The sequence below is a fragment of the Catharus ustulatus genome, chromosome 2, assembly GCF_009819885.2.
Source record: "Catharus ustulatus isolate bCatUst1 chromosome 2, bCatUst1.pri.v2, whole genome shotgun sequence".
Classification (NCBI taxonomy): Eukaryota; Metazoa; Chordata; class Aves; order Passeriformes; family Turdidae; genus Catharus; species Catharus ustulatus.
In genome coordinates, this window is record NC_046222.1 from 12,243,565 (window position 1) to 12,387,743 (window position 144,179).

The 144,179-nt window shown below is 37.8% G+C and overlaps 2 protein-coding genes across 4 annotated transcripts; one reads left to right on the forward strand and one right to left on the reverse strand.

Annotated features, from left to right (window-relative positions):
• Positions 1 to 42,368: 42,368 nt before the first annotated feature.
• CHODL (chondrolectin) lies at positions 42,369 to 67,588 on the forward strand. 3 transcript variants are annotated; one of them, XM_033053139.1, is made up of 8 exons: positions 42,369 to 42,573; positions 56,612 to 56,924; positions 57,609 to 57,766; positions 61,438 to 61,485; positions 61,855 to 61,938; positions 63,061 to 63,163; positions 65,437 to 65,515; positions 67,053 to 67,588. In XM_033053139.1, exons 1-8 carry the CDS (start codon positions 42,486 to 42,488, stop codon positions 67,053 to 67,055), a joined length of 876 nt encoding a protein of 291 aa, XP_032909030.1. In that variant the 5' UTR covers positions 42,369 to 42,485; the 3' UTR covers positions 67,056 to 67,588. The 3 variants fall into 3 exon arrangements, with proteins under 3 accessions (XP_032909030.1, XP_032909031.1, XP_032909029.1); XM_033053140.1 differs by lacking the exon at positions 65,437 to 65,515 and adding an exon at positions 65,233 to 65,305 and having other exon boundaries at positions 67,053 to 67,139; XM_033053138.1 differs by lacking the exon at positions 65,437 to 65,515 and having other exon boundaries at positions 42,371 to 42,573.
• Positions 67,589 to 69,309: 1,721 nt separating this feature from the next.
• On the reverse strand, positions 69,310 to 120,143 carry TMPRSS15 (transmembrane serine protease 15). Its single transcript, XM_033086539.1, has 28 exons — positions 119,999 to 120,143; positions 118,236 to 118,366; positions 117,879 to 117,946; positions 117,087 to 117,128; positions 114,691 to 114,833; positions 112,964 to 113,008; positions 110,765 to 110,806; positions 110,413 to 110,454; positions 108,397 to 108,516; positions 103,009 to 103,117; positions 100,198 to 100,307; positions 99,210 to 99,347; positions 98,006 to 98,155; positions 95,602 to 95,704; positions 95,025 to 95,175; positions 93,695 to 93,836; positions 90,463 to 90,552; positions 89,083 to 89,208; positions 88,482 to 88,613; positions 85,975 to 86,085; positions 83,222 to 83,354; positions 79,310 to 79,405; positions 76,281 to 76,330; positions 75,668 to 75,842; positions 73,948 to 74,129; positions 73,634 to 73,729; positions 72,589 to 72,728; positions 69,310 to 70,976 (listed from the first exon to the last, which is right to left on the reverse strand). The coding sequence occupies exons 1-28, from the start codon at positions 120,141 to 120,143 to the stop codon at positions 70,821 to 70,823; spliced, it is 3,168 nt and encodes a 1,055-aa protein (XP_032942430.1). The 3' UTR covers positions 69,310 to 70,820.
• Between the last annotated feature and the right edge of the window lie 24,036 nt (positions 120,144 to 144,179).

Here is a 144,179-nt window from a genome sequence, read left to right on the forward strand (position 1 = left end):
ACACCTACATTTAAGGACTTGCCAGAGAAAAGATTGTGTAGTTATTAAGCAAATATTTTCCTGGATCCAATAACTTCCCTGTTTTATACCAAAAAAGACTTTCAAGGAGTTTAATCCAAGATACTTCATGTGGAATCCTGTCATGAATCTTTTGACGAGTTAAAGTTTATTTTTAAACTTGTATTCCTCCAATTTTAGCTCCCTTTGTGGGGGACATTTGACTTCAAGTCTGATACTTAGGTCATCCTAGAAGTTTTCAGAACAGTGAATGACATTAAAAAAAAACCACAAACAAAAAGTCCAAAAACTCTTTGAAAGATCCACAAATTTTAAAATGCAAATTAGCATGGTGCAAAGTGTCATTGGTGTACATAAATAAGCTCTTTCACTAGTCATGGTCCTTGCCATTAGATAGGTCCAGCCTTATTGTCTGCAGGGCACACAAGGATAAAGGCACACCTATACCATCACAAAAAATTGTGAATACTGGCACCTGGAAAAAGTTAGCCACATGAGGCATTTTGTGTGCTCCTGATCACACAAAACCTGGAACTTCATTTGCTTGAAGGCAACTGGCATTTGTTCTACTACAATTAGCAGGTAAAGGTAATATAATATAGGTAATATAATAAAGGTAATATAATTATGTGGTAAAGGGTCTGGAGCACAAGTCTGGTGAGGAGAAGCTGTGGGAGCTGGGGGTGTTTAGCTGGAGAAAAGGAGGCTCAGAGAAGACCTTATAACTCTCTGCAATACCAGACAGGAGCCAGCACAAGAGGAAACAGCCTGAAGTTGCACCAGGGAAGGCTGAGATTGGAAGTTAGCAAAAAATTTCTTCATTGAAAGGCCTGCCAAGCATTTGAACTGCCCAGGGAATTTGTGGAGTCACCAGCCATGGATGTTTCTGGATGAGTAGAGGTGGCACTGAGGGACATGGTGTAGTGGTGTGCTTGGCAGAGCTGGGTTAATGATTTGAATTGATGATCTTAGAGCTCTTCTCTAATCTAAATGATGTTATGATTTTGATTCAAAGCCCTCAGGTATTGCCAATTAACCATGACTTAACTTTGTTATTTCACAATACTTTGTCTTCAGCTGTGAAATCATCTTAAGAAGCCTCTATTTTGAGTTTTTTAACCTCATTTTTCCTCTGCCTTCCCTGGCTGTACATCCAGACAGCTGCATTTAGTGGCCATTGAATAAATGCAGCTGGTGAGCAGACCTGAGCACTGAATCAAAAGTAACCTGTCCTGCTAAGTCAGTAATATTTCACAGAAGTCTGTGAGTCAGATCACTCTGTGGACCTTAAAAGCTCCAGTGGGACAACACCCAGCACAGAAGGGCAGCTGGAGCACACAGCCAAGGTGTGGATTTGTTCCTTTGCCCCAAAGACACTTGGGCAGCACATGGAGCACTGACCTGCCAGGGTCACAGCACAGGCATCCAGTGACTGTATGAGAACTCTTTCAAGGAATTCTTCAACCTTCCCACTTTTGGCTTTATGGACAGATTATCCCATTAAGGTTCACTTGGGGTAATAGGAATCCACCAGGGATAATGTAAAGGCTTATTAATTCCCTAGCAAGTACACAGCTTACCTTCCTGTAGCAGCACAACCTTCCTGAGCTGTTTTTTCTTGACTGCATACCTCCCATGGCTTTGAAATACATTCCCTAAGCAGTCAGATGTTTGAGCTATGACTGTTAGATTATTGCTACAACCTCTGTGTCAGAAGTCATGAATAATTCCAGGAGTAGAGCAGCCACAACTTCTCTGGGAAACCTGTCCAGTGTCTCACCAACTTTTCAGTAAAGATTTTCTTCCCAATATCCAACCTAAACCTACTCTTCTTCAGTTTGAAGCCATTCCCCCTTGTCCTGTCACTACATGCTCCTGTCAAGAGTACATGAAAGGAGTTTTCAGCTCCTGAAATTTTTTAAAAAATTTTTTTTGAGAGTTTAAATAAAGCAAGTGGAGCATGTAGTGAAAGACCATAGAGAAAGAGTTAATGTTCACACATTTTATATGAACTCACATAAATGACCATGTCAGGAATGTACCAGCTTTTTCTTTTAGATTCTGGAGTTCAAAAGTTTTAAACTTTTCTGCCTCTGTTCAAGTGAGCATGGAGACTTGGAAGCAAGGATATAGGGGGAAAACAAATCCTCTTGCATCTCTTTCAGCTACATACACTTTGTGTGGCGCTTCAGCTCTCTGGATAACCTGGCCCTTGACAAAGTCACACATTGATCTGAAGGCAGAAGTTTTCTAACTGCTTCTAAAACTGCCTGTGAAGCAATGGTAATAAGCTGTACATTTGTTTAAGTTCTTATCCCATATGGAGGTAAATGAGCCCATGCTTTCAGCCCCATCAATAAGAGACAAATGATGTGGAAAGTAATTTCTTGTGTACCCTTCAAGAGTTGTCTGAGCTGTGACCTCTCCTCTTGCTATTCTATCTTGCAACTTGTAAATAAACCAAAGCTTTCCTAAGCAATAAACTTTGCAGCACATTCTGTGCATTCTCCTTAACTTATCCCTCTGTGGAGCAAGTGCCTGAAATGGAGCAGTCCAATGGGGGGGAATCACAGAGTGGACCTAAACATCTCTGTTCTGAAATAATGTTGTTACCTTCCTTTTTCTTGTGGTTGTGATCAATGTTATGGAACTTCATTTTCTCTGAAAAATGTTTTGGTTTAGTCCAATTAACCTTACCTGGACACCCCCATTTCTCCACTGCTGATACACTCTAGTCCTTTACCTAAAAATGATAATCAATATGATTCTGAAAAATTAATTTGATCTAACTTTAGGATTCATAAAGTATCTTTGTTAATGCAGCTGATCACAAATTATTCAGCTGTTGATCATAGGTAACTTTAAGACAGCTCCTGACACAGGAATCAAGCTTAAGTTTTCAGCTTACACACACCTGACTTTTCTGATTTTTCTAATAATTACATACATGTTACTGTCCTAGAGCAAAACAAAAAACCCTTCCAGTAGGGTAAAGGACTAAAGTTGACTTTGTTCTTTGAAAGAAGATGTATAGCAGTAGCAAATGGATTCACCAGTAATGCATAGATTTAGAGAAATCTAAATTGTAGAGTAATTTTGACAAGGTAAAAACAGTGGCAATAAATTCAGGATGTTTTTGACCAAATGTTTAATTTACACATTCCTTAGTTCTTTCAGAGTTTCACTCAGAAGGGCAGAGATGAGTGGAGTAGCTACTCAGTAGAGCCCAGGATATTGCCTAAATTTGCATTTGATGTTCTGATCTCCTTTTGCTGTGTGAGGCAGCTATGGGCTACTCTTGCATCTTTCTGTGACTCAGCTTCTCCCTCCATTATCTCCATTTTGAAAAGATCACCTCCTTTTTTATGGATTTATGAATACTCTACATGTATGCACCTTGAATTTTGACCTTCATTTCTGCATGATGGCTTTTAATCTATTTTATCCCAGAAGTACAACTAATTTATTGTTAAAATAGAGTGACTTTTTATTCCTCCCTAAAGAAAAAGGTTAGGAATGATACCTGGGCTCCTCAGTGAATTTTTTAGAGAGATTTCAATGAAATAAGACCCAAAAGTAAAGTAATGCTACTTTTGTTATTAATCTAGCATTATACTTCTTGTGTATTAAAACAAGAGGTGTAACCACATAAAAATACTACCATTTGAAAATGAATCTATTCTTTATTCAGAGATTAGCAAAAACTTAGTAATTAGTATTCCAAAATTAAACTCAAGATAAATGTAGGGATCTTCAAATTTAAATTAAATTTAAATCTCATGGATTATTTGGGTAGGATAACTGAAATTTTAAGAAGAATTCCATTATGTAGAAAGCCACTCTGAGCTACACAATGCAGTTGAATGGATGTGATGAGAATTGGATGTGATGGGCTTGTGGATGAAGAAGGTGTGATTAAAAGAAGAAGGAAGGCAGGATCTTGCTTGGGGGAAGAGGCAATAGATTAACATGTGGTCCAGGTGGTTTTAAGTGGTTGATAAAAAGTCTAGAGTAGAAATATCTTCCAGGCAAAAAGAAGAAATTATAATTGTAGCAGTACTAGCTCCTCTTTACCTTACATAGATGCTTTTCAAATCAATTAATTATCAGCAAAATAGTCCACAGAGAACTTTTATGAGAAATTGCAGATGAGGCCTCTTTTTCTTGTGCTGTGAAATCGTTTATATAGAGAATGTAATTTCTGTTGGCTACTCAGAGAGGAATTAAATGAGCAGTGTTCCTTCAATTTTCTTTTCTAGAGTAAAATGGATGACTATCTTCCATTCTGCTTTCAAACAGAAACATAGCAACAAACACATCTGGAAAATAATTACATTACCTTGGAAAATATATTCTGATTAACTCATGGCTTATAGGTAAAAATTATCTACTTCAATTGTGAATAAAATTGATGTATCAAAATAGATAAAGACTGAAAATTAATGCAAATAGATACCTTCGAATTAGTTGATCACAAGACTCCATGAAATCTAAATAGATCGGCGATATTTAAGTGTTGCTTTGGACAATGTCTTACTTGAATTGTTTGTGATAACAATACTTTTACTTTAAAGTATTAAGCTTGGCCAGTGTTTGATTAATTCATCCCATAGCTCTATTATTTTCACCTGTGGCTTCCTTAGCTAAAAAGCAAAAATTCTATAATAGTAGAATGAGAATAAAAATCTAGTCCTTGGTTTCCAAACTCAGTTATTGTCTATTATCAAGCATAAAGCCAAGTGAACTTATCATACATGATCACCATAAGGTTTCTAAAGATGTGTAATTAAAACTCAGCCTTACTAAGCTGAAGAGCTGAAGAAGAGGACAATGGACTTTGTGCTTCCAAAGCTTTACAGGGACATCTATACTGAGCAAAGAAGGGTTCAGAAAACCTATTAATTGGTACCAAATGGGACAGGGGTAATAATCTTTTGCAGACTGATGCTGTCCAGAGGCACATGCTTCCCTAAGCATCCTGCCATATTGCTGTGGTCTTGGATGGACTGAGCACCCATGGCTCCCTGCTCTACTGATCCAGCTATATTGCTTCTGGCTCTGCTGGAGGATGGAATTGATCCCACCTCCTGTCATTTTAACTTCTGTCAAATTGCCAGCTTCTTCTTCAGTGCATGGGATTGCTATCCCCATCCCTGCTGAAAGACACTGGGACTTGTGGGAATCAGCAGAAACATTTATGAAAAGCAGGATACAGAAATTCTTATAATTGATACGTGAGACGATCCCTTGAAAATACTAAATAAATGATGTAAAAGTAAACAATATGGTTATTTATAATATTTATGCTAGAGCTCATAAAACCTATTCAGTTAGGAAGTCAAGAATTTGTTCACTTTTTAAAAAGTATATTCTGTTTCTGCTTAAGTCATTAGCACAGGACAAGCTATTCTAATCACCTTTGGCAGAATGCAAATAAAACATGCAGTTTCCTATTCTTTCTCTCAAGTTCCACCAATACTGATTTGCTAATTCACTCTGGCAGAATACCAGGTGTCCCATTGTGCAAAAAAGCTTTTACTCATAAGGTGAATGAAAAGTTCAATTTCCCATTGCCATTTTTCCCATCACTTGTTTGTAGTATCATATTTTGCTTTATGCTGTTCTTTCCCACAGCAATAGCCCATCTGCAATGCATAACTAAAGACAGGCAAGGTGTTTCATTAGAGTGTGCCTTAGAATATCCTTGCTTAGGAAGCAGAAATGCCCTGTTTTATCAGTAGCTTTACTGACACTGATTGCTTCCTTACTAGATACAATTAGTGGAAGATAAAATCTCCTGTGTCCCTCTTACAGGAGACACTGGTCCTGTGACATCCCAAAGATTCCTCAATACTCTACAATAAAAGGTACAGTGATTACCTTGTGGTTACCCAGTGATTACATTCCCTTCCAAATTCTCAGATACTTCTTGTCATGAGATCACACAGTCTCTGCTGGAGAGTCCTGATTTCCTTTGTATAAATCTTCTGCTTCTTCACCCATTCCCCTCCAGAACAGCTTCCCCTCTTATACACAACATAGATACAATAATGATGCTGTTAAAATAGTGATGTTGTTATCAGGTGATGTTAAGGATGTGGCTAACCAGGTTCACTAAAAATTGCAGTTAGCAGGTTAAGCAAGTTATGTTTGAGACATAATTAAAAAAAAAAATTGTAATAAAACTCTTCAGCGGAAAAGCTCTCCCAAAGTCAAGCATGGACAAAATTTCCTTTCTGTCTTGTCTCACTGTGTTCAACCACATCGTGTGAAGGAAGGAGATAGATTTTAAATTACAAACTTCAACACCTTTCTTTGAGATAGAGATGCCCAAGGCTTTAGTTAACACGTTCATTCACTTGGGAATTTGTAAAACTGAAAGAGTGGCTTGGGCACTCAAGCTGAGCTCCTTCCCTCTGCAGGAAAGAAGGGATGGGAAGTGCAGGTAGAGACACAAGGTGCCATTTATCCCACTCCTGCAATCTCTTATCCTTCCACAAGCATGGTAGGAATCACCAAAGCCTTATTGCATGCTTACATATCATTACAGAGAGGCAATATCTCAGATATCTGCCATCACCAAAGGTTTTGTGAATGCAGTAATAAGACTTGCATTCAGTGAAAGCATTTCATATTTCCAGGAAGTGACCTTGATCTTTTGTGCCACATGGGACACAAATGCCCTGACCATATTTTTTGACCCAAACACTTGTGAAAACTTCTCCAAGTGCATTCATAGGTTGAAGAGCAGTAGAGGAACAGGGCCACTGCCTGCAATTATGCAGATACTGCCTGGATCTCTGTAACTGGAAAAGGGTTTGCAAAGCTGCGATGCCATTTATAGTTCAAGGAGACCTCACTACTCAGATTTCCATTAAAAGGTGGATAGTCATGGGAAGGACAAGCACAGTGTTCCCAGGCTGCATGATCCAGGAATCAGTGTCTGGCTCCATCACACACCTGCCCTACAGACAACATGCATCATCCTTCTTCTGGGTGTCTTCCAACACACAGTTCCCTTCTTCCTTTCGTGGGAAGAGAACACCCAACAAACTAAACTATGCTCAGTTTTCAATACTTTTTGTTTGTTTTAGGCCCCTGGATTGTTAGAGCTTCCTTTGCATTTCTCTACAATTTCTTAGACAGAAATGCCAATAGAAATCTGTGCTTATTTTTAAAGAAGCTTTATTGATCTCTGCTCAGGCAATTGTAGGAAACTATTTAGAAGTCAGCTGGGAAAGGTGGAAAATGGCATCACTGTGGCTGTTTTCTCCTGCTTGTAACTGCCCACCAACCAACCCCAGACAATGTAAAGGGAAAAAGGGAGACAGAGAATCCAGTGCAGAGGTTCCTCATCCAAATCATACCTGCTTCCAAAAGCAACTTGCTTTTTCTTTTGTTCAGTGTGAGACTTTTTGCTGAGTGCATTTCAACATGACAAGTTATCTCAAGAGACCCAGAACACACATCATCATCTTGATCCATGAACCCAATGACCTTTTTCTTGCATCCACAAGGGTGGATGAATGATATTTGCAGCATTTTTCCCTGTGGAAATAAGACAAAAGACATATTAGAAGTCTTAGGGACGTTACAGAGAAATGTCTATAGAAATGAGTCAGGTTAGTAATCACTCCAGGCAGCACATTTTCCATGGACTGTCAGGGATTAAATGAGAGAAAAACACAATCAGGAAAGATTTCTTACACCATGGGTTACTGCAATACACTCATTAGAAAGACTGTTTAATACTAGAGAACTTGTTCAAATTTACATCACTTATTATGATTATTTTTAGAAACTTTATTATTAATACTGTATGGCATATTGTCTGTCAGGTTTGGCCTGCTTATCCCTAATAAATAGCAAAGTGACCTGGTTTCTACTTCATAAAGAGAAGGCACCAAAAAGCATTGACAGTCAGCTCCTGACGTGACTGACTAACAAAACTTCTCAGCAAATGTGTGCACTGAAATGGTGATGAATTTTACAGCTTGCAAATCATACAGGCAAAATAACCAAACCAAAACATAACAAAAATAAACAAAACAAAACAAACCCAACAAAAAACAAAAAGGGGAAAACAGAAAAAGAGACTAACAATTCATCAATTTTTCCATCTGCTGAAGATGAGGAACTCAGATTTGACCTATACCTTGTCTAAATTTACAGACTTTTTCCTATAACTAAAATTTTGCAAGCACGAAGTGATGAATGGATTTGGTACAGTGTCAAAAATTGTCTTCCACACAAGAGGTCAAATAACCAGGATGATTATCTCAAGACAGCTTAGTTAAATGAAAAGTGTTTGTCATTAACTGAGGCCATTCTTTATTTGGAGCAACAAACAATGTGTTTCAGAGGCCAACAGTTGAAATAAACTGAAAATTAAAAGCACTTAAAAGTCCTCTGGGGCCAGTTAGAGTTCATTACATTTTTGTTTCAGATGTTGTTTACTTTGGCATGTTAAGCTATCCAGAATATTCCAGCAGCTTGAAAGTGTGCCTTAACAACCTTAACATCTTGGTTCTTGTCTGATCACAGGGAGGTTGATGGTGCTGCATATGACAGTGCTCCAGAAATGGCCCCGTTTCTGCACCAAACGCTGCCAAAAGGAGCAGCAAACATCTACTCAGCCTTCAAGTACTGATATTTTACACAGTTCTGGAAGAAGTAATTACTATTCCATTGGAGAGAATATAAAGGCTACTATGCCAAACCCAGCTAACACTTTCATTTATAATATATTCTTGCAACCTGCTCTTGACAGTGACATTACCCTCTATAGTTTACTACAGAACTTCAGTATGTGAAAAGAGCACCAACCGTGTTTGAAACATTCTGCTGTTCATGTGGAAATCCATTTCAGAGCCAAATCACCCTTCTGCAAACAGGATTCATATTGTACAACACAGAATTATACCCACACTCCATCCCAGTGAGGTCCTGCTTACAACAGTCCTGCTGTGTGACTTCAGCACATCTGCCCAGGCTCAGCCCTTGGCTGGAGCAAAAACCACGTGAATGATCCCATCCATGGCAAATACGCAGGAGCAAATCTTACCTCCTGCATTTAAGAAATTTTATTTTCTGCAGTCCACACTGTTCATCAGTATTAATTCACTGTTGTGGCTGTCATGTCACACACTGTTGTTTCAGTCAATATCATGACTTGTTTGTTAGGTAGGCTCAGTTCATAATTTTGGAAGCCTGACACTGTAAAAACATACTGTGGGATTATGGTTAATTTAATACCACCTGTGGGGGAAAAAACAGTCTTTAAGGCTTCTGCTGTTAGGTCAAATATTGCTCATCACTGAAGATTTTTCCTGCATAAAGGAGAAAAGACTCACCTGATTGAGCAAAGAGTAGAACAGTGTGACTGAGGAGGGGAATGAATGTGCCAGAGAAATTCAGGTACTGTGAAGCAAATGAGCAAATCAGTGCAGTGCAGAATGGAGGACTGGAGCAAAACAGCCACCCTGTCACCTTGGAGAACAGGTGGCTCTTTAGAAAGAATGAAAAAAGACATAAATGATCCCCAGGAAGGAAGGAGTATAGGGAACAGGTGTATCTGCAGGACAAAATACCTAAGTGGAATTGTAGGCAGAGTAAAAGCTGCAAAGCCTATGAACTGAGAGACAAGAAACATGATATTTTCACAGGAGGGTACCAGCTAATAACAGATCTGTCAACAGAAAAGTTATGGCCATAGAAGGTTTAGAGGGAGAGAAATTCAACAGTGAGTTTAGTTGGGACACAGGGAACCAAAGTTCAGTGATTGGAATTACTATTTCTTGTGGAAGATTTCACTTTGAGTGTACAGTCAGATCTCAGACAGGACATTTTAACACAGTGCCCACATCAATATATATGGAAATAACTGGAAATAATGTCTAACGCCTCTTACTTAATCTAAGAAATTAAAAATCACCACTACTTATGAAGGATTTATACCATTCATCCTGGGACAACATAAAATTAAAAAGGCCTCCACTCTTGTCAGTAAAATTTATGCTAACTAAGCATCATTTATCAAATCACCAAACTAATGCTGAGGTGGAAAAACCCTCCTTCATTTCAGTTTCAATGAAAACAGGACTGAGGAAAGAAAACCTGCAAATAGAAAAACTGATAATTGCCAGGGGAAAAAAAAATACCATCACAATTCTTCTTAAATAACCTGTGAACAAAGTATGTTTAAAGCATAGAAGCCAAGATATTTAGCTCTTGTAAGCAATGTTGATTTGCACCACCTGAGAATCTGCACTGTCCACAAGACAACAATCAGACTCTTTCTTCCAAACACTGAATAGTGCTTCCACAGTACTCTTATATTATAATATGACTAGGAAATGTTGCAAATGGATCTAATTATTATTATAATCTTAACAATATAATCTTGAAGTCCTTGTCAAATGTTATTTCCAAGACATAGAGAGATGACCTACAGGCAAAAGAATTAAAATAAATAGATTAAATAATTTCCTACTGGCGAGATATTCTAAAAAGCTAATAAGTTTAGATTCTGGATTGGATTTTGTAGCAAAGATATTTGATTTACTTGTCAAAATTTGAAGATCTTACAGTCCTTCATCAATCACTATGAACAAGATGGGTTAATTAGAAAGCTCAAACTTCACAATTACAATTCAGACAATATTTTGGCAATGTGTGTTAACTAGAGGTCAAGTAGGACTGTGCCTTCAGTCTAGTATTTGACATCTAGTTAGTACTAGTCCATGTGCTCCACTGTTTCAAACACACAGTAGCAATTCTTTTTTCTAAAAAAGTGGTGTCTTCCAGATCCAGTGAACACTGAAATCCTCCAAAATTTAGATGACTGGTTTTTATTTGAGGATACTTGAGTGATGAGTACTGAAACCAAGAAGGCAAAGTAAGTGAATCCATGTCTGCACTGACCAGATTTTCCCAACTCTCTCAGCCTGCTTTCACCTGATTTTAGAAAACTATCCCAATAATTCTTCATCAAAAATCCACTTTCTCTGTAAGAAAAGGTTCATAGTTGCTTCAGCTCTGAAGGGATCCTATGGTTTGAAGTATATCACTCTGGAAATAAGGCCAGTCATTTAATTTGACCTTTGCAATATTTGAACAGTTTCCAGATGACTTCCAGACAACAACAGTGCCTCTTTGGAAATAACTCTTGCCTGATAAAGGGAATCAAGTTATTAAAAAGAAAAAAAAAGTCTCCAAGTGCATAAATATTATCAAGCAGGTCAGTAGTATCAGTAGTACCCCAGTATGAGCCAGTGTCCCTTATCTTACATTATGTTGATAGTGCTGCCATCTGTTCCACTTAAAAGCTTTCAAGCCAAAAGAGAAGTGTATTTTATTAGCAAATACTTCCTGCTAGTAGACCATCTTCACCTCTGCTTATGAGTCCTGTAAAAAAAAATTACTTTTGACACCCTTTATCTTGGAGATGTTTCTCTATCTTTGGTGGTGCTAGAGACGGTGATTCCTGTGGAATCTGCTCTCTTCCCTGCCAGAGCATCTCTCCCTGTGAGGGGGAAGAGAAGGAAAACAGTGATTTAACACTTGTGTCCATCCAAGATGTTTTGTGCAGCTCTGTAAAGCATTAACTGCAAAACCTACTCCTGTTCAGTGCACAAAACCCTGCTGCCCAGAGGCAGATGAATCCTTGGACATGAACCATCACATCTGAGCTCCTGAAGACAGATCTTCAGTTTGCAAATGACCAGACACAATTCCAGACCATGAGTTCCCCTGAGCAGCCAGCAATCCAAAAGCAAAATCCTTTACCTGTGTCCATTGCTCTCCATAGCTCCTAATCAGTGTTATGGTCACTCATATTTCTAGGAATGGGTAACATTACGGATGATTTTTCTCTTAGTGACAGTAGGTAGCTGAGCCCTTGCAGTACCAAGGTTTAATTCCCCACTCCTAAAACCACTGATCAGTCACTGTTTCTGTGCCTTGAGTGGTAAGTTATGCAGAAGTTTTCCTGTTTCCCAAGCATTTACCAAAGATATTGTCCTGGAGACAGTGAGACAGTCAGGGATTTGAGATGCTGAACAGAAATATGGCTTGCTGCAGTTCACATGAAACAAGAACAGGCAGCAGATTATGTCCAAAGAGTCCTTAGTGCACAAATGAGTTGAGGGACAAGGTTGCTTTAACTGTTCGTCACACAAGGGGAAAAATTAATTACTTGTCCACTTTCCGGCGTAATTTTTTAAACAAATTAATTTTTAGTTATAATAACTAGCATCTAACATAAATTAGATGTATTGTCTGTATGTCTTGGGGTGCTTTATGATGACAGTGTGTTCCCTGACCCTCTCCTTTATGCCCCATAACTGGTTTCTGTATCTATGAGGTGGGTCCAGGGGAGGGATGAGCCTTGGGCTCCTTGGTGGGATTTTCCAAAGCCTCACTCCCCAGGTGTCCAGGGTGTGGTGCAGTCTGGGTTTTGCCTGCCCAGCTTGGTTTTGTTAGCCCAGGTGAGAAGTTTTTCCTTTCCCTGGCCTTGGAGAAGCTGCAGCACAAATCCTTTGGCAATTTTTCGAGGTGAACTGGACTTGTTTAGTCTGAGACAGAGAGAGAATCAGGGACCTGAGGGAGAGGGGCTGGTCAGGAGAGAGGGGCTGGTCAGGAGAGAGGGGCTGCTCCACCTCAGCCCAAACCTGGGAAAGCTGAACCAGGACAGAAAGCACACCAAGCCCACCTACTTCATCTGCTGGTGGAGAGCAGGTCAGTGCCAGAAGTGCTGTGTGAAGCTCCTGTTTTTTATTTTCCTGAGAGAGGTCCCCACCATCTTCTATGGCATGGCATGAGCCAGTGTTTTTTCCCTGGCATGTTGGGTTTTTGTTCCATTTTGTGTGTGCAGATAAGGTTTGGCAGATTAATATCTAGCATTTATTTACTTTTTTTTTTGTTTGTTTGTTTGTTTCATTTTCTTGCACTAGCTTTCATTTGGTGTTGGTAGAAAGGGATTGTGGAAACCTTTTTAGAGGAGATGACTCATTCCAGCGTGTCTTCTAAATTTGTCTCTAAACTCAGACACTGTGGTAAATACTCTTATACTCCAAATGCTGGTATGGGAATAGGCAATATGCAGTATACTAGTCCAATTAGCATTTTCACAGTGAAATAATCCAAATTATTTAATGCAAAATAAGAAGGTTTATTAATAATACAGTCAAAGCCATTACATGTACAAAACCACCTTCCTAGCATTGACCCTTGCCTGTGGTGGTGTCCTAAATCTCATGTCTCATTCCACTTCATTCCACAGCTTCTTCCTGCAGCTTTCTCCCTAGCCCCTGCTCCCAGGGGAGGAGTGAAAGCTGCTCCACAGTCCCCCAGGATTGTGCAGCATTGTGATGTGATTCCCTGGCAGCATTCCCACAGCAGGAGCTGGGCAAGGGCACTCTGGGAGCCCAGGCCAGTGCAGACACCCCTGGGACATCTCCCAGCAGTGACAAGTGTAAGACACTTCCTGGGTGACAATGTAATATTCTGAATTTAAAAAAAAAAAAAATAAAGGGCAGCTACACTGAGTATGAGCATTCTGTACTGACAAACTGACAAAATGGATAGAAAACAGTTTTTTAAAATAATATAGTCTGTTGAAATAATTAACTTCCTTCTAATTCCTGTTTTGAGAAAATGAACATTACGCATATTCTCATAATGTATTTCATAAAAGATGAGTGATTTATGAAAGACCTGCCTGTGATGAAGAATTAAAAACATGCAGCCACAGATTCAGATCTTAATTGTATTCTTTGTGTTTCCTAGTAATTTGATAATAAATCTTTCATCTTTTAGTGGTATAGGCTAATGTTAACAGAAAATCATTTGGTTTTCAATAAAGAGGTCAGCTACTCTTCTGTTTCATTTCACCACATCCTGCCCTACACAAAATAGATAGTAAATATTTCTCACTTTTCTGCAGGTCTCCAGGAGCAGTCTATCTAATTCTAATATTCATATCTGAAAAGGGGCATTACTAATGCTTGAAAAGAACTCACAATTCTTCTAGTATTAAAAAGTCACCAGCTATATGATGATTTGGTCTGAGAAATATTAATTTATTTTATGTATTGTAAATTTAAACCTTATTTTATCCTTGTGAGCCATTCCCATTGACTTGACCACGAGACAACTGGTAAAGTTAGCTCTGCCTTTCCAGTAGCAGATACAAAATCATATTTATTGGGTAACAAACTGCATTCATCTTTGTGACATCAGTGGGGTGCAGCCTGAGAAGTGCAGCCTTCCCAAGACAAGGGAATGCAGCTCTACAGAAGCCAAGAAGCATCAGGAGACACTCAGTGCTGCACTGAGGCATGGCAGAGAGATTGTTATAAAAGTTTTCTCTCATGCAAAAATTAAAATTTCCTTGTCCTGTCACGAGGTTACTGTCAGCTATACTGTTAGATGTGCCTACCACTCAGCATCCCATTATTTTTTCCTAACAAAACAAAAAAATCTCCACTGATACAAACACTACAAATAGTAGCAAACTATTCTTTGTTCTTGGATTAAAACCCCTCCTTTTGTTTAAATCTTTGAGCTGCTTTGCTTAGTCTAGGACAATTCAATAGCTATTTACATACCATTGATTTTCTTCTAAAGATAAAGTCATCAAGCCTTTGGCTCACAGCCAGTTTTTCCAAACCTAGATGAATAGAAACCACTGCAAAATTTTTAATGGTAGCTAGATTCCAACTCTGAGATTTTCTTCAGTTGTTGGATTGCCAGAATAAATGCTGAACAAACACTCGTGTCTCGTATCATTATATTTACTGTTCAGAATTACTGGTCGATATTTGCTTGCACGTTAACTAATAGCACTGACTATTTCACTGCCCATACAATATTATACTTAATAGCAATTGTGATGCCTTGCACCACAGTAAAAATTGGCTTCAGAAAAATCAATAGATTCCTTATTTTGTATCAGGGAAGAGAGACAAACAATAAATCATGAAATTTGAGTTGATCATTTAGTCTGACAACATGGTATTCAGGATTTCTTTGAATGATAGTTATGATTCCCTGTAGAGTCAAATTCTAATCTGAAATGAACCTCTGAGTGCCTTTGATGTTTCTGTTTGGGAACAAGTCACTGTGATAATGTCTCAACAGATTTTCTGAGGCAAAGTGTATAATACAAGTTTGGAGTTCACACCACAGTTTTGCCTGGCTGATTTCATTTGTGAATCGTTCAATTCAGAGTAAAATGAATTTGATTCATGGTACAACTTGAATAGGATATCTTACTCTGGTTTGAAACAAATAGAATATACATATACAAAAACAGAAGAGGGGTTTAGCTAAATGAGCTTCCCTAAGTTTCAAATTCTGAGGTTCTCTTTGAAAAAGGACACTCATGAAGGAAAAAAGACATCCACCAGCACAGATATAAGCAGGTATGGCATTCAGGCTGTAAGAGTATTCTAAGATAAACACAGCAAAATAGAGTGGCCTTTTGGAGGCTGTTTAGACTAAAAAATACTGCTGCTTTTAAGGGAACAGTTGTCTCTGTTTTATCATAATGATCTGATACAGTGGGTTTTTTTTGATAATTCAAACCCATTTTTTTCAGAGCAGATATATTAAGGATCGAGTATCAATGATGTTTTAGCATGACAAATTATCTCCATTCATACTCATGGCAGAATAATCTCCTTTTCTATCTGAACAAATAATGGCTCACTGTAAGATTAAAGTACTGGTTGCATTGTGCAGAGGTTTAATACATCAAAAATTCAGCATGGATAATTGCAGAATATTTGTGATTGGTAATCCCCTCAGAACCTCCTCATCAAGGACAGTGTCTCTCCTGCCTATGTGTGTTTTATTTCTGCACTGGTGTTTTGCTTTAAACTCACTCTCTTTATTCCAGAAAAATCTGTTCCAGAATCATGTGCTGGAGTTTTGTACCAACAAATAATAATACCTGAAGGACAAATCTAGACCTGAAATACTACAGTCTCTGCTTTGCTGCATAGTTTGTTGGATTTTTTTTTTAAATTGTGCAATTTACATATAATTTTTTCCTAGTTGGCTCTAAAATATTTGAAAGAACATCAGAGATAACGTGTGGTGACCTGACCACAGCCCTATTCCCTGTCTCCCTGTGCTGTGCAGGGAGGAGAGGTGGAGAATCAGGAAAAACTGAAGCCTGGGAAGGGTGCAGGGCTTCTTGGAAGGGGTTTTTAAGAGTTGAGTTTACTCCTTATTGTCCTGCTGTGATTTGATTGATAAAAAATGAAACTATTTTCCCCAAGTTAAGTGTGTTTTGCCCCTGTGGTAACTGGTGAGTGACACTCCCTGTCCTTAGCTTGACCCATGTGCCTTTTGCTGTATTTCTGCTCCTCTGTCCAGCTGCAAAGGGTGGCTTTGGTGGGCACCTGATATCCAGCTGGCATCAAATCCCCACAACTAGTTATGTTAGTCAACCTTCTTATTTTTTCACTTTTCTTTCAGATAGAAGACCACAGGCATCTTGGGCTATCAAAGTAATTTAAGAGAAATTGCATACACAACAACATTAAAAAAGCATGTAAAAAAAATGTTCAAAAATCTCAGCACTAATAAAATTGAAAAATCTGGGCATAAGGACTTTAATGCTTTTATTTTAAATGTCAAACTGTAACTGGTGAAAACAAGCATCATGACAGGATGCAGATGAGGAGAAGGAATTGAATGACAGAAGAAATTCTGATGGAGAAATGTTAACATATGAAAATCAGGACAATGGATAAATGAAGTGTTAAAGTAGTGTTTGTGTAAGTGTCTTAGGTGAACTGGGGATTTATGTGCAGAGAGAAGGAGGCAAAAATGGACACATGGATATGGAGATAACACAAGGGAAGAAGGAGGAATTATGTAGGAGAATTAAGTGCTAGGATACTGAGAAAGGGTAACAAATCTGACAGATGGAATGAACAGAGACAAGAGAAGTCCCTTTTCTGCCTGTGGATTTCCTGACAAGCACAGCACTGTGTGCCTGCACGCTGGTCCCAGCTGTGGGGCAATTGTTGATGCTGTTGTTGGAGACTGTGGATTACATTAACTTGAAGATAGCAATAAAACAGATTCTCATCACTGGTAAAACAGCTTTTGGTGAAGGCTTGAATCCCTTTGCCACACCAGTTTCTAATTGTCTCATTGCTATCACCTAGCCAACATTTCAAACATTTTGTCTCATCATTATTTCTTTAATATCATTGCCAGACTCACTAATTGGATGCTTTGAACATGCCTTCATTGTGCCCTAAGGTTATTTTATCATCCATTTACATTCTTCATCACAACTGATGAAAACAAGCAGAATTTTTAATCTTCACTCTTTTCATGGCATTTCTTTTGCACTGGTGTCAAATAAGTAACTTCATTTTAAATTACACGATAAATAGTGTGGATCATGATTTCTTACTAATTTTCTTAACAAAAACCACTGAATTGTCAGTTGCAATTGCTCAAATTGTAATCAGATAAAATCTGCTTTATTTTCCTATCTCATTCTCTCACAAATAAAAATTTCAGGAAAACATGTGTGGACCCCTCCCATTACTTCTTACTAAACAGACCCTGAAATAAAAGCTACTTCCCTGATGATATTCTCCAGACTTTTCACTTTATCCCCATGGTCCAGAATCTGGAACTACTAGGAAACAGCTGTGCTATCAAAGCATTCCTGTACAGAGGTCTCAAACACATCAAAAATACCAAACTGGAACTCAATGTTCAGGAAAATTACTCTGAGCAACTACACCTCAAGCAACAGTTAAAATTGCATTTTCTATAGAAATGGATGAATATTCCTATTTTAAAGAACCCAAAAAATTACTAAGAAGTCAGCAAAGTGGGAAGAGAGAGTGGGTAGTAGCAAGTCCTTAAGAAGGCACTGCGTAGTACTAGTAGCAACTGGACTACAATGGAATGAAAATTTAAAAAAGAAAATTAAAAAAGGAATGTGTTTGATTATTAAGGACATCAATTTTACTTGAATTATATTAATTTTAACCATAGGATTCTGGTGATGGTGATTAGCAGCAATTCCTTTTACCCTGATGTGCAGGAAAATGTTTGTGTGTTTCTGGAAGGCAAACTGTACAGGGTTAAGGAATCTGGCTTCAAGAAACCAAATACATGGTTTTTTTTTTCCTTAATCCATGATGTCCAAAGCACTAAGTAATCAGAAAAAAAAAAACAAAAAAAAACACAAACAAACAAAAAAAAAAAAACAAAGAAAAAAAAACAACCTGGAATCAAATCAACTTTTTTTCCTAGAGAAATATGCAATTTGAAATTAACAAAACCAAATCAAGATCACAGAAAAACAGAATTTAATGGACTTCACCTATTAACAGATCATTCACTCAATGATTTCCTGTAACTGAGCATCTCAAATCCCATATACAAGCTCACAGTTTGGAAAGGACCTCTGGAGGTTTGTTATTCACCCCTCTGCCCAAAGCAGTGTCAGCTACAAGGTCATACAGGTGGCTCAGAGCTTTGTCCAGGGTGGTCTTGAAAACCTCAGGGATGGGACGAAATCTCTCTGGACAACCTGCTCCATTGTCTGCCTGTCCTCAGGCATCAGATACAAGTCAAACAGGACAGATATATTATCCCAGCATAATCCTCATCAATATTCCATTTAATTAACCCTGACTTATGGTTAGGGGAGGAATAACTGCATCACTCTCTCAGTTGAACCATCAAGTCAGTTTTGGATGACCATCTGGGCCATAAAAGTGGGATTTGAACACAAAAGTATTGTGGAGGAAAGTGTCAAAAGCTTTGCTAAAGTAGAGGTCAATGGTATTTTATAGAGCAGCTCTCTTGTGAGGAAAGGCTGAGAGAATTGGGATTACTCAGCCTGAACAGAGAAAGTTTTGGGGTGACCTGATTGTGGCCTTCCAGTCCCCAAAGGGAGCCAGCAAGGAAGAGCAAGAGCAATTATTTAGAAGGGCCTGGAGTGACAAGACATAGTGCAATGGCTTCAAATTGATAGAGAGTGTGTTTAGATTAGATTTTAGGAAACAATTCTTCCCTATGAGGCTCTGGCACAGGTTGCCCAGAGAAGCTGTAGATGCTCCATCCCTGGGAGTGTTCAGGACCAGTTTGGATGGGGCTCTGAACAACCCAGTCCAGTGGAAGGTGTCCCTGTCCTTTGCAGGGAGACTGGAACTAAGTGATCTTTAAAGTCCCTTCCACCCCAGGCCATTCTGTGATTCTATATCTGCTCCTCTTTGTTAATTCACATACCAAGGCATTTTACCTTGGAAGGTAATCACACTGGTTAGGCATGATTTACCTCTGTAAACCTTTATTGTTCCCCATCGCCACATTCTGCTCTATATACAGAAAAATACATTCCAAAGTAGATTCTTCATGGGGCTGTAGTGCAGCTGACCAGCCTGCAGTTCCCTGGGTGGATTACTGGGCTATTTCTTGAAATGAATGTGACATTTACCTTTCCCCATCCATCAGAGGTGTCCCTGTGATTTCCATGCCCTTTCAAATATGACAGTGGCTTTGCAGGGACCTTGACCAGCTCTGTCATCACCTTTAGATGATTCCACAGACTTGTGCTGGTCAAGTTATCCCTGACTTCATCTTCACTCATTGCTGTTTCACAGTTGCACTAAAACTATTTTATTGAACTAAAGTCTCCCTGGATTTCAATGGGACACATGCAACAATTCATCCTTTAACACTCCTGTATTTCATGCATCTTCTTCCTGTAGCATAGCTGGCCCAATGGCTGAGCTGTGAGTGGACAGGGAGAGAATTTAACTACACATGCTATGAGAAAGCTGCTAGACTTTTTTAAATAGTAGAGTTTGTGGAGAAAAAAGCATTAAAATCTCCTTCAGAACAGCATGGTGTTTTTAAACATGGTTTCAGAGAGCAAGCACTCCAAATTTCTAGCATTCCTACTAAAAAAACACATGCACAGAAACACTGGAATAAATGAAAAAGGAGATAAATAATTGTTGATTACTATTCTGTGATAGAAAGAACAATATGAGAAATTTATCACCAGATTAGCTGATAGGAGCACCCAGTAGTTAATTCCTTAGAGAGCAAACAAGAGGGGAGATGTAGCAATTATTCTATAGAGCCATCTTTAAATAGATCTGAAAAGCATTACTAATGCCTAAAGTGATTTTTTTCATTTTTGTGTAAAGAAATGTTGTGTAAGAAATTATATTTCTCAGCACACTGAGATGTTTTATAGAACCTTAAAGAAAGCTAGGAAGGAATAAGAATGTTTTTACGCCACAAAGCACAACAACAAGCTGGCAACCTTCAGAGCCCTTTGACAGTCACTCCTTCAGAATCTGGAGCTGAGTTAGGAAATTGTTCAGATGGCACAACATTCCAAGTATTTCCACTCTGCTCAACACTTCAGAGGTTGAATTTTTGTCTAGAATAAAGTTAAAAATATCAAATATTATACAAACAAAGTGAAAAAGGTTTCCTTTAATGCCTTGTTAAATTTAATAATTCTACATCCTTCCTGACACATTAATCTGTGTGATTTATTATGGTAGGGAAATTCAGAGAAATGGAAAGAAATCCCAACAGCAAATTTGTGCTAAGTCCACTGTTATCATACAAAGATAAGAGTCTTTCCTGAAGAGTCTGTCTACAGTGAGATAGGTTTGCTTTAAAATGTAATATCAACTTTTATGACTGAAAGAAAAAACTGAAATAAAACACGAGCATAAAGGAAAGAAATTGTACAAAAAATTACTATAATTATGAACATCAAAGTTATTTATCAAAACTCTATCTTCTTTATGCTAATTATTTTCCCAACAGAGTATTCTGAATAGGATGAAGCCATCTCAGTCATGAAAGAAAACTAGTGTTTTCCTGTTCCCTGATAATTAGTCATTCATATTTAGATAGCCTTCATTCACTGCTACACAGGTGCCTCAACCTTTGCCACACAACGTTGAGCTGTTTTTAAAGAAATTTTCTTTGAATACTTGTATAGGAATAATAGAAAACTGTATTAACAGCTTAATCACCCTGCTCCCTGTGAACAAGAGATCTGTCATGTGAAATTAATCCTTTCTTTTTTTTTTTTTTTTGTCAGAAACATGCACAAAACAGTTCTGCCACTAAAATATGACAACGTTGTATCAGCAAGCCTGCTTCAGCAGCCCTGCTAATTTAACACCCTATTCAGCAGATATTTAATTTCCGTGGCTGTTGGCCATGAAGTTTCAGTGAACTTCTATGGGTTGGCACCTGCAAAGCTTAATTCCAATTCCATAAACATAAATTCCTGCCTTCCTCATTGCAGATATGTTAACTGCTGACTCTGGGTACAGCTCCCCAGCATGTCCTATTCCCATAACTATATATAGCAATCAGCATTACATGTCCATCAGAATTATGGACTGATGTTTGGACAGACCACAAGTAATGACATATTAGTGGGAGGAAAATCAATAAAGAATAATGGCAATACAGGTGTGCTCAGAGGTGTTAAAACTGAAAAGATTCCCTGATCAATGTATTCCCATCTGAAAAGGTTATTTACTTAAGGCTACAGGAAGGATATTAGAAAAAAAAAATTCTTTACTTCCATCCTTAGAAGTGTTCAAGGTGTGACAGTGCTCTGAGCAACCTGGTCTAGGAAGGTGTCCCTGCCCATGACAGGGGGATTGAACTAAATAATCTTTAATGTTCCTTCCAACCCAGGCCATTCTGTGATTATCATCTTCCCATGAGCCAGGATCTGCCAGTGCTGTTAGGGTGCCACACTGCCTTAGCAATAATGAACTTTACTCTCCCACTGATGCTTATTGGTGCATCAAGAGTGGTTTAGGCTAAACAGGGAGTTTACAAAAGATTCAATAAGAGAAGAATGCTTATGAGTGACAGGATGTCTGGTTGTGCCATCTCAGACACAAAACAACTTGGAATCTCAAATCTGAGTGATTTTAATAGGAAATAGCTAAACAGTGCAATTCAATCTGTCGTAAAATATCTTATACACATGATAAAAATATTGTTATTTTCACTATTCTGTCTAACTCAGGATTGAAAGCTAATGAAAAAACCAGTGAGAGAGCAGTCTGCTATTTCAATGTCTCTTACTTAAATAAGCATCATCCACTAACAGAAAATTGTCAATTGTCATCACTGATGGCAATTGATAATTGTCATCACTTCACTACTTTTAGCTAAAAAAAAGAAGCATTAGCTGTATCACTGCAAACACACAATGTGAATGAGCAGATCAGGCTGATTTGCAAGGCTATGGGAAGAGTTACATGTGATTATCACCAAATCACATTGACTGATCTGCAGGGGTGCTCCCAGTTCAAAGCTGCTAGTTCTTTGCAGTATTGAAAGACATTAAAAAATGTTAAAATTATAAAATAAATAAAATTGGCTTGTTGGAATGTGTAGTAATAATTTCTGCTATTTATTTAATCTGAATTCTCAGATTCTGTTAGGTCTGTTTAACCATGTATGCACATGCATAAGTTTTATGGAAGCAGAGCTACCTAAATGAGTTGAAAATAGACTAATATGAAACCTAGAAACAACCTAACTAAAGCAGGAAATTTGGTATGATCTAATTAACCATGTAGAAACAAACAAACAAAAAAGACACTGATAAATTTATGCAGCCAAAGTTTCACAGTGAAAAACACCTTTATTTCAGATGACCCAAGCTGCACCCTTATGGGTGGTCAGAGAAGTTCCAAATTAACAAAACTCCCCCAGCCTTAAACCCAGGATGAAGAACTGCATAAATTACTGCCTTTGCTAGGAAATATTAAACGAGATGAGAGATTTATGTGGTCACTGAATTGATCTGGTTTGATCTCCTTAAAGAAAGTATATAGGTATTGAATATATATTTTTTTATTATTCTGTTAAACACCAGGACCATTTGCATTCAATTCCAAAAGTTTATTGTCACAGAAGATGTACACTTCCCTCTCGACCTTCATCCCTGTGTCACATGCCTGGCTGCTGGAAGATGAGTGACCAGCAGAAGAGAAGCAGAAGTGCAGAGAGCTGCACACCAGGAATGTTCAGTCTCTAGAAGCTGTTTATCTATCCATTTTGGGCAGGGCATATTGGCTTGCCAAAAGCTGTTTTTCCATCTGAAACCTTTCACTGGCTGATTCTGTGGTGGCTGGACCTTGGCTGGCTGCCAGGTACCCACCAAAACCATTCTCCCCTCATCAACTGCACGGGAGAGAGAACAAGGATGGAATAAATTTTTGGGTCTAAATAAAGGCCAGGGAGAGTTCACTCACTAATCAATGTCATGGGCACAACAGACTCGAATTGGGGAAAGTGATTTAATTTATTACCAATCAAATTAGAGTAAGGTAATTAGAAATAAAAACAAATTTTAAAAAAGCACCTTCTTCACAGACTCGGGGTCCTCATGGGCTGCAGGTGGATCTCTCCTCTATCATGGACCTCTCCAGGCTGCAGGTGGATCTCTGCCATGGTCCCCCCCTTCTGACTTCAGGGGGCTTGCACAGCAGGCTTGTTAAACAGCAAGGGAAGGAAGGAGTTGAATAAGCACAGTGTGTAAGGTATGGAGACAGTAATCAAGTGTAAAACAGAAATTCAAGACACTTCATGGATTTGATGAATAATATAGGTATCATTGAAATAGATATTCCCAGAAAAAAAATGGAATTTGAGGTTCATTATTCTAAATCACTAATGGCTGGAAATTGAAAACTGTAACATTATTATTATATTAACTTTAATTGACAATTGAATTTTCCAAAATCCTGCCAATCTTCTTGTCTATGCACAGTAACTTGCCTTTATTTCAGATCTCAGCAAGAAATCTCAAACTTCCCTTGCACTGGTTAGCCTGAAAAAAAATATCACAGGACTCTTTGATCTCCACAATGGTTAATCTAGATGAATATCTCTGTATTGTGGATGCCATGTGACTGCTATTGAGTCAATATCTGTACAGTCAGTCACAGTTTGTAGATGTACCTGCAGTCAAAGTGCATCAATCTCGAGTAAATGTATAGGATATTGTCTTGTTCCACTGGAATATTCACCTGTTCAGGAGCTGCAGCTTTATTAATGAGAATATTAAAGTGCATGTCCAAGGGACTCTTCAAACCTAAGTGTGTATTCCAGTCCTGACTGCTGTCACTGACTGAGAAATCTGTATTTTGACCAAGGCTCTGTCAGAATTCCAGGGATCTTTGGGCTGTTGAACCTCAGTGTGGCTGGGTTCTGTGCCCTGACCACAGATCCTTCTCATATGGCATCACCTCAGGGTTCCCAGCACCAGAAATAATATTTTATATTGCTATCACCTTTTTTTGGCTACTAATGAATAGTTATCTGCATTGTGAGTGCATTTCTTATGGGATGTGAAAAGAACTGGCACCGCCTTGGGGCAAAACAGCTCTTGAGCTCCTCGCTGTGCACACAGGACCTGACTCTGACTCTGTGCTGGTAACCTGAACCAACCTGACTGCAACAGGAATGTGGGGCATTGTTTTCCAGCCCTCCTACACAGCCTGATGAACTCTGACAGTGAATTTCATCTCCATAGCCCACTTCTGAGCAGTACCCACAGTAATAAGGAACTGTGGCAAGAACTGCAGTGGGATATTTTTGGAATCAGGGAAAACCCCTCAATTTTCCATAGGACAATGAAATACACTACGGTGTGCACTTCAGCAAAATCTTCACAACCAGACCTTCAGTGTTTCTGTATTTTTTTTTAACTCTTTGAAAATGAACAGCATGCTGAAGCCCCATTTTAACTGGTTTTCCTCATTAATTTGGCCTCAATTCACAAATGCAGACTGCTTGTGCCAAGCTTTTATACACTGCTTTTACTTTCTCTCTCCAGTATGCCAATAAAAGTGTTTTTCATCTGAAGTCTTATATTTATTACTTTCGGTGTCACTTAAAGGAATAAATCTATCATGGAGCAAAGTGCAAGTCAATAAAGTAATGTACATATATCAGAAAAAACTTTTTACCAGTTACAGTAGCTAGTATGTTACAGAAAACAGAATTCTTTGAAATATACTGTAAGGTAATATTCTTAACTGTAGTTGTAAATTCCACAGTGAACCAATAAAAGTGTGCTTTTATGCTCTAATAAATGTCAGGTTTAAATATCTTGGGATGCCTTAGCCTGTTTTAACCTCATATAGAATTGCTCCTTTGAATTTAATAGAAAATACATTTGATCAATTTTTCCCTTCAAAAATAATTTTAAAAAAATCTGTATTGTTGGTAGGGTTTCTACAGAAAGTCTGCAATGAAGACCTCTATATCCTAATGGCTCCAGACTCACTAAAACTATATGATTACATAAAATAATGACCTGGAGGGGAGCTGTAGATGTAAAATTGATATCCACAGCCACTTAAGCTGTGTTTCCCCTCCTGTTCTTCTGGATGGCTCAGCATAAGCCAGAATGATCCTTGCTCAGGCCAGAACCTTACCTTAATGGAGTGATCCTTTGGCTACCTAATGCAATTGACACGAAGGTTTCACTCATTTTTTTTTTTTTTTAGGTGTTTTGCTGGGAATTTGTTAAAGGGATCCATTTGGTGGACTTATCTGTCAGTGTGTGGGCTGAGTGGTTGGCTAGACAAACTTCAGGCTGGCTTCTGTCAAAAATTTTGACGGAACCATCAAGCCATCCATGGGAACAAAATACCATCTGTGGTGGGCATTAGGAGCACTGAAAAATAGGCAGAGGAACAGGCACACATGTATATTTGTGAAGTAAACTGCATGGCAGTATGAAAAGCAGGAAAGGCTCTGTGCAAGCCCTGCTCAGCAACAACAAAATCATCTCTGTATTATCTGCTCTGTGCTCAGCACAAACCCAAAACACAGCCCCTCATCAGCCTCTATGGGGAAAATTAACTCCACCCCAGCCAAAACCAGCAGAAACTCGTAGAGTTTTCTGTGAGATAAGGAATGGTGTGCAAGTCTTGGGTATTGCATACAGCTTCTGTCAGACAGGCCATATGGCCCTGCCACACCACGCTGATTTCAGGGTTCTGGGTGCGCTGTGAATCGGTGACTTTCAGATTACATTTGCTCAGTTCACATGCAAAACAGTGTTTTGTTGGGATTTTATTGCTAGCAGTTCTGTCAGAGCATGCTTAAATCTGAAAGCCAAGCTACTTTTTCCTCCCAGCTCATGCATTTTCCAGTAGAAATGAGGTCTCTGGTGGCCTAATTTCACCCCTGCTCAAACTGGCTCTAGTCTCGTCCTTAATAAGGGCTTCAATCTGTGCAGTTTTGCAGAAGGTGTAAGATGAGGAGATTCCATATATAAAGGCAAAACATTATGGCAAAAGAACTGACAACCAGATGTAAATAATTCTCTTTTTGGATTGGCGCAACAGCAAGAAAGAAAGAAGAAACCACACACCTGGCAACACCTGCTCCTTTTAGAGGTACAACAGGAGCACTCAGATAAAGCAAAATCAGAAGTCTTTTTCCCTAATCACTTTTCTGACTATTTCAGAGCCACATCAATTTTGTGTAGTTTGACTGTGATCTGTGCACATTCATCAGGGGTTTTTTTCTAGAGTGTTTTAGCACTGCACCTCTTTTAGTACTTGAATGTATTTTTTGCTGTTATAATTTCTTGTGAACTCAACATTTTTTTTCAGATTGAGCTTATTTGTGCAATGGCATGCTACACACAGTATGCAACTACACTATAAAATTATTTAAAAAAATAAAATTCTTTTCACTGGTTAGCTTTATGGTAAGAGTTTAGATACTGCAGTGACTAAATGTGTAAATATTTAGCATCTAACTTATGAATATTAAATATTGATATTTTGTAATATTGAAGACAATAGAAAAACAAAACTATTTTTACTCTTATCTACCAGCTGAATAGGTTGTCAAGATTTCCAAGTGCCTGATGATGTCCAGTGGCACAGCTCAGAAGACTAATTACCAGCCAGCCCAAAAGGCAGAAGAAAAGAGACACTTTTCTCTTTGAGGAGAAATGGGGTTGACTAATTTGCATAATAAATTTATCAACAGAGAGTATTCTGCTCTGATGTTCTGCTTTGAATGTAGCAGTGAAGGACAATGTCTTAGCAAAGAAAATACAGACAAAACATTACAGATAAAACAGAAGCAAAAAGATCCTCTGTGCAAGCAGATAATCATCAGATCTTTGCTAGAATTATTTGTGCTCAGTTTTATTATTTGTGCTGCCCAGAAGGTCTGATCACTGCTGTTACCACCTTTGCTAGGATGATCCAGAAGGAAATCCTGCCTGCCTCAAAGCAGATGCTTCCTTTAGAAGAAAACACTGATAACGGGTACAAAAGCAGTGCTGTCAACCTTACTTTGCTGATTGGGATCTGAAGTACTTCTAGATACATTCCAGGAGGCTGAAAAAGCTAGAACAGTTTGGCCACAGTGACAAAACCACCCTTTCTTATATTGGACAGGACAAGGGAGAATATTTTCAAATGTAAAGAGTTTAGGTTTAGATTAAATATTAGGGGAAAAACAATCTTTACTGTGAGGATGGTGAGATGCTGGCACAGTTTGCCCAGAGAAGCTGTGACTGCCCCATCTCTGGAAGAGTTCAAGGCCAGGTTGGATGGGGCTCTGAGCAACCTTATCTGGTGAAAGCTGTCTCTATCCACAGCAGGGGGGTTGGAACAAGATGGTCTTTTAAGTCCCTTCCAGCCCTAGACATTATCAGTAATTTTGGTGGGTTGAGATGAATTAGGGGCTTTGGGCAGCATCTCTGAGCAAATGTAAAACAATAAAGAGAAGAGGAGGTCAAAACCTCTCTGCTGAGCACAACAAAGATGTGTTACACCCCCTCTGGACCTCAGCATGTGCTGCAGTTCCAGGGCACACTTCACTGCAGGTGAAGCACAGCCTGACCCAGCAGCAGAAGGGGCCACTCTGCCCTGTGGCTGGGCAGATTCTGAAGAGCTGCAGCACACATCTCTGAGAGGCAGACACATTCTTAAGCCTCATTTCAACCCTTAAGTTCCTGGCTGTGTTCCCCTAGAAACAAACCTAAGGCTCAAAGTCTTCCAGAAAAGGGTTACATACGCCATTTATCAACCTCAGCGTAATTTTAGTTTAATGCAGGATTTGTCCTTCCCATCGTCCTGCAGGTGTCTTTGTGTTTAGTCTTTGACATACTGCTGTCACCTGAAATTGGCAACTGGCAAGAATAAAGGCTCAGAAATGGTCATTCTGGAGGAAAAACTTCACTTGTTTTGATTTTCTTAGCAGGTGACTCCACTGCAGCATTCGGTTTCAGGTTAAATACTTTGCTTTCATTATGGACTAGAAGTGAGGCATTACTGATCAGATCTGAAATAAACACAAACCTCTGTATTTATACATTTGCCTTGCTCTTACTGTAATTATTGGTCTTGAGTCTTCTCATTTACCTTTCATTTTAGGACTTGCAGGTAGAAAAATTAGACTATTCCTCCAGAGGGAAAATTCTGCTCTCTGATCAAGTCTATTTAAATTGTCAAAATTAAATCCACAGCATGCAGACAAGTCTGTGTTCCAGAAAGGCACCTTCCCTAACTCCAGATTTTATGACCATTTAGTTCACCTTTGTTCTCATCCTCTATTTCACAAAGATGACGTGAGTAATGATTATTAAATTAGCTCTGGTACCATGAATGCTACAGCAGACTTACAGTATAATTCTCTTCCTCTTTAGGGAATTGATATTTTTATTCACAGCAGAAGAAAACCTAGTCTGTGGACAGAAAATTTTCCTCCCCTATTTCTGTTTCTTTATTTGTTTTTTTGATGCAATAAATTGATTAGATGGACTAGCCAGTAGTTTCATAATCCTGTTCTGAGCCTACCAGAATTAATTAATGTTCACATAATACTATTCAGGAAGTATGTTTTAAAAATCAGAGTGCTCATTATGATATAATTTTCAAGGATGCCATCCACATGGCATAATTGCCAGCAGTTTTAGGGACAGATACTTGCATATTGCAGATGGGCAGCACAGCTCTAGGTGAGGAGGTGTCCAGGGTGCAAAGTGTGGTTCTGTGTGAGGTTCTTCTCCCTCATCAGGTCTGATCTCCCCTGCAACTATCAGTGCTATGTCAGTGAGTGCAGAGCTTGTTAAACAGCTGCAGAATGAGTCTGGGACCAGAGAGAAATGGGAAACAGCATTAACTGGATCCATGACACCACGTGTCAGGTGTGCTCAGTGTCCAGTCCCAACACAGTCTGGTCCTCAACACAGTCCTTTGCAAAAGAATTGAGACAGTTTTGATCAAATTCCCTTGCCTCAAATAATCCAAAGTTAATAAAAAAAGGCATGTGAAAGTGTATCTGGAGACCTCTTTAGTAACTTGCTTGCTGTTTGGTAAACATTTCTCAGCATCCACAACAGAAGTAACTTGATAGTTGCACTTACAGACTGAAAAACTGTGCTTTATGTCCATCCTGTCCAGCTTATTTTTGATACTGCACTTTTCCCTGGTCTGTGCCACTACAAAGGAAGAGTAAAACCTCAGATTTTGTTGGTGCACAAACACAAGAAACTTTCATCAAGAACTTACTAGCACACCCAAATTTTTTTTAAATTTATTGTCGAGGTCAGTGCTGAAGGGTTTTCTCTCAGTCTAATCTCTCTAAGCCCTAAAAGTCACCCAGTGATGACTCAAGTCCTTTTTATTACAACAGCCTCACTGAGCTTCTCAAGTTTATCAGTGAATCAAAGGGGCATCTGAGGTACTGAAACACTACAAAATTCTGAACACTACAAGATTCTGGAACCCATGGCATTCCTATGGGTGATTCCTTAGTGTCCTGGTTGCAGAGATTGGGCAGAGCTCAATGCCATGTGGGTGGAGCCAAGTGAAAAAGAGCAGGCTTTGGGATGACCTCATTGCAGCCTAATGGTACCTGAAGGCAGCTTACAAAAAAGATGGACAGTGACTATTTACAAGGGCCTGAGTGAGAGGGTGATGGGGAATGCCTTCATGCTGATAGAGAGTGGGTTTAGATGAGATATTAGGAAGAAGTTCTTTACTGTGAGGGTGGTGAGACACTGGCACAGGTTTCCCAGAGAAGATGATGCCCCATCCCTGTCCAAAGCCAGGTTGGATGGGGCTCTGAGCATCCTGGTGCAGTGGAAGGTGTCCCTGCCCATGGCAGGAGAGTTGGAATGAGGTTTTTTAAGGTCCTTTCCAACCACTCTATGATTCAATGGGGGTTCTATGGCATCAAGGTGACATTTAGAGAACGATATTCTTTGTCAAAATACAAAGTCTTGAAGTAAACCAGCATTTGTATTCCTTTGCCACTTTTGTTTTGCACCTTGAATCTGCAGTGATACACTTGAATACTGCACACCTGAAGAGCTCTATAGCTCTGAATGCCTGAAACCCATTAACAGCATTGGAATGGGCTAAGGCATACAAATCATTGTTAAGGGAAAAGTGGTTGCCACAGCACTGGGATAGAGCTAAATGTGATCTTCAGAGGCTATTAAGTTAATGCTGTATCATATCGAACAAAGTAAAGTTAGCCACTGATGATTCATGTCCTTTCCACCACAGCTTAATAAATGGATACAGAAGCTATATTGATTTTCATGGATGAGCAAGTAGATCTGAAATCTGAAAACTTGATGAAATATAAATTATGGAATATGGACCATGTGTGATGATCTCATAACCGAGTGAGAAGTCTATCACTTGAAGAAAGTATACTAAACTGCAAAGGGTTATTTTGACACACTATCACAATATGTTTGTTTTTTCTTTCTTTCTTTTTCTTTTTTTTTTAATACAGTTTGTCAAACTTCATCTTGTTCCCAGTGGGATTCTCTGAAGCCTTGCCTCTAGCTGCAGAAAGCTCTAATGTGGAATACCTAGTTTGTCATAAAGTGGAAAGTATTAACAGGAAAATAGCAACTTAAAAAGGGCAAGTTCAGTCAATAGCATAGAATGAAGAAATATGAAGTAAAACTAAGGTTTGTTGTTTTTTAAAATGAGAATTTGACAATCAGCTTCCAGATTTGTTGCAGTTAGAATCATGAGGAAAAAAAATAAGTTTACCAGATATTTTCTATCTAATAGTTTCCTCTGGATTTAATTTGTGGAGGATTTCAACACATTAATACTTCCAACAAAGGTTAATTCCTATAAAATCAATTTTCTTTTCCATAAAGCAGAAGGAAAACCTCTTGAACCTGTAACTCAGATAGATTTTAACCAAAATTAAGAACTTTTCCTATGTAACTTTTGCCAGTTTATACTGGAACTGTGAAAATATTTGGCTTAGTAAAGGCCTACAGATGGAAGCAGACCCTCTTGGTTATTCTTCTGTGCTTTACATGGTCAGATCAAAAATATTAAACAGAGGTGTACTGAATCATCAGAAATGTTATTGTACAGGTTATTCAGAGGTCAAGAAGGTGCAAAAGGGAATTTAGTGTCCTTGTGTTTCCTGATTTCTGCATATTAGTTTGAAAAGTCAGTGAAGAGCTTTTTGAACCTTTTAAAATAGAGGATATTCTCCCTAAGCTCATTGCTCATGTTTCACTGTTTTAGTTCTTTTCTCTTCATACCCCTGGAGGATGGCAGTGTAGGGACACTCTGAGAAGCAGTAGTGGGGTGACAATTTTTGCCCAGTTTTTATCAGCAATGCTTTTAAACCGTCAGTCTTATTTTTTAAACAGAATTTTGTCCATGACCTTATTCACCTTGGCTACAGAGGAATCCACCCCTCTCCAGAAGAACACATCATGTGGCTCAAAACCCTCCCAGAAATACCTCCAAGAGGTTATGGCAGCCTGGGAACATATGACAGATATTTGGGATCAGTTCTGTGGCATCATGTCAATCAAGATCAATAAAGCCCCAAAGAGATACTGAGTTTGTATTATTTGTGGAAAGAGGATTCCAGAGTCTTGGGTCATTCAGGTCAGCAGCAAGGACCTCATGGGCCTCAAGGCAAGAAGGGCAAGGTCTGTGACACACATGTGATGAGAATAAGATGCTTTGAGATTTTTCAGATTTTGCTTAAAACATCTAGACCAGAAAAACTAGATTTAAGGTGTTCAGATACTCAAACCTTTTGAAATGCAGCTCCTATAACAGAACCTCCCATTCCCAGCTTCTGTGTTTCAAGACAGAAAACAATTTTCACGTGGGTGGAAAACTGAGGAAGAACACTTAAGGAGAGACATGAAAACCAAAATTTAAAGTAAAAATTCATTTCCACTCAGATATTCCTACAGCAAAGCTCTTGCAAGTTCTCAAAGATACCTTGTGGTTATATTAATTTCCTTAACATGCTTAGGAGAGGGTAGAAATAAAGTGCCTTACAGCATGTGTAATTTATCTCATACCTTTTTCTGATGTTTTTAACAACTAGACAAGAGCAATTATTTCCTGAGTTAATTCAGTACCACAACATGCCCACAGCCAACTAAGACCACTAATTCTATCACAGTCCCCATCCAACTATTTGGCTGCAATTCCATAGTCCATCTTGCTAAAAAAACACTCTCAGGTTTTGCATATTAGGCAGTTGGAACAGCCACAAATTCTAAGATGTTTTGCATTTAATGACTTAATCCATTTTGCTCCCTGCTCCCTACAGAGAGGAATTGTTTGCAGCAAACACTGGTGGACTAGAAGCTGGGGCAAGAAAGAGGGATAAAACGGAGGTAAAGGAGCATCCAAAGGAAAAGATTCATCTAGTGAGAGATCATGATGTACTGGAGTTATCTCCATGAGTGGAAAATTTATTTCTAACATGAAGAATAACAAATATTTAAACATGAAAGCAAGAAAAATTGAGGATAAAACAGTATGGCTCTGTTGGGAGTTGGATTGCTCAATCTCAGTGCAAGACAGAACAGTCTCATGCAAAAATACAGGAAGAAGAGAAAGGAGAATCTATAAAGAAAGGAGAGCAAAATAACTTGATATTAATATTTTTTTGAAAATAATTATATGGAGGAATAAGAAAGTAGCAGTTGTGCATTTACAGGTGCAAAGGCACTTTCCTGCCACCCCTCTGACCCCAGTAGGCATACTCATAATATTTTCATTACTTAGCTTAGTTTTATTTCCCCCCAGAAAAGCCCAAGTCAACCAAACCAAACAATGCAAACACTTAAAAAAAGCACAAGTAACTAAATCTGATAATTTGGCTAAAGTTAAGCTAGAAAGATATGGCAATCTAACATTCCTGATTCTGTCAGATATGCCTCTAGAACTCTTTAAATTCCAGCAAAAGATGGATACATGCACCAAATGGCATGGCCAATGTTCTTTTCAGTTTTAAGGCTGGAGTAGCTTGCACAGAACATGGGAATTAGTAGATTTTTGCATTACTTTCTGACAGATAAACTCATGCTTACAGCACTTGATTATTTTATAGCTATCATCACTCTATTTCAGTTGTGGGGAATAATATGCTCTAATGTGTACACATGTGTAGAATATGCACCAACATATCTTACTATATACCTATATATATATGTCTATGTAATATATATCCTCTGATACTTGACACATTTGCATCTCCCTGAAACTAAATGTAAAAAAAAAAAAAATACTTTTCAAGCTTTTTCTCCTACTGAAGTAATCCTAATTAATGAACAACTCCAAAAGAACAGATATTTTGTCTGTATTGTGAGCTTTCAAAAATGAATGAAAAGGTTTTCTGTTGCTGCTTATAGGTACAGTTTAAAATTTCATGAGTAGTTCTACTACTCTAATGCTTCCAAAGCTAAGCAAATAGACACCAAAGGCTGACTTCATAGTAACTTTTAGCCTTTATTCTTCTATTTAACTGTTATCACTTATTTAATTTTATTTTGCTGATCTGTGAAAAGTAACTAGCTTTTCTTGTTAGTTAAGTAATGTATTTACCTCAACAAAGTCCTTGTTAAAAGTATTTGGATAGAAAGAGAACCTAAACACATTCAGAGACACTGGCCTTCACTCGGGAAGATGATCCAAAAAGGTTAATTCCTAATTTTCTCACTTGTGGAACTGCCCACATGCTGGAAGCTTTGTTGGCAACACAAAGTCAGCAGTTTCACTATATCCATTCCCTAATAACTGAGTTGTTCTACAGCTTATTTGCAAAACAAATCTGAAGGCAAGGGCTTGCACCACATACAGAGGAATGGTCTGTGCCTCCAAAAGAAATAACAAGCATTGTAATCGGTTTTCTGCAGCGAATTTCCTCCAAGAGGACATGAAGAAATTTCCATCTCATCTCCTCATAGACATTACCTGTCATTTGATGTTCAGCTCTGGAGAGCTGAAGGCATTCCAAGTTTGGAAACTCATAAAGCCATGGGTCAGTTTGTGCAATACAGTGTTTGACAAGAATCATTTTAATGAGCAGATATCCTTAAGGTATGCCACATATTTAAAGTCAGAGAATGTATTGCACAAGTTTTTTACATAGAGCTTTTGTTGTACCAAGTGCAGTCAGCACTCCTGAAGTACCCTGAGTAGTATATCCTTTTGCAATAAAAATAAGCTTTGTCAAATGTTCTTAAGGAACAGAATCTTCCCCTCTTCTATAAAGCTATATATTCTTTTCAAGCCTTGTAGTAATCCAACTTTCTGTATAGGAATTTTTTGTGTCTTTAATTTCTAGATTTCTTTTTGTGATGCCGATTCCATCAATTTTCTTTACTTGAACAAAATCTTCAAACTTTGAAAGAATGGAAACTTTAATTCAACAATGTAATCTCATGAGATTATTCAGTCTTTTCTGTAAAGATGAAGTAAAATCTACTGATTAGACTTTCTAGAGAGGATGATTTTTTTTTGTTTTGTTATTTCATGTATGTTATCCATTCAACTAGCTGATGCAGGGTATTTTATGTGGATTAACTTCCCCCTTCCCAAAGTGCACTTCAATAAGTTGCAGGGATAAAGTGATAGGAGGAAAACAGAACAATGTAGGAGCAGTAGCATGTTCAGATGGTGTCAGTTGCCAAAGCTCAGTTTTGGACAGAAGCATGAAAGCTAAATCTTCAGAGTTCCTGGCATCCCTAACATTGATTAAACCTCATCAGGAATGCAAGAACAGTAGTTCTAACTGGCACTCCTGCTTCTGCAAGGTAGGGAGGATCACAAATAGCTTAGCTCATGAAAAGAGGTACCAGTATGTGTCTAGAAGAAAATGAATTCTCTTTCCTGCTGAATCAGCCATCTTATTGCTGCAGAGCTGAATTAGCAACAATTGGCATCTGCAACTGAATTAAGCCCAGCTCTCCAGGAATTAAATCCTGAAGCAGTGAGGAGTTGCTGCCACTGTTGCCACCACCTGAAATTCGCAGACTTGCGGGGCCATGGTACTGCTCCCCATTGAAGGCAGATCTGTGATGGGGCAATCCCCTGAGCTGTAATTAGTGTTGCATCTGGAAAACCCCACCATTTGTTCAAGACAACAGATCCATGGGGGTCACTGGTTTAGTGTTCCATGTTAGTTAAAAATAGTGATATGACATTTGGGACAGTTTCTTCCAGAGCTTCAGCATCACAGCTCACTTGCTTCCAGTCAGAGAACTAGATCTTGTTAATAATGAGCCATACTGTCTATTGTTTTAAATGAAATGTAAAAGGCCAGTAAACAAGGCAATGTAGGGTGTGAATGAAAGGTAATAATCTCGCTATGTTGAGCATTTTCCATAATTGGAATTTTAAAGGTTACATGTGCTTGATCTAACAAGTCTACACTTGTAGGTTTTGCCTAATTTGCTTCTAGGTAGCAGCTGGAATATAGTTTTTTTCCACCCCAGCCTCTTCCTTTTTATCAAGCTGTATTCATACAAGCTACCCATCTTCATTACAGAAAACTTTTGCTTTTAAATTGTCCCAATACACAAAAAATCCCAAATGTACACAAGTCTAAGACACTGAATGCTCAGACAGAAAGGCTGATATGCAGCTGCCTTGGGACCCAGTCATCAGCAGCTGGACCAGAAAGGGTAGGGCAGCAATCTGCTCACCACTTCCTATGCTTCCTTGAGCAAGGGGCAGCTTTGGGGAGCCTCTGACTTGCAGGACTTGTGGTTAAAACAAAGCCAGAGCTGTGAAGGAGTGTTTTTTGCAGGAAATGTGCTGTGTGTGGGAATGAAGACCAAGGTAGCAAGGGCAGCAGCACCTAACCATTACTCCTCAGCAGTGAAGATTAAGAATTAGGATGATTCCTTCTCATAGACAGGAATTAAAGAGCTGAGCCACAGGACATGGAGTCCGTAGTTATCCTTCAGTGTTCTGAGGCTTTAGCCTGCTGTTACTCCACAGACACCTACAGGGTCTCTGATCTTGGCCTCTGCCCCATCCAATTTGGGTTGAAGAAGTTATACACCAGAGTATCATCTGGGGTGTCCTATCCCAGGCCTAAATGGAGCTCTTTCTTAGCTGAAATCTGTATTAAAGTGAGAGAAGTTGATTAGATCTGGTGTCGGAACATGACGGTGTCATGAGCTGCGAGGCAATATAAAAATTTCAAGCCATGAGCATTTTCAAGACCAGCAAAGAAATCCAGGTCAGAGATCCAGGGATTTCTTACTTCTGGTTCAGTCCTAGGGAGATAAGCCTCACCAGACTGGAAGTTCACACAAGGTTAGGAAGCACTGGCTACACAGTATTAATGTAAGCTCACTTTCTTGTGTCAAACCTCTTGCTTGGAGTTTTGGTGTGGCTCTCCAAGAAGGATAATGATTTTTTTTCCCAGGAAATGTATTTTTCCTTAAGGTTTTCAGAGTGGTACTGTTATGGCTGGCAAGAGTGGACCAGAAGGGCAGCAGGCAAAACTTGAATGATCAGCTGCTGGAGCCACATGAGATAATCCTGCTTCTGTGGTTTCTGGAGTCTCCTTTGCTTTGTTCTTGTATTTCTGCCCCAGTTGGTCCTGACTCCATTAGCTCTCAGCCCGCACAGCTCAGGCAGCAGAGGTGTCAGAATTCACCTCTGCACACATGTTCATTGCACTGTGGGTGCATCCAGCTTGATATTGAGCACAGCTTGGTCTGCTTTGACACAACACACAACACACTCTCTTTCACTCCCTCTGAAACCCATCAGTCAGGCTGGCTAAGAGATGTGAGCTGATCTATCCTGACTGGGAAGTGCAGACTCAAGCAGCTCCTTCTGAGAAGGATCTTGGGATAATGCTGCCAGCATCAACATTGCCCCTCCTCCTGTTTGGAAGAGCGAGGAGCACATGTGCCACAAACCTATAACACAAAGCACAGTAAGAGTTTTTGCAAACAAATTGCAAAATTTTGTCAGAATACATTAGAAAACAGGACAAGGTTGTGTAACAAAGGTCTTATTTTCTCTGCTGCTCAAATGCTGATTTTGGCTTAGTTTATTAAAAAGTTCAGACATTGACAAAAGCAAAGACAGAGGAACAAGTAGGACTCCTCATTCTAGTTAAGAAATATTAAGTCCTTTCCAGAGAAGAAAAGAGAGAGAAGACATCCCTCCCACTCTGTGCGTGAGTAGTCTCATTTCTTCATCTGATGGTAGACCATGTCTCAGCATCAGGACTTACAGGACCTTGCTGTTTAGGAAACCAGGACTAAACAGCATTGCAGAGTTGCTTTCATGGCATTATGGGGCTGGCAGGACATTATTGAACCTGAACATTGCAGGTTCAGACTTATCCGGAGGAGCAAGAATGAGCTGCAGTTTTATCAGCATCTGCAGAGTTCAGGAGACCAACAGCTGAAGGAAGAGGGTTCAGACATTGCAGGATTCTTGGACAAACACCCTCAGATTTATCAAATTGGGATAACAGGGTGAGGAGTAGAGGAACAGAATAAGCATTGGTACAGCCAAGGAATAGAGAGAAGCTTTGCAATGAAGCGCTAGAAAGAAAACATCACTACACACCCTAAACAATACATGAGACTCCTTTTGTCTCCACAGGCTCGAACCCTTTCTGTTGGTAGGTACAAATGCCTCCAGGGGAAAGAAGAAACAGTAAAACACAGCCCACAGCTCTTCCACATGGAAAGGAAAGATCCTGAGACTGTCAGGTAATCTCTGCTGCTGAGCCGGCCTGAGTCATCAATCTTTATTGGCCACCACATCTCCTTGGAATCACATTTTCCTTTCAAATGCCTGAAGGCAGTGTGTTGGGTGTGTTATCCTGGTAGTCATGTTTTAAGAAACAGAGAAAGTTTTTAGGAGAAAATAAGCACAAAATCAGATTAAACAATCACAAGGGTCACAGCAAGAAGGAAATGTGCAGTGCATCTTCCATGCAGAGTACAAGGCTTATGTGAATGCTGGAAACCCCAGCAGCCAAACGAGGTCCTGTCATCACCTCTGGTATGCAGGAAAAGCAGGAGAACACTGTGAAAGAGGAATACTAATCTTAATACTTTTACTTTCACAAACTTTCTGTGTGGATTTGACAAATACGCTTTCATAACAAAGCTTTGAAGTCGTCAAAATGTTCATTTTGGCAGTTTGAAACTCAGTTTACTGTCTGAGTTTGGGACAGAACTGCTCCTGACTTAGAATTGCTGCTGGTTTGAGAATCTTAATTAACATGCAGAGTTCCATTACTGATTAGTCTGATCCAAGCCCAAGATATATTAATAAGTTGGGTCTGTAGCCATGAAGAATTTGCTGAGGAACTTTAAGGGGTGAGGGGAAGCATGTTATTTTAGTAGATGCAAGATATCACAGTTTAAGAGTATAAAAAATTTGTGAACTTGAAATTCTTGTGCTGATATATAAAAAAAGTCCTGTGGCCTTTAAGAAATCCTGTTGATCTAAACTGTTTTTTTCTTTCTTTTCTTTCTTTTTTTTTTTTTTTTTAATTTTTTTTAAGCTACTTCTGCTATATGTTACATCTAAATGGATTATAATAGAAGGAAATTCAATTACTTTGGCCCTCCTTGGCAGAAGTTGTTGTAGCTGTCAGTCCTGCTGCATTGCACGTACGGCCACAGTGGCATTTTGTGCTGTGCAATGCAGCACTCTGCAGAAACACCCGAGCTAGTGCTGAATTAGCTGGCTTGGGAGCTGCACAGGCTGAGCTGGGAACTCTGCCATGGGAGCTGGGGGACCACTGGCCCCAGCTATGCAAACCACTAATCCACAGGTAGTTTGGGAATTTCTAAGCCACATCATATTGTGCACACACCACTTCCATTCTCCTCTCCTGCTCTTCTTCTTTTTTTTCTTTTTTTTTTTCTTTCTTTCTTTTGACATGCATTAAATTTATGGGTGGATGGTACCTAAGTTAATGCTAAAAGGGGTTAAGGTAGCTTAAAATTTTTGCCATCCCAATCCCTCCTCTAGCACATCTTGTATTTTCTCAAATGTTTTTAACATCAGTACTGAACTCTTTTCCATAACTGCAGAATCAAAAAACCCATTAAAAATATAATGCCATTATAGCCCCAAGAAACTTGGCAGAAGAAGCTAAGTAGCTTAAACCGTTTTTGTAAGCCAATGAGATATGAGATTGATGGAGTTCTAGCAAAGTTATCTAATAAATTACCCACGCACAAGCCACTGCTTTCTCCTCCTACTTTCAGTTGTGCACCAGGGCAGCTCCAAATACTCAACTCATGGGCAAATGACAGGAGGATTTCACATATAAGTGAGAAAACTAAAAAGAAATATTCATTGCTGAGAAATGAACTCAGAAAACAACTATAACTCTGATTTTTAGCAGCATTTCATGAAAGCAGAGTATGGCGCACTACCACTTTGGAGAATCACAAAGTAGAGGAACACTTAAGTTTCTGTAAAGAGCAGCTATTCCAACTTAATGTACTTTTTTTTCCCCTTTTAGGTTTATTTGAAAATTGATTAGTGATCTGATCTTTCAAAGCAATGAGAAGCATTTAATGATCATATTTACTCATAAATGATTTACCTGTTTTGGAACAATGCTCCTCAATTTTACCTATTTTCTGTTTTTTATTAAATAATTTCCCTCAGAAGAATAGGTACCTTAGAAAAGTACCAAGCCCTGATTTGAAATAGCAACATTTTGAAAGCTTTATGTTCAGCAAAACTGTTCTCTTTCCAACTTCTTATTCTCCAGATGAGGAAATAAAACTTTACAACATGGCAAATTAATGATGCCAGAGAAAACACAGTCCTCCTTCAAAGAGTGATTTAACCAAAATAGTTCTAAAATTTTAGTGCACTGGATGTTATTCATATTCTGGGTACCAAAACCTTGAAATATGTATTGTTAGGCTTCAGAGTTAGAATGCAATTACTGTATTTGCCAAAATTCTAGGTTGCCCAGTCACTTCACAACGCTGTCACTGTGTATACAGTTTTGGCTAATAAACCAGCACAACCATGTCAGAAAGGTGATGCATAATTTACTAAAGACAGAATTTGCTGCATTTCCCTTGCATCCTGCTAATTTCATTGGAAAAGAGGTGGTGTGGATGCCTGAAGCCTTTCTTTAGCTGTGCAAATATACTGCTGCTGCCTTTCAAAGTGACTTAAGGGCTGGCAAGCTAAGAAAATTTGCAAAGGTGTAAGAAAAAGACAGAATACCTTTTCAGTATCTATGGACGGTATTGAACATATGATTCCCATCACTTTAGAAGGGTTTTTCCCTTAATATCCATGCATCATTTCTGAGACAGTAGGAGACTATACACTCCAGAAAACTAGTAACATCTTTCTAAACTTTCCCACCTCTTTTGGCTGGACATCACTTGAGATCCAAGATTATTTGAAGAAACTTGAACTCCCTCATATTTGCAACACAGGAGAAGGTTAAAATCATATGGATTTCCAAAAACGTTTTAAAATTCCAGTTGTATTCATCCTGAGTGTGGATTGTGCTTTTCTCTTTCTGCATACCATCAGCTTTACATGAAGGAAAGGTTGAATCCCAGAGGAAGATTCAAGGAAACTTCTCCATTTCAGAACATATTTTTCAGTATGATCACAGCTTGACTTACCTATAGATGCAGAGAAAAATTAGTTATTGCCTGGTAGAATAAATTCACTTGGAAAAAATCTGTATCAGTCAGACAAACAAATAACTGCTATTAAATCGAAAAAGTTGGTAGCAAAACACAACAGTGCTTGAAATAATTCTCCAATGCTACTTAGGAACCTCAAGGTTTTTTTTTTTTTTTTCAGTAAAAAACTGATCCCAGGTAGTTTTAAGGCAGCTAGGAATCCATCAAATGTTTTAAAATCCATAAAAATCTGAGATGTATTGACTTCTAAACCTGGCTATAAACATCCAAAGGGAAAATGACTTAACAATATGCCATAGATGATCTTTGAGTTCTGAGAAAGATGAAATTAACTGGCAAACCATTTACTAATTTGCATACAAGAGATCCCTTAAACACATCTGCAGTGATCTATCCCATTTAAAAGCAAAGTACTCGAAGTACACAAGTAACCACAGAAATTTAGGAACTATATTTGCATATAAAACCTCAGTATGACTCTAATGAACAAACAAGTCTTGAAAGTGGTCATTTGAAGAGATCCAGAGAATTAGCAGTGCATTTTCAGAGTGACAGCAATGTGGATTTTGCTACAGCATCTTCTGGGGCAATGAGAAAAGGGGACTTTCCAGTATGTATGCTTACTGCCTAGTGTGTATATGTGCTTTCAAGGTGTATACCTGTGTGTTCAAGCTGGCAACAGGACATTTCTCTTCTCCTTAGGGAAAACACGGACCGGGAAGGTCCACAAAGCCCTTAACAGATATAAAACGTTGACAGACCGGTGTTTGGATCACTCTCCCAAGCCGCTGGGACAGTGAGTAACCCTAAATGACCCGGCAGCGAGGCTGGGAGGGACCACAACCTCCAACCGGGAGAGAGAAGCGACTGCACAGCGGGTACCTGTGCCGGTGCTTCTGCGAAGAACGGGATGGGAGAGGGAGAGGGAGAGGGAGAGGGAGAGGGAGAGGGAGAGGGAGAGGGAGAGGGAGAGGGAGAGGGAGAGGGAGAGGGAGAGGGAGAGGGAGAGGGAGAGGGGCTGGGGCAGGGACAGGGTCAGGGGCTGGGGCTGGGGCTGGAGCTGGGGCTGGGACAGGGACAGGGGCTGGGGCTGGGACAAGGATTGGGACTGGGTCAGGGACAGGGACAGAGGCTGTGACAGGGATAGGGACAGGGACAGGAGCTGGGGCTGGGACAGGGGCTGGATCGGGAGCTGGGACAGGGGCTGGGACAGGGATAGGGACAGGGGCTGGGGCTGGGATAGGGGTTGGGGCAGGGACACGGATAGGGACAGAGACAGGGGCTGGTGCTGGGGGCGGTGCGGGGGCGGTCCCTCGCTGGGCAAGCAGATAAAGGCAGGGCGGTGGGAGCTGGCGGAGGGCAGCAGCGGGGTTGTGCGGGTGTCCCTGGCTCACGGGCCGGCATCGCCCTGCTCGGAGCGCCTCTCGGAGCCAGGCGGCAGCGGGGCAGCGCCATGGGGGCCGGAGGAGGGCTGGGGCTGGCCGTGCTGGCGGCAGCGGTGCTGTGCGGGCCGGGGGCGCTCGCAGGGCGCGTCCTCAGCGGTGAGTGCGCGGTGCGGGAGCGCAGCGCTCCGGGAGCGGCGCGGGCGGAGCCGGGACACACCCGGGACAGAGCCGGGATAGAGCCAGGATAGAGCTGGGACAGACCCCGCTCGCCGATCCACTCGCGCATCGGCGCTGGAGCGGCTCCCGGGCGCACCTGCCCCGCAGCGGAGCGGGGATGCTGCGGGGATCCCGGGGATGCTGCGGGGATCCCAAGGATGCTGCGGGGATGCTGCGGGCTGCGCATCCCGCCGGGCAGGACAGCGCCAGCCCTGGGGCTGCGGGCTCCTGAGGCTCCTGAGATCCTGTCCTGCCCCGGCTTCTTTCTTAGAGCTGGTTGATGGCCGGAGCGCTCCGGCTGCGTTCGAGTTGTTTAAGATCGAGCGTCTTCCCGTCTGCGCGCTGAGTTTTGCTGGCAGCCGGACAGGGGTGTTTCTTCTTTGTCTGCGATATTGTTGGGAGGAGAGGGCAAACTTTTAAGAGCGTGTGGCATAAATAGTTTTGTTGTATGTAGGTGCATCCACAATTCTCAGAATCGAAAGCAAGACAATACTTTAGAAATCTAACATTGGAGGTTAGGTTTAATTTAAGAGCTGCAGGCTCCCACTGTGTGTGTGCAGTGTACAGGTGCATAAGATGCCTATACATCCATAAGATTTACACACTCCACTCTGCTTGTTAGCAAGTGTATATGTGGGTAAGAACGTGGCTCTTTATAAACTCTCCCCAGAACAATGCAAATTATTTGTGCACTAATTTTTCAGGGGCTGTAAAAATAACATATCAACAAAACTTTTTTGTAGGTTATTTTTTTGTTGCAAACAAAACTGATTGCTTAAATCAGACAACTTTCTTAGTTTCTGAAGGAGGGCAGTCACTGGACCATTTTGATCATGCTCTGTTTGAAGCAAGTTCTGATGCTACTGCTGAGCTGGGCTGTTGAGCTTTTGGTAAAACAGCGTCTTCAGGAAACAATAGCTAACTAGCAGTACTTCCAACACTTCCAAAAAGCATGTTTACCTCAACAGTAACCTGAAATATTTCATCTACCTTTGTTGTACTGTGAATTATACTGGCTTATACGATATATCAAAGCTCTAAACATTACAATTTGTATGACTGCTATGTAACACTGTTATTTTTAAGGAATAGTGAAGATTATCTGTGAGATGTGTTTGGCATTAGCAGTCTCAGTGCAGGAATCCGTGTGAGACTGGGGAAAGCCAGTCTCTTAATCTTCCAGCTGCAGCTTCTGCCTTTAACTGAGCCATAGGAAGTCCAGGTTTTAAAACCAGGTGTGATATGTGTATACTGCTTTGTCAAACTGCTCCTAGATACACATGAGGCTTTGGGGGTTTTGAGAGGACACAGACTCTGCCCCATGTTTCCCTGAAGCATTTCAAAGCACATGATGAGCCTCACGTCACTGTATTATGCTGATAATTCTTGTCTGGTAAAATACAGGAGAGGGTTTGAAGCCACTTACAGAAAGAACCATTTTGGTACTATTAGTTTATTTGTTGAAGTTGTATTCATTAGATAAAGGTCTCCTAGACCATAACAACTTCATTTATTTATTTATGGTGATTACAGATACTCTTATGTACTGGAAGAACTTTTTTCTCCTCCTGTCTTTCTCTCAAGGACCACACCCAGATTCTGGCACATGGATAGGTTATTTCAGACAAGAAATAGTACCACTGAATAATTGGGCAGAGTGTCACCTGACTCCCATCTAGCTTACCTCTCTCTTGGCACTTTGGACTTAAGCAAGCTTATGTTTCAAATCATAAGTCTGTCTTAAACATACCTATTATCAAAATAAATTGTTTATTTATGCTTCAGTCATGATTAATAACCTGAAATTTCACTGCTCTCATTCCAAATAAATATATAGTTACTATCACTCACCTAAGCTGTTTGTGAGACTGCTTGAGTGCTGGTTGGACCTTGTGGAAAGAGTCCCATTGACTGCAGTAAGTTTGCAGCAGACCTAGCAATAATTGCAGATTTGCTACCATTTTGATCACAGTGTCAAGAGGACAGAGACGGAAAGGCCTTCTCTGCCTTTTCAAAATGATATTTTTTTAAGTAAAGGGTTTCTGTTACTTTTCCCAAGCATGTTCGTTTCCCTAGGCTACAATTAAAACTATTGTTGGCATCAAATGATTTATATTTTGATGTCATTTCTTTGTCATCTTTAATTTGGGAAGATTTTAACAGTGATGTAAAATGCTTTTTAATTTTTAATAAAGCTAGACAAATGTTTTGTGAGCAGTGGTCCCAGCCTCCATATGGAATTATCTGGTGTTGCCAGAGAATTGATTCCAATAGGAAAAAATCCAAAGCAGACTCAGGAGAAAGTGCTGAGTCTGCCTTGCTGTTCCATGACATCATAAAGAACATGAAGTGATGATAATGCAGTTTGCAAAGATGCAATTACTTTAAGTATCTATTGGGCAGGAGAGATGCAAGCTAATCTTATTACTAATCATTTAACAGCCTATGTATTAATCATAGATATTATAGTTTAATGACTGCTGTTTGTCTAGTTGTATTTCTACGGCTTTTAAAGTTTTGCTCTTTGCTATTGCTGTGCATCAGTAGCAGATTAAATAGTGATGTAGCATTTTAAAGCAGTATATATCTATTTTGGTGCAAAAGTACTTGGATATATAAAACACTAAATGAGGAAAAACACTTGGTGGATCAGGAAACTACTAGAGCTGCACCTAAACTATAGACTTTGGTTCTTCAGCTGGCATGTTCATTCACATGGCTTATGATCAGATTTGAGTCCTACATAAAGGACTGCAAAATAAGAGAATTAAAACAGTATCTTCATGGGTACTGAATTCACTGGAGATAACAAACCCTTTCTCAAAAGATGCATAATTGAATTGAATTGAATTGAATTTGCTTGTCCTGCTTATCACACCTGTCTGTCAAAGTGTGCTTTCTCTAGATGAAGCCTTCTACTGTAAAATTGTGGTTTTTTTTTTTGTGAGCTGTAAATTTCAAGATACATTTGCAGCTCAGAATTTGATAAGATATAACCTGATAAAAACACTGCCATCGCATCTACATGTGTAATAAGTGTGTGTTGAAGACATTTTGTTGGAGATATCCAGAATTTAATTCCATAATAGAAAAGCCTTTCTTGGATACACATGCCCCATACCCAGGTAGTATGAGATCCTTTTGCTCTGTTGAAGGTCTCAGTGATCACTAAAACTGAGACATGGAGAAGTGCAGGAGAAGCTTGGCATTGAATTCCCATGGACTCCTTTATTATTTCCTCTCCTTATCCACCTGTACGGGGCACTGTCTTCTTAGGGGCAAATGTATGAGCCAGGCGCTTAAGGTGAAATGAGGTGATGACTTTTCGATATGATACATGTTTCTACTAAACACACCTTGCCACAAACCAAGAAATGCCACAATACCCTGTGGAATGAGAACCCAGTTTGGATGAGACCTCTGGTGGTGGAGGAGTCCTTCTGTAGCAGGATGGAATTACTCAAGTACATAAATCAGTTTCAAGAGTCAGATTTCTGTATTAAAGGTGTTTCCCCTTTGTCAGCCCTGTAAAGCTTATCTTTCCCATGGGTGAACGTTGTGCAGGTTGGCCAGGCTGCAGTTCTGTTCAGGGATAAGGAAAGAGAAATTGAAAATCCTAGTGATGTGTCTCAGACCATGCTGCTTTCCCAGGAATACAAGTTTTTGCTCACGGCATTTTGTTCAAAAATAAAAAGGCATTGCAAAGCCCAAACTCATAATTCATGAGACTCAAGTCCCAGTATTACACTTGGCTAAAGAGCCCAGGAGGAAACACCTACCATGGAGGGAGCTTTGGTAAAAACCATGTGGAATGGTATGGACAATCTGCTTGCTTTCAAATGGCTTTTCTTGCTCCCAGAGGGAGAAGTCTGGTCTCTTCCCTGGTTTAACTCATGTTCTGTACCTCGATTTTAACTCTGTGTAGTTCAGGTGTGATCCTCTCTAGATCAAACTTCTTGATTGCAAGATGTTTTCAGGGGAACATGCTGTGGGTCATAAAGGGTCCAACACAACATTGTTTTTCTGAAACTAATTCCCATAATGGCTTTCTCTTTGCAAATCTCTGATGGATCAGAAAAGAGATGGAAGATGAAACAATCCTTTGATAGTAATTGCTACACTCTAATCCAACACTCTTACTGGTCACTCACTAGTTGGGAGTTGAGTCTCTTGCTGAAGCAGTCCCTACTCCCACCACCGACAAACAGTGGAACCTTCAATTCCAAACAATCTTAAGAAATAATGGGTTCTAAATAAAATGTTGGCAAGGCTCTAAGCAAATTTGAATGTAGCTACACTATCCCACTAATGACTCTAGGCTCACTTCATAAGAAGGGAAGGAAAAAGGTGGTATTTTAAGAGTGGGATTAATTTCATTTAAATTTGGGTTTTGAATATACTGCAGATCTGCTATCTGTGTTTGTTTCATTCAGTTGTCTACACAGTGAGATCAGTGATCCAGTTTAGATATGGACAGGTTATTGGGAAGAGCTAAAGTTTGGTGAGATGAATCCCGCACTCTATCTCAAGGACTACTTGTAATGTGAATTAACCAGTCACGCTTTACCTCTGAATTTTCTTAGTGCAAATTATCCTTTATAATATTCCAACAGATTTCTCTTCCCCTCAAACTTCCCCTCAATTTTTACCTTAAGTGAACTGTCTCCAGTTTTAGGATTCCATGTGGATTGGCTCTTCCCACTTTCTTAGGAGCAGATGAATGAACAAGGCTTTGCTTGATGCTTTCTTTTTTAATTGTGGAACTGCTGCAAAAAGAAAGCACTCTACACTCCTGTACTGAGATGTATAAAGGGTGCTACACCCTAGGAAGCTCTTAAACCAAGGAAATTAATATAATTTGCACCTATATGTATTACCTAAATCTGTTGCAAATATTTCGGTAACAAATTTGTGAAAATACACCTACTTGGAAAAAAGACATTCAAATTTCACTGAAAATTGCTGAGAATGGGTGATGCTTGCTATGAAAAATAATTGAGAAAGAGTGTATTTTCTCTCTTCTCATTTTTTCCTTCATTTAATTGACTTAGGGTGAATCTGTTGACTGGGGAGATTCATGTTGAATATCAGGAAGATGTTCTTTGCCCAGAGGGTGGTTGGCACTGGAACAGCTCCCCAGGAAAGTGGTCACAGCACCAGCCTGACAGAGCTCAAGGAGAGTTGGCCAATGCTCTTGGGCAAATTGTGGGGTTCTTGGGGACTGTCCTGTTCAGGGCCAGGAGTTGGACTTTATGATCCTTGGGCATCTCTTCCAACTGAGTGATACTCTGGGATTCTATGACCAAAGAACTGTGAACTATTTCCTTCTAGAGGCAGCAATAAATAATAAGCCATCAGCAGAAACTGTCAAAAGTGCCCACATTTATGCCTAGGAGAAAACCTGTTGAGGGAATCTACTGATGAGTATAAAATTGGGTATTTGTGAAAATGTCTGCTGGTTTGGGCTAGGAGAAACAAACTGTTCCCTGCTCCTTTAGGCTGGCACACATAATTAAGGCATTTAGACTACAATTTTTGTCTATTATGTCTATTCCACAGCAAGGTAACAACAGCTTCTTAACTGCCATGGTATGTCTGTCTTTAAAGTTTCTGTGAATTCTGTTCTGGGCTTCATGGCTACACAAAAAGCTATTGATGATTTAATTTGAATCACAGAATTGTTTGAGTTGGAAGGAACCTTAGAGATCATCTCATTCCCACCCTCTGCCATGGGCAGGGACACCTTACACTAGACCAGGTTGCTCAGAACCCCATCCAACCTGGCTTTGAACACTGCCAGGAATGGAGCATCCACAGCTTCTCTGGGCCAGTCCTGTATGTGTTTATGTTTTTTAATAGATAGTTGAAATTGTGGAGTACTTGGTGTGTCTTCAGGCTATGATATATAAAAATTTATTGTGTTACTGTGTTTAAAAGAATTAACTGATGTGTTACTGTGTTTATAAGAATTAAAAAAACAAAAAACCAAACCAAAACAAACCCATTAACCCATTGCTATTAGCTTCAGTATTAAGGGAGTGTTTTGTTTGGTTTGGCTTCTTTTGATTTTTATTTTTATTTTCTTTGTTCTGAGGTTTTAAAGCTCTGGATAAAATAATCCACGTACCAGAGCAGACTTGTGTAGGTATGTAGATCTTTCCAACACACTGTATTTCCTCTTGTTTTGAATAGGTTCAAATAGATGCCATTGACACTTGGGTGTTATCATTGGCCTGATTGCATCCAAGTTTTTCCTTTAAAACGGGAATGCATGTGGCAGCTTTAGGGGGCTGTTTTAGCAGCTGTGTTGTCACTTTTTGTGGGCCCACAGGACAGTGCAGCTGTGAGCTGGCCCCTTGGAGAGAAGGAAGTGGCTGACTGCCATGGCCAGCCCTGTGATATACACCTGTAAAGTTCACATGATCAGAAGAAAGGAAAGTAGTTATTACAGGAAAAGCTAAATGGATCTCATGCTTTAAATTTATGATGTGCTAGCTGAAACCAGAGCCAGTGCCAAAATGAAGGTATGTTTCACTTAGAAGAAAGGAAATCTGTCAGGGCTTTAATGATTTGACCTGGGGGGAAAAAAGAAATACTTTTTTGGGAAAGACTTTATAGATTTTTTCTTTTTTTGATGCTAAATTATGACCTGAATCAGTGGCTAAAACATTTTCATAAAAATGGATATTAATTTTCCAGTTGAAGACACTTACCCTGTATAGATTCCCACAATTGTAATCATATGTTTTCCTCCAGTGGTAACTATGGAGAGTGAAGTGTTGATTAGCTTCTAATGAGATTTAGATTTAGACATCGAGCTACTTCTTTACAGCTCTGTTATCAATGGCCTGAGATGCCTTTTTTGTGCACCAGGCTTGAGAAGTTAAGTATAAGAAATAAATTTGTGTTGTTTTCTTTGGGAAATGAGAGAATAAGCCAGTCATTGCTGTGTGAAGATGGCAGCTTTTCTTGCAGGCTGGTATTCCAGTTCCCAGTACATCAAGAACAGGCCTGAAGAATCACATCAGGGATTTTGAAAATCCAGACAAATTTTTAATCTGCTATGGAAAAGACAAATTTTCCCAGCGATTTATTCAATGCAATGAAGAACATTTTGCAGGAATCCTCTTCCATCCTCCCAAGACCTAGAACCTAGTGCAGGTTCTGAGCACACAGGCTTTGACAAACCTCCCCAGAAATAACCTGCTTAGATCAATACTTGCCATAAGAGGTCATATGTGTACTCTTAAGTACCCATTTTTGTGACCAGCAGTCTTGCTGCATTGTGTAGGGAAGCTCAGATCCAATTTTAAATTGCACTTGTATTCAGGTGATGGCAAGATCCAGGTGTTAGGAATGAGTAGCATTCAATATGTAAATGAGCACTGCCAGGTGTCTCCTTTTTGTTTGCTTGATTTTTTTAAAAAGGTGTAGTTATTATGGGTCTGTTGAGGAAGTTGTCATTCAGAAATAAGCCCACTCCCTGTCCCTGAAAGTGCTTAGAAACACAATAGCTGAACTAGTAAAGGCTAAAATACAGGTGAAACCCCATTTTCAGCAATAAATATACTGAAAATCACTTTTCATGGCACAAGAAAAATAGACAGAGACTGGACAGGACAAATCCATCTTGTGTAGCTTCATATTCTGCATAACTGCACTAAATCACTATATAAATTGTATAATACAGTGATTTGATTTTACTTAAAACTTCATCATCTCTGTATTGTTTCTCTTTGTAAAAATTGCATAAATCCTAGAGACAACTATTTATCTGGTGTCTGAGGACCTCTTGCATCATCTTTGCTAATTCACAAGATATGGGATGGTTAATGGCTAAAGTTATATTATGTGGCCTGTGTTTGAGAGAGAATTAAAAAAAAAACAAACTATATATCATTTTAGACTTACTGGCTATAAATGCATGTGCAACTTACCCAAGAATATAGCAAGAAAGATACTCCATTACAAGAAGTATTTTAAGAATGGCTGATAGCTGAGTTTTGCATGTGAGGTTGGGGGCAGCCTCCATTTAGCTGCCTTAGACATTGTCTGCATGCCTGTGACTCTGATGTGATGCATATGAACTGTCTGCTGTGCACCTCTGCCTGAAGCACAGCTTGGCTAGTCAAATGTGACCCTCAGGGCTTTTTATATAAACCATTAGAAGTGACCTGGAGCCTTTGAAGATTTTTCACCCTGAGAAATCACTTAAGAAAAAACTGTATCATGATAATTTAGGCATAATCCCTAATCCAGAATGAATCAGTAATGACCTTCTCTTCTCTCAGAAGGCTTGGTTATTAGAAGGGTTAGAGGAAAAAGTACCTGCTAAGGTATGGAAGAGATAGTATGAAGATATCAGTACAGATACAGGCTGGCATGTGATCTGTAGAACAGATTTTACTTGAATGTCAAATTTATATGAGCACATGAAATTCCTTAATCTGCTTGGGACTGTGATCTGAGAAACATCAGTGGCTTGAACACTGCCTCAGCTAGAGAATGATGTGTCTTCAATGTTCCTAACTTTGGGAGAGAAGATGGAAACTTGCTTTTATCATAAATGCAGACAGAATGTAATTATGAAATGTTATCACAGCGTCTTTTAAAAAAAGTAATATGAATCATAAAAAAATTATATTTTGTGAATGGACGCAAATATGATGCAGTAAAACATCAACAGCAGTAATGTAATATAGCAAAATATGACCAGCAGCTGAACCCAGTCAAAATCTGACTGGGTGATACAAAGACCATCTGACAAGATGCATCAGCTTTGAAACAAAATGTGATTAGGAAAATTTATTACCACTTAGTCTCTTACTGGCCACAATCTGGAGTGCATCACTGGGGCTTGGTGTGGAGTGTGTCCTGTGACATGGGACAGGTGAAAACAAATTGTACCCAGTGTCCTGCATTCTGGTTAGTCATCCCTGAGGTCACTGTGCTCATGCAAGCTCCAGACCAAGACTGGTCTTCATAACACAGGCAGAGAATATTTTGGTTAATTACCACAGATTTCTGTTTTGCTGTTTCATTACCGCTTTCACTTAAGTCCTCGTCCTTTTATTTGTCACTTTGTTTTCAGAGGTCTCCATCAGGCTCACACTGCTCTGGTTAGTGTTAAATATTTCACATTGCTTTTTACCAAGTGCTCTTCTGTGTTTTCTGTTATTGCCTTGGGAAGAAGTCAAAATACAAGTACATAACGGCGTTTAGTGCATTAGGCTTGTGCAGTTATTCTTGTCTCTGTTCACATATGCTGTGCTCACTCAGTGGCTGGTCTAGTCCAGGTGGATGTTAATGGTGTCAAACCCTGGATTGCAGGTTAGCTTGTAAGGTTCAAGAGGAAGAGGAGTGGGATTTATCAGCAGGGAGCTTATCTTCTACCTGACTTCTTCAAAGACTCCAGTTAAGTGAGGTGTGTCACTCAAAATGACCTTTGTGCCCCTCATGGGCCTCTGGGGGTTTAGTTTAGTAATAAGCCTGATCCTCTTAGGGAGAGGAGTCTTTGACCTGGGTATTTGATCAGCAATTTTGTTTCTGAATGGCACTTTGCTGTAACTTCTGTCGTGACAGAAATCAAGGAACCCATTATTTGTTTAATGATGCATGATTATTAAAACATAATGGAGACATGGAGAACTGATTGAAATAACAGCTTGCAATTTGGTAATTTCTTTTTTATTTCTTGAAGGAGATTTTTTTACCCTTGTACTATTATCTGCAGAAATATTTTAATAAGTAATTTACTTGAAAAAAAAAAATCTTTGTTCTGAGGCTGTTATCTAAGCATTCTACTATAGACCTACTGTGAAACACCCAGAGATAAAAACTGATCCATATGGATGGAAATGGTTCTAACACTTTCTGGAGCAAATACTCTTCACTTGTTTTCATCAGCTAATGGGATGACGAGACCAAAAAAAAAAAAAAGATTATTCACGTTGCGTAGTATCTTAGCATGATTCATTCCAATAGTCTTGCTTACAAATCTAGTTTCTATTCAATTGTGACACAAAAATTGGAACTCAATTTATGCAGCTGAAATAGCACAGTGTTGCTTTAGAACTAACTGTGGAGTCTGCTGGAAGATGTTAGAATAAGGTAAAATAGCACAGAGTTGATATTTCCACATTTATCTTGTCTCCTGTACAATGTGGTCCATTCTGTCATTTTTCAGTGGTAAATTATTTCTGCTTTGTAGTACAGAAATTAGTAGTGAGAGAAAAAATGAAGCTTTAAAACCTGACGTCTCAGCGTGTTCCGAGAAGAGCACTAAAATGTCAACTGATTTGCCAGCTATTAAGGCACAACTGCAGATTTCCATTAACACATTTATCTGCTGCAGTGGGACTGGTTCAAAGTCCGCTTCAAAAGAAGAAAGAAAAGATTCAGAGTAGGTCACTGCCTGAACACAGGGATTAAATTAACTAGAACAAGAGGAATTCACAGCTTCTTCCAGAAAGCTTACTGCTCTGCCTCACAGACTTCATTCACACTTTTGGGGTCTGTAGGTCTTAATGCCAATTATTTCTTTGTTTCTTGCTGTTTTCTCTGTTGGTTTCTTGGAGGTATATTCTTGCAGAAATGATCAGCCTGTAATTTTTTTTTTTGCCACAGGTAGAGCAATAAATGAAAGACCAGTAATTTAGGAGTTGGATTTCATGCAAATTTTCATTTGTTCAATTATTTCACTTTGTAAAACTTCATTTTAGAGTTACTTAACCCTGTCCAAAAGTCTGCAATAACAATGGTATCCTTAAAAATTATTCAGGTCGGTTTAAGGGAAGAAAGAAAATATCTTCTACAAAGCTTTGATATTTCAACTTGCACACCCTTTCAGATAAACCTTGGGGTAGAAATTGGGCCTTCACATCTAATGAAGGGTATTCTGATGGCTCCAAAAGGGCTTTGAGTGTACAATGGTGGCAAGCTGGGCATGTATTTGGGGCTGCAGTAGCTCTTTGCCATTGTGCATCACAAATTCTTGTCATCCTCCTTGCTGCTCCGTACAGCCCCACCTGGTTTCCTTGGTGTGTGTGATGGAGCTGAGCATTGATACAGCCTCTGTGTTGGACAAGAATACAGCACAGCTTATGGATACAAGCCTTGGAGCAGGTCAGAAACAGCACTTGCCATGACTCAATGGTCTTCAAGGTCTCTTTGCCAGCCTAAAAGATTCTGTGATTCTACTTGAATCTCTGTGCAGCAGGTGATTGGCAAATGAGCATCCTGAGTTAGGTGATCTCAGCAAGGATCCATTTCTTTTAGAAAATTTGACTCAGATTTTGGGAGTCACAGAAGAGCAGAGGCTGTGCATGAGAGCAGAGTAAGGGGAGCACTTCAGAAACATGCAGGAATGGGAAGCGGTTTGTGTGTAATAAAGGCAAAGTTAGCTATTTTCCCATGAGAGGGAGGGACAGCACAGGAATTATGATCCATAGTGGTCAGCCTGCTCTGCATAGTTGGTTGAACATTCCTGCAGGACTGAAATTGTGACCAGGATAGTTTGACACCTGAATTTGCTCATAACTTACTACTTGATGTCATTGCACAGAATGAAAGGAATCATGGAAAAGTTTATTTCAAAGATTGTCTGGGAAAAGAAAAAGAACAAGACAGTGGACAAAGCACTCTTCCTAAGTTTGCATGTACATCTTGAATTAATACTTTGAATCCAGTCTTCAGCTGCAGGGAGAGCTGTGGTCACTTTTCCTTGGGAGTGATTAGTGTCCTGCATAATTCAGTGCTGGGCTTTGGATGTTTGTGCTGTTATATACACAAGTGTACTCTGGCAGTATGCCATTGTCACTCACCCAGCAGTGAGGGTCAAAATGTTGATCAGCTCCTCCTTCCCTGTGCACTCTGGCCTGTCAGTGAGACAGAGCTCCTGGGGAAAATGCATCATGTTAACAAAATTGGAATTTCAGCATTGTAGAGGGAGGGAATTGTAGGAAACCCTGGAAAGTTAGGCATAGTATATCCATACTGCTCTTGTAATTTAGCTTTCTACAACATAAATGATCCCAAAAAAATAAGAATTACTTTCAGATTTAGCTAAAAGTCAAGAGCTGTTTCTGTTTTTCCATTCCTGTATTAATGAATCTTTGATACAATCTGCTCATCCTCTGCAAATACTTGAAACTATGCTCTGTGCAAATACAGAGATGTCTTTATCTCAGGTGCTGTTTGCTATTGCAAGTATCCTACTTATTAAATATGAAAATGAAGCAACATTAATGCAAAAAGTATGAACTTTATTGTAGCTTTTAAGGTTTTTTGTTTCCTTTGATGTTTACTCTTTGTGTATAGAAAAAAATTGCCTGGGAAAACTTAAATATAGCTGAAGTTATGTGAGGATGTTGCTGTTTCCTCGTGACAAATTACTATTTTGTTTTAAGGTGAAACAGGATAAATCTTGTTCAAGTGTTATTTATACGAGTCACGTATCTGAGTTTGCTTAAAAGTGAGACTAAATACACAATTTTCAAATCTGATATAATACAATAAACTACTGTGCTTTGTGTTGGTGTGGCTTTACCTCAAGTGCTGCGAGCAGTTTTGGGTGCCTCAATCTAGGAAGGACATAAAGCCCTTAAAGAGTGCCCAAAGGAGAGCTGTGAAGGTGGTGAAGAGCCTGGAGGGGAAGCTGTGTGAGGACCCACTCAGGACACTTATCTGTTCAGCCTGGAGAAGAAGAGACTGAGAACAGACCTCATTTTGGTCTTCAGCATCCTCACAAGGGGAAGTGGAGAGGCAGGCACTGATCCCTTCTCTCTGGTGATCAGTGACAGGACCTGAGGGAAAGGCTTGAAGCTGAGTCAGGGGAGGTTTAGGTTGGATATCAGGAAAAGATTTTTCACAGAGAGAGTTGGCTGGGCACTGGAACAGGCTCCCCAGGGAAGTGACCACACCACCAAACCTGACAGAGCTCAAGAAGCTTTTGGACAATTCTCTCAGAGACATGGTGTGACTCCTGGGCTGTTTTTCACAGGGCTGGGAGTTGGACTCTGTGGTCCTCAATGATCCCTTCCAGCTCGGCATGTTGTGTGATTGCCAAATTTTCCAGTGAAATAGTGTTGTTGATTTCTAAACAGTCTAGATAATGCCTGATAGTTTTTGTTACTTTGGTACCCTTCAGTCATTCTTACTTAACAAGGTAATTTTTCCTACTTTTCTTCTCCAATGATAAATTCCTATACTGGAAAAACTTGATTTTGCTTTTGTTTAAGAAATTGTTATATTTAGAAGCCTTCTCCTGTCCCTAAATAAACACGCTGGAGTTCACACTTGTGGTTGATAAGTGAGTGTTAATTCCTCCTCTTGTATATCTTGAATAAATGCTAGAGAGTCTTAGTAGTTGAAAATTAGAATTATTTTTCATTTTTAGGAACAGACAAAGAACTATAAGGAGCAGAATGTTCTCCTCTTGTAGAACTTTAAAGATTGTACTTAGGGACATTGTAGTGAAGAGTGGCTATGAGTTCCTCTCATATACAGCCTCTCAAGGTTTACTTAGGGGATCAAAAACAAATTCCAGCTCCTTCTTGCCACTAAACATGTGAATTTGAAACTTTTTTTTAAAAAGTTGAATAGCTCTGATTGTACAATAAAGATGAAGTTGGTTGATTAGTATGAAATAATAAAGGAAATACCCTCCAAATAGATATAACAGAGAGGCCTGATGGCACAGTCATTAAAGTAGGGAATATTTTTCTAGAACCTATTGGGAATCTTCAGTGTTTTGGAGAGTTTCACAGGCCATGGCAAGACAGCATAGATTCCCATGACCTGTGTGCTATTTGAATTTTAAACTGCAGCCAAGGATTCCAGTGGTGCCAGTGTTATCACCATGAATCCTCTCAGACAAAAATCTCCTGTCCTCCTCCACCAAAATATGTGCTGTATTCTTTTCTTGCATCTTTACTGTTCATTATTGTACTCTGAACAGTCCCATGTTTTTGTTTTTCAGGCCAGAAGGTGTGCTATGGTGCCTTCAAGCATTCATGTTACAAATTAGCCTATTTCCAGGACTTGTCCAGGCGTGTGGGCTTCCAGGAGGCTCGCCAGGCTTGTGAGATCGACGGTGGGGCTTTGCTGAGCTTGGAAAGTGAAGCTGAGCAGCAGCTAATAGAAAACATGCTGCAAAACCTCACCAAATCAGGCTCTGGGATTTCTGATGGTGATTTCTGGATTGGGCTGTGGAGAAGTGGGGATGGACTGGCCACGTCCAGTGCTTGCCCCGACCTGTACCAGTGGGCTGATGGAAGCACGTCACCATTCAGGTGAGTGTGTGGAACTGCTTATTGAGGAGGTTTCATGGAAGGGAAGGCTGCCAAGCCTTGCTTGAAGGCATGAAGTTTGTAGCATCTCCCCCTTGACTTCTCCAGATGAAGGGTAGCTGGCAATCAGGGTTTTGAATTTAGAATCCTGGGACAGGATGGCATTTTGTGGCTTCAGCCTACAAATCTTTTTGCTCCCACCACAGAATTTACATCTGCTCGGTGTTTGGAGGTTGTTCTTTCACTCAGAGTTGTTCAGGTGTGGTCTGAAAGCAGGCAGGTAAATTATGCAAGGCTCTGGTCACCTCAAATCAGGGAGACAGCCATCCAATAAATTACTGTGAGATGATTAGCATAAATTGTCCTGTTTCCACCCTTTTTGAAAAGCCTGTAATTTCCTGATGAAGTGAAAGGCCAGAGTAGCAGCAACTCATAGAACTCAAGGCAAGGGGACAAATAAGAGTCTAATAGGGAGAAAAGCCGAGCAGTAGGGTGTTATTTCTGCAGAGCTGCTTTGATCAGAATGTTTTTAAGATTCAGAAATGTGCAGCTGGGGCCTTAAACTCCTTTCACAGAAGGGCTGTGGGAAATGCAGGATGCCTTTGAAGAGGATGGGACTGTTTGGGTTGATATTTCTTCATTGATGCAAACTCTTTTCTTTTGATGAACCTTACCTTCAAAAACTAGGAATTGGTACACAGATGAGCCTTCCTGTGGGAGTGAAGCCTGTGTGGTGATGTATCACCAGCCAACTGCAAACCCTGGCCTGGGAGGGCCATACCTTTACCAGTGGAACGATGATAGATGCAATATGAAGCACAATTTTATCTGCAAGTATGCCCCAGGTAGGTAAAAGTGAAGTTATATTTCACCGGTGGGACATTGTCTCGATTTTGTGAGGGAATCTTCAAGTATCTTTTGGCCTGTGGTACTGGCTCCTTTCATGTGTGCCTGAACTGGTTTTAACAGGAGATGTAATATGTCAATAACAACTATTAAAATACATTTTTATACATTTAAATAAACCTGTTTATATCTAATAAGAATTTTTTCAAAGTTAGCTTCACTGTCGTGCATTCCCAGGGTTTTTTTGATTTCATTAATTCTCTTACTTCACAAAGCATTTTAAGTGTAAATTTTCTACTTTGTAAGTAGGATGACCAAGGCATCACTTGGTCCTCCTATAAAAAATACTGTGCTGTCCTTGTAGTTGCAGCCCTGTCATTTTATACCAACTTGTGTGTGGTGATTGTTTCAAAAAGTTGTGGCTTGAAGAATGAAGTCCAGAGCAGAATGGAAAATTTCTGTATTCATGTGTGTAGACTTAGAGATATGAAAAGCAGATGCATGCTTGCTGAGATGGTGACAGAAAAAACAGATCTTAGGCAATTTGGCTGTACTTTCAGACATGACATAAGTTCTGTATATGTCAATAGAGGAAAACTGAACTATAAACTAGAAAATGGTGCAAAACCAGAAAGGACGTGAAAAGTAAACTTTCCAGTTTGAGCCTGTAACATTTTCTGTTCTTGGCGGTACTTAAAGTAAATGAAAACATGGTTTTCAGCAGGATCATGCAAATGTCTTCAAATAATTTTTTGGTGGGTTTGTTTTTCAAAACTAAGCTACAAGTCAGAATTCATATGAAATTATGGATTTATTAATTCATAAAAAATCAAGAGGTGGCCCATGGGAATCTCATGAGGTTTAGCAGGCCAACTCCAAGGTGCTGTACCTGTGTCAGGGCAGCCCCAGTGCCAGGCTGGGCATGAGCAGAGCCAGAGCAGCCCTGGAGAAGGAGCTGGGGGTGCTGGTGGCTGAGAGGCTGGACATGCCCCGGCCATGTGCTGGGAGCCCAGAGCCCCCCGTGTGCTGGGCTGCACCCAGAGCCCCGTGGGCAGCAGGGCAGGGAGGGGATTCTGCCCCTCTGCCCCCTCTGCTCAGACCCCACCTGCAGGGCTGCATCCAGCTCTGGGCTCCAGCACAGCAAGGACAGGGAGCTGCTGGAGCCAGCCCAGAGGAGGCACCAAGGGATCAGAGGGATGGAGCAGCTCTGCTGGGAGGAAAGGCTGGGAGAGCTGGGATTGTTCAGCCTGGAGAAGAGAAGGCTCTGGGGTGACCTAATTGCTGCCTTTCAGTACCTGAAGGGACCCCACAGGAAAGATGGAGAGAGACTATTTACAGGGGTCTGGAGTGACAGGACAAGGGGGAATGACTTCACACAGACACAGGTTTAGATTAGATATTAGGAAAAATTCTTCCCTATGAGGGTGGTGAGGCTCTGGCACAGGCTGCCCAGAGAAGCTGTGGCTGCCCCATACCTGGGAATGTTCAAGGCCAGTTTGGATGGGACCCTGAGCAGCCTGGTCTAGTGGAAGGTGTCCTTGCCTATGGCAGGGGGTGGAAAAAAGCTATTTTTTAAGGTGCCTTCCAACTTAAGCCATTCCATGATTCTATGAAATCCTACTCTTAGCAGCTGTTTGACCTATATAATTCTGCACTTTCTCGCCTTCTTTATGCTGATGGTCAAACAGTAATCACTATCTTTGTAGAGATCTGTCTGTCTGATCCAGGCTATTTTGTTCCTCTGGTTTTGGCAGATACACACTTTCTGGTCTCTTAATGAAGATATTAATGACAATTGCCATTGCAAGCAAATATTAAATATTTGACAGAGTAGATGTACCAACATGTTTGCTATACTGTCACCCCTAAATCTGAAATTGTTAGTGGTATCACTATTTTATGATGGTCAGTAACCATCATAGACCCTTCAAGGAAATGTGACATACGCAATTTTGCCACTTTTAGAACTGTTCAAATTATTTTGAAATAATGTAACAAAATAACAATGTTCTACATTGTTAAACATCCAACATTTTAATGTCAGAAACTGCAGGGCTTATTAAAAAGTTTGGTTTCAGGTGTATTTTGTGGCTTTAAAAAGCAAACAAATTTAAATTAGACAATTATAGTGAACTACTTACCATTCATGTTGAGATGTGATAAAGAATTGTTTTTTCTATTGCTTTTAGCATCTGAGAAAATGCTAGGTATTTTTGGATTTTCAGAAAACAAAGTGATAACAGTAACAATGGAAATACGTTTATATTTCTTTCTCTAGGTAGAAATGGATTATTAGTTTATAATGAGCATATAAGGCAAATAATGTATAGGTAGATTATTATTAGTATTGACATTGTTATGCAGCTAAATACAGCACGACTGAATTGTAGCTATTTATTTTTCAAACTGTTGGAATTGTGCTCTTTAGCAAAACAGACTATTCTCCAGAAATGTATTTTTCTGTCACATGGAGGAAAGGAGTAGATGCAAAAATGTATATAAATAGATATATGACATTACTTTCACCGCCTGAAGAAAGTAACACAATGTTTGTAGCAAAATTGCATTTGCTATCTCAAACCAAGGGAGACTTACAAATGACCTTTTTTCCCCCTCACATCGTTGTAAAGGCTTCACTGTCAGCTCTTAGCAATGCAAGATACGTCCACTTCCCCAGCAGTACTGAAGTGCCACATGCATATGGAATTTCAGTTTGTTATCCGTACATGTTGTTTTTCACAGCTCTCCTGTCTGTATTCCACTCAGGGTGTGTGATACCAGCCACAGGCCAAAGCAGGTTGTAGGGGACTTTGATGAAGTTGCACCCAATATTATCATCAGCAAGTCCAGGACAGTGCTCATTAGGCAGCCTTGTTCAAGCAGCAACTACATTTCTGGTAGACACTTTTATTTTTCCAAGCCCTCCCTTGACAGCATTTACTGTTGCAATGTTCAGTCTGGCTTTGGATCATATTGATCATTCAGCAATCTTAAATTTAATTATAGGTTGGTAATTGCGCCCACATTTAGTTCCTGTCCAGCTCCTGTAGGTTTGATTATGCAATCAAATTAAAAACTCATCTCCTCTTCTGCTGTCTAGAGACAACAGCTCAGTTCTTTGGGGTATCTTGGCATCTTTCTTGATATAAGGCCAAATTTTTTACCAGAGTAGGTGAAATAATTGCCTTTATCTAGTAGGCTTTATTGCTGTTTTGATTTCTCCCAGCAGTTTGTATTTATCAAGACACTCAGAGCTGTAGTCTCATAGCACTATTAAGTTAGTATAACCTTATGATAGAGAGAACTTATTGCTTTAGAATTGTCTGCATAAATGAAGCTTTGGATATGTTAGGCACTTTATTCAGCACAAGAAATTAGGATGTTCAGAGGCTTAGCCTTTAACCATTAGCCATTAAATCAGAGGCCACCAAGAATTGAAACTGGACTAAAGTGCAGCCTTCTTCTAAGGAACAAAAAGCATGAACTAGAGGTGATTTGAGTTTGCAAAGAGTCTTTGGTAAGAAGATAAAATGCTGAAGAATTAAGCAATTATTGTTTGGGGGAATGTATCTATTTCTGTGATACTGCATGAAAAAAATTGGAAACATCTGTTTTGTTATGTACACATTTTTCATTCTTCAACAATCAATCTTAAATATTGATTTTACAGATAATGTCTTAGAAAAAGAATTAGGAGACAGAGCACAGCCAGAATACGGTAAGAAATTTTGACACATTAAATTCCATTGCACTGGTAAATATATAATTATAAGGATAGTATACAAGAACCTCCAAAATTACTCAAGTTTAACAGACACAGTTAAGAACTGGAACATAGGAAAAATTAATTCTTCAGAGAGCAACAGCTACAAATACATGGCTGTTGTTCAGTATAACACTGCTTGTAATTCTTCTTCCAGATATAATTCCAATTTTGTAATAAAATCCTGTTTACATATGTATTTAACAAATTATTAAAATGTTCATTTTCCCAATATAAATTAAAATGTAATTACTATTAATTTATTTAACAACATAATGGCTATATTTTTTACTATTTTCCTAAAGTGTCTGATCTCCTTTTCAGATGTATTTCCAACAGTGCCAGCAGGAAATCCTTATGACACAAGCAAACCAGAAGATCAGTATCATATTATTGCTACTGAAACAGGTAATGTGTTCGTATGAATGTCATGTTCTGCTAAAAATATTAGCAGTGGGATTAAATACATATTTCAGTTTCCATTTTTGTCAATAGGAAGAAACAGTCTGTTTCCCTGACAAGTGCCTTAAAAATACATATATTTGAATAACATTTCAAGAGTCTGAGTCCTCTTAGTTACTGTGGAAACAAATTATTTCCTTGTCTCAGCAAACTTAGAATAAACACTGTGTCCATAGCTCCCCCAAGTACCCTGTGTTTTGGGAAGACCACATGCTAAGAGGAGTTCAGTGCCTTGCTGAGATTCCCAGTAGAGATGACACTTGATACTTGGGAAGTGGATAACTACTGCCCAGGTTCTGCAATGCCCCTGGCTGCTTCATTCTGCAATTTATCTTTTGGATGAAGTCCTGAGGCTCAGGAAGAGTTAAAGCCTGGCTTTAGTTCAAGGAACTGAACATGTCCAGGAGTGGCTCTGGATTTTACAGGATTGCACCATGGGGTTATGGAAAGTGGGTGCTTTGTTCACCCACTGGTTGTCTGGATTTGTGCCAGCTTCCTAAGTGGTATTTCCTTTATTTGTAACTCCAGGGGAATTATTATTTTGATGAACTGTGGTTTGAAATCAATGGTACCATTTAATGCAAACTGTGTGAAGACTATGAAACTCAAATATGACCTGAATATTTGCATTTATTCTTGCTAGCGAAACATTTCCAAAATAGGACAATGGTACACATATATTTGTCTTTTAAGGGGAAAGGGAAGAGGAGAGAGCCAGCCTCATTCCTCCTGTGGTCCTACATGGGCAGGGAATCCATGTACAAAGACAACTGAGCCTACAGATAAAATGGACTGTAAAAAATTTAGACTGTGAAATGTATTCCATTAAAATACTTGAATTTTTAATTACAAATTTGGAAAAGATCAGAATTTAAGACCTTAAGATGTTTTCCACATCGCTTTATTCTTGATACTGCTGATTTCTCTTTGGAGCCCTTCCTATAGAAGGAATATATGTCTTCTTTCATGTAAGTTAATGTATTCCTGTTATTTTACTCCAGATATTTTACTCACATGGTTAAAAGCATTTCAACATGGGAGACATTAATGAGAGCTTTTGTCTTGTAGGTATAATTCCGAATTTAATTTATGTTGTAATACCCACTATACCACTACTGCTGTTGATACTGGTGGCTTTTGGGACTTGCTGTTTCCAGATGCTTCATAAAAGGTAAAATATACTCATCCATAGTTGTTTTATAATGCAGAATTCATAGTTCCATTGGCAAGCTTTTCCTACTGAAAGACTGCTTACATCAGTCCCCAAATATGCAAATAAGTGCCTTTTCATCTATTAAAATGCAAGTAGTTTACAGCTGTCATAGCTGAACATTCACCTTCAGGCTTTTCCACAACATGCAGAAATAATTCCAGGTCTCAGAGTATGTTGCTGCAGGGACTCCACCTGGTTCTGAAGAAAGTCTCTTTGCAAACCACTTGGTAGGCAGGGCTGTTGTCAGCACTTTTACTTCACCCCTTTTGTTGTGATTACCACTATAGAGCACCTGGGCTGTGGGAAATAGTAGAGGGGTCCCTCACAGATACAGGGTGACCCCAAGGATTCACTTTCTAACCTAAAGTAAAAATTTGTTCCAAGGACAAACCAAGAGGCCAGCAGCTGGTTGATCCTGGTCCACTCTACATGCCATACAAACAACACATGGACCACTGGAGCACAGAAACTGAAAATGAAAAGCAAAAGCTTGCTTTGAGCCATACACCAGTGTGACATCCTTTGTGCATCCTGTATGTGCTAAAGAGGATGCATAAAATAAATAGATATGTGTTGATAGCTGTGGTATCAGGCAGCTTTTCTTCATGCTTTGAATTCTTTGGACTTTCCATTTTTCTCAAAATATGCTATAGATACATAAAAGTATAACAGCATTTTTTTTTCTGAACTAGTATTTCTGACACTTTCAAATATAATTTTCATCCTTTAGTTCAGAAAGTGTTTTCAATTTAATCTAATGCAGAAGAGTAAACTGAAATATGTTTTATAGAAAAATGCTGTTTTGGTAGAATGTCAAGAGTAATAAGCAGATTCATAAGCTGTTGTCCCTCTCAAAGTCCTCCTTATTTTTAGCCTTTATTTTTTCCTTATGTTTTTTACTGAATATTTCCTGCCAATAGCTGCAGTAACTTATTTCAGGTGAGAACACACTCCAAATGTGAACTGTTTCTGTCTATATAAGTGAGTGTACAGTGATATTTGCAGTACTCCTTGTACCATGCCTCGTTGAAACAAGTTGCCAAAAAGAACAGATGTAATGAGGTCTGCATAACAAACTTGCTTGGTTTTTTTTTTATTTTATGCAATTTCTATAAAGAGAAGGAAAATGTACACTTTCCAACCTGTCTTGTGACAGGCAAATACAAGCCTGTGAAATGTTGTGTATAACCCTCACCACCAGGGCTGCAGAAGGTTGGAAGCTCAAAGCAAAAAAAGAGTAGTAAAAGAATAATATCTCTAATAGCAATTATATAGTAATGGTGCTCTGGAACCCTTATTACAGTGGCCCTGGATTTCTTGGTAAGTATGGTACATCTTTGTACCTTTTCTGGCAGGTCTTTCTCTTCTGAGAAAAGTTTAATCCCTTGAATACTCCTGGGAAAACAGTGAGAGATTCATGGCCCACTGAAATCAATAGAAGCAGTAGTGTTGACTTCAGTGGGCTTTGATCAGGCCTTTGATGCTATAGCAGTTCATCCAGAAGTAATCCATCTGAACTTCCAAGACTTCAAAATTGCATGACGCAGATATTGGAAATTCACCTTGGAAGATTGCCCTTTTTTCTGTTAGCTGATTAGTCTGATGGATGAAATGATACAAAAATCAAGGACAAAATGGTTTTGATGCAAAACAGGGTTTTTTTTTTTTGTTCCCAGAATGTACATTTTGAGTTGCATCAAAACTTTTAATTAAAGAAATCCAACTATTTTAAAAAATAATTCCAATAAAAAAACTATCACCAAAAATGAAATATTTTATCTGTTGAGACAAAACTTTGCTTTTTAAAAAATATTTTGCTATCTGTTTTCCATTTTCACTTACGACCTGCCTTGCAAACCATTTTAGTTCATCACAAATATGCAGTTCTTGGGCGAAAAACAAATCAAAAAAAGAGACAAGGACTGATCATCTGGACACTGTAGAGCTTTAGGAAAGGGATTCTGTCCTGCTGGGGAAGGAGGGATCCCCAACTTTCCACATGAACCTGACTTCTCATTCTTTTTTAGGCTTCCACAACATGGTGACCTTTCCTCTGAAAGCCACAACCCATGGCCAACCAGGACATGCCTAGCTTGAAAGGTCATGACTAATTTTGCCTGGCATTGGGCTCTTGAAGGGTAGTAATGAGGCAAAGCAACACCTCGTCCCTGCAGCTAGCAGAAATGATCAGCTCATTCATGCTTAGATGCTCTCCCTTTCATTTCTTCCAGGGAAGCAAGGAGAAACTGCTTCAAAGACCCATCTCCATTATCATCTGAATGCCTTGCAGAAAGTTTAAATTCCTACCTGGTATATTTTTCAGTTTCTATGATTGCATTTGACGGTCAAAACACCAATATGCTCAAGCTATTTATTGCATCTTACCTTTGTCACTAAAATCTGTTTCCTGAACCAGCTGTGAAAATCAGCATAGGTTTGCTGAAGATAAGCTCACTTGATACAGCTCAAGTTGTGATCCAAGGTATTTAGAAATTGCTCCTGCTGTGTGGCAAGGACTCTCCATTTGCAGCCTTTCATCACTAATTTATAACTGCTTTTGCTGGGTTAATCTGGAAGGAAGCAGTGACTTCGTTTCTTTAAGAAGGAAGTGCTGGAACTCCTTGATTCATTGCAATTGCTTTGTTTATAGCATTGTGGCCTGATCTAAAGTCCACTGAAGCCAAAGGGAGTCTTTTCAATTACTCCAATGGGCTCAGGTACATAATGCATTACTTGGTAGGACTTCAGAGGTAAGTCTGGAGGGACTGAAAACTACTGTAGCATTCAGCACCCTCGAAGTACATTTTAAATCAACTCAGACTCACTTGCATTTATCCACCAGGAAAGGACTAAAACTGAATGTATAGGACTGTTGGGACTTTTAGACTTCCACCTTAAAGAGTTATGTAGGGCTACTTCTCTGGTTTTTACTTAATAGGGAAAAGGACCCTATTGGTGTGAAATATTTTACCCAGAGACTGAAGCATTTTCACTGAAGTGCAGCTGTGCTGGCTCCTGAAGTGCTCCTATTTCAGTAGTCTGCAGTGCACTGCCATCTGCCAGTCTAAGTGAGGGAAGGTGGTGTATTGTGGCACTTGTAGCCATGTGGAAAGACTGCCATAAACTTCCAGGGTGCCTCAGGGCTCCCTGGAAAAATCAGAGTGAACACTTTTAGCAGTATTGCAGAGCAAGTGCTTTTTGGAACCAGTTTTACTATTATTTTTTTTAATTGAAAAAAACGCCAAACACAAAACCTGCAATTGACAGTTTTGACTGCAAACTAGCTCTAAGGAATCTTTCTACCAGTCATTCATTGCCAGGAGTCTGATTCATGTGCCATCACTTCATTAGATGTCAGGTCAAGCCCTGAAGGGAAGAGGCTTGCTGGCACAGGGGTGCACAGTGACCCTGTTGATGTAGCCAGGGTGGGCAGGGCTGTGGAGCCCACTGGGGTGGGTGGGCTGCACCTTGGGCATGGATTTAGGGGGGTGTGTGTGCTCTGGTCCCCCCAGACAAGGGAAGTGCTCAGCTCCCACCAGCCTTGGTCAATCTGAGTCCTTCTCTGAGAAGACTACTCTGTACAAGGGGTGTGGTTGGATGGGAACTGGAAAAATATAAATTAAAAATCATACAGGCCAATTGAGTACAGTTCCTGGGAGCAGCACTGCCAAGCAGGGTGGTCTGGTAATTTTGGTAACAGTGGCACTGTGGATGGGGAATCCATACTGTGAAAGCACCAAATGTGCCTTGAGATCTGGGGGTGAAATGCTCAGGTCTGATCACAGAGCTGAATCAGGACTGCAAAGGCACACATGCACTGAAAATAGTTTATATTCTTATTTTTCAGTAAAGGAAGAACAAAAACCAGTCCAAACCAGTCCACACTATGGATTTCAAAGACGCCTAGGAAGGACAGTAGCATGGAGGTATAATGATTTACTGACTGAAAACAAAGCAAAAATAACATTTTGCAGTGAGGCTGTATTATAATGTCGTCAAAGAACATTAGCTTGGAATGGCTTGAAAATGCAAAGGATCTACAAGAATGAACTGTAAGCTCCCCCTTGAGGCAAATGTTCAGATCATTTTTATATAATGTTTGTTAATTCAGTAACAAAATATGCCATGCTAAATAAAGGGTATGTGTTTATTTTGCTAAGAGATGTAAGTTAGCTAGTTGTGAGCAATGAAATGAACAGAGCATTTGAAGTTTTTATGGGGAAATATCCACAATGTATGTCAGTTTTAAGACTCTTTGTAGTTAAACAAACTTCCTCTGTTTCTTTTAATCTCTCATGCATTGTATTGTAGTCAATGTACAGTAAATGGAACTGACAATTTTACAGTGTAACAATTATTTATCTTTGCATAAAAGTTTGATACAAAATATTTGTTTAGTATTTATTTGCACACTTAACACATTTTCTGAACTTTGGGAACAGGTATTATTTTATTAAATATTGACGTGGTTGCTGACAGAAACAGCCACCATGTTGTGACAATCAACCTGATGTGGCAAAATTCAAGGATTCATCAAAGTCCTTTGCTGTCATGGAATGAATTAATTTTGCCAGGGAATGACTGTAACCTTTTTTCTTATTGGCCTGAGGTCAACATATATAACTTGGAAAGTGATTCCTCATTAATGGAGTATCCTTTAAAGGCAGCTATTAGTTGTTACTTGAGTGAAATATTTTTCTGATTGAAAAGAAATCACAGTGGGCAAGAGTTTAAGACTAAAATTACTGTTTCAGTAAGTCTACATAAAAAAGACATTAAAGGTCATTTGAATAGAGCTAATAGTTTCTTAGGAATAATATAATGTTGGAACAAGGAGAAGACAAAGGCTTTTTCTTGGAAGTGGCACTCATAAATTGATTCCAACTTTACTCAGACTATTATCTAGAAACACATTAATTATATTAATTGATGGATAGATTTAGAGGTAACTGTGATGCATTCAAAGCTGTCTTTTAGAGTTATGATTAACATCATTAATGTCCATTCTCTTTGATTCCCTAAGAGCTTTCTGTGCCTTAAGAATGGTTGTGCCAGTCATTAGGAGCAGTTCAGGGTGGTGGCAGCAGCACTCTGGTCGATTTGTTGGTGACAATCTGATGTCAGAGCAAAAGTTAAGGGATTTTGCTGCTGTTACAGCAAGAGTTCAAGACACTGAGTTCAACCTTGCTGGCTTTTACACAGATTCATATCTACCACTGGGTGGATGTTGGGGAGAGACTGAGCAAAGCAGAACTGAAGGGTTGCCTGCGCTGTGCTGGCTGATGTTGACCACATCACTTCAGAGATAAATGTGTCTCAGTTTTTCTGAGTACAGAATAAATATTTGGAAGTTCAGTGCCATTAATAATAATTGTGCAATTAGTGCTGAAGTGCTTTTGGAAGTATCTTAAAACTCTGTGTGAAGGCAGATGGGGAATTGGAATCCAGTACTTGTGTTGTAGTGTGCTCAGATTTTATGTAGAAAATAAGAAATATTGGCCATTGGGACAAAATATTTCCATATTTATCTCCATATCCATCCTCTGTTTCAAAGCATCTTGGAACTGACTCAATTGCAAATAATGTGTTCTGCCCCAGTGTTTAACATGGTATTGACTGGTTTCTCCACAGGTTAATTCTCAGTCAGCTGAAGCCGTGGATGTTGACCAAAGGCTAGAATGTGATTGACTAAGGTTTTGTTAGTTTTGTCTAGACATAATGAGTTGAAATAAAATGGCTTTTTAAATTAAAACAGTTTATATTATATATATCTTTTTATGCCAGGGTTTATTATAGAACTTTTTCAGTCTGATGTATATCTCAAAATACATTTATGCTTTGCATTTTGGGAAGCAAGAAAATGCACACAAATAAAAGTATCTTACTGTATTCCTGGGAAGCACATTTTCTGGTGGCTGGATCTGCTTTCAGTTGGCTTTTGTATTTCATTAACAGACTGAAACACAATGCCCAGTAGTGATGTATGGTAAATAATGCAAAAATCAGGTCATATTTTACTTTAAGAGTTTTAATGTAATTGCTTCATCCAAATCAATTTATACTGATAGCAAAATGCTCTACTTTTCAGAGCAATAGGAGAAACAATGGTTCACTGTGAAGGACAATATTTGCAACTTTAATATTTTAATGATAAAATCTCTGTCTTTCACATGAGAAGCTGTGTCTAAAACACCTTCTTACCTTCTCTCTGTCATAATTAAATTTATCTGTGTTCTTTGTGATCTCAGATGTCTTGATAAAAGTACAGATTTTGGTGGACCTTGTTCTCTAATGCTTAAAAAGACCTGAAAGCAGTTTGTTTTTTTAATCAGTGACTGCCAACCTCTGTTTGCAAGCATTTTATACCTGCATTTAGGGTTGCAAGAACCCAATCCAGGAGCTTATAACAATCGTACACCTCTCTGTATGTGTGTAAACACACTTAAACAGTAAGTGAGAATGGATTTTGTAGTTTGGTACTGTAGAATGATAAATACAATAAAGTCCTACACTGGTCTGAAAACAGAAATTAAGAAATTTAAGGCATTTGAACATGTAAATAATTATATTTTAATAGAAACCTATTTATAAAAGAACTCAAGAAGATAAACCCTTTATTTTGGTTTTCATATTCTTTCCTCTTTAGAATGCTGTAATGAGTTACTCTGCTTTATTTATTTATTTTATTTTTTTTACAAAGCACAAAATACATATTAAAAACCACCAGTACAGAAAAAGCATGTAATATAGGAACACTATTATTCATGAGGGAGAGCTGGTACTCATTATTGTCAAATGTTTTTAAAAACATCACTTTTTATGAAGAAGTTGTTGTATTTTGAGTCTGTAGTTGGGTGTGCACAAGCACACATCTCTATAATTGCTTGAATAATTGCCAAACACTTGCCTAGAAAGAAAACTAAAAAGCTCTGTTCAATCAGTTTATAACTCTATTAATTCCTAACACATTACACAAGAGAGAACTTTTGGCTGACATTCGGTTTATTCATTAGAAAGCAGCATGATCCATGGTCAGCCTTTCTGCACAATCCATAAACTCATTCCAGAGCCTTTTGTAATAGGCAGGGCAGATGAGCTCCCATGAGCCCAGTTTAAAGAGAGAACTTACACCTTCATTTTGATGTGCAGAGAGATTGCTGGGGAGAGTTGACTCTGCATTAATATAAAATTGCACATTGAAAAACACCATGTAAAAACATAAGCCAGATATTTCACTGGATATTAACAATTTTGGTTCTTTTCCGCTACAGCATTTACAGTTTGCAAACTTCTTTTTACTGCCTATGCTTTGTAAAGCCCTCCACTGTGCAGTTAATGCACTGATGTTCAAAGAATCTGTTTTCCTAAGATCCTGTATAAAACAAAAAGTAAAATGATACAACTATTTATTAACAAAATCACAGCATCTCTCTTGAAATATCGTGCTCACTTGGAAATGGGTCTTACTAACAAACAGAAGTTACCAATGTTTTCCTCACCAAGATTTATGTATTTATTCAGTTTCTCTGTGAGATTGGAATGGCATCCCAGTTTTCATCGTTATGCAATGTCTTTCAACATCTAAATTCCATTCCTGGAATTAAAAAATACCAAGCTAATAGATGATGTTTTTGATCCAGTCCACAAACATGGTGACTCGAGCATACACGCCTGGTCGTTGGGGACGTGCACACCCTTCACCAAATGATGTTACACCAACCAAAAACCACTTGTCCCCATCTTCAGATGTCAGAGGGCCACCTGAATCCCCCTGCAATAACAAATCCAGAAGTTAAACAGTGTCAACTCTGAAGCAGAGACTGCTTATGATGTTTGTTTATTTTGTTCTTTAGTCACAGATGCTCTAACTCTGTATGCCCTGAGCACCAGAAAGTGAGACCAATACGAGTATTTCCATGTGAAAAAAAATATTGAAAGAAAATCCATTCCTTTTTTCTTTAGTTTTTAATGATGTGAGCTTAAGCTGGCATCAGTCTTCCAATATAGGACTGGAATTCAAGAGATTTTTTATCTTACTCCTTTTATGTTCAGCTCTTCATATCTCACAAAGCCTGGGTAAATGTGCAGGATTTTTTTCAGCTGAATATATGCAGCCAAAACACAGTTCTATTTCTAATCACCTCAGAATTTTATGCAGTTTCAAATTTAGACAACAAAATAACAAGATTGCCAGAAGAGAAGGTGTCCTTTTCTCTCACCTCCTTTTCAATAGTTTAGCAGATGTAGCATTGTAATAGAGACTGAATTTGATTTAGCTTGAGTGGGGATGAGTCAGCCATGGGTATCTTGTTTTGATGAGAAGGAAAACAACAACTATTTTTCACTGTCTATTGAGTTAGTTGAATCAGTATTAATTGTGTCTTCTCCAGGCCCTATGAATGGATCTTCACCAGAGAATTCTGCAAGGACTCAGCCATTAAAATACTTCTGCCCATAACTCTAGGGCATGCCAGGACATTAAAGGCTGTGACAGCAGCCTAAAGGGGGGGATGCACTATCAGGATTGCTCATCTTTGCTCATGGCTGACTGGCCATTGATCACAGTGCTGGTCACTTGTACTCTCTGTCAGCCTCTGGTGCTGCACTGGTTTGGTTCAGTGCAAGGTTCAGAAAAAGGCAAAGAGGAAAACCATGGGGGGAAAGGACGTTAGGCTCGAACACAGTCCTTGTTCTAGGCTAAACTGGGCAAAGTTAGGGCTTAGGTTGGGAGGGCAAGGCAATAGGAATTATGTGAGGGTGCTCCTCATCAGGCTGTAGGAAAGCCATGCAGTCTCCATGCTACAGACCCCAACATGCTGGAAGAAAAATCATGTGGCAACCACCTCTGAGTACATCCTCAAAGAGAAGCAGCAAGTTGTAAAGAGAGCTGGAATAGATAAAAACTAAACCCACAGGAACACATATCAGTGCAGAAAGGCAGCCTCTCTTAAATACTGTGGTGTCTACTTAGGAAAGGTCTCCAGAGTCTACAGATTCTGGGAAAAAGCAGCTTTGCTCTCTCTCTTTCCCTTAATGTTTTCTGAGACTTCAGTGTATTTGATATTTATTTTTCTGTTCTCTGCATTTCCCTAAGCATGTGCCTCTCTCCTTTATGGAATTACTCAGCAGGAATTATTCAAAGCCTAGTGCAGAAAATTTCTAGTCCTCATATTTATCTCCCTCCATGGTTGTTTATGCCAAGATGACACAACTATTTTTTTCTTAACTTGCATCCTGATAAATTATTAAATAGGCAAAGTGCTGTGAGTAGAAATTACATTAATGGACAGGGAGTGTTCTGGTTTTCATGAGTGGAGGATCTATTTTATTCAGTAACTAGATGAGGTTTATGCCAGCAGTGGAAATGAGTTGCTTCTACTTACCTGGCAGGAATCTATTCCTCCCATGTCATATCCTGCACAGACCATATTCTCAGTAATATTATATTTTGACATCTGTTGCTGGCATTTTTCATTGGAAAGGAGAGGGACCACTGCTTCTTGCAATACATTTGAAGGGGTACCTGATAAAAATACAAAGTACATTTACCTGCAGCATTAAATATGTGCATCCTGCTGGGAACACTGATGGTTTTGTTCCTGTTCCAGCATGCTTGGCACGCTCATGAGCAGCAGGAATCCCTGCCTTACTGCTGCACTATTCAGGCTTATGCCCCTGTAACACAGTCACTGATTAAACAGGGCTTGTTAACTGAATCCTGTCTTTCATTTGTGTAATGGGAATGAATTTGATTATAATTAAATCAAGATTACTAAAATCAATGACTATGAACTCACTGTGGGGAGATCTAAGGAATGATTAAAGGCTTAGGAACGTGGGCTGTCCGGTGTCTCCTCACTATTTATCGTGCAACTTTGGTAATTTAAAGTTTTTTAAAAGAAATATTTTAGTAATTCCTATCCAAAATTTTAAATGCAATTTATTATAGAAATCAATATATCCAACTGTGGAAGTGAAATGTCATGTTCACTGTTTCAGAGAGACTCCAAATCTGGAGCACATGACATACAAACAGAACATACATTTCACACTGCAGTCAGTTTCCTTGACTTCTGAGGAAAATAAATCATTTGCACATTGTCAGAAAGACTAACCTCCTCTTCCCCCACCCAATATCTGGAACCAAGATGAACATATTTCATGTTAAGAAAAGTAGTCATCATAACTTCTAAGTGGATGTAATAAGCTTTCTTCATAGCATAATGAACTTATATATGTATGTTTTCTTCTAATAAATATAACTATAATTTTGCTTCAGAGAAGGAACAGTGGAATGGGATAGGTTCTAAATTTCCATATGGAGGAGTAGCTCTCTAAACTATTTGTCCTTAGCAACTCCAGTGGAACAGGAACAAGCTTTCCCTCACTGCTACATGCCTGTCAGAATTTTCCAAGCCAATGACCCACCTCCACTGCTAAGATCTCCCCAGCCAGCAATGGAGCAGTTAATTCCTGGTAAAAACTGCTGATGTTTTTCTGGTAGGCAGATAGGTTGTATGTAATCTGTGAATGAGAAACAAGCAAACAATTTCAACCTCTTCCCTGTATTCAGTTTTTTATGAAGTCACACCAGAAAATGTTGGCTAATTCAAACGCACTTTTTGCCCAAGATATCCAGTAAGTACTGAGCAGACTCCCCACCGCCCTCACATGCTCAGCACTGTTTAGCATCATAGAATAAATGGGAATAAATTGATCTTTTGGGAAAATAAAAACCTCACCTGTATACTGCACTTTCTGCTGCAGGTGCATCAGAGCAATATCACTGTCTTTTGTTTCCTTCATGTAATGAGGATTTATAATTATTCTGTCGATGTCTCGAACCGCTGCTGGAGGCTGTGCCACGTCTGACTGATCGTACAAGCCAAGAACCGCTTGCCAGCGGGATGGCTTTAAGTGTGTCCTGCAAGTTGCAAGCAGAGTATTCACAATTAGGAATCATTAATGAAAGTTTTGAAAAATATCTATCAGATAAAATGTTGATATTTAGCCACATGCTAATCCATAGCACGTTTTGTCAAATAAATAGAACAGAGTAGATGTGTTTAGAATGAGAGTTTCACTGTCTTAAATCCACACTGCAGATATGAGTTGCTGATTTTTTTATGGTGTGCTTATAATGCATTATTTATAATTAATTAATCAGTGGTGGTGCAGAGGATGAAAATACATTAACTAAATTGCCATGGCTTTTAAAACACTATGGAGAATACTGCTGGCTGACCAGCAGGCAATTAATATTGGTCCCAGTTAGAAAATTGTAATGGAATGTCTAAAGAATAAGAGGTCTGAGATGCTGTTGGAAATGCTGCAGCTTGTAGACTCAGAAAACTGGTCTCTTTGTTTTTAATCTCAATCAAAAAGGATATGCTAAGACAATATCTGGCACAATCTGCATTTTTGTTTTTAAATCTACATGTACTGGTTTGAGGCTGTATGCATCAGAGAACTTAAATATTTGCTGGTTTTTAATCAATCACTTTATGGCTTAAGTACATTTTCAGCCTGATTGTTGGACTAAATTGGTTTCAGCTTGTCTTTTGGTTTGACATCAAGAGGTTCTTTTGTTCTAAACTAGGGGTGTTCAAGTTAAATGTTCAGAAGGTGTGAAAAAAAATTCTAGCAAAAGCAAGATGATAAAATAGATATAGTTGAAAATAGAAAGGCGATTCAAGTGAAAAGGAAATAGTAAGACAATAGTGGATTTATTGTGTGGAAACTAAGAGGGCTTAATCCTTTTCATTTTAGTGTCTTTGTGTGGAATGTAACTCCTGTCATGCCATGAGGCAGCAATAGGATTTTGGCTCAGTCTCCACTGCCTTACTATTTAGGTATTCGTAGTGGAAGCTCTACTCTAATTTTTATTTTTTTTTTCTATTCCAGTTTTTATGTCTTTGACAACACTTGTGTTTATTGCAGATATTATGAAAGCAAACCTAGAAAATATTTCAATATGCATCACTTCTTTGAATGGTACAAATAGCACCATAGAGAGGATATCCAATATTCCCTAATCAATGCACATAAATCAAGATTTGTTCCAGTGATGCACAGTAAATCTTGACCAATCCATGGTAATTTCCAGGAGGAACACTGGGTTTAATTTATGGGATATGATGTCACCTTTTATACCGCCATTAGGGATTCACCTAATTTATGGAGGCCCATAATAATTATGAATTAAATACCAATGCTCAGTATTAATACCATGCACTTAAAGTGCAATTCCTTATTGTTCAGGAAATGCTGCTTGGTTTCCACAATTCTCTGCATTAGAGTAAGGGCTGAGGATTTACCAGGAAGTAAAGGAACTTCAGCTGAGCTTATGAGTGATTCAAAACACGGTCATTAAATCAGGAGTTGTTAATTTTTCATATCAGTGTCACAATCTGTTCATAATCTGATGCCTCTTTAGTGAACTTGCACATAAAAGGACATTACCCATAGACACAGTGTGCTGCTGTCACCAGCCACTCATCACTGACGAGGGAAGCTCCACACACGGGTTGTAAATTAAAATGGAGTGAAACTATCCAAGGCCAAGCCTCTCTTCTGGCATCACTTCCACCTACAATTTTTGTTCCATTATTCTGAGTTACCAGGTGTTTTCCACAAGCTAAAATAAAGCAAAATGGAATAAAGCAAAATGAAAAAATTAAAGAGATGTAACATATTTTTTTAGGCTAGTCAATTTTCTTGTGAAAAAAAAGGCTTGGTAGAATCTGAACCGCTGTTCAAAAATACTGTGGAAAAATGTTCGGATTTTTATAGCCGAAATGAAGATGCAACTGTCTTGGATTTAGATGTTTTCTTTCCTCAGACCTTCAGGAATTTTTATACATTTATTTTATAGATGTTTTCACTACAGATCCATCTCTAGTGTACACTTAACACTGAAATCGAGTGAAGACTAAATTTCCCTGTGTTTATATCATTGTGAGTATAGCATTTGTAATCCATTCCCTAACCTTTCCATTCAAGTTATAAACATTTGGCTTTATAGTCTGAACAATTTGATTTCTCTCTGAAATATTCCTGTATTCTGTGTACTTACATTGAATGTTACATTGCAGATGAACCACCAGGTTGTCCAAACAGTGTTCTCTAGAATGAAAGTGCAATTAAATCACAAGTATCTGCACACCAGATAACTCTGACTGTCATATATATGCATACACACACACAGAAATTTATACAATCATATATGTAAAAGTACATTAGCTTAGCAGTGTCAACCTCTTAAGTATAATAACTAATGCTACATGTTTAAATTATATTTTAATTATAAATAAACAACATTACATGTTATACAACTTTAAATGCACATATTCCTCTTCAATGGGAATTACATTGATTTATATTATGGAAATAAAAGTAGACTCTTGTATGTTAGGGAAATGGTTCATCTGTCCGTGACAGATTTGCAATAAAGTTACAGCTGCCTGTGGTACTTTTTCCTACCTTTTGAGATGCTTGCAATACCTTACCACTAGAGATCAGTGTGGTCAAAGAATTTAAGATGCTAGTTTTATATCCCTGTATCATTTTACTAAGAAAATAATGCTACTGTAAAATACATAGCTGCATATGCTAGGTTAGAAATTATTTAGCAGAGATATAAAGCCAGAATCTGAAGAGCACAAGACCACAGATCAAAACTGCTCAAGCATTTCTGATACCCAAAGGTTTTAATATTATGTTCATAGTCTGTAATGAATCTGAGACACTTGGGACAGTGTATGTGCTAGCAATTCAAATCTGATGCACAAAGAAATATGAATGAGAAAAAGATAGAAAACCAAGCTCTGCCAGCAATTTGTTTCCAGTGAAAATTTCCACATTCTATTTTTAAATAGAATAGGTAAAGGATACTTTAAACATGATAGGGAATGATATATCCTTCACTGTTTGCTCTAAAATTTGATACCTGCTGTGAGTGAGATGTGACCCAATAATTTCCCAACAGCACAGTGGTACAAGAAATAAAGTGGGAACTGTAACCACCCACCACCTCCCCAGTTAAACCTTCACTACAGTGTGGTGCAAATGAGATATTCTTCTGGCCCTGAATAGTCCCACATTGCCATTTTCCATTTCAAGGTAGGTACCTACTTTTAAAGCTGTAATTTAAAAAGTGCAAACCTATTTCTGTGACTTGTATTCAAATCTGTAACCAGACAAACATCAAGGACAGTCACAAATGCATAAACCCACAGGAAACCAATACAATCTTCTGCATAAACTTCATAGCAACTAAATACCCTTTTCCACAATGCCTTTATAAGCTTCCAAAGGGGGTCAGTGGTGCTGTGTATTTGGTCTTTGATCTGATCCTACACTTACTCAGAGGTAGATGCATAAGCTACCCAAACAACGAAAATGTCAGATTTACCCCTATAATTTTACATTTTCAGTGTAAAGACAGTTGCCTGTCCCACCACAAGTACCTACTGGATGCTTTAGTAGAAATTACTTCATTTGCCTCTGTTTTTTCTTCTTTGTGGAGCTCTCTCCCAGCAGGAGAAGCATTTCCTTGCCTGCACTTCAGCCCAATTCTCAGCTGCCTCTTGGTCAGCCCAAAAGGGACCAGAGGCATGTGCTGAGCACCCTCCTCTGTGCCTCCCTGAGTGTCAGCTGTCAGCAGCATGCCAGGCAGAAATCTGGAGTAGTTAGGATATCTGTGAGCTTGATCTTCACTTAGAACTGGCAAAAACAATTGGTCCCTGTGGAATCTGCTCACATAGATCTGAGAGGCAGGATTTGGGGCTTGTACATAGCTATCCTGCCAAAAATCACATTACCTAAGGGCACCAGAGAATTCTCTTGCTGTCTCTGTCACTACAGCTTTCAAGCCCTATTATATGTGCCCTCCTTTGTTTCAATGGTGGATGCACTTGAATTAAAACCAAAGACAATGTGAGAAATACATTTTTTAATTAGATTACCAGTTAATGAATTCAGTTGCTTAAATTATCAAATCTGTGTGATCTTTCTAGCATTCATTATATGTACAAAACCCATGTGTGAATCTTCACCCTGCAAAAGGATTCCTATCAGATGAAACATGGTAGAAGACACCTACTTCCGCAACAGAAATACAACTAAGATAAATATATTTATTCAATTTCCTCCTGCTTTACTCACTTTTAGTGTTTAATAGGTATTAATAGAAGACATCTTTAAATCATTAATTCTCTTCAAGATGTGTTGTGGCAATGCTGGTTTAGACATTCAGTCAAGACAAAAAGAGAAATAGCCTCCAATGATATTCCATTAGTTTTAGATACTTTCACTACCCATGAGAATGATAAATGTTTGGGGTTAACAGAGTATAATTAGAACATAAAATGCAACATTTAAATTTTTTGTTCTTGTAGACAAAATAATAGACCATAGAAAATTAGGAAGTGTCCCTTGCTTTATTATATGTGGTATATTTATAAAGGAAAACCAAAAGAACATGGACTTTTGCTGTCGTCAACATGGTTTCAGTATTTTAGCAATTAGACTATAATTTTCTGGCTCAGTGTTCTGGTAGAAATCCAGAAAAAAAATATACAGTAAACCCTCATAAGCAGAAAACAGTAATTGAAGTAATGACAATTTTTTAAATGGTCATTTTTTTGAGTGGGGATAGTTTGTTTAAATATAGATACCTGTCTGCGGATAGTTTAAATTAGTGTGTCCAAGGTCAATATATCAATATATAAATAAAGTCAAAGGACTGTAGAATGTGACTCATCATATTTCAAGAGATGCCTTGATGGATCACATTTTGCTGTGTTTCTTTTTCTCTGCTGATTACACAGAAAACCAACTGTGACAACTACTTTCTAACTATGGGTGAATGTCACTCCATCTTAATTCTTCTGTATTATATATAGGTAGACTTAACTATACTATATTATGTACTTATAATTCAGAGATTTCTAGCTAAGAAATATTTTGCTAAAAGAGCATATCATTTTCACAGTAAATGGATAGATATGTTAATTAGGATTTGAGCTATAAATTATTGCATAAATAATTACCACCATCCTTAAAGACATCGTTGGTATGAAGAAGAAACCTCACTGTACTCACCTTTCTGTAAAAATTAGGCTCTGGTTACTTCCTTTGGTGATGGTGACAAATGGGCCATCTCCTGTGAATAATACAGGTGATGATGTATTTGCATCCCTGGACAAAAAACACATGCATATTTTTAGATATACACCCTCTTCCACCAGTGGAGAAGTATTTGGGAAATGAGCATGCTGATAGAATAAACAACAGTTTTTAATTTTTTTTTCTCCTCCTCAAATAATGACCCTTTAGCAGGGGATTTTTGAGGCTTGAAACTCATTTGGATTAAAATGTGAGTCACTTACTTCCAGTCTTACATCTTATTCTAAGATTTCTAATGCTGCAATATATTGAAAGAGATATTTATTAATTCTTTTGGCAACAGCAAATATGAATTTAGGCTTTTCTGTGCCACAATGAGTTCTTCATTCAGAGTTCTTAATTGTATGGAGCTAGAATTTATACAAGGCAGTAATAGCTGAACCTTGGGGCATCACACTCTTGGTTTGTGAGGAGTGCAGTGGGTGCAGTTACACTTATACTGAAATGTCTGGGAAAGAAATGAAATTATATTTTGTATAATGGAGTAAAATAAAATTTTATTTTCATCTCAGATCTGTGGAAATCAGAGTGGGTGTGGAATAAGTCAATAGTGTCATGTTTGCTATTGAGCAGGAGCAGGGTGTATTCTTAGAGTCACAGAACCACTGAACAGTTAAGGGTCTTGTCATCATAGTCATCATTTAGTCTATTCTTCGATGAACTTGGGATTTTTTTTTTTTTGTTTTGCTTTTTTTTGTACTGTTTTGTTCTGTTTGTGGGGTTTTTTTGGTTTTTGTTTTGGTTTGTTTTTTGGGGGTTTTTTGTTGTCTTTTGGGGGTATTTTTTTGTAACAGTGGCTTTTTGAACTAAGAATTCTATGTGTTATTGGTGAGATAAATATTTTTGACATTTAGAACCCATACCAAGATTTACCTCATAGTCCATTCTGCATCATGTACTTTGTGATACTTCCTGTGACCTGTTTGGAACACGTATCTATGGAACATTATGTGCTTTCCCTTGAGGAAGCATGAGGAAAAAAGATAGCTGTGGTTAGACTGCATAAATTTTTGGGAGGCTGACAGCCCCCCATCTGCCCTTTGGCCTCACACATCTCAGGAGCAAGAACAGAACCCATTGTGTAATACACAGGGAGCACCTGCAGGTTTAATACACAGAGAGCACCTGCACTGTGTCTTATCTTCAAATGCAGTAAATCTCACTCTCCTGGGAAGGATAAAGTCTGGAATCTGCCTGCAAATCTGCTGTGTATGAAGTAAAAAGGTGTTCAGCAACCCTGCTGTGCCACCAGGAGAGTTGTACGATCCACCTGCTGGAAAAGACACTACTGCTGCATTTCTCACCCTGGAAGTGCCTTTTAGACAATCTGAGAGAGCAGTAAAGTGTCAGGCCAGGTAGGCAGAGTCAAATTCTATGATGAAGAACTTTGCTGAGAGCAGCAAAGTATTCCCAGGAACTCATTTCCTTCAGAAAAATGTTGAAAGTTCATGAAAAAGAATAGAATGAAGGGTTTCAGAGTAAGCTCTCACTCTTGTTGGACTTTTAGGTGTGACAAAAATGACAGGTCTACCTTCATTCCTGGGTACAATTCAGCAAAGACACAGCTGGTTCTGGTCCCTGAGAAACGGGATTTTTTTGCATCTGCCCCATTAAGTGTGTGCTTTTCTTGGTTCCAGGAAATAAGAAGCTGACAACAGATTTTAGCAGTGCTGTCAGATGCACACAGCTACAAGTGCAAGCTGAGTAAAAGATCACTTCCAGGTTTCTCCAGAGCGTCAATTTGTTCATCTTGCAGCTCAGACTCATTAGGAAGATTTGTAAATTATTTGCCTAAAGTGTATTTTGTAGATACACAAGAAACCTGTCCCCAAACTGGCTTCTTGTTTGGTACAAATCACAAATGCAAGAGTCACATATTTGAAAAATGGAAGCAAAAGGATTCACACATGAGATTTATTAGAACCTGTGAGGAACTTTGCACTTTTCAGCCCAGGTACATAAATAATCAGGATGTTATACAAGACTCCTATCGGTTCAGTCCTTTTGATAAATTAAACAGCAAGTGAGACTAGCAAATGTATAAGCAATTAATAATAAAACTAAATTGTCCTAGATGGACTTTAGCAAAACTAAATTGTCCTAGATGAACTTTAGCCTCTCTTTCTAATAAAGCACGATTCTAGGTTGTAATTCAGTGTAGGAGAATGAGCTACAGTTTGCTGAAGACCTGTTATTGTAAACATCCATTTAGTAACAAATATGGTGACACTTATTGATAAATATGCTGTTACAGGGGGATTCAAGGAAAGCAGAATAGTGTGACACTCACAGGAATTACATATATATATATATACACCTATTAATATATCAATACATACATACAGACTCACACATATGAGAATTTTGTCCTGTGCTGTAACTGCAGTAGCACCCAGGTTACAAAAATGTGATACAAGTTAGACTTGAAAATATTTTTTCTTGACAATGGGAATATGCAATAAACCAAGAAATTAAATTAATAAGAAATAACTAGGAAACTTAATAGGAACTCTTTTAGCAAGTGAACTTGAGTATTTTATAGAGACAACCTGAAAGATATTGCTGTAGAATGTTATAGGGACAAAAGCAATAAGTAATTTTTAAAAGGTAGAATACCATGGAAGGCAAAATTTGTTGAAACCTATCAAATATGTCAATTAAATCAGTAGACCACAAAAATTACTTCTGTTCAGAAGGGAAAGGAGGCAGGGCAGGGACAGAAAGAATCAGAGGAAGAAGCCCACTGGCCACTCTAAAGAACCAGGTATTTGACCATAAGCACAATTAAACATAGTTTGTATGTTCTTACATGAATGCAAACATAAATTAGAGTCAGGATTTGTGCATGTGGCTACCTGATACTTATGTAAACTCAGTATGTACCAAAAGAAAAAAAGTGAAAAACCCAAGAAACCAGCAGACATTCATCCAATTAGAAGCATTTTTGAAATAGCACTTGGATATTTTTCTAAGTAATTCTAACTCTGTGCTTGCTGCAATTAATTTATCAGCAGTGGGTTTTTTGGTCAGAGACCAAAATAATGAATTACAAGCTTAGAATTTAGTTTGATTATTAGTTGGGTGAGTGACATTCCCTAAAAACCTCAGCATTGCAGGAAAGCTAATTATTATTCGGAGGATGGCAGTGGAGTAGCACGTGATATGAGCAAGGCCAAAATTTAGGCCATAAATTTTACCACAGATTGAAAAATGTAACACCCTGCACTCAACAATCCCCATGTTTCCCCTGAAAATTCTTCCGAACAGTGACTAAAGCCAAAACTATTTTTCTGTCATATCCTTTCCTACTCCATCCCTGCTCTAAGTCTACCTTGAGGGAAAGTCCATTTCCTCTCCCAGCAGCTCAGATCTAATGATGGGTATGAAATGTATTGGGAGCCCAGTGGCAGAACATCCAAGTGATCATCTCTACTTGGAAGGAGCAGCAGCACGTCAAAAGCAGAGCAGGCAAGGCTGCTGTTGGCCCCAGCTTTGCTCTTGAGCCCTCCTTATGAAAGTGAAGATGTAAATGATGACATAAAGTGATAGAAAAGTGATGCATCCACAACACTCTACCAGTGTTCTCCAAAATGTATCCTCATGCCCAGCCTGCCATGTTCAGAGTCATCAATCCTGTACTGATTGTCATCAAGACAGGATTTGCCACACGTTCAAATTTGTTGGCACACCAAGCACTCCACTTGACAGAGACAGATCCATTTGCCATTTTTTTGGAGAGTACACCAGGAAAACGAGAAGGAACATGCCAATATACACTCAACAAATCTGCAAACAAGTTACAAAGGACGATGAATATTTATCACTCACCCCAACCCCAACAGCTGGCAAACACTGTCTGAAATCTCTTCACTCCAATCGTCTGCACATGCCAGATGCCACGACTTCCCAATCCTGGCCTGCACCAGCCCTTCCGTGCTCAGAGAGCCATTCAGTAATCTCACTGGAGAACAAAAAGGGCAGAAGCATTTCAGATAGGAGGCAAACCACTTTCCTCCCTGACCCCAAGAAAACAGAAGTGTAATATGAAGACATTTAGCATTGCCAATGAAGAAAACAAAAAGAGTTAAAATGCATTATGGAGGTGATGAACCCAGGGTTTCCAGGATTTTGTGTTCCCACAGGAAGGAAATGCTATTGTTATCTCCTATATTTCTGCCATGGGAGAATTTCATGCCTTGTGTTTTGCAAATATCTCAGAAATAGACAATAAACAGTACATTATTCATGAACTCTAAACAATGCACTTTTTTCTTGGTCAGCATTTTACAATTCCCAAATAATGAGTGAAGTTTTAGCTCCATGATAGTCAGTAACACTTGACTGGAAATAATGGTAAAATGAGTGTTGATCAAAAAAAAAAAAATTAAAATAAATAAGTAAATAAAAAATTCCCATTCCAGTTGCTGAGTTTTCACTGTTTTCATCGCAGTTTTAGTTAAAACATTCACGCTAGCAGTAAAAGCTTGCTGAAAATCAGTCCTTCTATAAAAATTTTTCCAAAAAGAAAATATTCAGAACAAAAATTCAGGAACTCATTAACATATTGGTAAAAAGTCTTATGCTACAAGACCAACAGAAACCTTTTTTCCACTCAAAATGCTTTCACAAAGAGTACCCACAAGAGTAAAAGAAAAAATTTAGATTTTTAGAAATGTCTCTGTGACATCTGGGTGCATGAATGAAAGAGGTGATATACAGTGATTAATTAATGGTAAATCGCAGATTAAATTCAATTAAATATTTGAGCTTCTTAAGCATCTTGTGATTGTATGCATTGCAAGATGTCTTCAGATTACTTCTGGCACCTCTTTTCTTGAGGAACTTGAACTATAACTCCTTTTCCTTTCTCTTCATCAGAACCATATTCCTCTCCAATACATTATTGGTAAGGAATAATAAGGTAATAGATGATCCAACAACTGCTTAATTCAGATATCATATAGTTTAGAATTCTGGCATTTCTTTGCAGTCCCTGTAAATTTCACAAGTTGGGGGATTTGAAAAGACAGTTTTTCTAGTTGAAATTCTGGTAAGACATTGAAATTGGTTTCAAGAAAATGAGCAAGGCTCTTGGACACTGGAAAGACTATTCATTGTGAGAGTTTTTAATTGAATTTTCCTTTTGTTTTAAGACACAGATTGATTTAGCCAAAATTTGGATTAAATGGGTTTTTGGAAACAAATCTCCCAGGCTTTTCATGTGAGGTAATTTGTTATGAAGTAATAGACAATGAATGGCAAAATTAATCTTTGGGAAAATGTTCATGGTGTTAATCACAAGATGATGGTTACCTTGTTCAGATCTTCTTCAGCAATGGCTGAAAAAAATCAAGTTTTCTTTGCTTAAGAAGACACTGAAGTGATTTTTAATCTATACATTTTAAAGGAAGAATATGTTTGCAATAAAATAGCCAATGGCACTAATTTGAGGAGTCAATCTGTGTCTTCAGACATCTGTCTATCTATCTGCATGTATTTAGATATGCCATGTATATTTTTATGTATATGCATGTAAAAAATATTGAAATCAATGGACTACCAGCACAAACCTAAAACATATCTGATGCCTAGCAGAGCTCTTTAAACCAAAGGAACTGTGCTAAGCTTAAAGAACACTTTAAAATCCTCCGTTGGTTCTCCAAAGCAGATTGTCAGAAAGAGCAGTTTAACTGCTGCGCTAGGCCAAACAAGATTTTAGTATTAGTCTTACATTTAAATTATTGCTTTAGAAAATCTCATTTCCCTGCTATGTGAAATGAATTAATATACTGTGTACATGCATTTTGGAAAGAACCACTTTACCAGAGAAGGAAGGAATAGCAGTGAACAATGGATGCTGCTTTGGAAGCTGTGCCATCCATTTACCCACGGAGTCCAGGTGGGCTGGAGGGTGCCCCATGTTATTATTTGGCTTTGCACCCACAAAACTATTTGGGAATTTCCACCAAGAACATGCTTATTCTCTACCCTGCACTGCAGAATTTATATTGCTGAGATTAATTACAACATTAATTACAACAAAACCCAGTAGAGTTTGGAAATATGAAATGGATGCTGAAGAAAAGCGTATGTTGAGTTTCCAATTAATTTTGAGGCCATTATAAAAACCCACAATTTTCAGCACAGAGGAGCTTCCTACCTTTTTGAGTTCTTCAACAGATTCCTTATACTATCTCAGTAAAGTGACTTTTTTCCTAGCTCTGACAAACCCAATGAGATACTGCTGTGCACACTGGCATGGCTGGCATGCATCTGCAGCATCCTGTATTAGCTGAGTTTCTGTGGCTGCTTTCCTAAGCAATTCCTGCCAAATATGCATGACTTGGGCTCAGTACTAGGAGACATTTCTTCACCAAAAGGGTTGTCAAGCATGTCAACCTGCAAAGTGATGGAGTCACCATCCCTGGAAGGATTTAAAAGACATGTAGATGTAGCACTGAGGGACATCTTTTATCAGTGAGCTTGGCAGTACTGGATTAATGGTTGGACTCGATGATCTTAACTTGTTTTTTTCCCATCCAAAATGATTCTATGATTTCTTTATATGAAGGAAAGCTTACTGCACTTTGCTTCATCAGAGCCATCTTCACACTGAGGTATGCCATCACACAGGTTATGCAATGGGATGCATTCCCCACTGCCACACTGATGCTCGTCAACTGTGCAAGCACCTGAAGGGAAACAGAGAGGAAAATTAATCTGTAGTTGTGAGGAAGTTTATGGTCACAGATCTCACCGTTTATCTGAAGAAAACTGCATAGGTAGTATGAATTTCCATTTTCATCCATCTTTCTTTCAAAAAAAAAGTTAATTTTCAGATAAATAGGAGCTAATTAACAATAAAATAGGTGGTACTCTGCCTTCTACCTTCTGCTCTATCTAGAGTTGCTCAGTAGTGTTCTTCCATTGCAAGTGAGAAACATGGGAGTGAAAAGTCAAATTTTGTCAAAAGTGACTAATGATTTCAATTTTCAAATGTTCAGCACTTTCAGAAACTTTAGAGAACTTAAACTCTGTCAAGTCAAGCATATGAGCAAAGAGGCAATGAAAGCTGAGTCTCCTTCTGAAACCTGCTTCTTAGGAAAGGTGGAAGAGACAGAAGTAAATGGAATAAATGAGGAAAGCATTCATAAAAGAAGGATCAAGCTACTTCTGAATCAGTTACACCATAAAAGCAAATAAAGAGGAGAGAGTAAATGTAAAGTTATAATTCTTTCTGTGACCAAAGTGTATTTTTAATAGGTTCATTTGTATTACAGGAAATATACAGTCATAAAGTTAAATTTTATCCAAAAATTGTTTCTTTTACCCTCCTGGACTTACTGATAGAAATACTTAATTATCTAGAAGTCTTATTTAAAGCAAAATAATTGCTTTACTTTTGAATTTTTAATATTCCTATTAAATGATTCATTCATCAATCAGCATGGCCTGCATCAAATGAAAGCAGAAGAATATGGTTATAAAAGGCTTGAACCAGATTTTCACTCATTCAATGTCCAAAACTAATTGGTATTCCATATAATTGAGTTTTTAATTGGTAGTGTTTTTATTATATTGCATACTGCCAAAAAATTATTTCTGTTCAAATAATTCTTACTTTTAAAAAACCAATACTTCATAGGAAAAATAAAATACAGAGAAAAATCTGCTTTTCTTCTAAAGTTAATTTATTTACTGACAATCCTTTTATACCTAGGTCTTCATGCTAATGATATTGGTCTTTGTCCTTTGGCTGTGAAGATCATGAATAAGCATAATTATTTTGCAAATGGAACTCTTTTAATATATTTAACCAGAACTGCGATGGCCACTCTGAGAATTCTGCCTGCTAAGCTTAATTTTCATTTTGCAAAACATGGACTAGGCTGGCCCAGCAAAGATGCTGAACCAGCTAAAAAAAACCCAAAAACAACAACAACAACAAAAAAAAACAAAGGCAGAGAGTTTTTGGACTGAACAAATGTGATAGAGAAGGCAGAAAGAGAAGCATCAAAATTGTCATATGGACATATAAACTAACATCTCAGTCTTGCACAATGGGATTTAACAGAGTTGATTTTACAAATGTAGACCAAAGGTGAAGATTTTTAAAAATATTAAGAAAGTAATATTATTATTACTACTGTGAATCCATAAAAAATCTCCCCTGGCTAAACAAGCTGGGAGAAACTTGCCATTTCTGAGAGTTAAAGTAAGAAAAAGAACCTAGATCCTTGCTGACTTTCTCTCCAGGTAAGTGAATGGTACTTCACACACCTCTGAATACATACTGCTTTTTTTTTCTCTTTTTTTTCTCCTGACAGACTTCCATAGAAGTATACAAAGCCTGCAATTAATTAATTCAAGATTTGGCCTAGAGTTACTATAATTATTTTTCCTGCTAAGCATACCACTGTTTCATGTAATTTGCATTATGCTTCATTTTGCATATTTTGGAGAGCTGACTGCTGAATTATGAGTGACAAGTCTAATTGCAGTCCCCAAGAAAATCAAGAGTCTTTCAGAAGGGAGCTGGCTGGAACCAAAAACACTTCTGTCCAAATATTTAAGAGATTAGTTTTTCTCAGATTAGTCACACACTGAAGACCAAATTTTTAAAGACGCAAGAAGAACCATATTGCAAATATTGATCAGAGTTACCACATAGAGTTTTCTCTTCTAGTGCATGTTATCAATAGTAAATATTTTACAAATGCATTTAAACACACTTTAGTGACACCCTGAAATGATTTACGAAGTGATGGTTTTCCTGGGGCTTTTATAGGGAATAGGATTTGCCCTTTTAACATCTGAAAATATTTTGATCAAAATACTGAGTCAATTTTCCACATAATATCACAGAGTTGCACATGATCTAGACATTGCCCCAATTACACTGAAGAACAAACCCATCAATTTTCTTGCCAGGAAATATAAAGTGCAGATGAGTAATCAGCCTTTTTCTCTCTAACATTTGCATTTTTCTACTGACCAAGTGCTGAGAGTCACTTTGCACTCTCCACATTTTCTGAAATATATTTGGCCTGTGGTACAACCTCTTAAATACAAAGGTTCAGATGCTTACTTAGATGGTAGCCAGTAGTAAAGTTTGCAAGAAATCCCTTCTCTGTTACAGTCTTGTCCGTCTGGAGGATCACTGTCATCTGGTTTGTTGTAGAGTAGACATCTGGCAGTGGGCCTTTCCCTGTGTAGACAGCTATTCACCAGGAAAAAATGAGTAAATTCATTTGGTTAATTTGTATTTCAAAATGTTTTGGGTTCAGAAGTGAGTACTGCCACCACAGGGATGTAGCTGCTCCCCCAAACCTAACCCCTATCAGACTGCCACGGTCAGAGCCCAACACCAGATTTGACCCCAACACTAATCAGCACAGAACAGTGATAAGGCTCAGCTAAGAGATTATCCATCTGTTTGTCCACACATGTAAACAGTCTGATTTACTGAGAAGTTCATTTCACACAGATTGCATGGAGAGCTGAGTGTGTGCAAATGTTTTGGAAACCTGATGTCACATAGAGTATGCTTTCTCAATTTTTCCTCTGAATTTCTGAGGCCCAAAAATTGTGAATTAAATGAGAGGAATTTAATTTTCTTGATATTATACCCATCAGTTTGCTCCAGCTGTCTGATTACATTCATTTTAGTACCCACTGCTGCTACTTGCCCAAAAGTAAGGAATCTGGTCCTCTGCCATCTCTGACTTCAACCATATCAACAAAATTTTCCAGATCAAAAACCTGAAAATGAAGCTGGATATTTTTTCCGTTTTCAGCATTCAAGTACCACACACCTGGAAAATAGTAACACACACAAAAATCACCTTTTCAGTAGTTATATTTGCTGTGCAATTTTCATGTTGAAGGGCTTTGTGGGGGGAAAAAGAAAATTCTCCTACATTTTTAATAATCACCCAAAAAATTAAGAAGTTGAAATCTTGTATTTAAAAGCTGTCAAGATCCAAAATTCTAGTTTCTCATTCTTAAAACACTTTTGAAAACTAATTTTAGGCTTCTATGACATATACACGTGTTTTTAATCATTCATGTCAGCTGTGAATTTCCCCAAAGTAGTAAAGATCATTCTTTTCTGACTGTGACAATGTGACAAATAGTCTTGTCATTTAAGTCTCTTTTGATAGTAAGATAACTTTTATAATCAGTCACAGAAGCCTGTCTTTCAAGTTAAAGCAGCTCTTTGCTTCTGTTTAGCCTATACTACCTCATATTTAATCTAAGTGTGGATACTATGGAAATCTTGTCAAGAAAGTAAAAAAAAAATACACATTTTCATGGAGTGAAAAGTATTTTCTCACTAGCAGAAATCTCATTTGGGAACTTGTGGAATGAATCCTGGAAATGTGAGCTGTATCTCAAGCAGAACAGAAATACAAAATGACAACTCTTATGATTACCATCCCAGTACAATTTCCCAGGATTGAAAGAATAAGAAATTAAAATTTCATTAAGAAGCAATGACAAAGCTCTCTTCCCTGCTTTATCCATCAACAAGACATAGTGTGGACCACCTAGAAGCATTCACTTTTGCCAGCTCTCGTTTAATCTAAATTGAGTATGTCAGTAGAATAACAATGTCTTCTCACTAGTATGTTAAGAAACACTCCATAGAGAGAGGATTCTTTACAAAATGAACATATTCTTTGCCTCTAGAAAACTTGAGCTATTTAACAGCAGAAGTGATGATATTAACCTGGCAAATGCACCAGATCATGGTGAAATGGGGACTTTCATCACCTTATGTACTGCTGCATTGACATAGAGACATTTGACATAATAGGCAGGATGGAATTGCCTGTCTGGGCCCATTCCATTGGATTATGCTTGTCTTCATCCCATTTTAATCAGTTGGCACGTGTTTCCTTAGCTTCCTCTCAGTACTATATAGAATGCAGTTAGAAGATCCCACTGTATACACCTCAGATTTTTTTTTTGTTTGTTTGACAGCATCTGAGTTGGAAAAGCAGATTTAGTATCTCTATTTTTGTATGGTTAAACTTCTCCTGAATATTTGGAGAAGAATGACTTACAAGAAGCTGAGTTAGGGTAATTGTTTGGAAAATTTGGAGAGCTGAATGTGCTGTTGGGCTCCCAGAGTTCAACTGGCACGCTACAGTCAGCTGAAAAAGAAAACATTTCAAGAATATAATTAACCCACTGTCTTATTTTTTAAATCTGCAGTAACAATAATAAATCTAAAGCTTTTTTTTGTCATCTAGTAAAAGTAAACTTTCAGAAAAAAAACCCACAAACCCCTACTGTTACCTTTTTTTCTTCAGGACCCCCAAACCTCCAACAGCTAAACCTTGTCAGTGGCTAAAACAGTCATTTGCTTTTTCCTTAAAACAACTCTTCTAGTAGGAAAGACCTTTCTCATAAAGATGTATATGTACTTACAGGTGAAAACTAATAACATTTCTGTAAAAGCAAATATTGTAGATATGTGTACACACATTACATGTACTCACAACATGACACAACTAACTGTACTTTATATATTCAATATTCTGTATCAATATATAATTTAGATGGTAGTTTACATCCCAAATATGTCATCTTCATGTTCAAAAAGCTTTACTTGATATTGAGAAATATAATTTATTTTCATTTTAGCCATTTAGCCATGACTGAACAAAACATGAGAATGAACTTTGGTGATTTCCCACTTTTGTTGCTCATAATTACTTCATTCAAAAATGAACAGTGGTCCTCCACTTGCTTCAGGAAATAGTAGTTAAGGCAAAACAGTTTTAGTTTTACTTTTTTTTTTTTAATATATATTTTATTCCTTGAATTTAAATTGTTGTGTGTTTTTTTGGTTGGGTTTTGTTTTTTTTTTTAATTATCAGACTTTAGCTAAACTTTAACTCTTTCCTCCCCACCCCTTATGGATCAAATTTGCATGCCACAATGTCAGACAGCATCTCACATTCTGAGCCCCTTGGTTGGGGATTGCATAATCAACAAGTCCTACCAAGTCTGAACCATTGAATCTCACTGGGTGAAAGCTCAAAAAAACCCCAAAAAACTCCCAAAACCAAGAAAAACTTGAACTCCCTCACAGCAGCCATTTTCTATAACTTTCTATTTCACCTAATCATTCCTGTCAAGAAAAGCAGAACTCTCAGGAAGGAAAAGGAACTGTTAACAATCTCATCCTGACTAATAAGTATATTATGTTTCATATGTTCCATATGGTTCACAAGGAGGATTATTTTCTATAAATACCATGAACAACAGATAAAGATTACATTGATTTTTTTGAATGGAATATTACAGTGTGGGAAATTTGATCTGGTGTTTACTACATGTAAGGTGCATTAGTGGTGATCTTTGTCTAGTGTGGAAAAATGAGAGAATAAATTGCATGTAGTCATGTCTTGAAATAATGTTTTAAAAATGTTTTTAAAATTTCTAGTGATCTTTAAAAATAAATTCATATGGAGTTATTCATACAGCTGTTATTCATTATAGAACCAAATCATAATCACTGCCAACAATCTTGGTTGAGCACAACAGATGATATTCTCAACACTTTAGAAATTATATATGACCTGTATCTCTGTACTTTGGCCAAAACTTCAGTTCATATTGACATACCTTAAGTCTTTTCCACACTGTTGTTTTTGTTAAAAGACAGATTATAAATTAACATGAAGATGAAAGCAATCTTTGTTTTAGATGAAAGTATAATGTGGCAGTCTTGTGCAAAAGACAAAAGCAAATAGGGCTTTCCCATGCCACCATCAAAAATATCCTTTTTTACATTTCAAGGAGCTTTTGTGGACTGTGAATGATGCCACTGACCTGTACTGAAGCTCTAATTGTAGTAAAAGAAATTGACTCAGCTCAAATTCTTTTATGTCTTGTTTATGGACGTGACATTTGTAGTGAAATCATTAGTGTTGGTAAGCTTGTACACATTCATCAAAGTAATTTCATACTTCTTTGAAGATGATTGATAACATCCACTTTTTAAAATTAGGTTACAGATAGCATGTTGTAGCATGTCCCAACAAAATTATGAGAACAAATTATTTTTTCTCCAGCAACACCTTAGACTGTCCTTCTGTATCATGGATCTCTTTAATCTCTTTCATAAGAGTTATAAACCATATTACCATGTCCCTTTTTTGAATGCTACAATTTTATGACCATGCATTGGATAGAGATCTATAGTTTGTTATTCCTTTGGTCTTTTTCAGAAGCATTCAGCTGCTGTTTACCACAGGGTTATTCTACCAACGATCATTAGTCTGGTGCTAACTTGCGAGGTGTGTTTACCCACAGCACCTGAAGGTCAGCTGGAGGGGGCAGGCATCAGCATCTCTACACAAAATTACTTTAATAAAAACTGCTATTGAATTCCAGAACTCATTTTGAGAAACTATGACTGAAATTACTACTGTTATTAAAATTTAATTTTGCTGACAGACACACCTTGTTGAACTTTACCTCCCCATGTCTCATGATGGAGCTCTAAAACTGCATTTTACTCTTACATTTAGATGTTTTTTTTCTTATCTGTCCTGATGCAGTAGATTTGGAGGTGACAGATTTGAGTTTATAATAATATTAGTATGCAGTGTTTCAACATGAATACAATGCACATGGTCTTACTATTATTTTAATTTGAGATCATTTTTATTTGCTATGTGTTGCCAAGAGAGAAATCAGCTGTACCTCGAAAGGCACTATAAATATAATAAGAGGCAGTCCTCTAACATGCTCAGTGTTTTTTTTTAATGATTTGAAAACATGTCTGAGTAGGGCTTTTGTAGAATTTTTTTCCAAAATTTTATCCACATTCAGAATAAATTACAAAGCAAGCCCTGTCAGATATTTTAATGATTTTTACACAAACTCTATTTATATTTGTATTGGTTTTTGCTTTCAATGTGCTTGGGCTTGTTTATCATCATATACAATCTTTCTTCTCTCTTTTATAGAAGTTATCCAGATTTATAAGGATGGTTAGAGGTATTGTCTCTGTTTCTTGCTGTTAGATTTTCCTGCTTAGCTTTCTGAAACTGGAATGTTTTGAGGAAGCTTAAACCTCTGTGCTTTCCTCCAAAACACTCTGCAGCTGGAAGGTTCTGGATCAAGCTGTACAAACTCTCTGGAACTCGATCTTAGTTTGTTATCCCAAAGATAACTTTATAATGCTGATGAGAAGTTTTACAAAAACTGAGTTGAAAATTCTGACCCACTCAGACACAAATGCAGCAATTGGAAATCAGCAGTGATTTAGTGTTTACTTACTAGAAACTGAAGGTGTGGTTGTAACAGTTGGCCTCACAGTTGGCTCTACATAATTGTCTTCATTGCACTTTCCCTTGGTCAGGCCAATGTCATCCACGGCAATGTCACTGGGACCACGCCTTTTAAAGGCATCAAAAATCACCTGAATTCAGGAAAAAAAAATAGAATTTTATGATTTAATGAACCATTTTCATCTTCCTACACTGTACCATTCTGTCTTTTCTTGAATGCTCTTATTTTCACTGTATTTTACACTGGTGCTACAGTCAGGGGAAGGCATCAGGGATGAGACAGAATTCCTCACAAAACACAACAGCACTGTGCAAATTGAGTGAATCATTCTAAGGAATGTAGTAGCTTCTTTATTTAAATGATGAATACAATTTAAAAATATCCAATACCTTTGCTTTATATATAAATACGTGTAATTTTAAAAACAATTCTGCATCACTCATCAGCCCAAACTTCTCTTGAACTAATGTCACAAACAAACTAAAAGTAATCTCATTTGTTCTTTACCATTCTTTAATATCCACAAATTTAAAGTAATCCTGCAAACAAGGAATTAGTGCTGGTGATATACAATTAGGTATAGCAATCTTCTTGAGATCATATGTGGTTACAGATTTCCTGGAAATCTGATGCAGCCAGCTCACAGATGCATTTATTTCCTTGGATGTTAAATGCATCTTTCTAGCAGTGCTTGCCAGAAATCAATCAAAACTACTGTAGCAGGGCAAACCATCCCAAATACCTATAAAAAGAAATTGTTTTCAAAAAGAGAGGTGCTGAAAGAATTGTCTGGAATAAATCTCCTCCTTTTGTTTACAGAGAAGTCAGTTGTTAATCGTGTGGTGTCAAAACCACTTCCATCTGTAGCACACTTTCAGTGGATTAATCTGTAAGCAATTAGTGAAAACACTAATTCGTAATCTGAAGCAATTTAAATTTAAATCTTTCCATGGCTAAATGCTTCACATCACCCTCACTATTGAGATTTTATATTCCACAGCAAATTTTGATAGGCTTTGAACACTCTTGTTTTGTGGAAAGCTTTCATGATAACATTCACTGTTCCTTCACAATGATCAGTTTTTCTGTTTTCTGAAATATTAACACTTTAAATTCCAGAGTAGAGAAAAGGGGCTGTGAGAATTCAAATGGGGATTCCAATCTTCTGCATGCTAACATTTATTTGATGCCAGGCATCGTTAAAAGACAATACATATTATCTTTGGAACAGTGGAATTTTACATTCATTTAACAGAAAACTCTGATATCAGTTGAGCTAAAATAAATGAAAAAAGAAAAAAAAAGCAGCTTAACAAACCTTAAAATCAGATGTTTCATTTAAAGTTACTTGTCCATAGTTCCAGTTGTTTCCATAGTTTCCTTCCTTCTCAAAAATGATCTTTTCCTGACCATGCCCATCACTTGTGCTAACTCTTAAACGGTAAACATTACTCCCATACATGAAATACCTAGAAGGGGAAAAGCATTTTGGTATTATTACAAAAAAGTCAAATTCCACGACAGAATGTCACTCTTTTTATTTTGCAATGCTTTATGAAATTAGGATTCATGTGAAGAAGGCATGAAAATAATATTAATTGTATGCTTAAATTACACCTGGAATTATAGACGCCTAGTTAAGCTTCATGACAAAAACCGTTTCAGGGATTCTTATTATCATTTTTTGTACAGACATGAATATTTGTCACAGGGTGAAAAAGAAAATGCATTATTGCTAACTGCAAAAGTCAAAGCAGTGAAGAAATTAAACTTCAGGCACAGAACTGAGACTGATTGTGGAAATCCAAACAGATCCAGGCTGGCATGCTGAGTGGGATTAATATTTTACATGACAGAAAGAACAAAACACAGGTTCAGGAATGATGCAACAATACCAAAAGCTTAGACAATACAGATCTGAAGGGACCAAAGGCAAACTCAGAATCCGGACTCGCTCTTCTATGACTCCAAGTCCAATGGGTGTTGAAATATAAAATCCTGCAAGATAAAGATCACACTTTAGCCAGGACAGAAGAACTTTCTTTTTAATCTTTTTTACTTATTGAATTAGAGTTTTTACATTTAAAATAACGTTTTAAGAACAGATAGTGTTGCATGATTTGGAAGATTCCTGACACAGTAAATGTGAGTGATTATCCCAAGTTATATTCATCAGTCAATATCATATTAAATTGAGCTTTTAAGCTTCTTGAATACCTCTCAGAACTAGATAAGCAATGGTAAACTCATCCTTTTCAAGTCAGCAGGAACCCTGCACTATAGTCAATGAAGACAGCAGTTCTCCTGGGTTCATAGAGATGTCTTCCTGTTTGATATAACTTGTGATTTTGCAGAAGAATTTCCTGACATTTTCATTATTTATACCCACATGACAATGGGAAATATGGATTGTATGTTAAGAGGGTGACAGAATGGCTATGTGAATATTTCATAGCAGGGTAAGGCATTATAAACAAACAAATCTCCCTTTATTTGTGAAATTGTGTTTGTAGCTTTTTCTGAAATAATTTGTTGCAGCTGGGAAGTTGAATTTCTTGTTGCCATAAGAGGCCAGGCCACAGAAGCACTGGGATTTGTCATAAGAAATGCAAATTAGGCAGCTTTGCAATAAAATTATTGCTTTATTCAAATCAAGGGTGTAATCTCATGTTTTCTTCTATCTATCTATCTATCTATCTATCTATCTATCTATCTATCTATCTATCTATCTACCAACCACATATATGTGCAAATACATTGATAGAATTTTCAAATGATTATAATGATAATGATATGAATTAAATTATATGCATTGTAATCTGTTATTCATACTTCCAGATTATCGAGGTTTTTTTTTTTCATGTGGGAGGGTGAAAGTCCTGAAAATTAATCTGAAATCTGAACCTGGTCTTTAATTTCCTCTGTTGATTCAGAGAGCATGCACTAAAATGTATAAGGTATCTGACTTAAGGAAAAAAGTTCTTCATCCAATCAAAAGGACAGTTCTCCTTTTAATCAATTCTCTGAGCATTCAGAATCAATTTTTGAATGTGTATTAAGTTCTTTACTTTTCAAGAACAGAAAAGACAAAAAAAGAAGAGTTTCACTGAATGTAAAACTTGATATTAATGATGCAATTTACTCAAAGCACTGGTCACAGAAATTTAAATATGCAACACAAGAGTAACATTGCACATAGGAATATTACATATGTCAGCTTAGACTTGGCACAGGGAAACAGAGAATACTTAAAATAGATTAATGTTTTTGCGAGAGATAAATCATTGTCAAGTGTTTTCTTAAGCAAATTTTACATTATTTCATCTGATTTGCATTCTAGAAACCAAGTAGGAAGAAAAAACGGTGTTCTGAAGATTGTTTAGAAAATGTGCATTTACTCAGAGAGGGGTGAATAATTTCTATCTGATAAAGTGCAAAATGCTATTTTTCTTTTCTCAGGAGTAACTGCTTACAGAATAATTTGCAATTTTTTCACTTATTTGTCACTGAATAAGTTTTATGAAAGTTTTGCATAGAATACATATAACCAGTGCAAAATCCAATTTGTGTTTCATCTGGTTTTAGCTGGACTGACAAATCAGCTGAGAAAGAGATTGTTTGGTTTTATTGTTGAAGCAGAAAAAAGCTTATGGAGTCTAACTCTGGTATAAGGATTGACGATACACTCAAAATCCAATTCCTATCAGTATTGACTCTTTAAATAAATTCCACTTTTGATATGACCATGCTTCCAGTTAAGTTATTTAACTATTAGAGTTACTGGAGTATTTGTGTGTTTGGCACAGTTGGTGTGTCTGTGTGCAGTAACTGGGGACAAAGATGCCCCCTGTCAACTGCAGGTCAACTTTATTTAAATAAAATTATTTTGTGACAACCATGAGGATGTCAGCAGTAGAAAGGGATGAAACAGAAATGATTTGCCTAATAATGCAATTGTAATTTTTTCCTCCTCAAGTTAAACATACAGGTCTTTGACCTATAAAATTTTTGTCCAATACAAATTCTTTTCTCAGATAAGGCATTTTGGTGTAGTAATTGAAATTTTTAGTACCTCACACTTAAATAATTTTACTTATGATTTTATTTTTTTCTTTTAGTTTTGATATATTTCCACAAGATGGCAATCAGTAGCATAAACATTTTGTCTGGTAGCCCTGACATTTTTATGGCAGAATAATATGACACCCTAGTAATATCACTATGAAGAATCCATTTTGCAGTGATATAAGCTAAACCAAGTTTTTCCTTTAAACTTTAAGCCACGTTTTTTGATCTTACCTGACAAGTTGCCAAATGTATGATCAAAGTCAGGACCACTCATCACGGGAAAGGTAGGACCCTGAACTCTTTCCCAGTCTGAATCATCATCTAAATCTTGTATCCAGAAACAAAAGCCTTCTTCAAAAGTGCAATTGATCTTCTCATAATCTGTGAATAAGAACTTCTTGTAAGTAAAAGATGACAGAATTACACAGGAAGGAGTGATGAACAATGGAAATTTTTAAATATATTTGTAAATCAGTCCACAGTGACTTAATTTCCTCTTTATGTAATGCAACAAAATTACTCAAACGTGTTGTTTGTAGTTGTTAACAAAACACTATTCTTGAAGTGTAGCCCTACATACTCTTGCACTCATTCACCAACCTTCATTTCTGATCCTTCTTTTCCTTTTTTTCTTTGCCAAGGCTGGATTGCTCCAGCAGAAAGGGCTCACCATTAGAGCAGAGTGCTGTGCTCCATGCCCCAGGGATGCCTCTTTCTTTCTTCCTTCTCATTTGCTCCTTCTTTGCCCACATGGCTTTGCTGCAGCATCCTCATCCCTTTTGCTCTCATGCCATTTCAGTGTCAGTCCCTGGTGCCTTGAAATGCAGGTCAGGCAGGGCTTGCACACGACAAGAACTTGCTGGCCCTCCAGATGCTTCCTGCAGCATATCCCATCCCAGCCACATTCCCTGTTCACCTCCTGCTCCAAATTTAGCAGCTAAAGAAACCTCACTTGTCCAATTACCAAATCATGAGTCCTATTCCTGTACTTTGTTACTGTGGATTTACCTCATCCAGACTTTTCCTAGGGCCTTTTTCCTATTTTGCTGAATTTCATGTCTAAATGTCGCTCTGAGTTTTTTTTTTCTTTTTAATAAAGATATTGTGGTCAGTGATTTCATAGTGTTGATTAGTGAACAAACCAGCTGAGAGGAATCTGATGGAGTTTTATTTACACAGATGAATTTTGTCAAACATCACCCTACTGCTAGACACAGGCTTCTAAACCTGTGAATGGCTTTATTGAAATAACTTATTGGATTTTTAAAACAGTATGAAATTTTTCAAAGTGGATCTAGTTATTGGTCTGAGGCTAGAAAATGCTGCTTCAGTTTCTACCTCCATTTTCTCAAACTGAAAATGTAAATTCACCAACATTTTGGGATAAAACAGAAACAAAAAAGCAAACACATGCATACACACAGAGAACACTTACTGTTTAGTTCACTCGCATTAAATGCTGTGTACGTTGCATTAAAGCCATTATAATTCTCTGAATAATCAGATATAAACTGTGCTGTAGCCTCATGAGAAAAAATGTAAATTGTTTCAATATTGGGCCCTGATAGAGAAGCTGAAAAAAAAACCAAAAAAACATACAGTCAGAGAGAAAATAATCACACACACATCAAAATTTCCAATGTTGTCACAAAACCACAGTGGATTAGCTTACAGAGTCTTAAGGAATAATTTTCCTGTTGTACTGTGATCCTGCTACAATAGCTTCAAACCCTTGAAGCTTTTTGCTGTTTGGCTAACATATAAATATTCTGGATATTCCATCTCTCATATCCACCAATATGGGCATTAGCTAGTCTTTTACCATTTCTCATTCCCATTTTCTACCTATTTCCAAAAACAAGGATAAATAATAATGTATCTTTCTGACCTATCTTCCTAAAGTCTATCTTCAGTATGTGTTTTCCACCTCTGATGGAATTCAGCTGTATGGACTGAATCTGGTGAAAAATGGGTTAAATCTCAGTTTTCAGAGTAGAATACAGAGACTGAGATAAAGTATCAGCAGTATTTCAAGACAAAAACAATGCCATATTTGTAAAGATTTCCAGGAGGTTTCGTAGCACTTCTCCTACCAGTTCATTTTATGTTACTGTGTGTGATATTACAGGAACTTCTGACAATGTATTTCCAATTAAACATGGAACCCACAAGACCATGAGGCTGATGAAGTTATCAAGATCTTTCAAATAAGATCTTGAAAAACAAGTAGAAATTTCATAATGTGTAAGGGTTTAATCTGGTCAAATTAAGGGCAGACAGGAATACTGAGATTAATTTTCTAACAGGGCAACTTCAGGCAGATCCAATCTTCCTCTTAAACATACATGTGCAGCTTTTGATACCTCAAAATGCTATTAGATTTTATTAATGGAAAAGTATTATTAGATGAATAAAAAACTTACCTCTTAAAGTCTTGTTTTGTCCTAATCCTTCAAAAATACTCAATACATCTGCATATGGCTGTGTTTCAAAAGAGGTGAAGTTCAGTTTAATGGACAGCCCTTGAGGCACTCTAAGGCAACAAGAGAAACACAAACCTGAAAATCTATTCTTTGGCTTCAGTAAAGGCATTGAAGTCATTGAATACTTGAATTATAAATTCAGAAACAGCATGAAATTGTATTAATCAAGATTAATAATCAAGATGATCTATTAGTCTAACTTTAAGCTTGTAAAATTGACAAAGGAAATGAGCCTAAACCTTTTGTAACAGTGTGTGTACACCTTTATGCGCTGGAGTTAAGTATATTCCAGAAACAGAATGTTCTGAAATCTAGAATGCAATAATCAGTTCTAGAAGACTTTTTTCTTTTTTTTTTTTTTTCGGATGGTTTTGGCTGGGTTTTGCTGTTGTCTGCATCTCATTGAATTGCAATCACTTTTTCATACATGTTACTCTTAGATATCTCACTGCTCAGGCAGACTTCCCAAAGCCAGAAGAATAGTATCAAGATATCAATATTAACACCAAGATATCAAAATCTATCTCCTGAAAGTCCAAAACACTGTCTCTTATGACAAAACCAGGAATTGCATGCAGATTTGATAATCTCAAACCCACTCTTTGGAAAGTTGTTATAAATCCAAACCGTCAAATGCAAAGTTTAATGACAGAAGTCACTTGAAATAAAGCATAAAAATTCTTGGTCTTATTTTGTTATGTTATGTTCTATGAGTAATCTGTATTTAATTTGTTCTTTCATTTCCTTTCCACTGGACACATATGGCAGTCCAAATTCTAAAACACTACTGTCACTATCAGCTTAGCTACCACTATGTGTTTATTTTTTTTGGAATTGAGAGACTCAATTAAAATAAGATTTCAACAGCAATCTGCTGATGCTTATCAGTAATGATTAGTAGAGAAGCAAAAACTTAGATTTTTTTTTTTTTTTGGTTGATGTTATTTTATATTTCTCCAGAGGGAAGAAATAGCCTTGGTTAGAAAAGAGTAAACATATATTTGAAAGGTTCAGGAAGCTAAAGTTTCAGGGGAATATTGAACATATTTCTCTTTTAGAAGGAGAGAGATTGGATCTTCATTTGGAGTTAAATGGCCTGAAAATGTGAAAGCTCTTCCTAAAGATAATGGGGAAATATTTCTAGACAAAGGCAGGCACAAGAAAAATCCAATCTCGGATGTATTATAGGTAGCCTGTTAATACATTTTTATAGCGATAATAAAAAATGTAGGCTGCTGGAAAACCCAAAAGGTTCCCTCATGGAAACAACTCTGAAAAAAAGACAAAATTTGAGTGCCACTTTGAATTTCTTAGGCCTTTACTCTCAGTGTTGCCAGGTTTTTTCAAAGCAGGTAAGTGGAGAATAAATTCAGATGGTTGTTTTTGTCATTTTTCAATCTGTAATTACCCATATCTGCAGAACCTCAACTGTAATATTTGCAATTACTCATGACTCTTTCCAAAATGAAGTTTTTTATTAGCTACATACCTACAGATATCTACCTAATACAATGCTTCTTGCAGCCATAGCAGCACTTGGAGGAACATGAACAGTTCAGAAAGAAGGAGGGCTCTTGGGCCATGTTTATTTACTGTCCTCAAATTCTGCAATGCCATGAAATGAGGAACAAGGCAGACATACTCTGAAGGAAAAAAATCCTGTTCTTTTCCTGGGACACACCTGTACTTTAAAGCCAGGTGTTGTCAGTAATTACTGGTGTACAGTACCACTGACGATGAGAAGGAAAAAATGTTCTAATGGATTTCAAGGTGAAGATGAAAGTTCTAAACAAAATCAAAGCCCAGCACTTTCAAAGGAGCCTTTAGAATGAGAATTCCAAACCTTTTCCAATTTTAAAGCCCATTTCTTAATCTCTTTTCAAATCTTTTGCCAAATTAATATTTCTCAGGATCAAAGAGCAAGCATTGTTACACAGAATTGTACCATAATAAGAATTACTGCCTTTCAAAGCAGTAAGTTCTGAATTGGCTGTCATAGGAAGGATTTTTAGGACTGTTTAACTCGTGATCATTTAATTTTTTTAGATACATAGTTTTTGATGAGATTTATCATATAATGTGGCTGCCTTTTTTCTCCCTGGCCTGGGTATTGGACTTGGAGAGTCAAAATCGAACAGTTGTCCCTGTCTGCAGGTATATATCCTTGATTAAAAAAATCATCCACCTCTTGTGTCTAAGGCTTAAAAGGCATTTGGTGCTATTATATTAAATTTCAACTATGCAATTCTAAAACCTATTCCTAAATTACACAGGTACACAGGCACATCTTAACTCACAGATGAAACCTTTACACTTAGGTGACAATAGAATTCTTGAAAATTCTTTCTGGTAAGCAAGATTTACATCATGCAAAGCCATTACCTGAAGACCACTATTTAATATAATCCTTTGGGAGAAAAATAAATCTTGCAATTATTTAATTATTTTTAGTTATGTGATTTATTTTGAACTTACACTTATGTTTCTCTGGATGTATATAACACACAAGATTTCCCAAAATTGTACCTAAGAACTTTTGTAAGTGGAAAAATTATTGATATAGTTATGGAGCTTATGTATTAAGGTTTTTAAAGAAAAGTTACATAAATATAAAGGAGAAAATGGTATTACATATTTTCTAAGCTGGTGTATTTGGGAATAAAAGCAAAAAGCGTAAGACTATTGAGCAGGAAACAAGATCACCTCATAATAAACAAACATTACGTATAAAATTATTGGAAAATGGCTTACACTATTATCCATTGGCAAACAATGTTTTCATTATAGGGGTTTGGATAATTCATAGAGTGAAAGAACCCAGAGGAACCAGTCAACATGAATTTTCCATCACAAACTGCAGCTGTAAAGATATAATGAAGAACATTTATCAGAATGACATTTGAAAAACAGAATCAGAGCCAAAATGTGGGTGACCCTGGATATTGGTTTACATGGTTTACCTTGGAACTGCTTTGTAAGCAACAATAGGAAGACAAAGTAAAATATGCTTCAGCTTATTCCCATGTCTAATTGTTATTTCATCTCAAAGTATAATATCAGAAGAAAATCAGTACAGAAAATTCACATTCAAATTAGACATAATGCAACTAATCCAAACTAGTCTAAACCAATCCAAATAACTCAAAACCAGCAACAGGATTTAGCTAATTCAATTATTTCTTTCATTTTACTCTATACTTTTATAAAGAAACAGGATCTTGCCTTATCAGTTCTTATCTACAGTTTCTTTAAATCAGAAAACTGTGTTTGTACTACCAGAGACAATTTAATATCATGTGAATAAAAGCAAAAGAGGATATGGTTGACTATTGTTATCTCTACATTTATGAGTTTCCTAGTTCCTTGCTCCATATATTACTGAGTACTTGAAGAGATAAGTGGATCTCCCAAGTTTCCTGCCATCTATTGAATTCATTCAGCTGAGGTAAATGTCATTTATCATAATTTATTTTTTCAAAGGGCTTTTAGTAGTTTTGTTTCCTTGGTGTTGGTACTCCATTCTATGAAAGTTCTTCACTTTACAAAAGAAGGAAGATTAAAAAAAGTATTTTTAAGCCTCAGCAATATTGGAAATGATAATTCATGAAGAGATTTTTTTTATTTCAGCAGACACAGAAGAAGTGCTGAGGGCTTTGCTTCATCTCTTGAACATTTTGTTAGGAATCTGTCTAGTGATGTTTTCTCTTCAGTTGTACAAAAAGTATCATAGAGCTTTCACATAAGGATAAAATCAGTACCACACAAGATTATCTGGAGAGGTAAGGACAAGTTCATCGATTTGAAGTAGATGATCAGAAATTATACACAGCTTTTAATTTCAGAAATGAAATCACACTGATAATGATGGTCCGAATTACGAATAACCAATCATATTGAAAATTAAATGGGAATTTAATTGAGCATAGGTCTCCTCTGGGAAAAGATATATAAAAGAATAAATTGAGGCTCCTTGTGTGTTCATTTTATAAGTGTAAAATTCTTCCTGCCTATCACTGTAGCAAACACAAAATAAAAATGAAGGTTTTTTTAGGTAGCCATACATGATAAATAAAGATTGTGCAGAATGAACTTTGCCAACATGCCTAATGCATGAGTTGAAATAGAATCATATTCCCTCTGGTAATCTTTGAGAGAAAAACAGAATACATAGATTTTAAATGCATAGAAGGAAAAGGTCCATGAATTATAGTTATTACTCTATATTAGCCTTAGTCCTGGGTATTGTTATAGAAGTACTTTTTCTCTCCACTTTAAGTCACATATTTCCTGTCATTACAATGAGAAGGAGAAAATCAGAGTGAGAAGGAAAGCACCCAGCTTGTTATCAATGAAGATTATGAAAAAGTGGTACTGTTAACAAGTAAGACATAATCTTATCTAAGAGGAATCTTACAGTATGGACAACAATAAAGAAGATAAGGGTATTGTTCTAATAAAATCAATGACAAGTGTTTGTTTGCTCATTCATTTCTGTTAGAATCACAGAATGGGTCAGGTGGGAAGGGACCACAATGAGTCCAACCTCTCTGCTCGAGCAGGGTCACCCCAGAGCACACGGCACAGGATTATGCCCAGATGGTTCTGGAATATCTCCACTGAGGGAGACCCCACACCCTCTCTGGGTGATCTGTTCCAGTGCTGGTCACTGCACAGTGAAGAAGTTCTTCCTCATGTTCAGGTGGAACTTCCTGTGCATCAGTTCCTGCCCTTTGCCTCTTGTCCCATTGCTGGGCACCCCTGAGCAGAGCCTGGTCCATGCTCTGACCCCTCCCTGCAGGCACTGACAGACACTGATGAGGTTCCTTCTCAGGAATCTCCTCTTGAGGCTGAACAGCCCCAGCTCCCTCAGCCTTTCCTCATAAGAGAGATGCTCCAACCCCCTATTGTCATGATTATTCTTATATTCTTATTGTTCTCTTATATTTTTTCCTTATCTCTTAAGAGACAGTGAGTAAATTCAAACAGGACAGCAAGACTCTGGAAAAGGTCCTTAGGTTTCCTCTACAGAGGAGCAATATCCAGTGCTTCATGTGTCAGGAAGGAGCAGGAAGAGAGCAGGGACTGGTCTCTCCCTAGAGAACCTCTCAGTGCAGCTGTGGTCAAAGATGGGCAGCAACATAGGAGTTATTCCATTTTGCCTCTTTCTGGAGCCCAAGGAAAAGCTGCAGTTCTCCTAAGGAGACAGGAGATATCCTATGTAGGAACCCTTTCCACCCTTTCCAAACATGTATCTTGCTGCCTACTTCTATGTACTAAAGTTCCATACATGGGACTTCATCCTGTTAGCCTTGAACGTCAAGGAGAAGCTCCCCAAACTGCTCAAATCAAGCCCACATATTTCACTTGACAGGACCTTTCTCTGCCAAAGGCCAGTTCATTACTTTCTGATTAATCTCTCTCAGTGCTGTAGTGGTGCTGTGAGGAGGGTAATCACAAAATGATAGTCTAGACATGTAATAACTGCAAAGAGTCTGCAGAAACCCCTCCTGGGATCAGCCTCCAGTCTCCCTTTCTGTACCCTACGTGCTACATGGCTGCTTTACAGCAATGCCAATCATTATTAGTAGCTGCTGTTCAGACTTCACATTTCTCTAGAGACCCTTTCACTGAAATTGCTAGCTAGCCTTTTGTTACTGCTCTGCATTTGCAGAGCCAGAAAGAAATCTTTCAAGGTAATTTTAATCAATAAAACAAATATAAAAAGGGTGTTTCGTTGCCTGAATCTCTTCTGAGAATGAGATTTTACTGAATTCTCTCTAATGTGGAAAGAGATGACTAAAATTCACTTTTTAATCCTATCTTTTTAGACCATTGACATTATGAAATCATAAATACGAAAGGGAATAACAATCAAGATGAAAAACAAACCAAGTTTTTTTTAGAGGACAGCAGCTCTTTTGTGTGCAGGAGCACGTGTAGCGTGAATTATAAATTGGTCATGAATCTCATTGTGAAACTCTAAAGAACTTCTGAAAATCTAAACAATTTCAGCTTGCATAGGTTTAGATCACATATTAGGAAAAACTTCTGGATCAGGTTGCTCAGAGACTGTATGGATGTCCAGTCCCTGTAAGTGTTCAAGGCCAGGCTGGATGGAGCTCTGAGCAACCTGATCCAGTGGAAGGTGTCCCTGTACCTGGCAGGAGGGTTGGAATAAGATGATCTTTAAGATTCCTCCCAACCCAGGCCATTCTGTGATTCTGTGATGGTAAGTAAAAATCATCCATGTTATGAGATGTATAATATCACTTTATGAATATAAGGGTCTACATTTTTCTTATTTAACAATACCTAAAATTAAAAAAAATTTAAAAATTAAGAAATATCCCCAATAAGATAACTGTCTCAAAAAATTGGAAGTATGTTATTAGAAATTAATGATTGAATAACTTCTTGGGGTTAGGTTACTTAATGCTTTCCATAGAACTAAGGTCTAGCTGAACTTTAGGACCTTCTGATTTCCTCAACTGTAGAAGGACCAACTCAGAGCTAATAATTATTATGATCCAGCTAGATGCAGCTGTTATGATAAGTAGACATTCTATGTGTTTCAGTGGATATACTACAGTAGTATACTGAAGTATACTACTGATGGATATTTTCCTCAAAATGTCCCCTTCTGAGCTGACTCCAGTCAGAAAAAAATGTAGGTAATGAGCAGAGAATTTCTTTTTTTTTCTTTTTTTTTTTTTTTGGTCTGAAGAAAATTGCACGTGACAGAGAGGTTCAGCCTGTCACAAACCTTCAGGATCAAGCTTTTGGGTTCTTTGAAAATATAATTGGTCTTTTACTTGCTTGTTTGTTTTTAGAGCCCATAATTTCACATGTTTCTGAAAGCCTGAAGCAGACTGCCCTCAGTGTTTTCTTCTCCTCACAGCAGAATGGAAAAAAGCTTTCCAGATTTCTAGCACCAAATTCTATATTTAAACAAACAAACAAACAAGCAAGCAAAGAGAACACTCAGGGAGGTAATTGATCCCATTGTTCCTAAAACATCTGCAATGTTCTCTTTGCAAGACAACTTGATAAACTTTTAGCTGAGAGCTGAGGCTGTGGAGAGCAGTGCAGGCAGCATTAACCTGCATCCCTCCCCAGCAAAACTGCAGAGGAGTTTGGTAAGGAGCACTGCAGTCAAATCCCTTGGTGCAAAAGGTTTCTTGGGGAAATCAGGAAGTCAGATGGAATCACAGAGTAGAATCACCCAGGTTAGAAAAGACCTCCAAGGTCACTGAATTCAGCCTTGTCAGCCAGACAGCTCCAAGGATGGTGACTCCATCACCTCCCTGGGCAGCCCATTCCAATGCTGGGCAAGCATTTCTGTGAAGAAATTCTTCCTGATGTCCAACCTGAATGTCCCCTGGCACAACCTGAGGCTCAGTTCTCTCGTCCTGTCGCTGTTTGCCTGGGAGATCAGCCCAACCTGCCCCTGGCTCCACCCTGCTGTCAGGGAGTTGCACAGGGTGACAAGGTGTCCCCTGAGCATCCTTTTCTCCTTGCTGAGACCTCCCAGCTCCTCCCTTGGCTTGTTCTCTAATTTCACTGCCCTTCTCTGGATTCTCTCCAGCCCCTCAATGTCCTTCATGTGAGTGGCCCAGAAATGGACACAGTGCTGGAAGATAACACAAAGGCAAACGAACTGACTTGCACTGCAGGATAAAAACTCTTTATGCTAAATTCCAATGGGGTTTCAGTTTGGGAGTTCCACAGAATCACAGGTGGGTTGAGGTTGAATGGAACCTGTGGGGGTCATCTGGTCTGAACATTGTTTGATATCACTGATGCAAATCTTCATGTTAAATTTCTATACTATGTTGTAATTTACATATTATTTATGTTATTAATATTTTTACAGCAAGCAACAAATCCTGTAACTTTATATTAAAATGGAAAGACTCTTAACATTTCAGTATTTGGCAAGCTTAGTCTTCATTACTGAGATTTTTACATAGCATTGTTTCCTCTTGTAAGATAAAGATTATAAAAATCACTCTTCTTATTGTTTTTAGTAGAGTTGATTTGGACTTCACTGTGCAGTTTATTGACCATAAACCATTTACAAACTACTGGCAGTGTTAAGCATATTTTAAAAGACTGATTTACAGGAGTTTACATTCTTACCACATCTTTTTTCAGATTCATCTGAACCATCTGGGCAGTTCAAGACTCCATCACAAAAGAAATCTTCACTAATGCAGGTTACACCATCAGCACAGAGTTCAGCAGGTGGCGAACACTCAGCTGGAATAATAAAGATGACAGCAATAACAGCACAACAGTAATGCAGTCTCACTACAAACGAAAATTGACTTACCTCTGGTTGCTTTACCACAAATCAAATCAACCTCTCTATTATGTTTTACAAAACTGCATTTTTAGAAGCCTGGAATGAAATATCACATACTGAAGAGATAAATTTGGCACAGAATAGAGAGAGTTCTCAGAAGTGAAATAGTTTTTGAAACTAAGAAGTAAGGCTGGAAGAAAATGTCTGTGAATTCCTTTCTTTTTCTGCCTTTACACAAAGTACTTTATGCAATATTATAAATGACATTTTACAATTTCTTATGTTAAAATAATGCAAGAAAATTGCGCTTTTGTTTAAATAACAGTAAAAAAATCTCTGGGTTTAGGCACATGCAATTTAATTTATTTCTTCAACTTTACCACATCACACTGGTGCACCTCATCATGTTAAGGAATCTGATTTTTTAACCAGCATATCCTTAAAAAAACCCCAGCCTTTAAGACTAGATTCTGAAACATCAGAATTATCAGAAGCCATATTCTTTGAAGATTTACAAATTAAATGTGTAAGTTAAGAGTCAATTTCTCTTAGAAGAATACATGGGAAGATCCTTGAAATTATAGATCTTACTAATAATATTTTCCTTGAGCATAAATGTTCATCTGCTGCAAACAAACTCTTTTAGTCTTTAGAGAGTTTTGGTCTCAGACATCTGTAGAATTCAAGTAGGTCCTTTAATTAGAGTGTACAGAAATATGCAGCTAAAATGAGCTACTAATTTCAAAATTCTTTAAATTGAATTAAATTCTATAGAAGTATTCAAGCAGTTACTTGTCTCTTCTTCAATAAATGCTTACAGAAGAAGGTCAACATTTCTGATGTAAGAAGGAAAAATTGTAACCTGTAAAATTTCATCTTTTTCTTCTATTGTTTTTAATAGAGCTGTTAGTTCTGTAACAAATTAAGTATGATATTGTATTGTTGGTCCCAGACTGACATTGATATGGATGTATTGTAGCATTTCAAAGTGCTTTACAGAGAACTCTCTGTGTTGGCAGAGCAAATATTACAAAGTCAAAAGATTTGCCATTTTGCATCCAGCTGGAAATTAAAATGAACCAAACATATTCCAGTAAAGTGTTGGAGGTGACACAGAGCCAGTGAATGAATTTCCACAGATGAGCAGAAACAAAACTGTGAATTCTAGACCCAGAGCAAAAATTCCAACCAATAACCCAGGAAGAGATTTTTGCACAAGCCCATCAGGCAAGAAATCATTGTTTACATACATGATCAATTCTAGGGTTATTCAACTCAGAACACTAAACAGCACTGCCACCTCCTGGATTGAAAGAAATCAACTTTTCCTACTAAAACATTCTGACTTCTTTTTAAAATGGTAAATTACCCTAAAGAGTGCTGTGTTATATTCAATTAAACAAGTGCAGCAAACGCATAAGACTTGAAAATATTAGATTGTTTGTAGATACCATATGTATCACCATGTAAGAAGGTTGGAGAATGTTTTCAAAGATTCAAACATCTTCAGCTTTCTGTCCATTGGAAGTCACGCTTTGCTATCAGTTTTCTTATTTTATTTTATTTTCCTCATAAAAGTCAAGAAATTATATGAAAAAGAGCAGTTAGTATTGGTGTCAATGTGGGCATCAACATGCCCAACACATTTTTGTAGCATGCACAGTCTTAGAAGTCCCTTCTCTTTGAAGAGGTCTCCTTGGCCTAAGGTAAACCTGCATATCCTGATTTTTTCAGGAATGGAACACAAGGATTGAATGCTGTGAGGAGAGGCTGTACATGAGCAGTGCAATTTTGTGATCTCAGATTGTTCTGTGTAACCTCCCTACTCCTGCACATGCAGAGTTACTCACCCACTGTTGCTGAGGACTCGCTTGTGGTGAGTAGTCCTGAATCTGCACAAACAAAACTCAGAGTTAAAATTGTACTTCTTGCTCTCTGGGAGCACCTATATGGTTGCTTGGGCAGAATTAAGCAGCAGTTAATCTGCTTTTATATCTTCATTATTTGTTCCCCACACTCCAGGTAATGATATGGTAGAGCCAGCTTGAGTGGCTTGGTCATGAAGCTCAAATGTCACAATAAATATAAGAAAAAAATATGTGAAACCCAAATGTTTCAATAACTTCAAAAGATTTCTTTCCTCCCGCCCCTCCCCCTAAACAGGAGCAATGCTTTCTTGTCTTCCCCTGTAAAAGTTCTGACCTGAAGTTGGTGTCAGGGAGCTTGTAATTAAACTCGTGGGACCTGTTTAAACAAGAAAAGTTATGACAACTTCAGCATTAGTACTAAAAGGTAAATGTATGTTTTCTGACAAAGAGCATTGCTCTACAAATAAATTAGGTGCCTCAAACATATCTAGTATTTGTCTATTTACATACAGATGTGTATATGCATACTTGTATGTGTATATATTTACTCATGAGCAAATGCCTAGGTAAATAGAAGATTTGTATTAGTGATTGTAAACTACAAATCATTCTGGGAAAACTGAATGTGTATTTGCAATTGTTCCAACAAAATTTCCACTTAATTGAGGATGCACCTGGCATTTCCAGCTCCCAAATGATCTTTTTTCTTTACCTCCCTGAATTTGCTTTAGCATCCCTATTTACTCTTTTTGCTTTCTAAATTAAGACTCAGATATGTGAGTAGGATGATGATGTCTTCAGCTGGAAACAATCCCTGTACTGGATCCTGTACCTCAGTTTATAAGGTGAAGGGTCTGAAGGAATAAAGTGGAAGATGCAGTAAGGGTTTCCCTATAGTTTGTCACCCATCAGTTTTGTGGGCAGAAGCTGCTGACCACTGGCTGTCACCAGCTCACTTTTGTTAGATACTCGTGCTCTCCCAGACCTAGTGCACAAACTTGCAGGAGGATTTCCTACCAATTTTTCATCAATACATGCTTTTTTAGCCATTACTATTAAGCTAAATAAGGCCATTCTGGTTACTGTGAATTCTGTGTCAGCAAATTTAGGGACACAGTTTCTTTGGGAGAGAGCGATTAACATGTCTGTCTTTACAATTACTACGGGATAACCAATTTAGATGGAATTAAATGTTCCAAGACATAAAACATAGATGCATGCAGGAGCCAGCAGCTCTAAAAAAAAAACCAATTATCAGGGAGCTGCATCTTTAAGATATTTAAAAAATTGTGGTTGCTACAGTCATTCCTAAAAGTACATGCACAAGTTGACAGCAAAATCCCTAAAGGAAAACACAGGACAGCGGCAGAAGTAGCAGTGATATAAGCAAAATTTCTAACTAGCAAATCTCATTAAAGTAACAGGTTGAGATGGCAAAGGAAGTTTTTAGGGTCAGCAGAGCCATAACCCTGCATCCTGTAAATGTACTCAGTATGGAAAAACATGGGTATATTACGACATTTGGACTGAAACAGAAAGAACAAGGAAGACAATATTAACAAAAATACAAAAAATTACCTCAAGCAGACCCAAGGGATAAGAAATTCATATCAGGAATATTATTGCCATTCCACCCTTGGGTGCTGACAATTCCCAACTCCCTTCCCCTTTCCTTATGAACTTCCTTCAATCTCGAAATTTTTGTTTGAGGATGATTTGTAACATAGAACTTAGGACCAGGGGATCATGAAGATAGAATACCAGAAGAAGGGACAGATAGGGGAAAAAACTGGATGTTAGCAGTTTAAACTATCTTTGGGAATAGACTATAGTACTTGCACACTTTGGACTGTACACGTTAGCAAGCCTGTAACCACATTAATAACTCTTTCATTGCTGTGGCTGTAATTAGAATACCAATAAATATTTTTTTCCTATATTCATAGGGGCAGTTGTTTAGCTTCTGGTCTGGTACCCTGCCCTGGAGAGTTTGTATGTGATAATTTGCATGCAGTTTGTGTGTGACTACCTGCATCTAGTGCTATAAAGCACTAATTGAATTGTTTATCTCTCTGGCTGACTTTTGGCAGATTTGTGAGACCGGGGAGTTTTGTCTGCTCCATGTCTTATCATTGCAAAACTTCTAGGGATAGTGGAAGGAAAATCTGTCTGTCAACATTGCTTAGTAAATCAATAACCACAACATGAGAGCAGGACTCCCCAGCCTGATCTACCTCCCTAAACTTGCAAAAACTTCAGCTTGCAGCTCAGCTGGTTAACTGAGATCAGCTTTTGGTTTGATACCCTAATTAAGCTCCTATGGATTTTGTACAGACTTCAGATCACTCTCTGCTTTCTCAAACAGTCAGAAATGGTGAGAGCAGCTAATTATCACTGAATGGACCCTGGCAGTCAAGCCCCAGCTGCAGCCAGGGCAGCTTTACTAAGCTATGTGAGCTGAACAGTAAGTCTTATTTTCCTTCATCTTGTACTGGTAACAAAAATTACTGCTTGTTTTGTGAAAGATACTGACCTGAGGAGGTTAAAGGCGTCACTGTAGTAGGATTTTCACCAGCTACTGGAAGAAAGCAAGTTCATTGTAAACTTCTTTTATAGCACAGTGTCTACTTTTAGATGACCAAAATAAAGATTTAAAGGAAATTGGCTGTGGCTATTTCTCATTGAATTACTGTCAGTGCCCTGCTTCGCTCATCCTGTTCCAAATCTTTTCTGAAACTCCATGATCTTCCCAAGGAGGAAAGATCCCAAAAATAAGTTGAGGTTATGAGGTTTCAAAGCCACTGCAGTTCCTTTCAATCCTCAGTCCCTATTGATTGTATTGCATATAGAATGTCTTCACCTGGGGAATCTCTCTTGATGCTTTTTATTCTATAGAGACATTCAGAGCACCTGTGTCTTAGAGATCAGTATTCAGAAGAGATGAATGAGTTAAAATTAACCTGGGATAGTTTACAAGAAAGAAAGTTACTTTTAATCACTGTGAAAACTCATTTCAAGCAAGTCACACCTGTGTGACACCTCTCTCCCTCTCTGAAATAGGAATGTCTCTGGCAGATATTATGATGCAAAAGTGCCACATAAGATTATGATTGTTAATTAGTTACAATTATTTTATTGAAGCACTCCTGGTGGAATGGACAGGTGATGTCTCATGTGAAAAGAGACATTTAAGTGATCCACAGCAGTAAAATTTTGACTACTCCGAAGTTCATCAATGGATGAACCTTTTAAGAGGCTCTCCATTATTTTTTGGTGGCATTTTTCAAGTATAACGAGCAATCAATTTCCACAGTGCTGTGCAGCAATTTGGAATAAACAAGTAGTAAAGAGAACTAAATATGCCCAGACTGAATTTTGCCTTTGAATACTTGAAGTACTTAGCAAAAAAATGCAGCTTTTAGTATAGAGTAAGAGACATGGCATACCAGATTCCCACTCCTCAGTTTCTATTTAATAGTAACTCCAGCAGGTCTTCAAATGTCAGCTAATCAACTTCTACTTCAAAGAATTCAGATTTTTTTTTAACCTCATCCTCAGTGAAGGGCTGTTTTGAAGCTTTATTCAGGTAAAAAAAAAAGGGATTCCCATTGATCTTGAAGGGCTTCCATTTAGGCTTTGATAAATTTTCTAGTACCTACATGAAATATCTGTATATCTGCAGAATTTAAAGCTACCTAGTCCTTAAAGCCCTGTTCCCTTCCCCCACCACTTACATTTACCTTAGCTCTACAGGAATATGGACCCAGTTCCCTGAGTGCACTTCTCCCAAAGCAGTTTGTTTTAATTCCTGACATGTTTTCAGTAAATGAGTCTTTACTCACTGTGAGTCTGACACCTTTTCTCATTCTTTAGCAGAACAAAATTGTAACTGTATTTACCTATGAAACAGCCCAGTTGGTGCTTAATTGCTTTAATTAGAGGGCTAAAAAATTATAAATATTATGCTTCATAAGAGGAGAAATTGAGTGGTTTTGATTGGGAAATCACTACTTTGACCTTTACTCCCTCCTTAGGGAATGTACACAAAGCTGGCTCATACTTTCTAGTAGGAGAGGTTGTAAACTGTTCTTTCAGCTGCCGCTGAAAGTTATGTAATGGGGCAGGGCACCCAAGAGAAAAAGTAACAATCCAATTGCTGTCTGGGAGCCAAGGCTTTCATTCCTGCTACCTGTACTTCTTAAGAATTTGTAGAATCAAAAAACAACCAAAAACTCAAACAAAACAACTTACTAATATTACCTGTGACTTGTATGCTGTTCACATCAATTTTCAAAGTCTCGGTAGGATTAGGGTTATTTGCAATGAAACCCAAAACCAGCTCATTTTTCACTTTCTCAGCTGTTACCATCTGGTTAAAATAAAGGGTGAGGATCACAACCACACTAGCAATACAAAACAGAGAAGTTAGTTATTCAAGTTGATGAAATAAATCTGCTATATGACATCATCTAGACAATATTTCATTCTAACACTGGTTCCATTGGCAAAGGCAGATTGTTTTTGAATTATTGGCTGGCAAGAAACATCTCTTAGCCATCAGGTCAGTTTGAACCTTGGAGAAACTTTGTTCTTTCTTTATCTACTCTTATCTACTTCATGGTCAGGGAAAAAAAAAAAAAAGAAAAGATCCAATTGCTGCAATGGAGCTGAACTTGAGGAAAACTAAAGAAGTAGCTTTAGTGTTGTTCAACAGGACTATTAGTTTTAGCCCTAAAATATTGAAGGTGAACTATTGAAGGTGTACCCTGAAGTATTATGAATATTTTATAATACTTTCATATCATATAATATAAAGTGGCCACTTCTATAAAGCAAATACCATCTGTGGATTCTGCAATTTGCAGATCTGCAATGCCTGTATTCTTATAAGGAAACAGTGATGGCTGAAAATAGAGATATTTAGAAATTGTGGTTAAACTGCATTTAACTCCTATGCATTTTATCCAGAGTGTTTTCTGTTTGCTCTCTCCCATCTCTTCTAACACTATTGTGAAGTTTTATGTTTGTAGCTAGAGTAAGGTAATACTGAAGTATGAGATCTTGAAAAAGACAAAGGTTTTCTCCTCTCACTTAAATTTAGATGCAAACTTTTTTATCCTTAAACTATCCATTTGCAACTGACTCAGTAGTGCTCTTTGTAAGGCGTGATTAATCCTGTCCTTTTGCTGAGCAAAGTTTGTAGTTTGCAATATGTAGAAAACATCTCCTTCTTGCTTATTTCTGATAACCTCTGGGCCATGCTGAGCAAACAAAAATTTTTATTGCTGGCCTTGTGACTCGGCAGCGTTTCAATGGTGAAATACCAAGCAGATTGCCTGAAGGGGTAAAGACTTTTTAAATGAAAAGAAAGTAATGTCTGAGACAAAGTTATTCAAAGCACAGGTGAAGACAAATTCTTGCTGATGTCTTTAAAGCCAGATCCAACATTCACAAACATCAGACTTTCTGTGATTTCTGTGGCTTGTTGTGTCAAGATGCAGAAGTGGAGTGAGTTTTGCCCAACACACTTTTCTACAGTGCAGATATTCCCAGTGCTAGATTCCCATTGTGGTTGGTAGGAAAACACAAACTTCTCATTGGTCTTCTCCTAAAGAAAGGCATCTAAACTGGCCAGGTGAGAAAACTAGAAACCAGCATTGACAAGCAGTCTTGACCAAACCTCTCAGAGATGTCTTCATCTTTAATGCCCAAATTTTGATGAGAATCATCCCTTTTTTTGTGCAGAAACCAAATTTCTTGGATGGTTCTACCTTCACAAGGACAACACTTTGGAACTGGCCTATGCCTGCTGCTGTGCAGTCCATTCCCTTAATGTTATATAATCCTCCATAAAGTGATCATACCCTTCTTTCTAGCTAATTAGGGTTATGCCATCACTATTCCAATCAAAAGATTGTCTCAGTTCAAATTAGTTTCCCATTACTTACTGATATTCATGGTCAGCTAATATCCCAATATCTTATTGTGTTGTTTTTTTTTTTTTCCCCCAAAGACAATCATTCAAATAAACTAAACTCCTCTGCATATTTATTGACTTTATGTATTTACATTGATATCACAACAACATGTGGCAGCACAGAACAATTGATCTGTTTTCATGTAATGTGTACTTTAATTTTCTGGGCTCACCTATGACACAGCCAATTATACCATTCCTTCCTCAGGGTTCTTCTAGTTCTACTAAAGTCTTAATCTTTTGCCCTCTGTGTTGTTCTTGCCTATCACGGTGTGCCATCAGAGTTTTCTTGATTTAAATCATGAGTTTCTGGTAATGACATGAGATCTGACCCCAGCTGAAGCAGTCTTACACAAGCAAAGTCAGCACAAACCTATATATTTTCCTTTCTAGCTGGTTTCATGCCTTTCTCACTCTTCCATTTTTCTTTCTAAATTGACAGTCCCAAGAACTATCTTTTGTTTTTTCTTCCTCTAATCCTAAAGGCAGATTTTAGAGAAAAAGATATATCTTGAAGCTTTATCCTGTTTAGGGGGCCTTATCCAAATTCTAAAAATATTTGGGTTTTTTGTTTTGTTTTGTTTTTTAATCTATTTACAGTCCACAGAAGAACTGTTTAAATTAGTAGCATGATTTTCTCTTGCCCATATTTTAAGTAAACTTTTTAATAAACAGTTACCCAGTCTCTGATATCACTCTGTCACGGCCATCTTCAGATTTCCTGAAAAAAAAAAAACCGACAAAAAAAAACAATAATAAAATAAAAAGGAAAATCACAACCAGCACCACATGGTTCCCATTGAGATCAGATGGAATTAACACCACAGACCTGGTTGTGTAACCTGGACATTTTTGGTAGCTGGCCTTCAGTAGGACAATCTCAGGATATTGAAAATGAGGTCAAACAAGTTTTACTGAATGGAGCAGATCTTACTGTACCAATTTTATGGAATCTTTAGGACACAGAGGCTGCAGCTTTTCCTGGTGTCAAATGACAGCCTCACTAATGCCCTAAGGACATGAATTAAGTGGATCCATATCCATAGGGACATAGGAGTGCCTGAGCCTCCAGGCTTATGCCAGGAGATCTCTAACCAGAAATTTCTTCTAGATGGCAAGGATTGGCAACCCTGCAAACAGCACCTTGGCAACAAACAAACAAACAAACAAACAAACAAACAAAACCACAAAAAACTTTAGGTCTTTAAAACAGAGACTTTTTGTGAGTGGGTCTTTGGGCTCAGCCCTACTGGATTGGTTGAGGCATGGACAAACATCAGCTTGAGAAGGAAATTTGCCCAAGGAAACACGCTGGTGTCAAACTGAGCGCAGCAGCATTTGGAAGATGTGAAAGGCATAATGTAAGAGGTTCCCAAGGATGTGTTGAAAATCAAGGGAAGTACTTCTGAGAGAAATAGCTAAGTGAGGGGTTGTGACATTTATTTTCAAAGTTAAATTAAGATGTACTTACTTGAAATGGGAAATTTCACATCTCCTAAATTTGTATTTCAGATCACTTTCATGAAAGATATTTTGTACCTATATGAAAATGAGAAATCTTGAACCAACACAGTAATTAAAAATACACACATTCTCCCACTATAATCATGGTTTTAGTACTAAATAACTTTTGGTAGACTACATAAGCAAGGCATTTCTTTGATGATTCACTGATTTTGTCAAATAAAGAATATATTGAGTTATGACTGGGCTTAGGACCTGAAATATCTCTTTTTCAGAAAGAAAAAAACATAAACAGCAGTTAATGTTATGGAATGAATGTACTTACAAATACTCTTGAATTAAGCACAAGCTGATAGGCTCTTACCAATTTTTCAACATCAAAGGCAAGGATTTTGAAATCAGCTGATGAACTGTTTTGTAAGGTTGGAGTGAAAGACGTGCCAGAGACTATTTTAAATGTTCCCGTATATCCATGAGTATTCACATCTGCTTCAGCTAGATAATTAAAAATAAAAATAAAGGTGTATTAATTATATAGAAATAAATGAAAAATATTAGATTAGATTTTATTTCACATTGATCATCAATACAATAACTTCTAAGGGTTTTTTTATAACTTTGCAATCAGAGATGTTCCGCCTAGCGCTGAGTTTAAAGAAAAAATAGATTTTTTTTGATGTTTACAATAGTTGCAACCGTAATCATGTTTTTATGAGTACTATTTGCCCTTAGTTCTCAATACTTTCAATTTTGGTTTAGGTGTTGTTTTCCAGCAACACTGTGAGTGCATAAATGATGCAATGATATGCCCAGGTATGTCTAACATGGAACACAGATACACAGGAAGGCAAATAGTGTTGTATGGATAGAAAAATATTATGAATTATTGTCTCACACTTTCTGTATTTGTGCTGTGCCCTTTTTTTTATATGTGTAAGCTGTTTTGGATGACAGCACTGGAAAAATCCAGCATCAGAACAGCTAAACGATTTTGACCTGACCTTTCTCACCAGTACATACATTAAATTCTGGGAGAATTTAGAAATTAGACAGCTGGTCATTGCTGCAAATTTAATCTTGATTTTAATATGCCACAGGACATGAGATATACATAAATCAATCCATTATACATTAAAAATTTATTTCTTCACTGTGTAACACACTGGAAATTCTCAGAAAATATCTGAATTAAAGTTGATTGATAGGAAATGCCTTTTGCTTGCCCATTGCAGTACCAGTGGTATTTTAGGCTGTGCTTGAAAGCATTAATATCAAAGCAAATTTTAAGACAAAAACAGATATCAGAGACTGAAATATGATAATTAATGGCCTAAACATTGTTATGAAGGAGTTTTGCCCACTGTGGTAAAACTGCATGAAGAATCTGAGACCACCAAAGCCATCTCTTCCCTGAAGACACCTCCTAAAAGAAACCTGGGCATTGCCACCTGGCCCAAATGTATATTAATCGACTGGATTCCATGCTTTTCAAGAAACCCTCACCAACAAGAAGAAGAGGATGAACAGGATGCCATCAGGATCCATTGAGTGTTGATATTTTCTACTCAATCTGTTTCTACTTTACTCTCTCCTTCTACTCCACTCTTTCCTATTTCTTCATTTCTCTCTCTCTCTCTTGTTTACTGTTAAATAAAATCCATGCTATTGACTTTGGCATATGGTCTCATTTACACCTTAATTTGGGCAGAGGCATTTCTAATAATTTTAATAACTGAATCATAACAGCAGATAAGCAATAAATACTGCAATGAACAATCTATGATGGAAGGCACAACATAGTGACACCAATTTAATATTAACTAGTATTAGCAGACTGCTTTGAGCTTCTTTGAAGGCTTGTCTTTAAAACAACTGCAAATCTGTTTAAAAATTATCTCTAAATAGCAAAATCCTTTTAAAATTATATATCAACTATAATTAAAAATACAATCGTATTTATACATGGATAATTTTTTGCCTATTTAGCTTCTAAAACACACAAAATAAACCCTAAAACACCACTTCTCCTGACCCCAGCATTAAAAGCAAAAAATTACAATTGTAAGAGCACTGTCTTCAAAGTCTAAGGAATTCCTAAAGGTTTATAGCTAAAGGTTGGCTACTTACCTCGTTCCAAGTCCTGGATCGATAACCAAGAAACCACAATCAGTCCAGCACAAACACACGCAAAAATTGCAATCAGAGTAGCAAAGAAAACCTCATATCTATTAAGAGGAACGTATTTCTTATGAGATGATTTTTCCAGCTTCATTTCTGTCTCAAAGACTTCTGTGAATTAAGGACTGACAGAAGACACAGACTGACAAAGCACGTTGATAACCCACATGAGCAGATATTTATAGGAGATACTTGTAAGTTAATTACACCATAAAACTTCACTATCATAGGTTTTTACAACATTCCTGAAGAGTCATAATCATGCACAGGATAGGCAAGTAAGAAGAAAAGAAATCCACTCAGAGGGGAAGCACTGAAGATTGTGTCTTGGACAAAGAACAAGCAAATCCACAGAAATGTAAGGTTTGTCACTAGATTCGCACTATTTATTGTAATTTGATATTTTTAAGTGACAACTTAAAATATTGTTGCCAAATTTATCGTTTATGTAGTTTACTTTTTCTAATTCCTCACAAAGGCAATTAGGAGGACAATGGTAAAAGCTGTATCTTTCTCATTCTGCTTTAAAAGTTCCTTTCAAAGTAATTTTATTTATTAAGGAAGTACTGGGGAATGAATTATTTGGTAATGTGCTGTAGCTCAGCAACAGTAATTCAGCAGCACAAATTTAATCTGTGTAAGGCATGGTTCTTTGACCACAGAACTGGAGAACTAATCATAGAAGACATTACATGAAATGTATGCTTGTTTTGTATTTTCTTGCCAGGCATAAATGTGCCATGGGATGCAAGTCCTTGATAAAGTTAAAGCACTGTGAATGGCCAGAGCTGCAACCTTAGCAGAGCAAGAGAGAATTAAACAGGCATTGTAGCAACCAGCACAACCATTTGGTTATAAATTTAATCTGTCAAAACTCTTGAGATTCATAAAAGTAAAGTCATACTGGTTCTATGTTTTGTGCCCTGGGAGTTGCTGTTTTTGACTCTCCATCAGAGTGCAAACCCAGATTTGTTGTATGACACTCTTCCTTGTGGAGAATCTGAGCACACCAACCACATTTCTGCCTGTCAAAGGAAAGGGAAATTTCTGAGTCAATCTTTGGAAGAGAAGAGCTCTACCTGTCTGTTAATTGACAGAAATGGAGATAATATAAATAGGGAAAAAATGAGAAAGTCTTGAAATGAGACTCTTGGATGACAAAGCAGATCTCTGTCCAGTCTTTTAGAACTATGGTATTTGGAAGGATTGCCACTCAACTGATTGGATTGACAGTAGGATCCTCCATTTAGTGTAGTATCATACCATAATGAAAGCAATATAGTAGCATTTCACCTTACTAAAAAGAAAGAATTATTTACTTAAACCCAAAGTTTTTAAAACAAAATTCAGTGCAGCTTAATCATACTGCCCTTACAGAGCAAGAGCAAACTGAGTCTGTCTTGCAAATGGATGAGACCTCTGGGTCATCATGCTAGATAGAGTAGGAATTGCTGTTGTATATTTTCTGTATCACAGACATACACATATATGAATACAAATGTGTAGATATAGATGTAAATTTATGACCAGATCACATTTGTAGTGCTGAGCTCTGAGAACTGTGGCACAGTAGTGTCTTTGTAACTTTTTGTGCTTTCTCAAAAATAATTTTAGTATCCTTCATTTCCAGGGATTTAGGTTTCTACATCTTTTTGAACTCTGACTATCACACAAATTGACAATGCCTCTAAAAAATTCACTTTGCTCAGCTGCACACATTAGGTTATCCCACACCTAGAAGAGTTGTGCCATTCCAGGGAGTAGGGGAAGAATTAGTCCTCTCTTATTGCTAATCAAATATTTTTTATCACAAATCTGAGGAGTTTTGTGCAGATGGACTTTGGACTCCTCTGTCATATTTTGCATAATTTCATTATTTGTATCTACATTATATATCACTAATAAAAGACAAACACTATTACCCAGAGACGCCATTGCATTTTAAATTCAGAATTTATACTCTAATGGTGAAGAGATTAGCCCAGAGGAGTAAAAACTGAGGCCACTTACAGTTCACACAGATTGATTACAGTCTGGCCAAAGACATAACTTAGCATGGATAGTCTCAAGTTGGAGTTGGGACTCCTACAAATGAACTCATTTGCTAGACAATTTTATCTGGCAATAAGGCCATGGTAGCAATAATTAATAGGCAAGCCCTGGACATTGAGCTGATAGTAATTAAAAGTGAGTTCTTTCATTAATTTGTTTGCAAAGTATTATAGTTTGTACTAGTATGAGCTAGTTATAAAACAATATAAGAACCCATGTTCATTTGTACAGTTTCAGTATGAGGGGAGCAGAATTTACCAGTGTGCAAATACTTGCTTGCCATCAGTCAGGAGCAGTGTGGTTTGTGCTAAAGGGACCCATGACAAGCATCTGATCCCACCTCCTGCTCGAGGCAGGATTAACTGAGATCAGGCTGTTCAGGACTATGTCAAGGCAATGAATACTGAATATTTCCAGGTTGGAAGGCTCCATAAACACCATGCATAGTGATTTTCTTCCCCTCTCTGTGTCTTATTGGACTCTCAGCTGGTGCAATTTGTGTTTGTTGCCTCTTGGGATTTCCCTCTGCAATTCTGAGAAGAGTCCATTTGCCTTCTCTGCTATCATCCCCTAGATATCTGAAGGTAGCAATTAGACAATCCCTATCAGTTTGTCAGCCTCAGTCGATACTAGGACATTGAGTTTTTTAACCCGGATGCTGGACTTTGGACTTATTTGCCTTGGTTGAACTTTATGAAATTTATTCCAGGACATTTCTATGCCCCTTAATGACAAGCACATCCTGTGACTGCAAACTGCAAACTGCCCTCTAGACATTTACTTCATTTGCTTCTACTTTTATTCCTCATTTTATTACTTTTCTTGCTCATTCTTCTTCTGCAGTCTTAGTTGAGTTTTTTGTTTTGTTTTGTTTTTCTTAGGTTTTTTGTGGGGTTTTTTTTGTTTTTTCTTTTTTGGCATAATTCTAAAATTTCACTTTAATTTTCTCTGTGGATTGATAGGACTCTTGAAAGTTGGATTTGGTTGGTTTGCTACATGACAAAACTGATGAAATGGTATGACCCATTCAGGCAAAGAGTGAGTACTAGCCACTTTTGTTAGCAGATTACTACCATCTACTGTTGTGAATATTCACAGGTCATGGACACCCTGCAGCAATGAAATTAATCACCTAAGGAAATAATGCAAAATTAAAAATAACAAATGAGATTACCGAGTTGTAACTAATGAAATCAGTTGTATGTTGTTTTCTAAACTCTAGTTTTATGACACGACTTATTAACTATATGATAAAATAATACTATATGATTTTAAAATACTTTAAATTATATAAAGGCAAATACTTTATTAATGTGAGAAAACCCAGAGAAAGATGACAACTTATTTAATATTGATAATCGAGGTTTTTATAATTATTATATAGTCATACAAGTGAAATATCAGGTTAGGTAATTTTTAAAGACACTTTTAAGGCCATTGACAGGATAGAAATCTAACAGATTCACAATTTAGGTAATTTATACTGCATCCACAGGTTTTGTAGCCTCATTGGATTGCTTTTATTTCTTTCTTTGTTCAGTCTCCAGCACAGGATGAAAAGACTGCTGACATAAGAGGAGAGGGAATGTTTTGCTCAGATAATTCATCTAATACCCAGACTATCACAAACACACTTAAAGCCTGACATTGCATTAATAACTAGCTCTCTGCAGGAAAACATTTTGTCACCCCAACAGACTTGCCCTGCCCTACCAAAATAAATGAAAATCAGCTCTCTTATGGCAACTCTTTTCAGTTGTCTAAAGTACTTTTTCTCTTTTCCTATGTAGACTTCCAGAGAGGGAGATAGAAAACCAAAGCAAAAGATCTGCTGGGAAAGGGCAGAAATGGACTATGAGTTATTATCACCACTGCATCAAAAGAAGTTTAAAATGGAGATCATATAGAAGGACAACTTCTCAGTGCTCATAGAATCGTAGACTGGTCTAGGTTGAAAGGGAACTTAAAGATCATCTCATTCCAACCTTCCTGCCGTGGGCAGGGACACCTTCCACTAGACCAGGTTGCTCAGAGCCCATCCAACCTGTGCCAGTGCCTCACCACCCCCAAAGTAAAGAATTTCTTCTTGATACCTAAACTAAACCTACTCTCTGTCAGTGTGAAGCCATTTCTCCACGTCCTGTCACTCCAGGTGCCTGTAAATAGCTTTTCTCCATCTTTTCTTGGCTCTCTTCAAGTACTGGAATGCCACAATTCAGTCACCTCAAAGTTTTTTCTTTTCCAGGCTGAAAAATCACAGTTCTCTCAGCCTTTCCTTGTAGGACAGGTGCTTCATCCTTTTGATTAACTTGGTGGTCCTTATTTGGATGTGCTATAACAGGTTCCTGCTGTGTTGGTGGCACGAGAGTTGGATTGCTGTAACAACATATTTAAGAAAAAAACAGAGGATAAAAAATGTCTGTGGTAGTGGTCGTCCAACTGTGAAACGTCATATGAGAAGAAAAACACAGACTTCATTTACTAAACAAGTTATCAGAAGTTTTAGTTAGAAATATTTAATTTGTTGCATAATTAATTATTAAATGTTGCCTGACTAAAAGTCACATAATATATACATCACTAATGGGCTATTTTCTCTTCAAAGATCTTCTCACACATGTCTGACCCAGCAAGACATAACTTGGCAGAGGAGTCATGGCAGCAGGGGAGTACACAGTCTCTGTATTCACCCTCTTTTCACCTGTTTCAGAATAACCCAGCTTGCAGGACTTGCTGAATCTTCTGTTTTCTGGAATGCTATTTCTTATCCTGAAGTTCTTAGAGAAGATCACAAAATTTTAAAAGTGCATGCAGTATTAAAGAAGGTAGAAATGAGCAATATTATTCTCTTTAAATTGGATTAGACGTGGTGAGAAAACTATGCTACAGAACTCATAAGTGTTGAATAAATTTGGGAATGTATTTTAATCAAGAGGAAGGTATGAAGGAACAGTTTGTCCATTTCCCCCCTGAAATCATAGAGTTGATGATAATTAAAAATCCAATTAACCATCCCAAGCCCTCCAAAACCAAACTGAAAGAACCTCAAGCTGCTTTCAAGGCCATGGAACAAGTGTCATATTGAAGCTGACAAAAGGTTCTGAGGACTTTTAGATCCCTATCACATGAGCAAATATCCACATTGTTTTGTGCATTCATAGTTTAGCTTCTGACTTCCAGTAAGACCATAAGGAAGGAAAAAAAATTATAAATCCCTTACAGATTTTATACGTCCCTTGAAAAGTGTTCAGAAGCTGAACTATTCAATTAGAAGATCCAAATAAATTGCTGGGAAATAATCTGTCTTCATGTTAACAAATTTGTATCAGAAAAGTAATTAAAAAGTCACTGCTGTCGTTAACAATAGTTCTTCAGATTGTCTTGGAAAAGCAATTGCACAGAAAGCAAAACTGGAATATGTCACCTCTCCCTCAATTTGGAGAAAGGCCTTCTTAAAGCAAACAAAAAATTGTCCTCATTTAAGCACATCCAGGAAGATCTCACAGGACAGCACTGAGGTTCTTTTCTGGGTCAGTCCATATCTTGTCTGACTGGTTAATTGCAGCTCAACATTCACTTCCATTTCCCAGCAGCTTCCCACACAGAATCAAAGAATCTTATTTTGACTCAGAGAAACATGTTTCTGAATATATTTTAATAAAAAGTGGGTTAAGTAGAAATATCCAGAAAGGAAATCTGTGATGAATCCAGTTAACTTCAGCAGACGTGATCAGAGAGCCAGTAACAGGTACTGAGAATAAAGAAAGATTTTCACCTAACTTTAGAGACTCAATGGTGAGGGCAAGAATTTGCTTCTGGAGGAAATCAAATTCTTGTACCTTGACTAAATATCATAAATAAATATTTTATCATTATTGTCTAATTTTTAATAAATTAAAATCAGATAAAATGAGAATAACATTTTGCCTTGCATTAAAAAAAAAAAAAATTGAATTAATTAGCTGAATTTAGACAATTATATGCACATACTTCGTTATATACCCTCTCATTAGGGGAGAAAATGTGTGGATCATGGGAACAAAGTGAAGAAAATAGCGTGAAACATCTGAGCAATGGAAAGAGCATGTCAATGCAAAGTTCTCTGTGGCAAGTAAATGGGATGAGGCAGGATCAGATATAGCACACAAGGGAAAGAATCAGAGTCTTAACTCAGCTGATAACACTGCACAGATAGGCAGGTGAAAGACAAAGGTCAAGAGCAAGTAGCAACATTATTGCTTCTCAGAATTCTCTCATTAACTGATATAAAAGGTGTGGAGGAGTCACTGAAAACAGCAGTAAATCTGCCACAATCTGATAGTTTCTATGAATAAAACAAATCACAGGAACATTGCTGTGTATAAAGATTTGTGCCTTGTAGGCTAACATAGAAGCATTGAAAGAAAATTCAAGTGGCAGGGGAATGGTTCTCTTTCATCCTCACCTTTTGTTCAGAATGATAGAATAAATACAAACTAAGTTTTCAATACCATACATCACAGGGCTTTGTCAGTATATATTTGTTTCCAAAGAAGTTTGAGAGAAAATCTTCATATCTGTGCGCAGGTTAAAGTGTCACAAAAAACAAAAGAGGGAAAGATCTGAAACAAGAACTTAGGTATGGGGTAGTTCAGCCTCTTTCTGTCCTATGTAAACCATTTCAGGATATTTATAACCTCTGCAAAATATGGGGAAAATCTGGGGAAAAGTTTGCTGACATTAAAATACAGCTTCAGCTTTTGCATAGTTTCCAGCAGTCTTTCCCCAGTTTATCCATGATACTAAGAAAACTGGGATTCTTGATGAATATTCAGAGATTTTTGTCTCAAAAATATAAAATCTGGGAAATCTCATGTTCAAATAATAATTAAAGCATTAAGATCTGTATTTCATGGGGGTTATTTCAACAGTTCAATGAACACTTGCAGATCTTGATAAGCACTGCTATGCCCTGTTCTACAGATCAGCTTGCTGCAGGTACTTAAAAGGTTGTTAAATTTTAACTACTAACAATGTGAATAGCACCTGTTTCTCTGAAATCTCAGTACTTTAAAATTCCCAGGTCCTCTTGTTAAATACCTGTCTCTTTTATAACCCCGAAAAACCCTGAGCACAGATATCTCCATAACAGGAATAAGAAATACCTAAGGAGCAATAATTATCTCTATTGTTAACTTATGCAATCAATAATAAAAAAAGTAGCTTGTCCATAATCCTTTGGAATTATTTTGGAAATCTGTATGTGAAATACAATCTAGTTTTATGAAATATTTGTTCCCCTGTCTATCTGTGTTGTGGATGTAACATGTTAACTGAGATTCTGAAGGGCAGATCATAAGAAACAAACTCTCAGATTTCTCCATTATTATCCTTTTTGTTGCCACCTCATGCGGTTATTTTTTGTTGTCCACGTCAGGCAGAGCAAAGGAAAATCAGACACATCAGAAACAGATTACTCAAATAAAGGGAGAAGATAGGAAGAAGAAAATCTGAAATCCTTGCAATTCACTCCCAACCAGGACACAAAATGAGGTGAAAGCTGAGGCCAGAGAAGCTGGAAGAGAGAGCTGGTAAGCATTTATCTAGTGCTCAGCGTGTCAAGTGCCAGCATAAGCTTACTCTCTAAATACACATATTCCAAAGCATATTGGCAGCATGACATTTTTTGATGTTAAAAATTATCTATACACCCTTCCAAAAACATTCAGCCTCAGCCTTGCTCCTTTCCTTTTGAAATCTGTAGTGCAGCTTTCAGTAGAAGCTCAGCCTGACTTGAAAAGGAAGATTTATATCAGTGCAGAATCCTTTGAAAAATCCCACTTTACACCTAACATAACAGTAAGACAACAATTATGTGTGGGTTTTGGAGGAAAGGAATGACAAGGGAACTATTGCACTTCATCTTAAAAGATTCCCCAAACCAGGTAACACAAGCATCTCAAGGTAGAGCACTAAATGATTTGGTCACTCTTGTTTTCTTGTCCTCTGTACATAACTACTGAGCTAGAGGTAATTTATATTCTTTTAGGTACATGTGGAGAGAGATATTCAGGCCAGACCTCCATAATAGTCCATTTAGTTTCTTGCACCAAATTAACTTTTCACATTGGATGTTTGGCAAGATGATAAATAAACAAAATGTTGTACAATTGGTTTCTTATTTTTATTTTTAACACAACAATTCTTTTAGCAGTAGCTGACAGGTAACACAGAAGGATGAGGAAAATGCTGTTGGATTTTGAAAGCAACTAAGCATGTAATTACTTTCTCAAAGATTCTGATAACTGGGCTCATCTATTTGAACAGGATTTCAAATTTTGGTCATTATGTTCAAATTGTTTCTCATTACCCATTGTAGGTGCAACAAAGAGAATACCTTTTATTTCAAAATTCTTTAAATGCTTCCAAGATACTGAATGGAAAAAGGTTTTATAGCTCTATTGTTGAATCTATCAACAACTTCTTTATTTTAATGCTTATCTAAATTGGGAAAAAATACCTGATATCAAACACAGCAGCACACAGGAAATACTAACAATGATATTTGAAATTTTATAGCTTTTTTCTATTACAAGCCTTCAGACTCAATTTTTCTTCATTTAAAAATTGGAATTGCCACTGAAAAACCAATGAGAGCTGGAAAACAGACACAGGACCAGACTGCATGGAAGGATTTGCATCCCAGTGTAAATCAACTCTGACAGATTTCACATGCTTTGGAGGAAAAAGAAACAAGCAAATGAAAACAAACAGAGAAAAAACTTGCTCTTTTAAGTCAGTCTGAAACATGGGAAAAGCATAACAATTATTAGAAATAGATCAAATGGAATGATACCAAAAATCAGGCCTTACAAAATCCTTAGAGAAGTGACCAATTTCACATGTTTTTTTCTCTTGTAGGAAGGAAGCGACAGGCAATGGGATTGAAATGGTTCAGTGTAATTCTACAAAACCTATTCTTACAAATATATCTGCATTTTAGCTTCTATTCATCTACCACCATACAACTGCACAAGAGTTTTAGCATTTCCAGCTAACACATATATAAATTATTTCAATAGAAAAGTCAAAACCTTGCAAGTATTATATTGCCCATAAACCCCCTGATTTTCTCCCAATTTTGCAGAAACAACACATTGGGAATCAATTTAAAAATATGTCTTGTTAAGTACAAGCCCAGCAGATGGATTTGAGCTGTCTGTGGGTTTTTTTTTCATTTACATAAAGAATTGATGAAAGATTACAGAAGTGGAACCAAGTAGGAAATTCTACTGCTAAAAAAAGGCTACAGTTCCCTCTCTCATACCTTTGTCAATTCTTCAAATTATAAATGGAAAATTGAAGTGTTTGAGTCACAAAAGACTAAATTTAAATTTAATTGAATTTAAAATTATAAGACTATATTGAGTTGAAAACATAATTTTAGGAGTAATTGTTAGTGTACAACTCTATTGCAAGATTTTCCTGTTACAACCAACTGAAAAAAATCCATACATATTTACAGTTATTAGACTTATTATCTTGGGGACAAAAACCTTTAGCAGTCTCTGCTCTGGAAGAATAAGGACTCTTAAGTCTAACAATTTTTTAGAGATTTAAGTTAACAGAGCAACACAGGTATAAAATTCAGAATCTGTAAATGCAAAATGACTCCCATGTATTTTATGACAAATATCAAGCTTCTTTTTCTTTTCCAGAAGTAAGAAAGAATAATCATGATAGATGACTGCTTCTAACTGAACAGACACGACAATTTGATCTGGTTTATTTCAATTTGTTTGTGTTTTTCTTATTTCTTAAGTAAAATCTTTCCCTACACTATAGCACATGTCTGACTTTCTTACCACAAGCTTAGATTTTCATTTGGGGGCACTAATACCCTAAATTTTTCTTCTCTCCCCCAGTAATTCTTGTTCTTGCTGGTTATCTTTGAGATTTTATCTTTGAGATCAAGTTTATGCAAGAGAAAAAAGGGATCATAAATAATAATGTCAGATTGTGTCGCCACACGTATTTTTGCAGCATTTAAAAAAAAAATAAAAAAGAGTATGTGGAGGCTGAAAACAGCATAATCTACCACGAAAAATGATTTTCACTGCAGTCACATGTGAACACATGAACAGTCAAATACAAAGAGAAAAGGTGACTTTTCAGGTGGAAGCAGACTAGTAAAATTCTTATTAAAATGTGTAATAATACAATTGTACAGACTATAATATTTATGCAAACTGTGAACACTTGAGAAGCAAAAGGATAATCGAATTATAATTTTTTCCTGTTGTCTAATTTCACATGTTCTCTGTTGGGTAGGAATTATGTGAAACAAATTAAAATATTGAGAGATATTTTTGTTTAAAAACATTTTTTAACCATCTCCAATAATATATAAAAAACATAACACTTTTGAAACAGATGAGGTAGATAATAGCATTTACACCACCCTTGGAAAAGTCAACAAAATATGCTTGGTCATTAGAAATCACAGAAATGGAAACAAACCATTTGTTAAATAAAGGAAAAATGCTGAATTTTCACCTGATTTCTAATAACTAAAATCCTCAGAGATAAAATAAAAATACAGAGAATTAGGAGACATTCTGTCCAAAGTGAGGTTTAGATTTGGTAAGATGAAACTTAAAGAGGGAACATGTTGGAAGGCTGCGCCAGAAAACTAGAAAAAAAAATACAATACAGGTAGAAAAAAATACCAGAAATATTAGAAAAGATAAAATTGAGGGGAAAAAACCAAAAATAATGAATTTTGAAAACACCACAATGCATAGACTTAACTATGATATGATGTGGAAAAAAATTAATTCTGTCAACTAAGAGTAATTCAGATATTAATTACTAAAATTTTTCTTTCTTAAAGAAACTGATTGTTTACACTCCAGTAATGTGAAATTTTGCATGTAACAATGAAGAAAGTATCTATTAAACATATTTAAACTATGGAAAGAAACTGTGAGTATATACTGGGAAGCTGAGGGGCATTTCATCAGGACCTGCAGTGATAGGATAATGGGTACAAATTAAAGGAGGGGAAATTTAGGTTGGATATTAGGAAGAAATTGTTCCCTGTGAGGGTGGGGAGGCCCTGGCACAGGTTGCCCAGAGAAGCTGTGGCTGCCCCATCCCTGGGAGTGCTCAAGGCCAGCTTGGATGGGGTCTGGTGGAAGGTGTCCCATGGCAGGGGGTTGGAACAAGATCATCCTTCCAATCCTTTAACATTCTATGATTTTATTATGTCTTGCTGAAGAATGAGAAACATCTAAAATTTTGTATAGAAATCTCTCTCTACTAAACACATCAGAGCACTGCATCTGCCTGCAACGCTGGAGCCTGCTTGCGAATTTCCCCTCCCAAATGTCACTTTGTTGACACTAAAGCTGCATTTGCAATGCAGCTGGATAGGCACAAACACACACCCAGTGACTCCTACAGAGGTTGACGCCACCACTTCCAAATCATAGCACGCAATTCCAAAGGTTCAATGAAATGTCCCTGACAAAATTAGCTATGAGCCTTTACCGTGTTTTTCATGGCTAAGCGTGATGTTATATGGCATGGAATATCCTGACTTTGTCCCTGCCAAGCCCCACCCTGCTCACTGTGGGAGTCAGAATGAGAAACCTTGAAAACCTTGGCTCTGCTCAGCCATAGCCAAAATATGAGAGAGTTTCAGACACGATTACAAAACACAGTGTTACACAGAAGAAAATTGACTCCACCCCAGCTGGACCCAGTACAATAGATAAAAAGAATATTACTTAATCAAATGATAAAATTTAGTGAGTAAATAAGTATTAATCATACTGAAGATATGATAACCACTACATCTCCTTCAACGATATGAAGCTTTCACATTGGTGACTGTTGGTGTTGACACTAAATGACAAAGTAAAGAGAGGAAAAAAAAGAAAAGATGAAGGTGATTTTTCAAATACTTACCACTGTTTAGGTAATGGGAATTTGAACTTTCTGGGAAAGAAACTCTTAACTAACAGCTCAGTTCTGAAAAGTTGTAAGAAGCTATGAATCCCTGCATTAACAAAACTCACAGTCAGATCAATATTGTTAAAAATTACACTCCTTGATTGATCTACCACCATTTGGAAACAATATATTCAATATCAGGCGGCAGCCACTGTGTTTATTGTCAAATATTTTTCTCTTCACAGAGCTCCTATTCTAACTCAGACAAATAAAACAGTTTTCTTTTTCCATGTTAGAAAACAAGTTGTTTAGTTTTCATTGATCAGGTTTTATACTACTGCATGAACCACTGGGATTTCTGCTTTATGCAGGATTTACACTGACCATCCCTTCTGTTTAACTTTCACAGTCATGTTCCACTGTGCATTGGAGTCAATATTACAAGTTTTTAATAGACATTTGTAGCATATCCACTGGGGTCACTGAACAGAACACCAGTAGTGATAATTTTGGGGCCTGCTGGAAATAGAACAGACAGCAGTCTATTTTCAGATACCTTGAGATATATCTTTCTAAAAGTCCTCTTTCATAAGGAGTGGTTACTGTACACAGATTTTAGCCTCCTGGTACATCAAAGGAACTTTTCAAGAACTTCTGAAAGTTTCTGAATTAGTGGAAGGTGCCTCTGTCCACTGCAGAGGGTTGGAATCAGATGGGTTGTAAGGGCCCTCCAACCCAGGCCATTCTGATTCTATGATACTGCATAATAGAATATTAGACTATGTCAATGTGAGTGGTAAATAGTTTGTATATCCTTCTATTGGCTAAGTGCACTTGTAGGCAAAGCCCATATGATCTGCACCCCTAACATTTTTCTCTGAGTCACACAACATTTTTATGCTTTCTAAGCACACCCTGGGTTCTCTACAGGAGAGGGTTTTTTGGTCTCTAGGCTGTATCAGATTAAAACTGTGCTCCTTGAGCTGGCTCAGCTAAGCCAGACATGACAGAAGAGGGGTCAGAGAGCATTAACCCTTCACTCCACACCACTGAGCTGCTCACAGAATGTGGCACGTGGCAAATCCAGGCAGGTGAGCCAGGGGCCTGTGGTGCTGATGAAGAGATATATAGGTTGAGTACTATGGATAAGGGAGACAGATTCAGGACCTATATTCAGGCTCAATTCAGTGGGCTACATATGGAATCAGAATCTGGCAGCCCTGCAAACACCCTCAGTCATTTGCTGCTTCCTTGACCTTAGACATCAAGGTAGGCAAAGTGACTAAACTAATTACAGTTTTTTTTTTTCCTAAATCTTTAAAGAGAGTTTTCTAGCTAAGAACTGAAACTTTCAGTTCTGAAAAGCTTTCAACTCTTAAAAAAAAAGGAGTTCTGGAAAAAGTCAGTCTTTCCTGTTTTGGAGTCAATACAAAATTCTAGCTAAATGAAAAGTTGAGGAAAAAAAACCCCTCTTGCTTTTTTGTGGTTTTGTGGGTTTTGTGGGGATTTTTTTGGGTTTTTTTTGGGTCCCTGTGTTGGTCTCATCCAGACCTGGCTTTTTGCCTGGTCATTGCCTAGTGTCCAGTGGGAAACATCAAGGAAGCTGATGCATCAACTTTCACTATCTGCAAACTGAGGAGAAAAATAAAAAAGGACCAATTTCATGACACAAAGAGTCTAAAGTGATGGTGTAGGGAAAAGGTTTCAAATGCTGTTACCTGCAGTCAGAAATGGATCTTTAGTGGCAGATAAAAGCTGATCATGTCCCTAAAGTAAAATAAACCAAAGGATGACAGCAAAGGTATTCATAGGGAGTGAAAAGAAAGTGCTTTGCTTTGGAATCAGGCCATAAGGAAAAGTGCAGCTAAGGATAATTCATTTTACAATCTTCCCCAGGCTGTATTAGTCCTCTTGCAATTTTGGAGAATAATAGAACTAAAATGTTCTTTCCTGGAGCAGTGAGTTCAGCTTCATTAGATCTTTTTTCTGTATATTGGAATTTAGATAGCAGGGAGATATGTCCTTTTCATCACCCAAAATGGACAGATACAGATCATTAAGCTGCCTTTTCTAATATCTGGAAGTATCAGCTAAGCTTAGGGATGTAGTGCATGTTTCTCCAGAAACAGCCCACCATTTATTTTAGGAATTGTGTCAACTAATTCTTATAAATCCAACTGGTCGTAGTTGGAAGTTGATGCTAACATGCCTGATCCAAAGCCCACTCAAATTGTGAGACTCTCACTGACATCACCACTGCAGCCATCACTGCTTGTAGAAGAAGCCCCAAGACATCACAGAATAGTGATTATATTTATAAAAAATATGAAAAATCATACTTGCATTTTAATCTTACTGCACTACATATTTATACTGGTTAAATAAAACTGAAATTAAATGTAAATATCTCAGATTTCAGTAGTATTTTAAATCTATATTAAAATACAGCTTTTTAAAAATATATTTAATTAAGGAACAATGTTTAAAAGTGATTTTCTAACAAACTGTAATATATATCTCATTGAGTTATTGCATTTATAAAAGAGTCAGCTTAGTTTTAATTCTTCTCAGCATGTAAAAAGAAGCTAAGCCATATTTAAAGTCCCTACAGTATTTCAACTAATAACTGCACTTGAAAACCAGTAAAGTTTAGTCCCACATTTTAAGAATTTAGGTGAGATGGTGATGATCTTGAGAATGGTTTTAAAATAATTTGCATGTGCATGAATACTAAACAAGTTAATTGTTGAGGGAAACATATTGCTGCAGCAGTTGGAAAATCAACAGGAGAAAATTAAACCTGATGCATAATTTTAACACGGATCCAGTAATGTGTGGAAACCCATCTTAAAGCTAACACAGAGCTGGTAAGTCAAGTCAGCCTCAAAGTGAATTAAAAAGTCCTCTCTCTGAGGAATGCCTGTTGAGCCAGAGAGATTATCCTAGAGTAGAAAATTAGTTGGAGCATGAAAAATAAATGTTTAAGGGAAGATGTGCCAATAAATCCAGCAAAGTAGCAAATGTTGTTTCTTTATTAGAAATTTCAGCTGTGTTCATATGGCAAGAGAAGTGAATATTACAAGAGTGGGTCAAGGCCTTAGCTCAAAGTATGGGTGTAAAAGTTCTTGTTAGAGAGTAGCCAGTATTAAACACATGTTTTCAGCTAACTGGGTCTGAGGAAATTTTTCTTAAGGCACTTAAGAAACTCCCAAATATGTCTCTAAATTATTCTTAAAATAGTAGTGTTAAAGGACTTTAGAAGGACTTTCACCATGTAATGTATTTAGAAAATAAAGAAAAAATAGCTGGCTGAAACCCCCAAATCTACCAGTGAAGGTTTACTTATGTATTCCCAGGCCAAATGTCTGCAAAAGAATGGAAAAAAATACTCCTGCTCATTGTAAGCATCTCAAATGACACATGGATGTTAGGAAAACATAGAAATTAGAACACAGACATTTTAAAAACAATTCACACAGGACAATCTCATTCAATTTTTTATTTTTCACAGGAGACGAAGGGAGCAGATTTAGACTAGACATTAAAAAAAAAAAAAAGAAAATAGTCCCTATGAGGGTGGTGGGGCACTGGCACAGGTTGCCCAGAGAAGCTGTGGATGCCCCATCCCTGGAAGTGTTCAAGGCCAAGCTGGATGGAGCTCTGAGCAACCTGGGATAGTGAGAAGCATCTGTAAGGTCCTTTCAGCCCAGAATTTTATGATAGCAAAGGCTGTATATTGACTCAGTCATATGTTTTGATTCAAGTAGACTCCTGATTGTTTTATATACAAATTTATCATAAGGAGGCTTTGCAAGGTGAATGCAAAGTTTTTGAAATCTTATTCTCAGAAAGCTGTTATCACTGGTTTGTAACCCAGAAGGAAGCCTCTGAAAGGGTTTAATAAGAATTATATTTCAGCAGAAACAACTGTTTACCAACATTATTTCTATGCAAACATAGTTACATTTATGCAAATTTAAAACATACACATTTTATTCCCTTGCTGTTTCTGGTTAACTTCAAATAGACACATTTTTGCTGTTGATTTGAGTTAGTCTTCATTGTGATCTGTCCAATAACAAAAAGATGAAGATCTCAAAAAGTGGAATATTTTATTCTAATCAGATTAATGTCAAGTGCTCATTTGCAGTAGAAAATGAAAGGCACTGAATGAGACATGAAGGAAGCAAACTCACCTTTATTGACAGTGTGAAAAAAGAAAAATGTACTCCCCTTTACTGTGCAGTGATTTCTAATCTTGCATAGAAGTAATTTACAGATAAAAAAAAAGAAAAAAACAAAACAAAAAGCAAAAACCAAGACAAAACCTCACAATGAACACCCCCTTAAACCCTCAAAAAATAAAAAGATTTGCATTATTCATATTTGGACCTCACCTTGAAAGTTTCAGTCCAAGCACACATGTTTTGCTGGGAGTACAGTTTTAGGCACTGTCATTTAAATATTTCAAGAGCTGAAAGAAAACCAAGGCTTCCCTCTGTGAGGATCGATCTGCCCACCGGAGGGCAGTGCTGCTCTTTCCAAATCCCGTGTTTTTACTCCTTTATTTGGAAGGAAAAAAGGGACAAGAATTAGAAGCCAGGGTTTCAGGGTGCATCTCTGCAGAGTGACACTGTACTACTGCTCCTGGTGTGGCACTGGCAGCTTAGGATAGGGAAAACACACGGGAGCCTTCCCAAAGTTGTGCTCTGGATGGAGTTAACTAACCACTGAAACCATGCAAGCTTTGTGTTGATGCTTCCACAATTTACAGTTTCACTCTGATTTGACAATACACAGCCCATGCAACTTTGATAGAAATTATAGAATTCAGTTTGAATTACATAAAAAAAGAGAGAATTTAACAATAAACTCTGTTTCTGAATATGGCAGCCTTGATTTCCTACTCCAGAGAGACATTTTTGCTGATTTGTTATTATGGTTACAGTTATGAAATTTTAGAAAATCACTGCAAACAAACTTTGTTTCTAATAAAAACTGCAGTTAACAGAAATTGTTCTACTTATTCTTCAAGCACTACAATTTGGTCTCTGAGTAATTACCAAAGCAATTTCATTCTTTCATTCACTTAGAAAGTGATGATCACACAGACTGTGCTAGAACAATTCTGCTTCTTGATAAAAAGATTGCCTCTTCCCAAAAACCAGGAAAAGCAATGCATTCCAGATGGCTACACAAACTCCTTAGGCATGGATCTTTCAGCAACACACACGTTTATGTATCTGCAAGACAAACTAATTCCTTATTCAAATCCTTGAAAACACAGTAGCAGACTAGCAAAAATCAATTTGGACTGTTTTTTGTTGAAAACGTTCAGTTTAATAAAGATAAAAAAAGATAAAAGCCGTTAAGATTTTTATTCAGAAAAATAGAGATGGTTTTTATTAGCATTTGTTCTTATCCTCAGTACTGCACTCATTAAGATGACACAAGAATTCCTTAGGTTCTGCTTTACCAGTACCTATGTAAATATTGTTATTTAATAAACTTCCAGCCTGTGAAGAGGGTACAATGGAATATAATCACTCAGGATTTCAGCACAGAAAAATAAAGCTTCAAAATTCTTTTCTTCATGTGTACAGAACCCAGAAATATCCCATAGCATTTCTAAGGTGGTGCCTCTCCAGCATGGCGGTGATTTTATGCACAATTTAGTGTAGTCTTTTCTACAGGATTTTTAACTAAGTCCATCCAAGCTCAACAGCTTGTTGATGGGAAATAAGATTGATTATGTCAAAGGAGATTTATGTGTGGATCATTATTTCTAGGCAGAAGAGAATGATAGCTGTCTTGGGGAAAGAATTATGGTCCTGAAACTCTCATCCAGTCACATGGGTTTAAAAAAAGATACTAATTACAAGAATGAGGATGACCTGTCTGTGAAATGATAGTCCTTTTTAGCTAGTTTCTATAGTTTAATTGCCAAATTAGATTGCTTCTTGAAAAATCATTTCTAGCGAGCATTTTCTTAGATACAGATCAGTGAATCCAGTTTTTCTCTGATTACATCTCCCTGTTTCTTGTTTTCCACTCACTCTTGCTCATATCACCATTTTTTAAAGGATTTGGATATGGAATCCGTAGCTTCTCTGTTGAATAACAGAAAGGGTCCCTGTAGATTTGGTGACTCTGTATTGGCACCACTTGCACGTCTCACAACTGCAGAGGCAGATCTGATCTGATATTAAATTAGGACAAGTTTTGCATGGTAATGACAAGGCTCAAAATTCAACATAGTACATGTCCCAGAAGTTTTATATTGTCACCTTCCAGCCCCCTCTCCACATCTGCAGCTCACTTCTAATAAGATCCCTCAAATTCACTGATTTTTGCCTCCACAAAAAATTCCATTTGGATGTTTTCATAATGCTCGACCATAATCAGAAGCTATGAGGAGAAAGATAGAAAGTTCATAAAGAATTATTCTGTTTCATTTTCTTACTGCTAAATAGTTTTAAACTGACAGATTGCAAATAATCTAATAATCAGTAAATAGAGAAACTCAGTTCACTTCTCTTAACCTTTAAATAAGAAACATGGAGAGCTAAATAGCCACAAACCACCTGTAAAATTACCTTGATATCTCAGGTGCTGCTGACATGGTCAAAAAGGGCATTTGGAGAAAAATAAGAGGAAAAGTAGCTGTCAGCTTATAAAGAGTGTCTCTGTAACTAATGCATCTACATGCACCTTTTTCTAACTCTTCATTTAAATTTGGGTTTAATTCTTCTTTTAGTGGAGGCTGATGAAATCTGCTGTTGTACCTGTATGTTCCAACGTAAACTCTTCTACAGATCCATATGTACTCATCTTCCCATCTTCATCACTTATTGTGAATGTTGTGCTAGGCCTTGATTTTGCCTCAGGGTTTGCTGTGACTTAAAAATAGGTGTGTAAATCACTTTTGCTTATTGCCTTGCACAGGCCTGCTCTATGGAAAGCACTGAACACCATTAAAAATAAGGTGATGGGTGGAGGGGAATACACATTAAACATGGAACCAAGAATTTCCTGTTAGCCTAATAAAAATCTTAACATAAATGCAAATGAAGCAGTAGTTATTAGAGTTCAAAATACTAACACATAGTTCAAACCAGTAAATAAAAAAAACTTACTGACTATAAAAACTTAAGAGCTGTACAGGAAGGCTTACAAGTTATCTGTGCCTCTAAAATGTAATGCTCATCTTTTCTGTGACTGATACAGTCAGTTGTGAAAATTTTCTTGAAGCAGAGAGATCTAGAGTGGCATCAGCAAACCAAAGACTTTTCAGAGGAAGGATGCTGGTGGTGCTGATGGATTTTCTTTTACCTCACCTGCCTTTTCTTTGCTCCCAGAGAATGGGTGGGAGCTGCCCTACAGTTCTCCAGGAGCTGCCTGGAGCATCCCCTTCTCTGGTGGCATTTCCAGAGCTGGAGCTCAGCCAGGTTGGGCAGGGGAACCCAGCTCAGCCCCCCTCAGGCCCAGGACACTCCATGCACAGAGCAGTGCAAACAACACCCAGGAGAAAAACATATTACTGATAGCTCTAAGCAGGTTACCTGAGGCTGTGCTAAAAAATTTTCTTGGCCTCAGGAAGAAAACAGTCTGTTCTTTTATAAATGATACCTATTTTAGTTCCTGGGGTAATGACTAGAATACCAATTCACTCTGATGTTTTCTAGGAACTAGAAGAAAAAAATAGGGAACACTAAAGACACCTGATTTATATTGGAAAGTTGATTTTTTTTTTCCAAAGGTAATAGGTAAAAGTAGAATGGGAAAAAAATCATATCCTTTACTAAGTTACACTGTAACTTTTGCGAAGCAGCAGGAACAGCTTCCACAATCAGCCTACTCCTAAGTGGATCCAGAAAATGAACATGTAAAAAATGATGTTATATTATCTTTTTGAAGAAAGTCTTTGAGAGAGAAAATTCATGACATAGAGTCATGAATGAATCTAGAAAAATAAATGAACTCAGATTGCAAAAGAATATTGATTTTAATTTCTCTTATTTAACTTGGGAAAACGTTCTCTCCCTTTTTTCCTCCCATCAGAATCATCCAATGAAGGAATCCTTCACAGATTGGAAGATCACTTACTGGGATACTTTGATCAGCCTGTGTCAGTTGCAAGAAGAAATAAAAATCTTTCTTCCATATAAATGCGAACAGGTACAAATTGTCTGTAATAAATATTTCTTTCTGAGAGAGTCTTCCAAATAAGGAATATGAAAGATGGACTTCTCTTATAAAGGTAAGTAATCAGTCCATGAAGAAAATGCATGTTGTCATTGCCCATGGCAGTAGATGCCTAGTGCTCCTTTCACAGAAGTTCTGAGCAGTCATCCATCAGCTGTCGTTCCAATTTCCCTGGGTCAGAATTTCCTGAGCCAGTCATGATACCTCAGGTACAGAATAGTGTATTTGAATGTCTTTGACTTTGAAGAGGCTGGTGATTATGTTTCATTCCTGTAGATACTTCCAAAGCATTTGAGGCTAATACAGACCACGCAGGCCCTCTGACACGGTCTACAGAAGAACAAAATGTCCTCCTGAATTTTTCTTTGAAGGAAGAAAACCTTATAATACCCAACAATTAATTTGGCTATTCTGGAAGTTTTGAATTCATGCGTGCATCATTCCAACTGTTGGCTCAGCTTCTTCTCCAGTTTTGGCCTGACACACTCCTACTGGATGAGACCTCTGGGCAAAGATAGAACAATGTGTTGTTGGGGTGCAATGCATGGGAAGGAGTAGAGGCCACTCTTCAGCCATTCTCACCCTAAGCTCTCCTGAAGATATCACCTCCTGCCCTCTTGCATAGCAATTGTCTGGAAGTCTCTTCAGAATCCAGTAAGTAATGGATTGGTACAGACCCAGTTTCCAAAATGGAAGGTATAAATACATTGGCTTACCTTAAGCTTAGCCTTAGGCTGTGCCAGAGAAGATGCAGGTTGGACATAAGGAGGAATTTCTTCACTGAAAGGGTTGTTAAACATGGGAATGGACTGCCTAGGATGGTGGAGTCACAATTCCCTGAAGGTGTTCAAGAAACGACTGAACATGGCACTTGGTGGATGACACTGGATGACAAGGTGGTGATCAGTCAAAGGCTGAACTCAGTGATCTCAGAGGTCTTTTTCAACCATAATGATTGCATGATTCTTTGAGAAAAGCTTCTGAAACAGCTCCAGCAGCAGCTGGACTGCCAAGGTGTTTGTGCTTCCCAGTGTGATGCAGGGGAGTAAGATGAAGAATGATTGCTCTCACCATTGTCTAGGGAACCATTTTGCTCATAGACATGGAAGTCTGTACAAAGGGAGTTGAGGCAATATTTGTCTTGTTTGGTTTTATTTTGGCTAATGAGTTCATAAAATAAAGCTTAATTTACAGAGACCATTGTTCCCTAAATTTGAGATATTCAGATGGACTGTGACAATAATGTTCACTGAAAGAGGACCTCACATGCCTCTGGTGCACACATGGCATTGTGATTAGGACAAATAATAATGCTATGAATGTTCATATTAACTTAATTATTAGTTATCACTGCTAACCATGGGATCAGTCAAGTTGTTAATGATTGCTGCATTCATAGACCAGGTGGAAGAGCAAGATAAGGAGCCCTTGGAACAGCTGCATCCAGGCTGGTATTGCACAAATTTGAGCAAAGGTTGTCATATCATGTTATAAAAGTCTGAGATGGTTCCCAAGCAACCTGTTAAACATGCTTATAACGCACTGTGCTCTGTACTGCCTGTAGAGTAAATAAATCTGTCCCTGGCCTGGTGGGCTTTTTTCTTTTTTTAAACTTTTCCTGCTCATTCACATAGCTTTAAAGCCTGTGAACAAAGGTGGCAAACTCTTGCAGCCTTAGAGCATCCCCCAGCAGTCCCTGCCCTTAGTTCAGAAAATTCAATAGGCTCATCTCCCTTGTCAGGCTTGGGAAGGACAGTTTTGAAGATTAACACTCAAATGAGACCTTCCAAAAGTGATCAGCCCTTCTGTTCCATAATATTGTGAGCTGTCCTGAAAAAGAAGTCTGAACAAATGATACCTCCTCCACCATTTACAATCTCTTTCCACTCAAGACCAGCAGCTCAGAGTGAATTTGATATTTTTAGGCCAGGTCTGAGGTATGCATTATTTATGGATATCTTACACAAGAATTTCTAAAGCAGCCAAATTTAAAAAGAATGTTAAAGCTCTCCCCCAGTACAAAGTTGCTAATGGGATTTCAGAAAGGAGCGTGACCTCTCATCAAATCAATATTTGATCAGGCAATAAATGTGACTTGCTTAGGAACTCAAGGGTGGCAGAATTCTCAGTGTTTATGTTCTGTATGTCAAAATAATAACAAACCATTTTAGAGGGTACTGGCATCACAGTACCATGCTGTTCTCTTCATAGAGTGACCTGGGTTGGAAGGGACGTTATAGATCATCCAACACCCTTTCACTAGATCAGTGTTCTGGCCTTGATCAATGCCAGGGATGGAGCAGCCACAGCTTCTCTGGGTCTCTCACAGCACCTTCAATTTAAGTCTTGCATCCATGAACAGTTTTCCTTTTCTACCCTCCCACTAGGATCCTGGAAGAGATACCTATTTTTGGAAATGGTTGTTTAATCTGTTTTATCTGTGACCTAAATCACTGGAGTGTTTGCATCTTTCATGATTGGTCAAAATCCCATTGCAGGAATGCTGTGGTAATACAGAAAGACCTCCACAGCTATAAGAAGCTTCAGGTCAAGTATGATACTGTCAATAATAACAAACACAAGAAAATGTAGAGAAAATGGTTACTTTTGGTTTTCTTAATATATGTTGATGGTAAGACACAAATCTTGATACTTCTAAACAAACTGAGATTCTGGCAGGTTGGGTTATGGAACAATAAGGCTGAAGAGGGTGTAAATAGAAACAATTAGACATGAGGAGCCACTAGTTCAGTGAGCAAGCATTATAGAGATTCTTTGAAGGAAAAATAAAAAGCTGAAAAATATCTAAAACCCAGAAAAATTATTTGAACCTGTTGAGGTATCTTTTTATCCACACTTCAGGATTATTCTCCATTTTCAGGTGTAACCTTTATAGAGATTAATAGCATAAACAAAGAACCCCCATGGTACCAGAACTTACTCTCCAGGAGAAATTAAGAGAGAGAATAACCCCTAAGTGGTGCATTATTTAAGCACTGACCTGTGCAATGGTAACCAGAAGTCTGACAAATAAAAATAGCATAAATTTCTAGATCACACTTTTCAGGGAGGGTATTCTGAAACACTGCTATGTACAACAAGATTATGAGTCCAACAGGGATTTGTTCTCCATTCCTGCCTAACAAACCAATATCAAAACTATTCCTGCAGTTTCAGCTGGGACTCTCACAGTCTGGACTGTATACTTCTGTATCAGTCCTAATAACTATATTTTTATATATGTGCGTAGACTTGCACTTAAGTAATCCCAACCCATTCAGTGTTACTTTCAGTTGAGAGCACAGAAGGTTAATTAATCATGGAAGGTTAATTTTGCAAGCTGTACTGGGCATCTGAACTGCTTGTTGGTCTTTAGCTTCCCTGGCATATTTTTCCCAAAAATATCAAATCAAACCCAATCTCTTCTTAGAGCAAAATGATAGGTGGACTGTAATCTCTTGTGCTTTGGAACCTTTTGGAATGCATTTTGTGGACTGGAAGGAAAATGTGCTTGACCTAGCTACATAAAAAGCATAGGATATGGGAAAATATTGACACTGGGGAGATAATTGCACTTACTGTGTTAGCAATTGTACCAAGATAATGTGCATTCAAGATCAAAGAAATTAACAGATTTGGGTTTGGACTTGAGGTCATTCATAATTTTTTCCTACTTCATAGCAGCACAGCCTTGTGTTCAGGAATGGCAATAAAACAGACAAATGGCATGGAGGGGAGGAAAGAAAATGTTAGAGTGAGTTGGCAAATCATAACAGGCACAGAAAGCAGTGCTGGGAGATAGAGAATGGGGAAAAGACAAGGAAAACTTTTCCTGACCATAAGGAGACCTTGACCTGTCCATCTTTTGTTTCGTTGCACCTAATGGCAGAAGGTTCACAAAAATTACAGGCCAGAAATTTCAGAACTATACCAGTGA

Excerpts from the sequence above, each read along its gene's own strand:
- CHODL (XM_033053138.1), top strand. The coding sequence starts at position 42,486 with ATGGGGGCCGGAGGAGGGCTGGGGCTGGCCGTGCTGGCGGCAGCGGTG. Across the intron at positions 57,767-61,437 it reads TATCTGCAAGTATGCCCCAG|ATAATGTCTTAGAAAAAGAA; the intron begins GTAGGTAAAAGT and ends TTGATTTTACAG. Across the intron at positions 61,939-63,060 it reads TATTATTGCTACTGAAACAG|GTATAATTCCGAATTTAATT; the intron begins GTAATGTGTTCG and ends TTTGTCTTGTAG.
- TMPRSS15 (XM_033086539.1), bottom strand. The coding sequence starts at position 120,143 with ATGAAGCTGGAAAAATCATCTCATAAGAAATACGTTCCTCTTAATAGA. Across the intron at positions 117,129-117,878 it reads TGTGAAATTTCCCATTTCAA|GAAATCTGAAGATGGCCGTG; the intron begins GTAAGTACATCT and ends TTTTTTTTTCAG. Across the intron at positions 74,130-75,667 it reads GCAGCACACTGTGTCTATGG|GACACACTTAAAGCCATCCC; the intron begins GTAATGTCCTTT and ends TGCAACTTGCAG.